The sequence below is a fragment of the Odontesthes bonariensis genome, chromosome 21, assembly GCF_027942865.1.
Source record: "Odontesthes bonariensis isolate fOdoBon6 chromosome 21, fOdoBon6.hap1, whole genome shotgun sequence".
Taxonomy (NCBI): Eukaryota; Metazoa; Chordata; class Actinopteri; order Atheriniformes; family Atherinopsidae; genus Odontesthes; species Odontesthes bonariensis.
The window spans coordinates 8,620,996-8,727,150 of NC_134526.1; the positions used below are offsets into that span (position 1 = coordinate 8,620,996).

Sequence of the window (106,155 nt, forward strand, 5' to 3'; positions counted from 1 at the left end):
TTTTTTTCAGAAACAGCCATGCATTTTCCAACAAGACAACACAGAACCACATTCTGCACACATTAAGATAAGAAGAGACTTTATTTACCCCACAATGGGGGACATATAAGTGAACCACCAGCAGAACAGAGCAGGAAAAAAGTCAGAAATGGGTAAAAAAAACAAAGAGCACTTGAAATAAATAACATGGCTGAGGAAGATGAGGGCGCAGGTACTGGACTGCAGGACTGGGCTGTCACCAGTAGAGAATAAAAACAGCCCCATTCCGTTGCACACCTTAGGATGTGTTTGCAGGAAAAATGAGACAAAGCAACAGCTGAAATGCTTCATCACTTGGTGTGAGAACGACTTTAAAGTGTTGTGAAAAGGATTGGCAACATCACAAAGTGATGAAAGTCGTAGTCTTACAACTTTTTGGAGAATATGTTGCAGTCCTGAAATTCAGAAATTGCTCGCCAACAACTGAACTGAAGCTGATGAGACAAAACATGAAATATGTTGCGTTCATACTGTCTGCAGTGAATGAAAAGCCAATGTGAGAATCACTTTAAATTTTCCATATTGTTTAAACATTTTCTGATTTGTGGCTGAATTTGGAAACTTGTACAGCCTAACATGTAACACATTTAAAAGAGCAGATCAAATACTGGTATGCAACCAATCCTGACTCTGGATATTATTAGAAGAGAGCTCATGTAAACTTCTTCCTCTCATCTATCTCTGTATTTTTATATATGAGTCAGGGAGCAAGATCCCAGCCTCGAAACAACATGGCCTTAAAAACGAAATAAAGAATGTCCCAAAATCCCTGTGTCAACATTGCCACTCCTCATCCGCATGTCAGTCATTGAGTCTGGCTGTTTTTAGTCAGCACCTCTGACGGTGAGGAATATCCTCTTACTTTGGGAGGCTGAGTGTTGAGCTTCAACACTAAAGTGAACCTCGTCCATTCACCTGAAAGATCAGATTGACACACCCTGCCCTGCTCTGTGACTGTTATCATTCATCATTGTGCTGTCTCGTTGGAAAACACGAGGGATAAGATGGTGACAACAGCTGAGAGAAAGTAGAGATGGACTGAAATGAGCCGCACAGCTAGAGTCATCTGAATGTAAAAAGATCTGCTCCTGTCGGGTGGGGGCAGAAGCTTGTGGATACATGTGATATCATCACTAACACAATTAGCTGTGATTATTCACACTGAAATATTTCCTAAAAACCAAGCTACTTGTTCAATCAAAGATCACAGCCAAAGCTAATTCAACATGTTTTCATTTAAAGGTATTATCTTTTTAATAGAGCTGAAAACTCTCCGTGGTCATTGTCATGGTGACTAAAGCAGATGGTAATTTGCATTTACATTGAAACGATAAAATAAAAAGAATAAGCTCAATGAACTCAGTCAAGGAAAAATATTTAAAAGCTTGACGTGAGCACAAGTCCGTTGCTGTGGTAACCGCTGTTAAACAGGTGTCTTACAAAGGTTTGTGTTCCAAATCTCTGCTCCTTTCACAGAAAAGGCTCTCTGAGCAGAAAATGGGACCTTACAGTTGACACATGAAGCAGCTGTAAATATACGGCTGTTCCGTAGGTCTTTAATACATTCACAGAGAGGTGGGGGAGCGTGCACATATGTGCCAGTGAACCACGGGAGGCCTGTCAGCATCGAGGGTGATCTATGTCAATCAGCCACGAAGCAGGGGAACACTGAGCTGAGCTGCTTTCCATAAGTGCATAACAGTAAGAAGAAAGTTCTATCACTTGTAGATTTGGAGTCATTCAGGCCATGGTAATCCTAAAAGCTTGAATAAGGGCAACTGGACTTCTTTTTCTTCATTCTTAAAGACATTTCACCCGTCATCCAAAAGGCTTCTTCAGTTCTCGACCAGTCGCTGGGGAGTTTAGGTTTCTAAGTAGCTCAAAAAACAGTTTCACTTGGCGGATCATTAAGATTAAGATCAGATTTATTTGTAATGCATACATGCATACACACGAAATTTGTCCTCCACTTTTAACCCATCCAGGTTGGCACCTGTTGACACACACATGCACAGGGTCACACACTCATAGAGATAGATGCCAACCTGGAGCGGTGGTCATGTTAAGGTCATGTTTGTGTCATTTACTCACCTGACCATTGTATGGGTCAAAGATGGTTATGGTTAAGAGCTTGAACTAGGGTAGCTGGACTTCAATTTCATTTTTGAAGATGTTTCACCTCTCATCCGACAGTTCTCTTTAGTTCTAAACTAGTTGGTGGTAATACCTGAGCATTTAAGCATTCAATATGATTTAACTGGAACTTCGAAATGATTTTCCAGGGCATTAGGAATACCTACAGAACTGTACTTTCTTGTCACTGATGGGCCACATACTGGTGACCCATAGAGGAGCAAGACAGTTATGATTTGAGAGGGACGGTGGCTTAAATAGGCAACATAGCAGCTTTGTTCATACCATTAGCATTATTATTATTATAACAATCAAGATAATCAAGGTAAATAATGTGACATTAGTGCTGAAAAAAAAAAAATATATATGGGTGTAGAAAGGGGACACATGCAGGCTATAGCTTGCATAGCAGTCCAAAACTCATAAATCTCTGTTGCTTTGAGACCAATGTCACCATGAGATTGTATGTCAGGCAAGAAATATCCTCTTCCTTTGACATATCAGGATTTATTGACTGTTGCAAGGTTTATGTTGTGCTGAATATGGTGTGGTGGGGTGGGGGGACGGATTGGGACACTGTAAATCTGCTCACTTTAAACCATGCACGCTTTAATAACTGCTCAGCCGTTAACCATGACTGAAATGTGCAGCTTGCACACAGAGTCAAATGATCCACTTGATAAAAGCTTCATCTTCAGACTTGCTTTTCCTTCATTAGGAGAAGAATAATCAGTGGTGGGAAGTAATTAAGTGTTTATCCTATTACTCAAGTGTTGTGCTTGAGTTCTTCCTGTGCAGAAAACCAGGACCATCACCTTTTTTCTGTGTCAACAAAGAGCTCTTTGAATAACATTTTAACTACATTTATGCAGCATTTTTGTACTTCAATTCAATTCAAGTGTGCGGTTTTAAAAAGGGAAGAAGCAAAATGTACATTTTTCCTGAGTTTATCAAGTCTCACCGGTCCACTGATGTAGATAACGACACATATTTTTATAAAATCCATCCAATAATCTTGTACAATCACTTCCAAAATGGTTGGACATTGTATAAAATGTAATTCTAAACTGATTACAATGATTTGCAAAAATGTCATAAACCATTGACATTTGTTGTATTTGGCGCTATATAAATAAAAATTAATTGAAAATTGAATTGAATATTTTATTCAAAATTGGACATAAAACATATAAAAAGTTAAAGTGAGATATTTGACTTCTTCATTAGATCATCCTGACTTTGATGGCAGCAACATGGCATCCGTTCTTGCTTTAACAACCGTCTGTAGATGTTTCCAGTTGGTGAAAGGTCTGGACAGCAGGCAGGACCAGTCCAGCACCAGAGTCCTCTACTATGAGGCCATGCTGTTCTAATAGATGTAGTGTGCAGTTTAGCATCGTCTTGCTGAAATATGCAAAACCTTTCCTGGAAAAGATGTCTTCTGGATGGGAGCGTATGTCACTCTAAAACATGTCTATACATGTCCGCAGTGATGTGCAACTTGCCAGTTTCATAGACACAGATACACCCTCATAGCATCAGAGATGCAGGCTTTTGAATTGAGCAATTATAACAACCCAGATAGACCCTCTCCTCTTTATTGCTGAGACCACAACATTAAAGTGTTCCACCTCCCCTCAGCACATTTTAATTGAGTTTTGGTCCAGTGAAGACGGCAGTGTTTCTGGATCATGTTCACATATTGCTTATTCTTTGCACGATAGAGCTTTAATCTGTACTTGTGGATGGCACAGTGAACTATGTTCGCAGACAGTGATTTAAGGAAGTGTTCCTAAGCCTGCAGTGATTTCCAGGACAGAATCACGTTGGTTTTTAATGAAATGCTGCTTGAGGGCCCAAAGATCAAGGCCATCCAGAAATGATTTTCATCTATGTGCCTTGCATACATAGATATCTCCAGATTTATGTTTAATCTTTTGATGATATTATGTACTGTAGATGATGATATATTCCAACTAGATGAAATAAGAGAATGAAATTGCATTTTTACTCCAAGGAACATTATTCTGAAATTTCTTGTAGAACCTTTTTACCCACTAGGGCCCATTTTTAATAAGTAACAACATAAGTATTACCCTGGTTGCTTTCTTGTCAGCTGTCACTTCATTATCTCTCTGATTCACATTGTGATGAAATGATTTGTTCTAACCCCTAAGCTTGGGACCAATGGACTAAACTGCACATCTAACCCTTTTAGGTGTTTGTTTTTTCAAACTAAGACTTTGTGAGAGACCTGACATTCTGCCAAAGGATGACTCACAGACTCTAAATGTATCCCTCAGTCTCTCTGTGACAAACATACTACGTAGACCTCACACTGAGAGCTACATACACGAGGCACATATAGTATCCCCTGCACCTAACCATGCTGTACATTTCACCATTGCCCCAACAAGTTTGGATGTAATGAAGTAACATGATATGGTCTTTAACAGCTGGGCAGTAATGTACACTGGCATTACATTGTGCTCGATGGGTGTATAATTTAGCACCCATAAATGCACTCAAAGGTCATGGTACAATATCATTTAAGCCTAGTCACTGATAGCACTAAGCGGCAGGTGTTGAAATGTGTTTTCATGCCTCATCCCGAGTGTATGTGGTAATACTGTGGCCGGCGCTAAACGGGTAGTTACGCTTCATTAAAATTCTTCCTCTAATAACAGTGAGACACTTTCTCATGACAGGCAGTTATTTCCCATTAAGTTGTAACAATCAAGATGAGGCAAGAAAAAGTGTGGAGTCCCTCATGATTAGGCCAGCACTGTAATTCAATTCAAAATGTTAAGTACCCAGTAATGTCCCGAGGAGTGATACAAGGGGGCTTTCTGCCTGACGAATACTTTTTCCTGAGAGAATTTGTACATTTTGTTGTTATTTCACAGATAATACACATATTCCCACAGAGTGTGAAAACAAATCTTACACTTAATACAGGGTTTACATTATGTCTTACTGCCTGAAATTCAATTTATTCTCTTCTCAGGGTTTAATCATTTTCACATCAGCCAGTGTGACATTTTTCAGTTCTCACAAGTGGGATTTGTTGGATTGATGGAAAGATTGCAGATGTAGACATGCATGCAAGAGAATATTTTAGATCAGAGGAGATATTTTTAGTGTTTTACTGAACTCTGAGTTATGGAGTCTCAGGTGGAGATGTGTTTTTTTTGTTTGTTTTGTTTTTTTTCTGGGGGGGGGTAGATCTTGTATTATATTGGGTAAATAAAAGGTGGAGGAAAAGGAGAAGAAGAAAAGCATGTGTTTATTTCACTCCCATCATAACCAAAGATCATGCTTTAATGAAGGAAGGAAACGCACATATGAATTCACTTACATACTTATACATAGCAAAGAACAGGGAAGGTTTGACAAAATTTTACATCATGTTATATAAAAAGAATTACAACCCCCTTGTGGTTTTGTCCCTCTTCCAAAAGTCAGGTTATAATAGATGATTTCAACTGTATGTTTGGCCAATAAAGCTGTTAGAACATAAAGTTGTTGCCATGAGAGAATACAGGATGTTGCTGCAAAGCTACAAATTTCAAAATGAGAATGTTTGACATAGATCTTCAACCTGACAGGACCCAAGTTTCTTACAAAAATATAACATATAATACGTCTTTCACATGATTACAAAATTAAAGGAGCAAGTCAAAACTCCATTATTTGTAGTATAAAGAGAAACCTTATTGTTAAACTAACAGCTTCAGGCCATTGGTATAACAACAACACACTGGTCTGACTGTTGGAGGTTTGACAATCCCAACCTCCCATATATTCAGTCTCGACTGTTTATGGTTGTAACCAAAATTTGTTGCAATTCTTCATCCAACCAAATATGAAATGTGATGACTTTCTGTCCTTCTGATTCTTAGTTATGGTGTTGAATAATAAACATTTAATATTATGTCATTATGTGTAAAAAATGACTTGCAAAACCAAGTTTTGTGAGTTATAAATTACCTTTCACCACATTCCAATCAGTTCATCTTTAAGTTCATCTAAACATTTAGACCACATTTAAAGTATGTGTAAACAACACAAAATTAGTTTTTAACCACCAAGATTGACTAAGGTGTGAATGATTGAAAATAATTAATATTTTTTCAAAAAGTTGGCAAGAATACAAAACTTAGTTCTAGAAATCTCTGCTTTGAAATGTAGGGAGCAGATCTGCTGAAGACACTGATTGATGGATCCCAGACCAGCTGAAATAAACAGTAATACCAGGCAAACAGTACAAAAGACTTTGTTTTCAATTAACCTAACAGATTAGATGTAAAATACAAAGGATCTTTCTCACTTTCCAGCAGTGGACTTCAGCGCTGCTGGCCATGTTCATCAGTAGCAGTGGTTTATCCGGTAAACCCTTTGGACTCCAATGAAAGTTGGTAAAAACCAGGTTTAAAAGGATTGCTGCAAAGACAGGCGTTAGTGTTTTTTCTCAGCTCTCCATCAATGTGGCTCTTCACAAAATCAATCCAGAAAGTGAAGTGTGACTCTCTGAGAAAGTGAGTAGTCTGGAAACAATCATTGTGCCGCTCATCAGATTGTCTCCTCAAAAAATGAATCCCTTTTCTTTTCATTTCCTCATTCTGAGGTCATTTTAACAAAGGATTTGAGCTGTTCTGCAAATTCTTGCATCTAGGAAAGATGTGTGTAGGCGGGTCCTAAAAGATGTTCACTTGCATACTTAGGGGAGCTCTTCAGGACTTTCACAATGTGTGACATTAGGGTAACTGGTCTGTCGTCGCTGAGGGCAGATGGATGAGATTCTTTAGGTTCCAGAACAAGGATTTCCACAGCACTGGAATCTTCTCCTGACTCAGGATAAGGTTGAGGAGGTGTTGTCGAATCCCACTTAGATGTTCCCCACAGGCCTTCAGGACCCTGGGGCTGATGCCATGTAGACCTGTAGCCTTGTTGTGGTTCAGTCCTTCCAACTGCTTCTTCACCTGACTGCAGGACACAGATAATCCGGAGGGGGAAGAAGAAGAGGTCTGAATGAGTCCCGATGTTGGGGGGTGTTGGTGAGGCAGTGTTAAGATCCATGACTCAACTGCGGCTGACACTGTCGAGGTGTGACGGGGGAGCTCTGGGTACAGAGAGGGTGTGTAGCCGGAGGCATGGGATAAGAATGCCGATCATTGCAGTGATCTTTTTGTAAGATATAGTGTTGGGACAAGGTCATCTTAAATGCATAGTGTCGTCATTCTGATCTGCCCAAAAAATGCCAAGCAGAAAAACTTTGCTTTTCAAAGACTTTTAAAGATCAAAGTCTCCCAGTGCACCTGTTTCTGGTATCTATGACAAACAAGTAGTGGCAGAGATATCATTCCCGAAAAAAATGTTTTAAAGATGATAATGACTTAACCTGCACTCGGGGTTGCATACTTATTTTACATCCAATGAAATACTTGTCTTGTATTTAAGCAGAGCTGATGCAGAATCACAAGCGGTGCCTGGTCAGGTCAGTAAAATGACGAATCAGTGCAGACTGGGCTTTTGGGGGAGGGGGGATGCCTCCCTAACTTTTGCTTTAGTAGGAATTCTGGAAACATGCCAAGGCAAACGCTTAATGGGGACTTTAAAGCAGTCCGAAACAATCGGAAATATGGACAGAAATAAGCTTCATTATGAGAACTTTAAAGCATCCATGGTTACATTAAGAAAAGAAAATCCATGCAAGATTAAACAAATTTACTTGAGACAGCAGAACAGTCACAGTGGGAACATCTGCTGACATTCTAGTGACAAGCCTTAAGCCCTGCACAAGCAGTTTAGTACACTTTGCCCTCAGTTCCTTACACCAGCAGCTGCTGATGGATGGGATCTCAGGGTGATGACAGCCCCCTGGTGAGAATCTGGCAGCCATCTTACATATTCATGGAACACACTGTTCGTACAGAAAATAACACCTATAGCTTGTTTGGAGGACAGATTAAAAATTATTGGTCATTCATTCTGAATTTATAGAACCTCAAAGGAAAAATAGCCACAAATATGTTATCCTTGTTCATCATAAAGTTATGTGTTGAATGATCTGAGGTGTGTACCCGGTGCACATGCTCAGTCCATGTTTATGCAAATATGTGTGCATATATTGGATATACCAGGAACCGTCTCCATCAATCTGATCCCTTGAGGGGATCACGCGCTTCATGTGGCACGAATGTCCATTTGTGTAGCTGTTCCATTCAATCTGACCAAAACCTATACATGTCCCCCTCTCCGCTTCCCCCCTCCCCCTCCCCCCTCCCCACTCATTTGGAAGTTAATAAAAGTGGCCTTCTGATGACTACAGAGCACTATCCCAAGAGTACCTCGTCTGATGCCAAACAGCACCGCAAACACCAAGAAAATCATGCCTTTGCCCAAGAAAGCAGGTAAGAAAGCATCACCATCTGAGGCGTTACAGGCACCTTTGAGGCAAATCATACCCTGACCTCACTGTCAGGAGAATCAAAATATTGAAATGTAACTTATTATCAAACATGCCGGTTAAATTGTGGGATTTTATCAATTTAATTGATATTCTCTACTTCAGATAATTCAATACCATGTAAACTTTTCAAAGTATTTTTTTTCTCAAATGAATACAGAATGACAATTTTCTTTCCTTCTGTCTCCCTCTACAATGTCAACTGTGCAATTGCCCCGGTTTCAGATCTTAAAATTCACATTATTATATCACCACTAATCACAGAGATGTAGTTGCTGTATTACTTCTCACTCACACAACCTGTCACTACTAAGCAGCTAAACCTTAATTGACAGCTTGTCACAGTGTTTTATTACTAGTTTATTATGTGTTTCCAATGTTGTTTATTTGATGTTATTAAGTGTTCTCATGCTGACCATCCCTGTAAGTCAGCTCTGAGCCAAACATCCTTCCTCACCTTGGCTTCTGCCAGTTTTCTCAGGCCTATAAATCATGTCAACAAAGTGCACGAATGAACATCTCGCTGACAGTCTCAGTGTCACAGTCAGTTTCAGAGCTCATATTTATCTGTCTTTGGGGTCTTTGGCTGTGCATGTGTTGCTTCATTCTTCAACTGTCTTACGGGTAGATATTCTATATCGTATATATAGTTATTTTTGCTGCTTCTTTAGGATGTTTTTTACTCTGTGTATAACAGCTTACATGCCCAGGACATCAACATCCCCAGTCGTTGCTAATCCCTTCTCTGGCTGCCACATTAATGAAGTGTGAAATGCACATTTATTTAAGTACCAAAATGTAAATGCTCATATTGGTGTTATTTATGGCTGTTTGATTGTGGCATTATGTAACAGAGCACCTCCGGTCTCTGCACAAGTCTCCTCGAGTAAATTATGACATCAAAAGTTTACTTTGTCTTAAATGAATGTATGCAAAATTTGGCAAATCTAATGAATTAAAGAGATCATCTGATGCATGATGAATAAAAATACAAAGGACACGATTGAGAAATTTAATTTGGAAACATTTTGTTGAAGCCCACAGAAGTCGAAGCCAGTCTGCTCTCTGCTTGTTAACCCTTTTAAAGACCCCTGAATTCTACCCTTTTCCAGAGTCCTTCACCCATCTTCCATGCCGTTTATACCCCTTGCATCTCTTGTATGTTCATCATTTGCTGGGCTTCCAGCCAGGAAGACTTGACACTTGACAGGAACAAGGAGGATGAACATGGATCTCCCTCCTCCCTCTCATCTTCTGATCTTGCTGTGTCAGTGGGATGTTTTGAACCTGATCTGCTCAGATAATGTCGCTCTGTCCTACTGAGAGAGGAATCAGGGAAAGGAAAGTCTGCCTTGTGACCGTCCAAAACAAACAGTTCTCGTGAAGCATTCTGAGATCCATTGCTGACCTTTCAGCTGGACTGTGCTTAGCTCTTCACTTCTTTGAAGTTGCAGTATGTAACCATAACAAAGATCTATGAGACAAGAATGATTTTGGTCACAAAAGCTATGTTACTCTTCAACCCAAATAATCTGTTCTTATACTCTAGAATTAACCACTCGTGTACATTTCACGGCAGGTTTTTCTGCACAAGCAAACAGCTATATTACAGCTACAAAATGACAAAGAGGAAGATTACCGTTCTGAAGGCCACAAAGGAAAAGAAAGTGGAGGAATTAACAGTATAGGACGCTGTATCGTGAAAAGGGAATTGAAGAATACTTGTCATAGGAGCAAAAACATGAAGAGGTGAAAGCATTTTAAGGATAGCTGAGTGGCATTTCCTCTGATTATGAAGAAAAAGCTTATGTTTTACGAATGACACAGTGTCCCGAAGGCCTGGCCATAACTAATGAAATGCCACAGTTGCCTTGTTTTTTCTCAACAGGTAATTTAGCCTGCTGATGTGGATGCAATTGGCTAGACAGCGAACGTGACCACTAGATATTAAACTTTAAACATACAGATGACTGTTTGTGTAAATCCATCCTAAAATCTTAAAGTTATTCTGAAATGTTGTTGAGTTACTTGCTGAAATACCCTCTAAGAAATGGCCTCACCCAGCCATACATCCATTATTCCCGACTTGATTCATGTGGTGTCTTTTCATGCACCTCCTGCCCGTAGATATTTTTCTGCCTCACACTTCAGTCTCGCACCCCACTGTGTCCTAGATGTCTCTATTGCTGTGATGTCAAGTCATCAGTCTTTTTGAGTTTATCCCTGCGGGCTTTTCCTGTTTATCCAGCTGAGCGTGGATGGCCATCCACAGGGGGTTGAACTGAAATATTTTCAGTCACCCAACTTACCAGCTTGATATCTCACTCCAAATGTACCTAATGTGTTCACTCCTTCCCCTACACATAGACACCAGAGATGTCTTACTGATTTGTGGTTTAACCACAGTGTTGGATTTCTCCAAATATCTTCCTCGAATCTGAATAATTCACGAACCTTGTACACTCCAGAGGGCTTTTCTTTTATCATGTCCCTCTTTCACCCGCCGTCTTCCTTGATTGAAAAGATCAGAGGTGGAGGGGAAGAAAGACTGATGAAGTGATCTGTCACCAGTGGCTCTCTGCTTGCCCATTTTCCAATGACGGCATCATAACCTTTATTCTATCCCTCTTCACCCCGCCAAAGCTTTCCTCTTCGCCACATCTGCTGCTTAGCATTATGTACATGATGTAAAAATGTTTGAGCGCTTCCTTTTGAACTCAAAAACAGTGATCAATATAGACATTAACCAAGCTTATGTCCAAACTCAGATCTGATCTGTAATCCCAATCCTAATCTTTAGTGAGGTCCTGTTATTGTCTGCAAACTCAGTCAATTATCAGATTTTCTGGTCTTAGTGACTTCAGTTGTACTTCTGTTTGTCTTACTGGTTGTCCTGCTGCTGGCATCCTCCCCAGCTAAGGGTCATTGAGGCTGGAGAGGTTACATATCCTCTGGCTCAGACATGTCGCTGACCCTCCTCAGGCACATGCAGAGCCAGTAACGCTGAGATCAAAGACAAGCTGTCATCTTTTGTAAAAAGGGAGGCTTTCATTGGAAATGCATGCATTCATATTCATGTTTTCAGAATTCAGTTACAGCCACATAAACACAAAGCTTGTGAACTTTATATTTAATCGTTTCAAAGATCTAGTTGCATAATGTCATGAAACATCCCACAAATAGCATACTTGTCCAGATATCAACAAACTAAACACTCAAATCCAAATGAGATATGAATTCAAGAAAATATGGACATGCTTGAATACAAATACATAAATATGACTAAACTCTGAAAATGCATATACCAACAGTGATTTTAATAATGAAAAGTACAGCAATAAATGTCTAAATTCAGGTTATCTTAAATCTGAGTACATTCAAATATATGTTTTAATTATCAGTTATGTTTACAGATATTGTCTAATAAATTAACATTGACAGGCAGTTAAGATTAGGTTTGCCTTAGTTGTGGCGAGTCTGTTAAAAGATCATCCAAGCCTGTTAGAGGTATAGAAAATGGATGGATGGATGGACTTTCAATCATCAAATTAAGGTCTGAACATTGTGTAAGATCATCCAATAGCATTTTTAGATTCTGTCTTGTGTTTAGTTAATACATCGAGGTCTCTTTTCGTGTTTGAAAAACTAAAGCTCTTCCCTCTAATATAGTTACTGCTAAATTCAACAGACCACTATAATACCTAACCATTTTTCTACAGCTTGAATATTTTTAAATGTTTAAACAAATGATGGAAACACACGACGCATTACAAAATTGATCCAAAATCTTGCAACGCTCAACATTTGACAAGCAAATTGCCATGCATTGTTTACATCGATAAAGCAGGTGTCGCCAAGTGAAGTTGAGCTCATTAAAGAACATGATAATGACAGCTTTAAAACCTAGAAATGCATCCTGCAGTGAATCTAAAACAGCCTGAAGTGGACAATGTTTGGATATAAGAGGGGAAATGATATATTTAACATAATGAGCTATCATAGTTAATCATAGGGCCATATATCTCGTTTTAAGAATAGGAAGCCCGTTCGTACATCCACTAATTTACGTCAGAGGCATGACCACAGTTTGAAGCCTCTTTATATAGAATAAGAAGGAAATCAAGTGACAGCAGCAATGTAACTGTCTGATGGGTGAGTAATGATTCCTTATTTGAAATCTGAACCGCTCACTCAAGCACAGGTGACCAACACAGACAGGTGACTGATGGCGACCTATATGGAATTACACCTTTCTCCAAATATCGATGAGAAGATGACATGACTCATACACTGGAGGAGGAACAAAGGAGCAGATTACACACCATCCCACAGCATAACAAACACTCCCTCTGCGGTGTTGCAACAGCATCATATAGAAAGTATATTCTTAGAATGAGACCCCTGCTGTCAGTGTGTGTTATTAAAAAATGTGGGCTCTGGCCTCCGGATTTCTTATACTGAAACCTGAAGCTTGGAGGGCTTCATGAATCAGTGCTGAGCTGACGTTGCACACATGCACACTCTGATCTACAGTATGTTGAGAGCAGCAGGTGATTTACTGCAGATGAGTGGTGGTGGCAGCAGCTTTGATGAGTGAGGAGCCTACAGAGAAAGATGAAAAGGTTTGGAGTAACCAGCAGTGCCACCCTGAGTGCTCTGCATTTCACTTCTTTGTTATCTAAACTGATCTGAGAGGATTCTCTGAGCAGAAGCTGTGATTCTATACACAGTGTCTGCGGTAGATAGCAGTGAAATGACACTTCTTTTTCTTTTCCAGGGAGGAAAGGCTGCAATGGTCAAGAAGGTAAAGACCAGCATGGAGCATTTCTATGGAGAAGTCTTTGTAAATTGCTTAACAATGAGATCATCCAGGATGTCATCTTAATTACTGATAAAGCACTCTTGTTTAATGCATTTCCTCACATCTCTCTTTAGAAAAACTGCCACCATATGAGCCAAATATCCCTGAGCCAACCACCAGGGCTGACTTCATGAAATGTAAGGCTGTTTTACCTTCTTAGATTTTTAAATACGTCATTGTTCGATTTTACTGTGCATTAATTACCCCACTGCAATAATTACAACAGCAAACATGTTTAAAACAGACAGCATACATGAAAATATGGCTTATTCTTAAAGAAAAATGCAGTTCTGGACTGAATCTGGACTGATTTACTACAGCAACCAGCCAGTGGCTGTGTTTTATTGTTTTTTGTTGTACATTTTATTTGATTGTAAAGTATTTTTTCAAATGTACTCTATAAATAAATTTGGCCTTGACCTCGAATTCTTGAAGCCGAGAGTCTCAGTTAAATGCAAACACAGTAACTTGTGTTTAAGGCCAAAAATCAAACAAGATTTCCCATTTTTGCAAGTTCCAAACTATAAAGAAAATTCTTGGATTTTTCAAGATGGGCTCTTTTTTTCTTTGTATTTAGGTGTAAAATACTGATATTCAGAATAACCCTTTTGAAAGGTTCAAACTGTCATGAAAGATAACATTTAGGAAAGAAAGTTTTGCTTCCTCCAGTCTCAGTAATGTCACTCCTGTTTTTGCACAGGGAGGTGTGTTATATGGTGTTTAGAAAAAGGAAAAATCACACTGTTGCTTATCAAACCTGACATATTTCAGTGGTACCTTATGATACAGAGGAACTGCTTGCATTTATTTATTTGCCCATGACAGAGTGGAATATGTAGCTAATTTTTGACTGTTTATTGACATTTATTTGAGCCAGACTATCCAAAGCAAAGCTCCCATAAAGTATAGACAGGATGAGGAAGAATTTAGACTCCAAATAAAACCTTTACACAGTCTTCAGCACATCTCTGCTTTTGAAACAGATTTTTGAGATTTTCCTTCCTTTAAACAGAGATCTTTTCCATAATGCCGTCAGATAATCTGACTCTGTCGGTGACATACCCAAGTACTTTGATGTGAATGTTGATCCTATCATTTTTTCTTTCATGCTGAACATGTACTTTATTGCAGTAGAAAGCAAATTCTGAACATCTGAAACTTTTAAATTCAGCTACCACTTTACATCCAGGTGAGCTCTGTTCTGAGTGTCCCCTAACTTCTATCTTGGTCACATTCAGCTTTTGAAACAGAACCTTATTCTAAATTCTCGATCTAAAGTGTCTTTTTATAATATTATAACACTATAAGACCCTCAGCCTTCTGTTCTCAGTTTGTATATCCCCAAATAATGTTCTCAGACCGGTTCCCCCTCTCTCTGGATGATAAAACTGCCCAGAAGCTGCTGTGGATTTCTGAGGGTGGCTCCAAGGTGGCCCGTACGACTGATGCAGTCTGCCCATATCCCAACAGGCCTGAGAGATATGAAGACTCCCCACAGGTAGGCCTAAGACTGAAGGAAAAGGCCCACTTACAGTGTCACAGTCTTAATTTAGTTGTGTGTGTCAGAATGAAATTAAGACCAAACCAGAGCTTTTCACACAGAAAAAGTGCTCCTGTGGCTGATTGATCACTGAGCCCAGTTTTTCAGGTACCCCAAATCCTCTTTATCTCAGCGGTTGAGAAATTCACAGGTGTAAGGTGCTAAATGGCATAAAAAAGGAGAAAAAACAAGTAAATTTGTATTTATTATGTACTATTTCATTTTTATCTCCTTTTTGAATGTTGAATCATTTTACCTTGAACTCATAGTTATGATACATTAAGTATCAATCCGAGACACGACTTTTATCAAATTCAGTCATTTCAACAATAGCCTATAAGCTTCTTAAGACATTATGGTGTATAAAATCTGGAATCAAGCTGGAATGTTTCTAGTAATAGATGCTTAATATAATTGACTACATAACTGAGTAAAAACAAATGTTAGAAAAAGCACTAAATGTTTAGGATTTGAAGCTGGAAGAGGAATTTAAGTAAAAGTAAAGGTACCATTATTTTTACTGGAGTACACATTCGTTCACCTGTGTCCACTCATATATCATTTTGTGAGATTCTTGTTTTTTTTTTAGAATGCATAACTAGGCTACTAGGTTACTGCTAGATTAGGCTGCAACTGATAGTTCTTTGCCTTATCAACTTATCAGTGCTTATTATGTTAGCGACTAATCAATTCAATCCTAAAAGAATACCTGTTTTCTTACTACAGTCTCTCAGACTTAAAACCTGATGAGTCACACCAAACCTAAAGCATTACTCATCTTTCACTGTGACATGACTCAGCTTTTAGAAGCCGGAACAAGAAAGTCATTGACGTTTTTGTTTGAGAAACTGCTTAAAAGATTCAGTGTGTGGGATGTAGTGACATCTTGTGGCATAAATTGCACATAGCAACCAAACACAAAAGAAAATGCTTAAAGCTGCAGTCTGCAACTCTTTTTCAAGCATAATGCCTGGAACTGTCCGGGGATTCTGAAAGTAGTACATTAAATACCCCAATACAAAAAAAAAAGAGTTCTCTAGGTCCCCTATATGTCCCGCTAGGTCCCTCCAAAGCCAGCAGGTTTGTTTACAAAATTGCAGACCGGACCGGTAAAAGGTAACCAATCAGGTTACGAGCTGGGCTCTGCTGCCTGTCAATCACCGATTGTGCACGCGCGATACAAGGTAGGCTCGTCCCCACGCTTATTTATCTAGACTATTGAACATCATTACGGGCTAGTCTACTTACTGTGTCTTCCATGATCGCAAATGACAGGTGAGTTGATGAATGAGGAGCCGTGTACGCGAATCTGGCGTGCACGTAGACGTGCACGAGTTCTCATGTGTTTTGATGGGGCGGGACAGGAAGTTGAAAAGCTTTTTATTTTTTGGTTAAAAAATAAGCATTTCTTGCATTTTGCGACTACGGAGGTCACCGTTTTCAACTTCAAGTGTTCTGATAGATCATGTAAACTCTTAAAATGCCAAAAATTAGAACTTTACGTATGACAACAACAAATCCTGCAGACTGCAGCTTTAAGAGCCAGTGTGTGGTTTGTCCTTTCTGGACTACTGTCCGAGTATGATCTGCAGTATCTTTTGATATAAATTACTCAGATTCCATGAAACCACACTGACAAAAACATAGTTATGAATATCAGATTTCATTTCTGCCAATAAATCCTTGAAAATGTCACATACAGGAGCTTAATTGTCAAAACAGATGCCTTCAGGACAACCTGTGGATCACTCCAATTGAACTCATTGTTAGAGCTTTAATTCTGATATTCACATTAAGTGACTTTAAACTGTTGCTCACTAACACAAATGTATTGCTGTGCCATGTCACACCTTTCAGGTGCTGTGTAAGGAAGGGTTGCTGGGTTGTCGAGGCTACTGGGAGGTGGACTATGATGGCTGGGTGGTGATCGGGGTGGTCTTGGAAAGCGCACCCCGGAAGAGCCAGGATGGAGTCTGCGGCTTAGGGGAAAATAGCAGCTCCTGGGGCGTCGGCTTGTCTGGCTCCTGCTACCAAATCTGGCACAACAGCGAGAACATGGAGTTCCAGCTGCCCTCGTCCTCCACCATCGGCGTCTACGTCGACCAGCCTGCTGGCATCATTAAGTTTCTCTTGGTGGAGGGGGAAGATGAGAAGGAGGTGCGACTGATTCACACATATAAAACCAGCTTGGAGGGAAAGGTTTTTCCCGGGTTCTGGATTGGCGCAAATTCCTTCTGTCTTATTCATAAAAATGGGCAGTGACTCAGAAGAAGGATTAGCACAAGTGGGGAAAACAGAAGGGTGAAATGTGGGGAACAAGTGTGGGAGGCGTGAAGCCGAACTGAAGCTTGTGGTGGTATCTATGTAGATTTTGTCTGCTTTCTATGAATACATGAAGAAGCTTATTGAGTTTATATCACACTCCAAATCCCTAACTGTTTTATTAAATATTGCTTATGTGGAAATGTACATGCAAGGTAGATAAACATGCTAGGTTTAGGGTCTATTTATTGCATATAAGCCTTTGAATTAGCTGGAGTGCTTGTTTGATTTTAGCCTGTATCTTTTTTATGTTCTGAATGTTGTGCAATAGAAAAACATGAAACTGAATTAATGTGTGATGCCACGTTATTCTCCACTCACGTAGGTTGCTGAGACCCTCTAGAGGTCTATAATAATATTGCATCCTGAAATGTCTGCCAACATGAGTGCACAGAAAGAAGACTCTTCTCTTGGTGTTGCTTCTTTATTTAAAACATGAAAGTACTGAACTGAACATTTATTTTTTATTTATTTTTATGTCAGAGATGGACACGTTGCCTTTCAAATCAATTCCATCTCTCTTATTGTCTCACACACACACAGTTTTTTTCTCATTCATTCAATCATTTCAATAACAGAGCAAGAGAAAAGAAAAAAAACAATACCATCCCCTAGAACTCATTATTGATATACAATCATTCTATCAGTCAGTCATTCATTGGCAAAATTAAAAATAGGCATGTAATGAGGAGGTGCTGGTGTCCTCTGCTCACATCTCAAAAGCCGTAAGCTTCATGTTAAATCAACCTTTTCTGTGGTTTCTACCCCTGCATAAAAAGGAATAGACCTGTTGGTCATCTTACCCGGTACATGATGCAAGTTAACAGTTCAAACTGACCTCATGATTGGTCTCTGAAAGGTCATTTTTGGAGTAATGGTACATGGTCTCCTGCCAATCAAATCTGGACTCTGTCTGATACTTTCAAACATTCAAAGAACATTTTGGAAATGAGTTTTCTCTGCAACAGACTGATGAAAACAAGGATACTGCCGGCTGTGACATCTTTGCTTTATGTATGGACCTGGATCCAAAGGGCTTTGGGCCAAGATGATTTCTCCACATCGGGTTCGCATTTATAGAACAGTCTTAGGTGATTGATTTAGAAAATAACAGTTATGAAACCTTCCTTTGATGTCGAAATGATCTGGTATCTAAGGAAAGTCTTGGCTTTCATGTAATTTTTCTGCTGGTTATGTGAAGGCAACACAGGTTGGGTTACATATAAGTTTAAGCCTGTGGGGAAAGTTTGTATGAGCTTTATGAACAATGTGAGAGCAGTTACAAGTGTGAGAGTTTGTATTTCTCTTTCTGGTCGTGGCAATTCTCTCTTTGAGGGGCTATCAAAGCAGGTGCAGTCAAAATAAGCTGATTTGACATTTCTCAACCTCTGGTGGTTAAGTTACAAATAAGATTCATGAGTATTGTTTTTTTATGAATTGGATGTAAGCACACCATCGGAAAACAATCTTAAGACTATTTTATAAAGGGGAAACCCCTGCTCTGAGTGTTTTACAGAGTTTCTTGCTCCAACATGATGGATTCAGATGAATGAGTCTTGACTCATTCAGCTGAATCAGGGGTGTAAGATCAGGGAGACATCTGAAACATGCAAGAGGGGCCCCAGGACCTGGACTTGGGAAAAACTCAGGGGAAAAACCACAATCCTCTCATTTCTGGCAGCAGCATCGCAGCCTTTCACAGTTTTTTAAGCCGGAAAGCTGAATAAAACTGAGAAACGCCACGTCTCCACCACCATTTCCATCATCTGCGACCTGTGCTCCAGCTTGTTTAATGCAGCCATCTCTTTATCGCATGGCGACTGCGCTTTGATGAGCATCTATTTACAATGACTGTTAAACAGAATCACTGTGGAAATTTGGATTTACAACAGAGAAAATGGAGACCAATTATTTGTAGCAAAATGATGGCAGTAAAAAGCACGAATGCCACTAATATAATACTAACAGTGGCATAAAGAGACATCTGTGGCTTGGACCAAGCTCCATTTAATTGCCAATTAATCAGATTTTAAGGATAATGATGCGTGAATGAAACCCAGTTTTCTTTGAACTTATTGATTCTAACATCCCATTTAACAAAGCTGAGGGCGGCATTAATCTTTGGATTCAACAACTGAGAAGAAAGAAAATAAAATCTTTAACAAATAACTAAGTATTTGCCACACATCTCTTAAAATGAAACAGATCCTGATGTTTTTTCCCAAAGATCTAATCACTTCACAAGTAATCTGACCAAAGGACAAACCTGTCAAAACTACTTTACACACCGTTACAGAGTCCCCGTTGTTCGGTGCTGCGGGCCACTATGCAGACATGTTGATGCCCAATCCGAATGTAGTGTTGTTGTCCGTGTAGTAGCTATCAATGCGAGATGTTTGGTGACAAAGCGTGGGGGTAGTAGTGTTGAGAATGTCATTAGTGTTGATAACATTTCTTCACGACAGTTACTCCTGAAAGCATGTGCCGATAATTTAGGTTAGTGAAAGATAAATGGAGATACGAGCTTTCACACGGTTTCACTAACTGTACGTCACGTTTGCCAGAAAATCCAGGTCTCTGCTCATCATGACAACTTCTCTCCAACCCTCTGCCTCTATCCCTTTCGGTTTCTCTCTGCTCTCTCATCATCATCTCCCTCTCAGTGCTTGAGAGAGAAGTCCCCTGTGTTGAGACGGGGTCGTGGCAGAGCCCCGAACATCTCCGTGCCGTCAGTGGCTCCGGGGGCCAGCAGGGCTTTCATACTGGCAGCGATGTGCTCCAGGTCAGCACAGCCCACCTAAGAGACCAACACACAGGACACTTCGTTTTAAACCTGGAAACAAAGATCGTCTTCAGACTGCTTTCAGCCTTTCTGACATTCTGAGACGTTACTTGCCTAGAATGACCTCAGACACTTTTACGGTCACATGAACCGAAGAAGCCGCTGTGGCTGTTAGCTGGTGGATCAGTCGTGAGAACTGAATGGCGTCTTTGTCTTTGGACAGAATGAAATATGTCAGGATCAACTGACGCCTAAAAACAGCTAAAAACAACAGTTGCCTGCCTGTAATGAATTTTTTCAATTAAGCTAACACACATTTTCCTTCTCTCAGGAGGATTTGTTTTTGTCACATGTATTCTTAAGAACTTCTGCCAATCTGACAAAGCATGTAACAAGTCTGCACATCACCCTTAAGAATAAGTATGTTACCAGACCAGCTCTGCAGCTCTTACTGATCTTACCGGCTATCGTGGATTATATTAGACTTCTAGCCTACTTGCGTAAACAGTTACCAACAGTTAACACCGTCTTTTACATATTTCCCCCTTTTAAATTGCTCCAGAAATGATTTCACAACAGGTCAAACTTATTAAATGACAGCAATCTGATAAAAGACATTAAGCTGGGCTCATGTTCTCATGCACTACAGGTTCACCAGCTGTCAGAGTCAGTGTAACTTGGTGTGGTTGTCTTTAGGTTGCCTGAAGATTATAGTCCTGATATGAAATGGGCATATGGGCATGTAATGGCAAAAGATGAAACCATGATTAAAATAATCCACACAACTTATCTGCACAGTTGAAACATAATAAGGAGCAGAGGAAACACTAGTTGCAATACTCATCTCAACAAAGGTGAGGATTATTTTTCTTTAATAGTTTAAATGTTTTTAGATAAATAGATGTTGTCAAAAAACACAGAAATTAAACATGCTCTATGCAAGAATCGTCCAGAAGAAAAAGATTGTACGTTTAGTTCCATTTGTTTGAATGGAACATATATAAACATCATCTTATTGAATCCTAAAGTCTGCTCATCATCAGAAACAGTGTGCGGAGGCTGCAGCTGTTTCCATCCAGTTGTGAAGCAAATTTCAGGCAAACTTTTTAACTTTTTGCAAAACCATCAGGCTCACGTGCATTACCTGGTTGGGTGTAAATGAAAATAGGTGGAGTAGTGATGTTGGCAGGTGGCAGCATAGGCTAGACTACACGATTGAAATGAACAGAGTAGCTGGACAAAAAACTTCAAAGCAGAAGACAAACAAAACCAAGAGGAAAGTGGACAATTGACATTTTTTCAGGGATTCTTTCACCTGTCGTAATTTCATGTGCAAGAATCGGCCATGTTTGCTGTCCAGAAGCAGAAAGAGTTGATTTCATGTGGATAATGTGTTCAGTGGAGTGAGTGGCATGCACTGTACGTCGGCATTTCCACCTCACATGATACACCACAACTCTTCATCAAAGAAAGCAGAAACCAAATCAACTGAGCCACAACCTTTTTGTTCGTTGATGTTTTTCCAAATTTAGCCGTTTCCATCAACCTTTTCTAATGTGCGACTTCTAAAATGCCCATCAAAAAACCTTGATGGAAACTATTGTTTTCAACCAATTCTATGTCTGTGACTTCTGATTTATAAAAGTGCCAATACATTTTTATTTCAAACAGTAGACCGAAGTTGGCCTGACCTAACCAGACTCAGGTTAGGGTTTGCAGCACAGTAAAAAGGTGAGCATGGCACTTTTCCATCTAAAAGACAAGGGAGTCCACGAATCTCCCTTTGCAATGCTGACAATGTGCAATCCTTCTGGAAACAACTTGTGCTCACCCGTTCGCCACTGTTACTGTCTCCCTGAGCTCTGGTGCCTTTGCAGCCCCACACAGGCACGGAAACGGGTAGAGAGCGGGCCAGAGCCATGGGGTGGGCATGGCGGGCCGAGAAGGCTGGCTGACCCATAGCCATGCCACGGGATGGCGGCGGGGCGTCCTCGCTCAATGACCCTGGTGTAGATGGAAAAGGGAAAGTGGAAGTCCTCTAAATATATATCGGTGCATCTTGTAAGTGAAAACTTTCAGCGAGTACAACAAAACTCTCACCATCGGTGCTTTCCTCTTCTCCATCAGACTCAAAGAACGGCTCACAGTCCCGAGAAAGAGAGTCCTCGTCCATCGAGAAAACGCCTGAAACAAAATCAGAATCGAGACGTAATATATTGGAAAGTTTCATTCAGGGTGGAAGCCACCTCTCCTCTGTGTGCTGCATTGAAGGAGAACAGTGCCCACCAACAACTAACAACGATTTACTATTCCATTCCTCACCAGCACTTTCATTGCCATAGGGCCGTCTCTCATCCATATCGTCCTCCTCCTCTTCTTCATCTTCACATTCTTCTTCCAAATCCACGATCCCAGACCTCTGTCTCCCGCGCTCGGCCTCCAGAGCACTCCTCTCCCGCTCCCTCTCTCCATTATCGTTCTGCCCACCACCCTGCCCACTCATAGCTTCTGAGCTGTAGATCGACGGGTAGCTTTGGGAGTACAGTCTACTATTGGGACTGACTCCACCCACGCCACCCTCACCCGTAAAGCTCTGTAACGTCAACAGAGAACCAATCACATTATGCACGCAAACCTTCTGAGCGAACATCTCAGCGTGGCGGGCATTACAAGCAGTCCACTCACCTCCCTGTGTCCGGGGTCAGAGGTCAAGTTAACCACCACCTTGGTTCCTCCCTCTTCTCCGGCTTGGCGTGTGTGCTTTTGGGCGGTCAGCATGGTGGTGGAGTGCAGCACGCCAATGTCATCCATGTACCGGCGTGCCGACTCAGCCAGAAATCCCTGACCCCACACGTTATATGAGAAATCACACTCCCTTGGAAAGGCAGCGCTGCCCTCCCGTTTCTTCCCTCCTTCTCCTTCTCCAGTCGACAAGCGGAACTTCTTACAGGCTGTGAGTATGGCCAGGTCGCAGCCGGACTTTTGGCAATACGTCTCCGCAGCAGAGAGCAGCGCCAGCCAGCTCTCTTTGTGGTTGTCTGGGATCTCAGGCTCGGACATCTGAGTTATGGAGGCCATAATGGTGCTAAGTACTGTTTACAGAATCTTTAACTGGACTGGCTTGATGAGATAACTGAGTGATGCTGATGAAGACTTTTGAGGATTTAGACCCAGATAGTGTCTGAATCGGGCACGGAACTTAATAAAGTACTGACTTTGGTAGGTGGGATGCGTCTGACTTGTTAGTTTCTTGCTGGTGTAGTTTGCAGACAGTTTTTGCACTAATGAAGATGCGGGGGAAATCAGGAACTTATCAGGTAAAGAGGCACTGGGTGACTTTAAGATATGGTACTTTGGGCGGTGTCCTTACACACTGGAGAGCCAGGGGAGAGAAGAGATGTTGCCAAGTTGCTGGTGATATCTGCAAAAATAATGCGAAATAAAACAAAAACAACGTCAACTGTGAGACTTTAAAATGTCAGGACCTTCCACGGAGTGCTTCTTCGTTGTGTAAGTTATGCTTATGGATCGATAGACCGATTGCACACGTTTACATTTGTGTAGATAAACATATAAACCCGAACAGTCTGTGTAGTGTCTGTCGCAGCCCCCACCTCCTCTGCAAAACACCAACTAATGCTAACAACTGTAGCTTGTGCAACGTTAGCGCTTTGCAGAGGCTTTATTCTCTGCTGACCCCCTTCACCGCCGTCTTTGGAATCACATCCACCTCATTTCAAACTGCATGCTTTAGATTTATCAGCCCGGCTGCTAACGCTGCTGCAGCTGTTGTTGTTTATCTTGTTGTTTGTTCAGTGTTGTGTGCAACCTCCTCATGATGGAACCACATTTCACCTCCATTTTCAGGCTTAAACAGAAACTGAGACACGGCACTATGGATCACACAACGAAGGAGGATCTTCACTCACCCTTTCAGTTTCTTTCTTTCACGTTGCCAGATGATAATCGAGCCTAATCTTCTTTTAGTCATACGTATACTGCCCTCACCCACGGTTTCTCTCCCCTAGCTAAGCTTGACACCAGTGACAGCAAGCTAGAAAGCTACAATTGCAACGTTTCCGGTTATCACTTTCAAAATAAAAGCCTGCTTTGCCGCTGCTTTTTTTTCTTTTTTTCTCTTTATAAAATAAATGTTTTGCTCCGGTTTGTAATTAAATAAGGACTTTATTGTTAATTAATCTTTGTTTAATAATCAAATTGTCGTAAATTTGGGATACTATTACTAAACGTCAAATCTACTGATTCCAGATAGTTGCAAGCATTACTGATTCATAAGCCAGAGGATCACTTGTATTTGTAAAAACGTTTCTAATGCGTGTCAAATGACAAATTAAATGAGTTACTATCATCAAAATGTTTGTTTTCTGTATAATTATTCAATATAAAGTAAATATGTGCTATATCCGGTTTTGTCTCTGGCTTGACGCCGCTCTAACGTTGCCTGTTTACTGACCCACAATCGGACGCACGTCGTACACGTGATCAGAGTCTGTTGACGGGCACGTACTTGCCATGTCTTCGTGCGCGTGTGGCTGTTCGCTCATAAACTGCCTTTCCGGCAGCACACACCATAATATTCCCTTTTATTGATCAAGTAAAGTCTTAATCTGAAAACAAAAAAGTTGCCTCAGCCCTAAGGTACACGTGGTGGAAAATCCTGTTGGATACAATTATTATGTACTTATATTTAGGACTCATAGCCTGGCTGGAATGTTATCATAATGAATAACAACATGAATAACACGGATGCTTTGATTTGTCCACCTTTGTGAACAGCTGACTCATTCGAGATAAGTTTGACCAAGTTTTTGTAAGACACGAATAGTCTTTTTTTAGTGATAGATAGATAGATAGATAGATAGATAGATAGATAGATAGATAGATAGATAGATAGATAGATAGATAGATAGATAGATAGATAGATAGTCTGAACTGTAGTTAAAAATACAAGTTAAAGATATATTTAGACTTTTTTATATATTTGAAAATCCTTCAAAAGTTGTGTTCATTTTAACATTTGACTACTTGACTAATGTGTAGCCTATTGCAGATATCATTAGGTTAGTATCCACAATGTTCATTCTATCGAGAAAGAATGCAATTTTGGTCATCTGAAAGTGAAAACCCAACACACATGAATGGGAAATGACAGGAGAAATGACGTAACTGTTCATTGTGGATAGAAAGAATGTCATTTTAGATATTTGAAATGTTCATTGTGACAAGGAATAGTATAACTACGGATACCTGCATTGACAATCCTGTCCAGTTATTATAGATCATTTCATATGGTGCATCGCTGCTCCTCGGTTCGGGCTGTGAGATACGAAGTGGGGTCAAACAAACTTCACTGATTCAACAAGCATGTTAAGCACACGCAGAGGTGGCACTGAATCACATCGGTTTGGTCAGTGTGAACGAGGCAAAAAATGTCAGCATCACTGTGTCAAACTGTTAGAAAAAAAGGAGGTACAACTAACCTCTCAGGAGGTGCATCCACTGTCAGCCCTGTTAGTGTGTTAAACTGTTGTCATTGGTGTCATATTCGGTATGTGATTGGAGGTTTGACATATTGTAAATGTTTGAAAAATGGGGCTCCTAACAATCATATTTCAAATGTTGGGTTCATTCAGGTTTTTCATTTCAGGTGAGAGCACAAATTGCTGTGTTCAGTTTACTATAGTTCCACATTATCAACAGTCACACTCTACAAAGTACGTACTGTGTACCGCATGTATGAGGTATTCAGAATAAGACACCACATGAGACTGGCTAACATGATATCATGAAGTGCAAGTCATTATGAGTGTGATTATCACATTAGTCACAACCTGTCTGCCAGAAACTCAGTCAAAGATATCAGTCAATATCTATGAATAGAGTCCAAGAGAGGATTTACACTTGATATAAACATGCATCCAAAGTGACAACTTGTGATTGATGTTACTTTCTAACCTGAACTTTATAATTACAAGAATTCAGATACTCCTGAAGTTTTTAGATCCTCTGCAGTTTTCATCATGAACCATCAAGAATGTAAAGACAAGCCTGAAAGCCTGTAAGTCCACCTGCTCACTGTAAAAAGTAACTGCACTGTAACCTACTGTAATGCATCTAAGCGCCTCCCTCTGCCATCTTAACCTTTGGATATGTGCGCTAATCTGTTCTCTTTATTGTCCCTACAGAACTGAAGACAAACAAGAAGTGATGGGTTTTCTGTGCACGATACACCCTACACCATATTTGGATCATGCGTACAGAGAGTAAGTATTTTTTTTAAAGACCAGCATAGCAGAACCTTGTCACATGTGTGAAACATTTCCCTGTGACAGACTACCTCTGAAATTCGGCCTGAACATGAGAGTTAGGTCTTGGGAAGAATGTGAGGGAAAGTTTGCTGACATCTAGTGGTCAATATGCATTACTTGAGAAATACTCAAGTTCGAAATACTGATCACGACTTTAAAAATGGCAGTTATATTAACTGTATGACATAAAGTTTTCCTGAGTAAGAATTATCATTAGAATAATGTCATCTATAAAATCAACCAAACAGAATATATCCTGCGGTGCCATTGGCTGTTTTGTGGCGTTACGTTTCTTAGTGGGCGGGACTTTGCGTTAGCCGGAAGTATGACGTAACATTTGTTATGGAAAAACGGAGCAGCCAAACAAGCGAAAGAAAAATGGAGGAAATCGTAGAGGATTACAAGGTATTCTCATTTCTGTGTTTCATTTTCTGTTTTAACTCGAACTGTTTTTGTTCATAAGTGTCGGTCACCTGATGGTGGAATACAGAGTCAAACTTCTTAAGCTCGCTGTTAGCTGATGCTAAAGCTAGTTTTCGGTTGTCAATAACGTTCAATACAGTAAATCCGGACATTGTCAGCTTTACGTTGTCATCTGGCTACAAATAAGAGGTCTGATTTTGTCGTGTATATCTATATGTGTAATTATATATACACAATAGCTTGCTGACAAAGTAGTTCGATCAACATATAAAAGTCTACATAAGTTTCCCAGTCGGATAGATAGACTGGTTTTCACCCACCGACCTGATAAACGGGTCACCCCATAATCATGTGATACGACGGTGTCATAGGCGCTTTGTCTTATGATCATACCTGTTACAGCTACACGTTAGCCGTCTGAGGGGACATTGTATGCTCAGACTTGTTATATTTTTTGTTGCCATTCATGCCGGAAAGTCGAGACATAAAAAGTTGTTTTTTTCTAGCTTCTGTCATCTGTCAGTTTGAAATCATACTTGGCACTTTCACTGTTTTGATGAAAATATCGAGAAAATAGTCGTCAACTGAAACCCTTATTGATACAGTTATCGTAGCCATTACAAATGATATGTTAATTTTGGCTTCTTCGTATGTGTGTGTGTGTGTGGCATCATTATCTCTTCAGCTCATATTTGAGAAGGAGGGGGTGTATCTCCACACAAACGCCAAGAGGAGCAACCAGGACACCTCCATCCCAGGGTTCATCCGAGTTGTGGAGCGGGTAAGCAAATTTGTGCTTGCCAGGTCTGCTCAAACACAAATAATAATTTAAAAAAAATCATAAAATCACAGGAGTAGCTATCAGATCAACTGAAGTTCACTTATAAAGGATATTTAAAACAACCAGAGTTGACCAAAGTGTAGTACACAACATTATCGCACAACAAACAGTGCAGGATAAGCAGTGACTACATCTTATATGATGATTATATCCGTTGATACGAATGATAGCAAACAGAGTAAAACCTAGTGATGAAATTAGTTCCTAAAATAAATTGAAGGCAAAAATACCTCATTCACTAAACCCGTTGAATTTAGTTAAAAGCCAAGGAGAACAAATATGTCTTCAGTTGGGAAGTATTACACAGCTTTGAAGCCACTTCTGGAAAGACATGATTTGCCACACTAACTGATCTTGATCAGGGAACAGCTAGAAACTGTTTTTGGGAGCATCTAAGAGGTTCAGGAAATGCCCTCAGGTGTCACCCTTTAAAAAACCTTTAAAAATTAAAGAATTTTAGAATTAGTTCTGTATTTAACTGCAAGCCAGTTTGGAGATGTTAGAACAGAGGTGAAACTATCCCTTTCTGGTTCAGTTGGGAGTTTGGCTGCAGATGAGACAACAGAGACTGGCTGATACCCAAGTTGCAAAAATCCAGAATTGAGGTGAAGAAGAGAACGTTGTGATAACTGCCTTCATGTCATTGGCAGAAAGGATGGATTTCAGAAAAACAGAGTTTCACTGTTCGTCAAGCTAACCATCTGTTTTTCAGGCCGGGCTGCCAGCTTTAGAGTGGAGCCCACTGGAGGATGATGGTCACAATGCTCCTGCTGTACTTTACACCAAAAAGGTTCGCAAACATTTGCTTATGACTTGCAAAAAAATATTCCGTATTTGTGTTTATCGTGAAGCGAAATGTGCTTCTCACTGATTGGTTTCTTCCCGACTAGGATGGTGAAGGAGGGGAGGAGGACACAAAATTTGACCCTGGATATGAACCGGACTGGGCGGTTATCAGCACCGTGAAGAAAGACCGTGAGCACGTCCCTGTGAAAGATTCGACTGCAGGTCAGGCTTCGAGCTGTTTTGGAAAACATTTACATGCAGAAAAGATGTGAAACCCAAATATCTTGTTTTCTCTTGCAGGTCAGTGGGCTTTCAGTCTGCCTCTGTCAGAGCTCTACTCTCTTCGGAGGGCCCGCTTCTCCTTGGGCCGAAACTTTTTGGTGCTGACCAGCAGAGGTGGGCACCCACTGCCTCCCCTGCACTTCCACAGAGGAGGAACCAGGGAGCTGCTCAGGGCACTGCAACGTTACATCATCCTGGACCAGTGAGTGTGACAGATTTTAGTAGCAGTTTCTGGCCCGTTGTCACTGTTAGCGTGTCAGAATACATCTCATGTTGGTTCATGTTACTGTAAATTTAAAGTCTGCATCTTTGTTTACGCATAACTCTCAGTCCCCTTCAACTTGTGCAGAACACTGCTGCCCGTCTTTTAACCAACACCAACAGACGTGTGCACATCACTCCTGTTCTTAACTCCCTCCATTGGCTTCCTGTCCTTTATAGAATTGATTTTAAACTTTTAATGTTTGTTTTTAAAGCTCTTAACGGCCTCGCCCCATATATTTATCTGAGCTTTTAACAGTCCGCAATCCTGGTAGAGCTCTAAGGTCAACAAATCAGTTTTTGCTGGAAGTGCCCAGGTCAGAATACAAACACTGGGGTGACCGAGCCTTTTCTGTCGCTGTCCCCAGGCTCTGGAATAAGCTCCCAGTCGAGCTGCGTCTTATTTCTGACCTGGGCCTCTTCAGATCTGGGCTAAAAACCTACTTATTTAGGATTGCTTTTAATACCCAGTAGTATGATGACACTTTTATCTTATTTTATCTTATTTGATTTTGTTGTATTTTATTGCTTTCACTGTTCTTTTATTGTTTTCATTTGTTTTTACTTATTTGTCTCTTTATTTATTACCTGTTGCAAAGCACTTTGGCACATCGTAATGATTGTCTGTAAAGGGCTGTATAAATAAAGAACATTTACATTTACATAACACGAGCGGCAAAGACCTCACAAGGTGTCTGTTGTTCTCATCAGGTCACCAGTTGATGGGCGGCTCTTCCTCGCCTACCCTCATGACTCAGGTGCTCTCTCTCAGTCCTTCGATAAGCTGCAACTCCTTGATGATGGAGGCTCGGATCTTGTTTCGGTAATTTTAGAAAATAGGGAGGTTTTTGAGTCTTGTGTTTCTCAATTATTCATTTCTAAACTTCATTAGCTGCATGAAATATAAATTTTGGAGCTATTTTGAACTTTTTAGTATAAATATGAACCTCTATCTACCCAACAAAGTAAATTAAATTTGGATCAACACTATTTATAGTTAGTGAAAAATAATATTCTTGTTTGTAATTCTGCTTTTGTCCCACTTGAATAGCGATTTATTCAGGACCCATATGCCACAACATTTGGTGGATTCTCCAAAGTCACTAATTTCTTCAAGGCAGCACTTCGACCTCCCGATTCCCCGGCCCACTTCCGGACTGCTCAGGATCCCAGTCTGCATTCACAGCCCGATGATGAGCCCGGATTTGAAGTCATCACCTGTGTAAGTGCATTAAAAGAGACTGGTTTTGGAACCCAGTGGTGTCTAATAGATGCAGCTTACAGACTGTTTTTGTTAATATTTGAGATTCTTTTCCTCTCTGGGCATGCAGCTCGGTCCCCGACCTGATGTAACCAGAGGACAGCCTCTGAACAAATGGGAAGAGTTTCTAGATTCAGAGGGCCGAGTGAAGAACCCAGAGAAGATCAACGAACTCGTGTTCAGAGGGGTAGGATAGTAAAATGAGTAACAGTACATCCTCTCTGTGAAACACCTGCACTCTCTAACATGGGCATTTTTTTCATGCTATTCTTGTACCTTGCAGGGCATCACACCACCACTAAGGAAAGAAATATGGAAGTTTCTCCTTGGTTTTTATCCATGGAACAGCACAGCAAAGGAAAGAGAAGACATTCTTCGGGTCAAAACGTAACAGCTTTTATTCCTACACACACCTACACCCTCTTTGATGATTTGGTTTACTCACTTTCTTGCTTGTTGGCTTTCTCTTCTAACTCTCAACAGGAGTGCATGTTTTTCCCAAAATGTTGGACAACTCTTTTAAGCTAGTCAGCTGCTTTATGTTCCTCTGTGTCCACAGTGATGAGTACTTCAGAATGAAAGTGCAGTGGAAGTCAGTCAGTGAAGAACAAGAGATGAGGAACTCCCTCCTCAGGGGATACAGGAGCCTGATTGGTCAGCTTTGCAATCTGTCAAAAAACACGAGATGTGTTCATCATTTCAGTCAGCTGCGTGTCAGATGTGCAGCAGATGTTGAACTTTCTTTGTTCTGTCGTGACAGAGAGGGACGTCAGCAGGACGGACAGAAACAACACCTTCTTCTCTGGAAACGACAATCCGGGATTGACTCTGCTTCATGATGTGCTGATGACCTACTGCATGTACAACTTTGATCTTGGTGCGTATGTACGTAACGCAAAGGCCACCGAGGTGCGTTAGCTGCATTTTAGAGTGATCGTGCGTTAGTATAGTTTCCCTTTCATGAAATCCTGCGTAGTTTCTGAAACAGGATGTAACAAGAAATGAGTAAGGCAATGACAGTCAGCAAATACATAAATGATTTAATCAATTGCAGTTGTGCATGAAGCTTAACATTAAGGTTTAATAGTGTAGGGTTTGTCAAAAACCGAGATCACAAAGGGCTTTACAAGGAAAACAGAACATTGGGGTTATTTGTGCATTTCACACGTACATAAAACAGCATTAATTCACACATAAATACTCACATATTGACAAATTGATCTAAAAATGATGAAGTAATGTACTTTTCAGATGACATCCTGAGAGAGGAAGAGCATTAAACCAACAACAATTTGAGATTTTATCCCTATTTTGGATTTCTGATTTAAGATACTAGTTTGTCAGATCAGTCATTGCAAATAAATGATTTTCCCTTCATCATACATGTGAGCAGGTTGTACCCTGGCCTTGTCAGTGTGTATGCAGATGTATGAGGTCACAGCAGAGACACACACAAGAGCAGGATGCAGCAGCAAAGACCTGCAGTATAAACCTGTATCGTAACATTTGGTGACTTTTTCTTTCCAAGTTCTAAAGGTTTCAAGCTGTTTGGTTCCATCACAGCAACTGAAGTTAATCTTTTTTTCTTTTATCTTAATTTCTCTTTTTTTTTTCTATGCGCTCTGAGTGGGTAAAGATTTTCTCTGACACTTCATGTCCTTTTCCTTTGGTCCAGGTTATGTTCAGGGGATGAGTGACCTACTTTCTCCAATCCTGTTTGTTACCCAGAATGAAGTGGAGTCCTTCTGGTGTCTGACAGGCTTCATGGAGCTGGTGGTTAGTGAAAATTTCTCTGTTCACCATAAATCTACGCTCTCTGAGTTTCAGCACAAAGCAGGTTAGATTTTGAATGTTTCTCGCTATATACATACAGTATGTATATATATATATATATATATATATTAGGGTTGTCAAAGTTAAAAAGTTAACATAAATTCCTCTCAATGCCACAGATTTTGTTGATGCAGATTAACGTAGGCATGTTCTGTGAATGTGACCCTTGGTCCTCAGAATATAGAAACAAATTATAGATAGATAGATAGATAGATAGATAGATAGATAGATAGATAGATAGATAGACAGATGGATAGATTACTAATTTCTTACATTGAATTTAGTTTAGTGAAGTTTACATTTTTTATAAAGTAAGGGATCTGGGGGCAGCAGTAAAATAAAACCTATGATAAACAAGTCTTTTTTTCTCTCTGCAGCATCAGAACTTTGAAGAGTCTCAGGAGGCCATGAAGCAGCAGCTCCTTCAACTCAGCGCCTTGCTGAAGGCTCTGGACCCAGAGCTATGTGACTTCCTGGGTTAGTCAGCTTATATTCAGCCAGTCAGACTGAATGAGAGTAAAATAAACCCTGATGAGCCCTGAGGCAAAGCTGGGCGTCCGCAGGCTTCTGTATATTCTGTTTATCATAAAAATATAAAACACTTCCTTTTTGTTTGGTGCAGACTCGCAGGACAGCGGTTCACTCTGCTTCTGTTTCCGCTGGCTGCTCATCTGGTTCAAGAGAGAGTTTTCCTTTGAGGACATCCTCATCTTGTGGGAGGTTAGTGCTTTTTTTCACTGCATTTTTATACAACACGACCGCCGAAAGCAAATATGTAATGCAACTGCTTGGATGCTGTATTCCAAAAGTTGACATTCAGTGTTGTTTTTGGCTTCATGATGAACGGATGTTTTCTAACATCCTGTTTCCTGCCTCAGGTCCTCTGGACTCGTCTTCCTTGTGACAACTTCCATCTGCTGATCGCCTGTTCAATCCTCCAATCCCAGAGAGGGGAGTTGATTGGCTCGGACCACGACTTCAACACTATTCTGAAGGTATGTGTACGTGTGACGGGACCTCAGATTACAGTTACTTTATAGCTAAACATACCCATTTTATTTTTCTTCACCCTGACTGATCTGCAGCACATCAATGAGCTGACAATGAGACTGGACCTGCAGAGTATTCTGTGTGGGGCGGAGGCCATCTACCTGCAGCTGGTTCAATGCAAGGTAAGTCCTGCTTCACACCTCACCATTCAGCGTTCCATCTGTGGAATATTTCAGCCTAGGCTCTAAAAAGTTGTGCATCCTTCCTGCCAAGCCTGCACGTCAAAATAATAATCCCCGAACCCTTATCGGCACCAATTTCCCAAACAATAAATAACACTGACTTTCTTAAAGAAGTAACAGGCCCTGCATCTGTTTTTAGGACTCATTGTAGACTGAATGCATCATCAAGAAATTACGTTTTAATCAAAAACTAACAGTCAGACATTTGTATGTATGTGACAGATATGCATCATTCTTTAAACCATTCAATCATTTTATACATCCAGTGTCTGTGGAGGGAAGGCCTCACGCTCTAATGTAATGTAATGTAATGTATACTTGATCAACTGCACATATTTCTTACTCACATTTCATTTGTAAAGACCAGCGTGGGAAATCTGATACCAGATTTCGCAGCTTGTCATTTTAGGATATTTTAGATGATAGTTTGCAGCTGAGACGTTGCTGGATTTTTACTTTGGCAACACAGCCAGTTAAAGAGTGTTTGAAGCGTGTTTTAGGGGTGGCTCTGCTTTAAAAAGTGCAGCATAAATGAGAATAGTTTCTTTGTTCACGAAGCCCCTCAGTGTCAGTGTGGCTTATGTGGGAAATGAAGACTATTCATTTTCCTGCCAGCTGGTGATCATGGAAAACTTTGTTTTTTTTCGATGATGCAAGTGATGACATCATATATCTGAGGAGTGAAAATGAGAAAAATGAAAGAATTGCATTTCTTATGCAGTGTTTTATCAGATATTTGTACTCGGAAGGCGAGATCAACATGTAAAGTTTCTTCAGACCACTTTTTGTCGCTCTTTATTCTTTGTCTGAGTTCAGATAATTTTTCTCCAGATGTTTCTGGTGGATTCACCTGAAATGTGGTTTTAAGCCTATCAAAATGATCTGTCTTTGACACAAGTCTGACGAACTGATACAGGATTGTGTTGCAGAGCTTCTTGTTTTCCTCTTCCGCTTACACATGAATAACTGAAAATAGAGGAACATATCACTTCCTGTGTTCTTGTTGTGTTATATTACAGAGTTCTTTGTGGTAATTATTTATGACCCTTTCATTCTGTCAGTGCATAGTCCCTCCCTCTTTGTTCTTTTAATTTTTCATAAAATAACATTTAGATCTGTACTTTACGTCAAACTCAAAACAATTGCCGAAACGGGGTGGAAACCTTGATTAAGCAGCAGGCCTTGTGTAAATGTAGCCATGTAACTTCATACTTTACTCTCTCTGTCCTCCGCTGTCTGCCTCAGGAGCTTCCTCTCCAAGTGCAGCGGGTTCTGGGCCTCTACGTCCCGTCCAGCTCCGAGGAGGACAGCCCAGACTCACAGGCCAGTGAGATGCAACGCCTCCTCAGCCAGCCACAGGCAGGAGCTGCCTCTTCAGATCTAACACATGTTCCCAGCTATCCTTAGATCTGTAGGTCAGCTGGTTGAATGACATTTATCATGAAATGTATTGAAGATATTTATAAATGAAGTATATCCAAGAAGGAATGGAATTTGGTGAAGACTGTTGTTATGACTTGTCAGAGGCAGGGGGCACCGTTGAGGTTATTTTTCTTTTAATGTGAGTCCATGAATGTTAAAATCCAGGATGTCTGAACAGTGTAGCCGTACTTGCAGTGGTGCTTTTCTGTGTGTATCCTCCTTTTTCTTCACAGCTTGGCTTTTGTTGACACGACCCGTGTCTCTGCCGTTCTTTTTCTTCTGTATCCTCCCTTTGCTGCTGCTGTTAGAATAACCCTAAATCTGTAATCCTCCGTTTGTCCCTGGCATACTATCAGTGGGTTTTTCTGTCTGTCTGTTTGTCTCGTGGTCATACCCCTCCACTGTATCTGAAAGGGAAGGAGATGAAAGGTAAACTCACTGGCAGCGCCATGTTAGTACTTTATGATGCCATTCCAGCCCTATGCAAAGTTTTTGCATGCCTTATGGTTTTTACATGCTGCGCAGTAACGTTTTATGCCTTGTATTTATCTGTATTATGTAAAACCATTTTCATCTGCAAATTATTACCAAATAAATGTATAAATCTTACCAAATCATGTATTCAAATGTGTACATCTCTTACTCATCTTTTGTTTTAGGAACGATACATCTTGTCTTTTTCAGTAACGGCTGTTTGTTTATTAGAAAGTAGCATATATTATGCATGCTGCATTCTCCCTCTAGCCTCTTTTTAGCTTGTGTTATTTTATTTATTGTGTTTTTAATGTGTTGTAAAGTGTCCTTGAGTGTTGAGAAAGGCGCTTTTTAAAAAAAAAAAATGAAATATATATTATATTATTATTATTATATTTCACAACAAAACCAAAGATTGGAGTAGCATCAGAACCTGAGTACAGAACTGTGCAGCAACAGTTTCTTATTGTTTCATCACAGGTTTTGTCAATTTTCCTACAACCCCCAGATTGTTTGTGTCCCGACTAATAGTAATGTAAATAAGTTCCTTTTACATCAGTAAAAGCTGCTCACACATCGATGCTTCAGTATTAACAGTCTAATACTATCACTCACGTCGGCCTATTTAATTTTTATTTTGTTTTCGTGCTTTAAGCACAGTTTCTTGACAATACATGAGTACTTAGGGTCAACTATTGAATGCAGAAGTATTTTCAAATTACTGGGTTAGAATCTTTGGTGAGGATTTGAGCATTTCTTCTGTGTCAAATCTTACAAAGTAACTGGAAAAGTGTCGAATGACTAATTGGAATCCAGGTGCAATACAAGCAATACCGCAGAATGTTAAACGTCTGAAATGGATGTTACTCTCCGGTAGGGACAAGGACTTTGTAGATAAAATGAAACATTTTGTTGAATGAGTTAACATGAGATAAGATATGTCAAAATCAATTAAAGTTGTCAAGAGATATACAAGGAGGACTTTTTCAGCCTAAAATCCTTGATGGCTCTTCTTGGACACCATTGTTTAGTTCTTGTTGTATTTGGCGCAATATAAATAAAACTGAATTGAATTTAATTGAATTAAAATACAGCAGACTGTCAGGACTCAGAGGGTGGATTGCTCCAAGTTCTGGCAGGACAGGAAGGTCCATGGAAAATGAGCCTACATCTGTATTAAGGAGATCGCTTGTATGTACTTTAATATGGATCCATATCTGTAAACTATCTGTTTTTGAGATTTTCCAATGAGCATTTTCCTGTGAATTAAAAAAAAATAGTTTCTGAAACTATTTTCTTCACTGGTTTGGATGCTGTGCTCCTGGAAAGATTTCTGCAAGTAAGTCTGGCCGCATCTGTTATGATGCATAACCATGGCAACGGGAAAGATTTGTGCATGTAAGTGCTGCGGATTGAGCTTTCCAAAACCAGTTTTATTAGTCATGTGATGTGCGTGAGTCTTTCCTTTTAGAATAGAAATAGAATAGAAATAGAAAAATACTTTATTCAAATTAGTATGTGTTATATTTTACTGCTCAGGGAATGCTGCAACATCCTTCGTTATTATAGTCACTTTATTATTAACTAGGGTGACTTTGCAAGACTCCAAAATTAGACATGATTAAAAGAAAGCTTAAGAAGGAAAACTGTCATCTGAAATCACACCCAGAGAAAGTCATTCTTACAGTAACACTGACTTGTTGATATAGTGTCTTAACTTGTGAACTGGTTAAACTTTGGCCTCTCACCCCTCCTCCCCCACCAGCCAGCAGGTGTCTATGTAAGGGGAATGGTTGAGGGGAAAATAGGACCTCTGTTCCCCACCATCCAGGGAAATGAGCTGGAAAATGAGGGGCGGGCAGCCACACCTCCTTCTCAGGACCCGCTGCACTCCTCTTTTGGCTCGTCAGTGTCTCCTTCCCTCTCGGTGCATGTTGTTTGAATACAGCTGCGGTGTATGAATTTAACAGGCTGCTTAAACAGGCTGACGATCTGTCAGTCTGTTTCTGCTTCACCCTCCGCCCTCCCTCCCTGGCCACCCCAACCTGACCTCACTTGACTGGTAGAGCCAAACTCACTCACTCCCTCATTCAAACTCAATCTGCTTTCAGCTCCTTTCAAAGCCTGTTTGATGGCCAAAGGCCTTGTCGACAGCTTTAAACCCAATATTCTCTCGCTAATGCTCCAATCGACTAGGATTATGGTCTCGTCATATTGTCATCATGCAGAAAGAGCTCTCTTTGCTGTGAGACCTTGAGATTTGAATCTATGATACTTCATAAAAGATAATGATTTTACATGTTTTATTTTCATTCACTCCACTTTTAAGACACTTGTCACCCATATATCTCACTCTATTACGTTTTGCTCAAGTTTTAATCAAATAGTCAGAAAAAAAAATCATTGTTTCCATTTATTTCAATCACAAACGAAAGCTCACCAACCTTTATTGGCAAAACTGTGTGTATTTTAAACAAAGAACATTTAAAAAAAAAAAAAAAAGCTAGTAAAATCATCTGTGAGCAACAGTCCTAAGAAAATAATTTACAAATAAACTCAAAGCAACCGCAAAGAGACTCAAAATAATCACATGTAAAGGGAGAAAAAAAGCCCACAAAAACACTCAAAATGGTCATGTATGAAGACATAATCCACCCTCTGAGTGATTTAAAACCACAGCTTTTCATTAGTTAGAAACTGATAAATGCCTTTTAATTATACTGACCATAAGTCAAACAGCAATATTTGGCCTTGGTTACTCAATGAGTGTCTGTGTAATCAAATGAGATTAGCATGATAATTCCATAAATATAGGGATTGAGCTAAATTAAGGGGAGCGTTTTATTCCTAGCTTTCTCTGAGAAGATGCCTGACATTCCTGACTTTGATGGATGGATAGATAGATGGATTCAGAAGATCCAGAGAAATCTCTGTACATATAAGAGACTCACAAATAAATGGAGCTCTATGAAATGGAAAATGTGAATAAGGAAGCCCCAAACTCTTCTACAGCAGAAGTTCCGTATCAAACAAGAATAGGAAAGCTTTTCAAACCGAGTTTTATTTTATTTTATTAATTTTCACAAAAACAAACATTTCAAAATAACTTTTTAAGTTGCTTTTTTTAGTCAAGCTGGTAAAACTGGGTGTCACTTTTATGACGAAAAGTATGAATAATTGATGCTCAGCTGAAAACAAGTCCCCGGTATCACAGCATGTTGTCGACGCAGCCGTCCATTTAACTCCCATTAGAAACCCAACCTGCTATTGTAGTCCTAAATGTGTGAAAAGCCACCTGTAATGACTGTCAAATACAATCTGTATCTCCACTGGTGAGTGCGACCCTATTGTGACCGTCACAGGGTTCCCTGGGGAGTGTGTGAAAAGTGTGTCTGCCCCATGAATGCGTGAAGTGTGCGTTTGTGTGAGGAGCCAGCGAGCAGGCAGAAGGCCAGGGCCTGCTGTCTGACACTGATTTGTAAAGGGAGACAATACGGCTCATTGACCTGCCCGGCTCCACTGTCTGTTGCACATACCTCGCCCAGCCCTCCCTGGTGGCTCCGTTGCTCTTTAAACACGGGCAGCAGATTGCCACAGGCACAGGGAGGGGAGGCTGACGGGACACAGGTTGCTTTGACAATGAGAAAAGACAGAGAGAGCCAAAACTTTGATGAACACATTCACAGAGTAAAATGTTTGCATTTTGGCAGCTTTAGAGTCGGGTCATTCATGTTTCCATCTAATTTGATCATAAAGGGTGAAAAGCTTACGTTTCTAGACTGTGTTAGTAAACAACGTCTGTAAGTGTCCTTTAATCATCAGTTACCAATTAACCTGTAAACTGCTATTTCATTCATAAATTGACCAATTTATTGTTCAGTTTTTTAATCCTGCACCAACTAAGGTTTTATGTAATCCTTTTGAAGATTGTACTGTACTGTTTGTCTTATGAAATGACAGAAATGGTAATGTATGCATATCTCAAAGCCAAGTAATGTCTGAAAAACTGTTAATTTTTGCCTGCAATCACAATATTTTGCCAGCTGAATGATCTGATTATTCCATTTAATTTTTTTACACCCCCTTCCCCAAAAGAAACAGATCATTTTAAAACCTGCAAACTACTGGCTTATTCTATTACAAGGAGAAAAAATCCTATGATGAAGGTATTCATACAGTGAGTTTAAGGCAAATAGTAAGGTTTAAAGTTATTTATTAGGAAAATAACACAAAAAATTGGATGCTGAAGATATTTCTCTAACACGAGGAAGGATGAATACAAGTATTTGACGTATTTCCTTCCATGCTCACGTTGTAAACAAACACTCTCATCCCTTTGTCATCCATGCCCATTGTCAGAGTCTGGAGATGACCTTTTCTCTCTTGTCCCTTCGTTGTCTTTTCTTTTCCTCCCTTCTCTTTTTCACTGCCGAAGACAAGCTGTTGCTCCGTCCCTGAGGGCCACTCCTTCTCTTGTCCGCTCCTCCCTACCTCCTTCTCTCCCCTCTCCATCTTTCTCCCTCTCCCCACCTGTTGAAGCAATTGTTGCGCAGACCTTATTGTTTGTCTTCGTATTATTTTATGTCACTCATGAGGGTCACCGCCCCCTCTCTGTGGCTTTTTCCCTTCCCTCTTGGTCACTCCCTCTTTCGCTCCCTGCTAAGTATAAAACTCTGAGAGAATAATGAGGAGTGATATTCAGCTGAGCAACTCATGAAGAAAAGCAAGGATCTGCAGGGATTATCCATCTTGCACTTACCTGGAAAACATACAGCATCCCTGAGTGACAGAGGGACAAAATCTCTTCCTTTTCTTTCCCACTTGGACTATATACCCCAGTAGGCTGTGCAGATGGACAGAAGAATGTCTGTATCTCTTTGGTGTGAGGAGGTGGAGGACGACCAGAGCCAGGACCAGGAACAGAATGCACAAGTACAAGCACAAGGCCATATCAGGGGCTCTCCTCAGCTGAGAGCTGCCTGGGACCCCAGCGTATCGGGGCATCGAGTGATCCAGAGGCTGCTTCACATGGAGGAGAGGTACATGCCCTCCCTGCTCTACGTCACTCTCATCCAGCGGGATCCAGAGCGCAGGGAGGAGCTCGCCAAATGGGCCCTGGAGGTACCAAACTCCCTCTTGTTTCAGCATCTTGGTTTTCCTCGCAGTTCTGGGAGAATTATGTCATCACGGCAGCTGCATTGCTGATGTCTTCCTTCTTTTTTTTTATCTCTTCAGGTGTGCTGTGACTGTGGTTGTGATGAGACAGTCTTCCCCCTGTCTGTCTCTCTGATGGACAGGTTTCTGTCTGCATCTCTGTCTACACCCGTCTCACTGTACTGCCTGGCTGCCAGCTGCATTCTGATCGCCTCAAAACTCACAGAATGTGACTCTGTCACTGCTGACACTCTCTGTGCAGCAGCTGAGTACAGCTTCCAGTCTTCCAACCTGCGGGTGAGTTAGTTTCACAGCATCCTCTGACAGGGGTAGTTAACAGAAAGCTTAGTTTTCAAATCAAAGCTGTATTCCCAAGGGTCTTTTCCAACTCTGCGCCTCAGTTTTAGCACTAACTTTAACTTTAAGGGTAATCTAGATGAGCATCCTTGTGTTTCTGTTTCTTTTTCCATGCCATTCCTTAACAAGATTTTGTCTTAAGTGCATTATTGTGTTTCCTGTTCCCTCCACCAGGAAATGGAGCGTGTTATACTGGCCACCCTCCGGTGGGACACAGCAGCAGTCACTTCGCAGGACTTCCTCCCACATTTTCTTGCTACTTTGGAGGAGACGTGGGACTCGGAGCGGGAGCTCTTCTCCACCCTACGGCGACACAGTGACACACTGGCGGCCTTATGCGTGTGTGACTCCCGTTTTCTCGGAGCTCCACCTTCACTTGTTGCTGCAGCGTCACTTAACTGTGCTCTGCGGGGTCTTGGCAACAAGGGGTCCACTCAGCTGGCTTTCATGGGTGAAGCACTGGCAGAGTTATGCCAGACAGACGTGGTGAGTCTAAGTTGACTTTAAATGGTTTAAATCCAGTTTATTGTTTAAAGTTTATGAGTTTTAGGATGATTGCAAATACAAGGATATTGTCATATGTATATATTACAAAACCCATTTATTGTGTCTGTCTTGCTTCCCAGGCAGTGCTGCAGTGCTACAGTGAGATGATCGAATATGCCCTCAAACAGCGGCTGAGGAGTGGGCTGCAACAAGGCCCAACAGAGAAGGAGGAAGAGGTGGAGCATGAAAGGCCTGGAACACCAACAGACATGAGAGAGATTGATTTCTAAACACTGAATCAACTACATTGAAAGTATAAATCAATCAATACCCCTTAAGTTCATCAGTCAAACTGATATAAATTGATTATGACCTCAACATGCAATGACATGTACTTATATAACTTTAATTACTTTATTGAGTGACTGTTAATTTATTTCTGTTTTATTTATTTGTGAAAATTGTGTGCTCCATGTGCCATACTTGATTATCTATTTGAGTTATCTTTATTATAGGCCTAGATGTTTTTTGATGCATTATATTTATATCTTTATTTATGACCACGTGCAATTGTTCTCTCTTTTGATGTTAATTTATTACAGAAAGCCATGATTTTTTTTTGTGAGCTAAATTAAAGATACAACAAATCTATTTTTCAAAGCAATTAAAAACAAGAAATCCCACTTGTACAGATCTGTGTTCATGTGTTATTTGGACAGATGATACCTTCAGGTGCTCATCGTATACACGTACTTCCCATACCAACATAATGGGCTACATATTTAACACAAGTTTCCTGATAAATAATACAAGAAAAAAGGACAAATTTGAACACATTAATAAACTTGCACGTTTATCATGAGTTTACATAACCTCAGCAGCGATAATAATACATAAAGTTTGACATGCTTAGGGACAGCTAACGGGATTAGCTACACCGCACACTTATTTCCGAGTGTACATGAAAGCAGCACACGCCAAAAAAAAGCACTGCATTCTGGTGACGTCATTTTTATCCGACGCATAAACAGATTCGTGCTCGGCACATAGGAGCAGATTTAAAAAAACGGTAAGAAACGATGTATTTTTAAAGTGTTTCCAGTGTTTTGACGCATTTTGTGAGTGAGTTTAACATCGGCCAATATTTTACGTGGTATTTATTAAAAAAATGGGGGTTAAAGGGAGGCAACGTAGACAGAATCGTGCTAGACTTTTCTAGATGTTTTCTTAGATGTTACATCACCTGTTAAAGGACGTTTGTAAGATAAATGTGTTATTTAAGGTTAAAACTGTTTTCCATGCTTTACTGTTACAGACAGTATACTATGCAAACATCCATGTGTGCTGAATCCTCCCACGCCTTTTTCCACATCCGTGTCCTTGCTGAGCTTCTTAAATCATAAGGCATACAAGGAAAATACGAATAACGCCAAAATCATATTTAGATATTTTATTATATTCGTATCAACGAATAAGAAAGTAAGAAAATACGCTTTATAGAAGAAATGTCGAATATGATCAGGGTTGCTATCGCAGATGTGCTTTAAACTGGAGTTGTACCCCATTTAAAGACATTTTGGGAAGCATATGATTATTACAATTATTTATATTTTTCAGCAGCATGCAGTAACTTTCAGGGAGCGTCTCCAGAAGGTTTCAAATCCTGTGACCCTTAAGGAACGTTTGTGGAAAGTTCACTTAAAGTTAACCTCCAGGGAACCCCCGGGATTGTTCCATGGATAATGTTGAGAACAATAAATTGACCTCCGCCATCACTATTGGGGCTCCACCCCTGTGCTCATTGTACACAAATGACTGGATTTCACATTCCCAGAGTGTTAGGATGTTCAAATTTGCCAGATCTCTGGGAATGATGAAACTGCTAACAGCAGGGGGATTTTATTCCTGGTGGATCAGTGCCACTTAAACAACCTGGAGCTGAAACGTTGATTAAAAGGTGATCATTCTGGATGTAAAGAGTTGGGAGGCCCATCTTCCCTTTATTGTCAACAAGAGAGTCATAGAAAAGGTGACCGGCTTAAAATTTTTGGGGATGACAGTCCTGTTTTGACACTGTTTCATCGTTAACTTGTGGAGAGCATCCTCACTTCTACAATAACAGTCTGGTTTGGACATTTGTTTGTACTGAATGAGAACTAGTTGAACAAGGTGGCGCGCACTGCATCAAATATCACTGGGTTTGGCCTTCCACCTGTAGCAGAACTTTATTAAGCTAGACTTCAACAAAAAGACTTGAAGGTTTTAACAGACTCTTCTTACCCAGCTACAGGAACGGCCTTTTTTTTTTCCTCCCATCTCGCATAACATTTCAATTTAATTAAGATAAACACAACCGGACTTCAACAAAGCACATATGCCAATGCTTTTTGCTTCCTTAATTATCTCCATTTTGCAGTTGAAGCTATTTATTATTGTTTTGATGCTATCTTAGGTTGCTATATAAGTCTTTCAGTCTTCATATCTGAAGCACCTTATCCAGATGATATTGGTACGGCTGCTAAACCCCTCTTTGGGTATTAGAGTATTTGGGTTTTTTGTTGGTTTGATTTTTAAACTTGAATATTTTTGTTTTTATGTATCTGGTCTTACCATCTGTTGCGTTCTTTTATGCATTTTATTTATTTTATGAGTGAGTGGTGAGCTCACCACAACAGATTCCATTAAACTGTGTTGACATGGCAATAAAATATAGAATCAGATGAGATGGTATTGATATTGAGTGCACTTAGGGGCCCGTATGCATGTGAAATATTCCAAGGTGCATTTGCTTTGAAGTGAAAAGTCAGATTGGCGTTTTGTTGTGGGCCCTTTTAATGGAATAAAGTGCAACCTGGTGCTCTAATTGGTTCACATGGATTTCTTAAAGGTCCTGATTGACATACTCGTACAAAACTTGCATACTCTGGATTTATCACTGAGCCACAGAGTTGGAGAAGTGATTTGGAATAACTTTTTTTCACTAATGTTCATATTGCAGGAGGATGAACTCAAATCCTGGAGTTCTGCTGCTCCTGCTCATCTCTGCTGGGGTGAGGTCAGTGCCCATTGATCGCAATGTAGGTAACCAGGAGCCTAAACAGGAGGTGCAGGAGGAGAACATGGTAAGCATGTCAAATGCTCTCTTGATATTAGATTTAGCTGAGAGTCAGTTTGTTATAACCCGTACTTTCCATCGCACGTTTTCAGGACACCGGCCTGTACTACGACAGGTATCTCAGAGAGGTGATTGAGGTTTTGGAGACTGATCCTCACTTCAGAGAGAAACTCCAGACAGCAAACACAGAGGATATCAAGGTTAGCTTCTACTTGTGCAGCAGCATGGTTTGTTACCTCTTTTTTTTTATTTGTGACTGTCACACTGTGATCTCTCATTGAACTCACCTGGTCATCTTGTGTTTGTCACCAGAACGGGCGTCTCAGTAAAGAGCTGGATCTGGTCGGTCATCATGTCAGGACCCGGCTGGATGAGCTGAAGCGCCAGGAGGTTTCTCGCCTCAGGATGCTGCTGAAGGCCAAACTGGACAGCACCAACACACAGAGTGAGTGGGCATGCTTTCCTACAGGCCACTGAAGAATGTTTGTCTTATTAGACACAACTTTTGACATTGTAGACTCCACGAGATGCTAAAAAGAGCACAATTCAGATCACCATTCACTATCCAAAGCCATAACTCAGTAACAAAGGGGAAACTGTGACTATATTTACATCTGGAACTTGAATCATGAATGGTAACTATAGCTTGACATGCTGGTAGAAGCCCACCACCAGGAAGCTGTTAATCTAGCTGGCTTTTGAAAAATGTGATGATACTTATTAATACTTAATATTATTCAGTATAAATTTATGTCAATTATTAGTGAATACAGAGTTGTGCCTGTGTGTTGGGTAAGATATACAGAACATAATATAAGTGCAGCATCTGGTTTATGATGAATGCATCTCCTCTGCAGGTCTTCAGATGGACCACGCCTCGCTGCTGAAGCAGTTTGAACATCTGGATCCACACAATCAAAACACCTTTGAGGCCAAAGACCTCAAGCTGCTGATTTCTACGGTAAGATGTATGAAGATTTGCCCCAACTGACCTCGACTTTCACTTAAAGTCTTGAAAGTATTTTGAGAAAATGGCGTTTGTCTCATCGACTCTTCATCTAGGCCACTAAGGACCTGGAGAATTATGACGCTGAGAGACACGAGGAGTTCAAGCGTTACGAGATGCTGAAGGAACATGAGAGGCGGGAGTACCTGAAGGGTCTAGACCAGGAGAAAAGGGAGAAGGAGGAGAAAAGGATGCAGGAGCTGAAGGAGAAACACCGCCAGCACCCTAAGATTAACGCTCCTGTAGGCAGCAGATGCTTCCATGTTGAATGTATAGTAAAAAAACTAAATGAGAGCAAAACACGTTTTAATTCTTTATTTTACATTTTCCAAATCTCAGGGCAGTGTTGCTCAGCTGCGGGAAGTCTGGGAAGAGAGAGATGGACTGGATCCTCAGGAGTTTAACCCTAAAACCTTCTTCAAATTGCATGGTGGGTAAAAACTCTGTTGTTTGTCACTTCATTGAGATGTGTTTTATATGACAAAAGTTTATTATTTCTTCTCCACTTTATGTAGATACGAATGAAGATGGTGTTTTAGATGAGCAGGAATTAGAGGCACTCTTCACAAAGGAGGTATTCAAAACTGAGGGTTTAACAAACCCTTATGAGAACATTTAACATCCTGGATTGATGGTCTGTTTAGAAATATAGTTGTTTTGTCTGCGGAAATCAGTTTCTGTAGAAACAAGGAAAATGTTGACCTGATGGCACTGGAATAGCTTCTAACATCTGCTGTTGTCCGTGCTCCAGCTGGAGAAGGTCTATGACCCAAAGAATGAGGAGGATGATATGATGGAGATGGAGGAAGAAAGGCTGAGGATGAGGGAGCATGTCATGAACAACGTAGGTCTTACATATTTCACTTTGCTCTTGCACAATTTCCCATGATTTGCTTTGTCTGATACAGATCCGCACTCTGTTTAAAGGTGGATACAAACAAAGACCGGCTCGTCAGCCTGGAGGAGTTCCTCAAATCCACAGAGAAGAAGGAGTTCAATAGTCCCAAAGAGTGGGAGGTAAATGGCTCAGGAGTGGCCTGATGTGTGTGGGTAACTGGAGAGTCTATGGTTCAAGTCCCAGGATAACCACAGTGAAGTCAGATTAATGCTATCAGCTCTGGATTGAACTGGTTTAAATTTGCTTGGTTCAATGAGGGTCTGTGAGAATCAGGATTTATTAGAGAGTGATGGGAATGTTTTTAGGGTGACGCTGAAATGTACCCACACACATCCTTTACATATATCCCCTCTCACTAGGATGGCTGGAGTGGTAGCGTTCCAACAAAGGGAGATTATCCATTCTTGTCCTTGAATGTGTAGCCCACTTGTCAAAGTATGTCCTGGTTCCCCAACATCTGACACGGACCTTGTTAATCCGGGTGATGTCCGAGCTGGCATGGCTTCATTTCTGTGTCTCTTGCTCATATTTGATTCCATGGAGGTATGCCCTGACCGGGAATCGGGAGGTCCCAAAGTCAAAATGGAAGATGCCTCCAAAGGTGATGGGGAACAAGAGAGCTAAATCCTGTTGGACTTCCTGATAGCAATTCCAAGTGACAGCAACATGAAGAAAAAGAAACACAATGCTCAAGAGGGAACAAAGACTGAAAGAGATTAAAAAGATGTGCGAAGGGAAGGGAACATTAGTGCCAGTGGTAATCTGAGCACTCAGGATCGTGATGTCCAAACTGGGAAAGTGGCTCTAATAGATCCCAGGACCACCATCAGAGATCTCTGCCCAGAAAACACACAGTTCTAGGAACAGATGAGATTCCGCGTGGAACTCTGAAGCTCCCAGGCCTCTGTTAGAAGACCCAAGCTTGAAAGGGCGTCCTCCCATAAGAGGGGCGAGTAGTTTTTATATCTGCTATCCAGATACGTTTTGCCTGTGGTAATGCTCATCGATACAGTGCATATACGATCCATGGGTGACATTAATAGAAAAGTGAAGACTTGAAAGTTTACTAGTTGTTAAGTCAAAAGACTATTTAAAGGAGTAAGAAGCACTGAAAACTGCCAATATAATTCTGTCAATATTAAATATTCTGCTACAGTAGCCCTACTCCTATGAGCACAAATTCCCCTTGAATACCATCAAATGCCAAAATTAAAAGAAAATCCTCATAACAAATAATGATTTAAAATAAATAAATAAATAAATAAAAAATGTTTTAATGCATCTGATATATTGCCTGCATACTGATGCTACAGTTTAAGGTGTATTGTTGCTTATGAAGCCAAGATATCTCTATATATGTGTGTGTATATATATATATATATATATATATATATTTTTTTATTATTTTGGCTGTTTTTTTTTTCTTACTGCTTTCATGATGCTTGCCTTTCATGTGAGAAATGGGCATCTTGCCAAAAAGTATTTTCAGACTGTCAATAGAGGTGGTAATCTGTGTATTACATACTCGCCCCTCTCTCCCAGACTCTGGATGCCAACCCAGTGTACACAGAGGAAGAGCTCCAGCGATTTGAAGCCGAGCTCAAGGACAAAGAGGAGGAGCTGAAGAGGAAGGCAGAGACTCTTCGTCAGGAGCAGGAGCTGCTGAGGGAGAGAGGAAAAGCCCTGGAGGCCCAGAGGAGAGAGTACCAGCAGGTAACTGTTCCACATTACTGACAAAAGAAATTGGATTCTTTCAGTTTCATCAAGTTTTAAATTGAGTCATGGTGTATGGATAGAGCCTAAGTGATTTTTTTTTTTTTTTTTTTTTTTTATGTAATTCCAGGCTGTGCTAGAAATGTCTCAGAGGCCGAAAGACCAGCAGGCAGCCGATGGACAGCCTCCTGCGGGTCCTAATGGAGATCTTCAGTTTCAACCACAGGCTGAAGTTAAAGGTGAACCATCTTAGCTGGAACCATCAAACACTGTTGTTCTGTTTGTTTCCATTAAGTGAATCTTCCTATCTCTCTCTCTTTCTTTCTCTCAGTGGCTAAAGCCCCAGTTGAAGCCCAGAACAATCTGCCTGCTGAACCTCCACAGAATCTGCCCATACACACTTAAGGCAGCACCCTCTGACAGCCTTAACACACACAGGCTCGCACATTTTACCTTGCACTGAGACAGATGGGTTCTGCTAACTGAACGAGGTGAACTGTGTGAATAAACTCAGACAGGGCGGCTTGTTTATCGTTACATATTTTGCTGTGTGTTCATCTCTGTGGTCTATATTAGATTAAAGATTTCCAAACACCAGCTGTTAGTACATGTTTGTTCAGGTGTCTTCAGTTTCATTGAAGCTTTCATTCATGCAGTGTCTTCAGTATTAAATCACAAATAAAGTCCTAATTTAAAACCTGTGAACCAGACTTCTTGAGCTCAGATTATTTGTGGGAACTCATCAGGAAAACGTTTTTCCTTTCCTCCTCCTGCTTGTCATTCTACACATTTATTTTTATTCCTTTTCATAAAATATTAGGGTTTAGCTTTAAGTTGCATGCACAATTAGAAAGATTTTAGAAGAAGACAATTATTTTACACCATGACTACGACTGGCAGATGTACCCGAAATCTGAAAATAATCTAATATTAAGATTTACTGTTGAGATGAGACATTTCCACACGTTGGACTGTGGAAAGGACATTAGTTTACTGTTTTATTTACTTTTCATCAAACTGCACTAAAAAGAAAATGTATTGATGTTACCGTAAAAAAGGTCATTATATTTCAGTCTTTCTTAGTGTCACTGTTTTTTTTTGTTGTTGTTGTTGTTGATTGGCCAAACTTAGTACACTTTTAGGTATTCAAGTTTTTGGTTTGTGAGATACTTGATCATTGTTTCAAGTTATAACTGAACCCTGCTCGAATGTGAGGTGAAACATGTTCAAGAATCAACAAAAAGAAGAATAGTTGCCTCAAGGTCTTAGAATGACGATAATACAGATTCCTTTTTTCTACTCTTTGAATATTGATATGTACAGTGCATCACTGTATAATTAGCATTTTTTTGGGCTTCTCCTGGCCCAACTGAGCCATAAGAGCCAAACGTAGCTTGGAATAGGGCTGAATGTGTCTGTTGTGTCTGTTGTTGGGCTTCTAGCCTTGTGGTGCTTCACTATTTTAAGTAGACCTTATAATATTAAGATCCATCAGTATGAAATATCAATAAAAAAAATCATAGAAAAATAGTTGTTTACAGAATATGGCAACTTGGCAAAAGACAATTTTGGTTTAGAATGAGTCTACATAAACTGAGATGGTCAAAAGAAAAAGCTCAATTTAACCAAGTTTCAAATAGACATTTTTGTCAAGCTTAAAACTAAAAAAGCGGCTAGATTAAAAACTTTAATTGACAATCGTAAAACTGTAAACCGACTGTTTTGATAGATTTATTATGTAAAATATTTTGTAAGTAGTCTATAGCCCCTTTCACACTGCCGAATAACCCGCGTTTAATTCGCTAATTTAGCGTGTCCGCTGTTGCGTTCACACTGCCGACCCGGGCTGCCGCGTCAACTCGACTCGCCTTTCGACCCGCGTCGGACCCTAGTCTTTTTGCCGAGCCGAGTTTGGTGTGAACGCAATCGACGCGGGTCAGACGTGGGCGTGGCGTGACGTGAGGAGTTTAAAAGACAGAATGGACAGCTGATTCAGAACAACAGCGACAGGTGAGGACAAGTTTTACTCTGTTTTAGCCTACATCAAGTTCGAGACATTTTTTATTATGGCCAACTGGGAAGACAAGGAGGTCCGCGAGCTCCTCAGCCCCCGAGCAGAGGACGTTATTTACCGCCACATGTCGGGGACGGTGAAGGATGGACCTCTGCTGGAAGGGCTGGCGAGAAAGACGGGAGAGCGCGGTTTCCCACGCAGCAAGACGCACTGTAAAGTAACATCTCCATGAACTGCATATACAATTGCAAAAACGAGTTCTCAAGGTGTCCCGCCATCGTTTGTTTGAAAAATTTGATGCAGACAGGTGTATTTCACCCTACCTCCGACGCATGGCTTGTGCCTACGTCATTGTACACGCCCAGCATTTTATGTGTTTCGTGTGACGCTCTGCCACTAGGCAACTCCCCCTGAACTCGGCTTCTGGCGACACCGGTCATCAACACGCCAAGCGTTCACATTGCTCAACGCGGGTCGAAGGTGCAATTTGGACCCGCTAAGGTAGCGGGTCGCAGTGTGAAAGGGGCGTATGTCCTCTGGGCTCATGTTTGTATTTTGTAAAGCAACTGCATTCAGTAAAGTTTATGTAGAAAAAAAAGTCTCACTTCCGGTGAAGACCGGAAGTGAAAATAACGGATTCGGAGTGTTTCCTTGTTGCTAAAAGAAAAATAACAATAATAAATGTTTGGAGATATTAAAGGGTAGCGTCATAATGCCTCGCAGAAATGAGATCCCAGAAGGTATCCGATCGGCAGTTGTGGAATTGCACGTGGCCGGAAAGGGCTATAAAGTGATTTCAAAGAGTTTAGATGTACATCATTCTACAGTAAGACAAATTATCTACAAATGGAAGCGGTTTAATACTGTGGCTACGCTGCCTCGATGTGGGCGTCCCTCTAAATCTCCAAAAAGAGAACCATGGATGCCCGGCGAGGTAAGAAACAGCAGAAAGCTTCGTGGGTGGCACAGCTTCAGAACATCTCTGTCAGACTGTCAAACTAAACAAAGCTCTGCACACTAAACGCTGCTCAGACGCATGTCAAGGATGCTCACATATTTTGGCACTGGATCATAATCTGTCTTCTGCTGCACAGATTTGTTTTTCAGATATGTTCACTTTCTCCTATTTGTGTCCATTTTCCATAAATAAAGCTTTCTTAAATAAATAAATAAGTCACTTCTGGGTTATTCCCGTGGAATCGATAAAAATGTCAATTTCTCGTCCTGTGTTGCCTTAAATGTGTTTGTTATTTGCCCTTTTTCATGACCCTATTATTCACAAAGTAATATCTCAGAATGTCTCTTCTTTGATATTAGTTTCATGTGTTATTTAAGATGGGTTCTTTCTGTCTTAATAAATCCAAACCTTTTATTGGAGCACATGGCTCAAAGCCGGTAACAAAACTCAGTAAAAATCTGAAGTACAAGTAGATGAACGACCAGCTATTTTGAAAGGGTATCGATAGGTGGATTTTGGTACTATAGTTCCATCTGGTCTTATGTCCTGTCATTTGAACAGGCACCCAGTCCAGAGGATTTTTTAAATGTGCTTGTCCGCTCTGGTGTTGCAAAGAAAGACCTGCGGCTCATCTCATGTTTCCTCTGTCCTCCATCCTCCTGTCTGTGACCTGAAAATCAATCCAAGCTTAGAATTTTGATGGTTCTGTTGATGTGTCTCTATGTATGACCAGGATAACAGCAAATATGGGCAGCAATATATTGAAACAAATGAAAACATAAATGGAAATTCTATTCTATGAGATGAAAGTCAATGTTTGGTCTGATCTACTTTGTTCTTCAACACAACCTGAACCCTCAGACAAGCTTCCTTGTCATTTCTTTAAGTAGTCTTTGGGAATAGTTCTCCAGGCTTCTTGAAGGACAGTCCAAAGCTCTTTTTTTTTGCTCTGTTCTCTGTCACAATGACCCCACACTGCTTTATTAATGTTGAGGTCCGGGTTCGGATTCATAGGTCCGTGTTAAGTAGCTTTACAAACAAAAAACAAACATTCCTCTGAAAATAGTCAGGTACAGAGACTGAAGTGAGAAAACAATCATTTTTATGATGCATCGGTGCCACACATCACATTTAGCCAACATCGGTTTAGCATCACAGCTCAGAAGCAAAGATGTCTCGTTTTATTTATTGCTTTTGTTAAAGATCTGCCTGTGGTGAAGTTATCACAAGTCATGTCTGAATAATTCTTTTTCATAATTTTCCGTCTCTTAGCCTGATGATGCCTCAGCGGGACCAGCAGATGACAGAGGAAGATATTTGGACCATGAAATGGTAAAATGTCTTCACGCAAGGATTTCTTAATTGAAGAAAGTTCACTGATTGTTTTCCTTTTGAAACACAGAAATACCGCAATGTCATACCTGAAGCTACCAGGAATGTAGGTTGTTCCACATCTGCTCCTGAAGCCTCAGATGAAGATCCGACGGTGTGTGAGCTAATCAAACATATAAAACAAGTAGTTACAGATACTATACTGACCACAGGGAGATCCTAGAAACTGATCATTTGCTGCCTCTTAGGCTGTTCGCGTGTCTGCTGGGCCAGCTCGTGTCAAACAGGAAGACCCGGACCACGACACGGTAAAATATGTTCACGCAGAGATGGTTTGACTTCAGTCGGAGAAAATGTCCTCACTCTGTTTTCATGTTGAAATCCAGAGAGACTACAAGATTGTCTACGACGTCGGTGAGGACGCAGAGTCCCTCTCATCTGACATTGATGAAGAAGATCCCATGGTGCGTGAGCTTCTTCTACATGAAACAGATTTTCTACAGATACTTAAATGTTTATGTCAAGATTCTTATCAGATTTCTTTTTGTGCGTCTCATAGGCCAGTTATCTGTCTGGAAGGCCAGCAGACGACACAGGAGGAGATCCAGACCCTGACCTGGTAAAATACAGTCATGTGCATAGTATTTTCCACTAAATAGTAAAAGATTATACATAAAGTTGTGTAGTTCTTTGCCATTTAGCCATGAGGTGTCATCATGCCAGGACCAGAGGAGCCTTTAATGCCGTCTTTATTAAAGGCAGATTAGAAAGCAAGCGCTTTGTGAAAGAATTGATACTTTCTTATCCAGTGGGGGGAGTGGAAGAAGGCTTGGATAAAGCAGCGGCTGCTTTGAGTTTTTTGAGTCGGTCTCTCCTGAATCACGGTGATCGCTTAGTCTTCAGTCTCTTCGCTTCATCATGTTGTTGGGAGACGTGTTGCTTGTTTTTGGAGAGATGAAGACAGCAGATGAGAACAGATCGTGTGGGACAGCTTGAGTTCATACAGATGTTGGAAATCCTTCAGACAGGATAGAGACATATTTGCCTTTAATGGAGACGACTCGGCAAACTTCACCGGCTCTCTGAGTCTGTGGATGTGGCTGTATTATTATGGATTTGTTGACATTTTATCCAAAAAGACTCAAAGAGCTGATGGACTGCCTTCGTCAAAGACCAATGCTCTCGTAGATGTTGGAAAATTAGTCCAAATATAATTCATTTGATGAATGACTGTTTGATATTTAACAGATTATTCAGGAAGCAAATTATCCTCAAAGATAACTGAGAAAATGTGTAAACTTGTTGGTGATTGCTTTTCCTTTCTCACCCTTCCATAGATTCTATCACAAAGCATCATTTTGGTTCTTTATAGGACAATGAAATCTGATTTCTTAAGGCGAGGAATGGAAATCATCCCCGTCTTTATATTTGTACTGTTCGAGTGCATGTTATTTATCACCATGGTAAAGTGCTGCAAAGGCTTCTAAATGTATGTAGATGTTTTCAGATGCTCTCGACATTCCTGGCTTGGTGTGGAAAGGCCTTTGGCCATCAGACTGTGCTCACCTGTCTGTCTCTCTGTTTCTTCTGTTCCAGCGCAGAGGAGAGAGCGGCTCGGCCTCATCTGATGACGACACCACAGAAGATCCAACGGTTTGTTTTTCATTTGGGATATTCTTTCATTTGTTTATTCGGAGTAAGTTCATTTGGGTGTATCGTCATGGTTACTTTGTAAAACATCTTTCTGCTCTGTAACATGTCCCCTGGAGCAGCTTTTTGACCCGAGCTTTGACGGGGAGAAGAAGATCTATGCTGGTTCTGCCATCACCGTGGGTGCTCTCCTCCTCTTCCTCCTGACCTTCCTCCTGAAGCATGGCCTCTCACAAGCAGCAACCAAAGACCTCCTGGACCTCCTAAATTTTGCGGTGCCTGGATGTGTTCCCAGGTCCCTGCGGTGTTTGAAGAAACACTTGACTGATTATAACGATAAGACAGAGATTCACTTGTATTGTCCCAAGTGTGCCAACTACCTTGGTGTTGAGCCTGGTACTGAGTGCAGAGTGTGTCAGCAGCGCTTGAGCAAAAAAGTTCTACTTGAGAAGGCTTGTTACTTCCTTGTAATGCCGCTCGAAATTCAGCTAAGAAACATCCTTGCACATGTCCACTCAAAGCTAGGGAAGCATTTCACAAAGAGCTCTTCCATTTCTGATGTTAACACTGGAAGCGCGTACAAGCTTGCTCAACAGGACGGCAGTATCACTCTCACCTTCAGATGTGACGGCTCCCCGCTGCTCAGCACACCAAAGTTTTCTGTGTGGCCCATCCTGTGCACAATCAACGAGCTGCCGTACGTGGAGCGCTGTAAAAATGTTCTGTTGAACACGTTGTGGTTCGGCAGAGGAAAGCCACAGGTTCAGAGCTTTTTCACCCCGTTCATCAATGAACTTCATAAACTCGCTGACGAGGGGTTCATTTGGAAAGATGAGAGCGGCTCAGAACATCGCACCCGCGTAAAGGCTAAAATATGCGTGTGCAATTCAGTAGCACGGCCGCTGGTGCAGAACTTTCAGCCATTTAATCGAGAATTTGGTTGTGGGTTTTGCTACCACAGAGGTGAGATGGTTCAAAAGGGCCGGGGTTACACCAGAGTTTATCCGATACAGATGGACGGGTGTGACCTGCGACATATGGCTGAAATAGAGCATCTGGCTGAGCTGGTTATAGAAAATGGTTATGAACAAGGCCAGATGGGTGTGAAAGGTCCGAGTCCACTGCTCCTGTTGCCATCATTTGACATTATCAAAGGCTTTATACCAGATTATATGCATTGTTTTTGTCTCGGTGTTGTCCCTGAGTTTGTCAATCTTTGGTTTAACCCTCTTTATACCAGCAAGCGCTTCCATCTGACACCTCAGCATTTGAAAGACCTGGACAAAGCTCTCTGTGCCATTCAACCACCAAACGAAATCCAACAGAGCCCGAGGCGGCTCAGTGAGAGGATGTGTTGGGAAGCGTCTGAGTGGAGAGCTTTTGCTCTCCTCTATTCTCCAGTAATACTGAAGAAGGCTTTACCAAAGCTGTACTACCAACACTGGATGCTTCTGATTTGTGCATTTCACTTCCTCCTTTCCCGGTCCGCCACTCAGGATGAACTCGGTTATGCAGAGTTATGTCTGGTTCAGTTTGTAGCACAAGTGCCTTCTCTGTATGGGCTTGAGCACTGTTCATTTAACTGCCACTTGCTGACGCATCTTACTGAGAGCGCCCGTAACTGGGGTCTGTTATGGGCCAGCTCGGCCTTTGTTTTTGAGGGCACCAACAGCAGACTCTTGCAGATGTACTCCGGCACGCAGTCTCTCTCCTCGCAGGTTTTCACGCAGCTCTTTTCTTTTGAGGAGGTTATCAGAAAAGGAAGTGCTGCACTTCAGAATTCAAACACAGAAATGAAAGACTTCTTTTGTTCTATGGTGAGTTTTGATACCGTTTCTAAGTCATCAAATTACTCAGGAGAAAACGTGGTGGCTTTAGGATGTGGATCCCAAAGATCTTTAACCACAAGAGAAATAACTGCATTGCAGGGCAATGACACAAAGTACCAGCAAGATCAGGGTGACGTGACTGAATACAAGTGTGTTGTTTATGATGACATGTTAGTCACCGCTGTGGATTACAGTGTCGCGTGCAAAAGGAACAACTCTGCCATAGAAACAAGCAGTGGCTTTGCTATGGTGGAGTCTGTGGTGGTTCTACCAAAAACCTGCAGCTGTGAGGAAGCCTCCAACTGCTCCTGCAGACAAGTTGTTGCTTTCTGCCAAAAACTGCTGCCAACAAGCAGCCAGCCAACTATCCACGACCCACAGATCAACACCAACATAGCAAATTTCCTCGTAAGAGTAAGGAGCTCAGATGAGCTGTGTGCGGTGGCGTGTGGAGACATCGTCGCTAAATGTTGTGTGATTGAGCAAGACGGACGGTTATATGTGATGAGGATGCCTGTGTTTTAGACACCAAGTGTCTGTCTCTCTCACTGCGGCGGGCTTCTGTCCACATTCACACAGCAGGATTGTGTGACACACTGTGTATTCTGTAGGATGATAAACACTTTTGTAAATTTCACCGTCCGGTTCATGTACTTTTTTTACTTAAAATCATCACTCATGTCTTCGTTATCACACTCTAACTTACTATTGTATGATTGAACTTTTCAAGCGTACGTTTCTGTTTTGTATTGGTTGTAAAGTGGACTGATGAAACTCCCTTTTTTTGCATTTTTATTTTATTACAAAAAAATTCAGCACAAATGTTGAGCGGTGAGTTGTGGAAATTGAGATTGAGAATCTTTGGATTTAGCTGCTCTCCTCTTTGGGCAGTGACGGCAGCGCTGTCTGGAAGTGCCCCATAAATGTGCTGTTAACTTTGAGGCATGTTTGTTCTTAATATCTTGCATGGTGCAATATGGAGCCTCCTATTCAGTCTTGTTTAGAGAGATTTGTGTCCTTTTTAATTTTGTTTTGTTCTCATGAGAAATGTGCCTTTTCTTTTTTTTATTCTGGTTCCTTCACATTTCATGTCATGATAAATAAAAAAAAAGCCTCTTATTCTCACGGTGCCATCCAAACGTTGATAAATATTCCCCGGCACTGCCTGTTCTACGGTTATATCTTGTACATACTGTGAATAATCCACATAACTGCTCAGAAACAGTTGTAGGTATTGCTGTACCATGTAATACCATACGTATATCTCTGTATATGATAAGATATTTCATGTTAATAATAATAAAATTTTACAAACGAGAAGTATGTTACAGGCAGCCTCATGATTTGGAGGGAAGTTGGGTTGTCTCAGGAAAAACACATCAGTAGGGGAGTTTTATTTAAACTAAAGAACCGATTTATTTTCAGTGAAGGACAAGAACTTCCTGTTGACATTTGTTCATTTGTTCTTTTGGTTTAATGTGCATTAAATCTTATATAGTCCAGTTTATGACTATGTGATGTAGTATAGTATGCTTGTATGCATAACACACTGTGTTCTGATCCTGTTCACGTGTTTTTGTAAACGCAGCCTCCCCCTCCTCTCCTCCTTCAGCTCCACCAGAGTCTCTGCAGACATTGGGTCTGTTGTCCACTGCCGCAGCTCCCAGAGGACCTCCTCATCCTCGCTGTTGTCCACTGCCACAGCTCCCAGAGGACCTCCTCATCCTCGCTGTTGTCCACTGCCACAGCTCCCAGAGGACCTCCTCATCCTCGTTGTTGTCCACTGCCACAGCTCCCAGAGGACCTCCTCATCCTCGCTGTTGCACCACTGGCTGCAGCTCCGGGCATTCCTATCAGCATTCCTCTCACCCAATGACCTGTCATGACCCTGCAGGGCCCCTCCCCTCCTGGTGTCCGTGCAGCTGCCACTAATCACTCACTAGTGTCACTTCAGGCAAATATAGACGTCTCAAAAAAGTTCTCTGGAGTTTTCATGTTTAGTGTGTGTAAATGCTTTTGTTCCTCCATTACAGAGGATCAGCATGAACACTGGGGATGAACAAAGATGCTTTTAGGAAATATTTACATGCAGAATGTTTTCATTTTTTAGCCAATTGTTCTGCACATATTCCCCAGTTAGTCAGATATATTTTACATGCTTTATTAAACCTTTTTCTAATTATTTTTTAAGGTAGACTAATTCAAAATAACTTGACATGTCAAGTTGTTGAAAGTGTTGAAAACAAGACGTGCAGTAAGAAATCATCACCATCATAAAAACTAAAGTGGATGTAAATGTATTAAAGTATATTTAGACCAAAAAAAAGAGGATAGGTTTGCGTGAATGTTTTTAATGAACTTTTGTGTTGTCTTTGTTTGTCTGTGGGGGACATCTCACTCCCCAGCAGATCTGAGGTTTCTGCCAAAGCTTTCTGAGCAGAGGCAGCACTGAAGCTGTCGACACAGTCAGCAAGTCCGTTTAGTTAAGACGTCACGGTCGGACGGCGTGATACTCCGTCATCTGGTGTTTTACTTCAATCAGATACAATGAAATACCGTTACTCCACATCGCTGTGACGCCTCACAATATATTTTACAACACTTCAACACAGTCACTAATTGTTTCTTTGCTCAGAAATTTAAATGACCCTTTCATATAAATTCTGATTAAATGTATAATAACAGCTCTTTAACATTCAATACTTAAACTAGATTCTTTTGATAATGTTGTGTTTTACAGGGTTGTAAATGCTTGATATTCATACGTAATTTAAAAGCTATAAGGATTGGATTTATAGTAATGTGTTCTGTGTATTTGATGGAATCAGATGGAATACTCTGATGTGAGCTGAATCATTGTCACGCAGAGAGAAATAGTGCCAACTTGCAGGAGCTTCAGACTGCTCATCTCCGGTCTCTCCTATGAAACGTCTGGTGAACAAACTGAATGTACATTATGCATATGTGTGTGTTTTTATGTGCAGGGAATAATTAAAAAAGATAAAGTATCTGAGCAGGAAAAGTGCAAGTGTTAGATAGTTTTAATAAGCACAGTTACGCCTACACTTTTCCTGCCACAGTGAGCCAAAATATCAGCCCATATCAATCAATTAATCAATCAAACTTTGTTTATAACACACTTTTCATACATTAAAAACGTAGCACAAAGTGCTCTACATGTTTAAAAGCATCGGTGTGACGGTACAACTGATCCAGATAGGTATATTCAAATTTTGAAAGACGTTTGCCACCTTCAAGGCGGTGTCTTTCCCAGGAGCTCGGTGGTTATTTCAGCAGGACAATGCCGGACCTCATTCTGCTGGACTTCCAGCAGCATGGCTTCATACGCACAGAGTGTGTGTGTCTGACTGGCCTGCCTGCAGTCCACATCTGCCCGCGGTCCACATCTGTCTCCTGTTTAAAATGTATGGAGCGTCATGAAGAGGAGAATCAGACAACAACCACAGACTGTTGGGCTACTCTTGGATCCAGCGTGAATGGACACAGATTCCTCTGAAAAACTGCAACTCGGTTCCCAAATGATCTAAAGTGAAGGATTACAAGCATGACTCTATAAAACCTTTTTGTTTTTTTGTTTTATGAGTGTATTGTTGGCATCGAACATTAAATTTGTTTAGATTTTCTAAATGCAATGAAATTGGTCATTGCAGATGCTGAAAATAATTTATTTGCTCTTAACTTGGACTCGGAATGAACAAATTACAGATTTTATTGCATTTTAGAAAACATTTAACTTGTGAAAGAATATCTAAATCATGTGTGAACAAATTTACATACGGTACTTGAGATGCAGGGCTTTGACTTGTGACAAAGTAATTGTATAATGCAATACCAGTACTTCTACTTAAGTAAATTACCTGAAAACGTCCCCCAATGTTGCCTTTAAATATTTTTTTAGGATCCGCATTGATGTTCGTAGCTACATATAGGTCCTGAGTATTTCTGCCCTAACTCATCATCATGGTGCAATCCCCTGAAGAGGAACCAACACTGTAATTCTGTAAATGGAGACTCCTCCTGCTGCTGTTGTGCTGAGCTTTTAGTAACAGATCTCCCTGAGGCGGCGTTGCCAAATCACAGTCTGCCTCTTTATCCATTTCTCTAGTGCCTTGCTTCTTCTTGTGCTTTTACATCCTCAGACAAAATCACAAAAAGTTATAATTCAAGGCTGATTTCCCCCACGTGCTTGCAGATCATGTTGAATTTTTTACAAAATAATTAAATTCTTAAAACTAAATCCTCTCTCGGGTTCCTCTCATCAGTCTGATCAGTGATCTACATTAAGACAGACCTGAGGCTTTTACAAACAAAAGTGCACATGTGCTTTTAACCAGTATCTAGACAGGGAGTTATATATCTTGAAATCTTATAATCTGTATGTCTGATTTTGTTCTTTTCTTCCAGATTTGAAAAAGTTGACAAATTGCATGCGCAAAACTAGAAAAATGACCAAAAACTACCATTGCATTATCATTTTTTCAAATTTTCCCAATGTTATACTGTGATATATGATCGCTGGTACGGAGCTCTATTAATACTATTAGAATAGAATAGAATAGAATAGAATAGAATAGAATAGGATAGAATAGAAAAATACTTTATTTACCCCCCAATGGGGGAAATTCAAATTCGTCAAGTAGCTCAACATTTTTTTTAAATATTTACAATGATTGAATTAACAACAATAAAACAACAATAATAATACTACTACTAACTTAATAATAATAAATGACTAAATGGCAAAATAAACAAATAAATAAAAATCAATCAATCAATTGTAAACAATATCGGGGGAAAAAATGACCTCTTTGTACTTTTGGTCTTTTCTCATATCTCATCAGATTTAATCTGGCTTCACTTAGAGCTTTCTGCAGAGGCCATTACATCGTCTCCTCCACCACCTCCTTCCACAGTATTACCTGGATGTGAAAAAGGTAAGAAATTGTACTTTAAATTAAACATTTGATTATCTAGAAAGATCCCTTGTACCCACCGAAAAATGACTCACTTTAAAATAAACTCTCCAAACGTTTAGGGTTTTGATTTCTTTTTTTAAAGATGTTTAATATTGATACCCACATTTTAAGAGCTGCTTGTGTGACAAAAGTGATATTGGTTACCTTAAAACCTTGTAGGGAGCAGAGTGCTGCAGGTACCTAATTTAAACGCTAGAGGGTGCAATTGATCAATGATGTTGGTCAGTTTGTAATATCACAGAAACAGAATACACTGCGAATAAAATCTTATACGCGACAGTTGTGATGAAGGGCTTTAGATTGGCAACTTAATACAGTAAAAAGCTGCAGAAATCAGCTGGAGGTGTGTATGAGGATGGGAGGTGAAAGACGGTTGTAGAGTTTTGTTTCTTTAAGACGCAGCATCTTCAAGAGGAAGAGAAAAAAACCGATTGGAAGTCGTAAAGTTACACAGAAACCTGATAAACGCAGGCGGAAACAGCAGCGTTAACCTACAAAAGAAAATGTCTCCTCATCTGTTTTCCATGAGAAATTACATTTATTATGTGCATATATAAACAAAGGCTTTATCTAGAAACAGTTTAAAAACAGTGAGGCACTTTCGACTCGCATGTTTTTCTTTTAGTTGTTCTTTTTATAGACCTCGTTCATCCACATTAGGGACATTTGGATCCTCATCAACAGTCACAAATGAACAGTATAGAATATCAATAATAAAATCAAATATACAACTATAATACGCCATCGAAAATACAGAAATAAACATTGAATAAGAGACTTAAAATACTCTCAAGATAAGTAACAAAAAGACAATAACTTTAGACATAGATTTGAAAGGTTTGAAAGACTTGTCATGGGATTTTTGCAGCTACATTTATTCTTAATTCTTGTTTTCTTTGTTTTCTTGTTTCTTTTGGTTTTGTTGACTTTTACAGATAGATGCTATAAAATAATGGAGCCAGGAGTACCAAGGTTGAAAGAAACACAAAACAACCACAAGCCGTGCTGAGATGATTCATCTTTTATTTCTCCAACTGTACCTTGCAGATGTTTTGGATCATTTCACATCTCTTTGTGGTCCTATTCTTTTTCCATTGTGTACATTTGAGCTCACTTTTCATCTTGTATTTCCATTGTTTGTCAAATATAGGCCATTTTGTGTTTTTTTGGTCATTCTTCAGTCCTTGGTGGCCTTTTTTTTCTGTCTCACTGTGGTTGTTTACATCTGAGGCCCTTTGGGGTAATATTTCATCATGTCTGAGTCACTTTGGCTACAAGGAGAGGCAACATGAACAAAAAAAAAGCACATTCTTTGCGTTATTATGGTGATTTGACATTTGCTCTTTTTACTCTTCCTTTTGTTTCTTTTGTGTCTCATTCTTCTTGCACTCTCATTCTAGAATATATATTACCTGTATTTGTTTAAAAACAAGGGGTTGCTTGACTCCTTGAGCCCTGGGCCTATCAATCCGTCCAAACCGGGAGGATAATCTCAGGGGGGGGTTTGAGGTGAAACACAGTCACAGATTAAATGTGGTCCGCTGAGAAAGGTACGGACAACAGCTGGTTCCTGTAGCTGTTTATTCTGAAGTCATGGCCGGATGTGGTCCGCGCTCCTTACGCACACCTTGACGCAGCAGCTGATCCGTGCCGTCGCTCCCACAGCAGAGGGAGGGAGGGGACGGGGAAGGCTGGTAACCGGGCTGTAACGGGGATAACCTGCAGCCTCCGTCTCTCAGACGCCCTGATGGAGTGAACCGGGTAACGATGCGCGTTTATTTCCTCCCTCTGTCGATCATGGAAAGGGTAAGACACACAAGTGGTTTGGTGGCGATTGTAATCCGCAGCTAGTGCGGCACGCGCGGATGTAGCCGTGCGTTAGATCGTCCAGCTGTTTTTATGGGTGGGGGCAGTGGGGGGCAGCGGGGTGTTGATAGGAAATAGACGCCTTACTGTCGGAATAAAGCCAGAGCGGCGCACCGTTTGGCCCCATATAGGTTCAAAATACCACATGAAATAATCCAATTGTGTAACATTTTATGGTGTAATCTTGTTAATTAGGCTTGCATCATTTACAGGATGATTGGCACCTCCCACCATGATGTGATAGCGGTGTGAGGCTATCCTGTACAGCCGTCAATGTACTGAAACAGGCTGTTTTTCCCCGTTTAGGCCCTTTATTTTTCCAAGACAGCATTTAATTATCTGCCCCAACACCCCGAAGACAATAAACATTTTGAAATGTTTTACAGATAGGCTCCGGAGACGTTAAAAAAGAAGCACATCTTCTCTTGGTACTGCCAGTAATTACAATTCATGATGACACCCTTTTTCCCCTCTCCACATAAATGTAAGAAACGGCGCGGCATCCTTCTCCAACCTCCAGGCCTTGACAATTCTTCTGTGTTTGCGTGACGGCGTTTTGTTGGCAGAAGCTGCTCTCATTTCCGTACATCATACGCATTTATCGTTACCATTAAGAGTGTGAACGCTCGGATACATAAAGCCGTGACATGCACAGATTGATGAATTACTCCAGAGTATCGCGATGCAAGTCGGTGTGGTTATTTTTTTTCCTGTGAGGATTGGAAAAACGCCCGAGAAAAGTGTATATTCCGTCGGTGCATGTACCCGGGGGATCCACACGAGTGAGGACAGAAGAGATCACAACCTGGAGGGCAGTGCAGACTTCTGGCGTCCATCCTCTCACATCTGATCTTCTTATCATGTCTGGTTTGCTTGAAAACAAGACTTCTCATCTTCTTCTCCTCCCTCCAGGTTCATCTGGCTGCTCTGTGAAGCTTGGACCGAGGGGTCAGAGGTCACCCACCGAACCTGCACTTCTCCCTCTTGTCCCTGCACCCCACTTCACCCCCTTCCCCAATCCCTGATCCATACACTGCTTCCCCGAAAACCTCCTAGAACCGTCATTTTATTCCCAGTTTTCCCTCACAAACACCTGCCCTTTGCCTGTGAATCCCACCAAGTCATCTTGAGAGGAAACACCCCCGACAAACAAAATACTGGTTGTACTTTTCATGACGCGTGATCAGCTGCTCACCAGAGCCTCCTAGTCATCTCCTCAGATAACGCCTCTCACAGCCAGGCGTCAAGATGATGTGCGAGGTGATGCCCACCATCTCAGAGGATGGGCGCGGCGGAGGAGGAGGCGGCTCGTCTTCCCCGGCGAGTGGTGGAGGAGGCATGGGTGGCGGGATAGGAGGCATAGGGGGCTATGGCAGCCGGGATTCCCGCGGTAGCGGCGGTGGTGGAGGAGGGAGCGACGAAGGGGGAAGCACGGGCAACCTGGAGTCGCTGATGGTGAACATGCTGACGGAGAGGGAGAGGCTGCTGGAGAGCCTGAGGGAGACACAGGATAGTCTGGGGACGGCACACCTTCGCCTGCGAGAGCTGGGCCACGAGAAAGAGTCCCTGCAGAGGCAGCTGTCCATCGCCCTGCCACAGGTATGAAGACTGAGGCTCATTATGAAAGCAACAGCATGCATGCATTCTTCCGAAAGTATCCTTCTTATCCTGCATTGCACGTTAGACTAAAGGAAGACTCCGGCTGGTGCTTGTTGCAACCAGAAGTGCAACATTTTGTTCAGTCATGACATTGTTGACACTGGTTCTCACGCCGCAGTAAAGTACAAGCACACAGTGTACTGCACACATGGAACATGTGGGACACAATTGGGTGAATGTTTGACATTTGGACTTGTCTATTTACAGTTGTTCTATATTTTCATTAGAGCAATAAAAATCAAACATTAGCTTTAATAGTCAGAGACTCTTGAGAGGCACGTGTTGTGCCTCTTCACTGAGTCACTACGTTTACATTCGCAGTTAAGTCGTGGCATCAACTCGGCCATTTAATTGGACCACTGTCCTTCTGTCTCAGAAAACTGAGTGAAATCAGCTCATTGACTGAAGTATGATAGTTGGTGATATGGACCTGTTCTGTATGTTAGTATTGGGCTTTTTCTGGTTAGCCTACTATGTCACAGACCAAATCGATTGAGCTGGGTTATGTGTTGAACTGGGATTTGTGTGATTTATTTAAAAAAAAAAGAAGATCCCTGGGTATATCTTTAACTATAACTGTGCAACTGGGGCGAAAAATATCTATGAAACCTAGATACTGGTTACATATTTGTATCTTTTGTGAAAGTATATATTTGCTGTAGCTACTTTTAATTCAATTTCTGATTGAGGATCAGTGTGCTATACCCTCCTTCAGAAGTCATGCCTGCCAAAAAAAAAAAATCTTTCACAAAGGATACACTGGTGTGTCCTTACGTATAGCAAGCCTCCTCTCTCCTCCTTCCTCTCTCCTTTGGGAATTGAGATATCCTTGGAAGTATTTGGCTGTGAAGGATTTCTGGATCACAGGCAGGAGGAGACAAGGAGGCTGATTTAGACCAATGAGATGAACCTCACTCAGCCGCAACACTTCCTGACTTCTTCGGCTTCTTCTTCTTCTACATTCTTTCTGGCTCACACCTCAACAGGGGAGCCTGTGCATTGCCTCCGTCACTTTGAGTCCAATTGAAATCCGCATTATCTGGCTAAAATCTGTTATTAGATTTTAGTTGTATTATTGTGTTAACATGTATTTTAAAAGTGACTAACACAATGAGTGTGTCTCTGAAGGTTTACAGCTTAGACACAAGTTTGATGAATTGCTATAGTTCGTGTGTCAGCCAGGCCCAGTGATTCGGAATCAGAGAAAAAAAATCACACAGGTTCTAAATATTAGAATATGGTGATGGTAATATGTGTACATAAAGACGACCATTTTCTATCTCATGCATTCTAGCTAATGATTTGTTGTACATACTTAACACTGATTAAACACATGAACACTGAGAATAGCAGGCATAGCTACATTAGAAAGGGTTCTTAAATACTTACAATCACCAATAAAATCTTAAAATAATAAATAAAGAATACATCTTGTGTAAGTGATCGGTTATAGTGAGAAGGACCTTGTAACATAAGTAATGTTGCAGTTAATCCAGATATTGCTTTATTTTACTGTTGTGCCATTTAAATTAAAAGCCTCATCTGAAACAGTCTGATTAAATGTTATCCTACTTGAATGTAACAGATGAGTTGATCACTTATGAGTCAGATGACAGGATTGATCAGCATGGATAATCTTTGTCTGTTCTTTCTCCCCTATGACATAAGACTGCATAACGTTGGGTTTTTGGATGAATCAAGGTATCTATAGACATTGTGATAGACATTTAACATTATTTCATTACATACAGACCAAAATATGAATTAATTCAAAAAGTACATTGCTGATTTTAGGTTGGGATTTATGATTTTGCCTTTTAATGGTGATATTTCACAACCTTATCCCATTTCACATGTAATGTTTTAGCTGAAAAATAGCTTCATTTTAAGCTTAATTATCTCAGGAAAAAAAAAGAGCTGTCAGTTAGAATTAAAACTTTACTCTAATATAGTTTCTGTTTTAGCGATCTGAACCAAGCTGTTTTAATTGTTGTACGAGCCCCAAGGATTTTCAATTTGAGAAATTATTAAGAATATTTTTAAAGTGACAAACAGATGGAATATTTTGTCATCCAGATGGATAAAAAAAAAAGTCTTTCAGGATTCTGAAAATAGCTTTGAAGCGGCACAAAGTGTTAGCAGACCTTTTTCAAACGAAACATTAAGGCCCAAACTGGAGCTATCTAAAACCTGGAGATGATGGCGAAATGCTGCATTTGCCCCTGTGGTGCTAAAGCCAATATGATCCCACATCCCAGCGCCAGAGAGCTAATCATGTTGTAATTCCACTCAACATAGAAGGACTTCATTTCTATTTTCAGGCAGGAGTCATTGTCGGTCGCCTCAGGCCACGATGATGCCTCTCTCATTATTTGTACCTATTTTTTGCCTGAAATATCAAAATGAAACAACCGGTGTAGCGGCAGTGCACGTCCTAACAGAGAGTGACCGGACATTAAAGGGCTGTATTGCCTCTATGAGAGGAGATCAATACGGCACGCACATCTGCTGAAACACACACGCATACACAGCAATGAGGGAACACATGGATTGCTGTAATACATAGATGAGTTCACTGAGTTTTCTGTGTGTCGATGCTGCCAAGAGAGGAAAACAGGAGAGAAGGATGGAGAGAGCGACAGCATGGCACAGAAAGAAAAAAACCTGGTGATATGAAACACACACAGACTAACAAATCAAGACCATTTGCATATTGCTGCATATTAATAAAGTGGCTTCCAGAGTCTGTTTTAGATGTTTATCATGACGGGGGAAGATTGAAATGGAAGGATTTCTATGTAGAAGAAGAAAAGTGTATTGGACCGAAATGATGGCGACGGGAAGAGAGAGGAAAGTGTGTGTTTCCTGTGCTCTATCTCACATCTTTTACTAGAATTAATCCCAGTATTATGATATCCTTGGGGCCCAGAACATGCCATCTGTACACAGCAACTTCCCTTTTCAAACAAGCGCCTTCATTTCTCTTCTCTTCACATCAGCTTAGACTGTACATGCTGTGCTTTTTCATGCATTTTGGCTGAAAGAGGGTGTGAGCTCAGACGCCTGTTTGCTGCCGTGTGGGGTAAACTGATCACTGTTAGCACAGAGCAAAGATAGCGGCAGCAGCGCCCCGCATGCATCAGTGCCCTTTAATGGCTCGTTTGCATAACTGCTTTTGAAAACACGCATGATGAGACACACGCGTGTTGGAGCATGTGCGCCCGTGTCATATATGCATCACGCCATGGTCACACGCGAGTTGAAACAGGAGGACAGTCGCTGCACTTTGTGTCCATCGTTTGGTTGCAGAATCTCAGCAAAGCAGACAGCTGAAAGTTCAATTCAGTTCAAGATAGTTGATCATGTCTTTGTTGATGTGTTGCTATAGCTACCATTTAGTTAAAGGAAATAGATTTTGATTGTAACAATCATGTTGCTAAGCTCCCAATTAGACATAATTTGAGTGAATGACACAAAATCAGTTCAGCTGGATAACTTTCAGTTGGAAATAGAAGACATTGCGATGCTCTGGTCTGACTTCCATTATTCTCATGCTTGTTTAACCTCCAGGTTTTAATGATGGGCAACAGACTGCTCTGCTTATTGTGCAATTAAAGCAATTTCAGGTGCAACACATGCACCAAACACAGTTGTATAATTCTATATAAAGGCCTGGTTTAAGACTTCTGAACTCTGTCACATGGCACTGATTGTCCTGTAAGTGCTGGCAGGCAGCTTTACTGTGACTGGATCCAAGTGTGTTTAATGTAGGGAAAGTCTGTGAGACTCATTTTTCTAATGAAATCAAGATTCGTCAAGTTGTTTGCTGTACTTAAATGTGCTGTGGGTTCAGGGTAAATATTGGCAGTAAAACTTGCAGTTGGTTAAAAGTTAGAAAGGCTTTAACATTGGAACTACCTCACTAATATTGTGCAGCACCCCCTTCTGCTGCCAGAGAAGCTTTGACATGTTGTCGCGTTGTCACAGGACCTCCCGGGGGTTTCTGTGGTGTCTGGCAGCGGGATGTTGGTAGCAGATTCTTTGTGCCCTGCAGGGTGAGGTCTCTGAGAGTCAGGATTATTCTGGTGCCCCCCTCGGATACTCTGGGATCTGGGGAGTCTGGATTATTTCCCTCCAGTTGTTGCTGAGCAGTTTTTGTGGAGTGGCAGGGTGCATTATCCAGCTGGGGCAGGCTGCCATCATCATGGAGCGCTGTTGCCTTCTCAAAAGTGTCCCACCAAAACATTGCACAATAACTAAATGATCAGTGTTTTCCACTTCACCTCTCATTGCATCTGTTTCACCTCTGTTGGAGTTTGTAAACAACATTTTCATAGATCATGAAGTCATTTGTTTGTTCAGGTTGCTTTTCGGGGAGAAATCTGTTGAAGTAGAAATTTAAATATCAGTGCAATAAAGTTTTGCCTGAAACTTCCACTCACCATGTTGATGTTGAATAGTTGAACTAATCAGATTCACCAAATTAATGCAGTAGTGTGATGGTTTGTACTTGGTGGTTTGTGCTTAAATTCAATCAAATCAATGAAAGCTGAAGCAGACATGACAGGTTTAAGGAAACAGACAAAGAGCTAAACTAATGCTGAATGCTTAATCATTCTTGTTGAATCAAGATTTGTCTAGTTTTCCACAGATGTTAGTAGCATCTGAACGAAAACAGCAGGAGCACCGTGGAATATTTTTTTAGTTTCATAATTAGTGGTGTTTTTATTGTTATTAGAAATAACTGGCTAAAAGTTTAAGAGCTACAGTAACATCATGCTCACATATTCGCAAACAGATTACAACTGAGTTTGTTCAAATCTTCTGTAAACATGATTACCTCTAAGATGAAAGGATACAGAAAAATTCCACTCGGAATCACATGATTTAAGATTTTAGATTCATTTCTTTATCATGATAGAAAGCAGGATTCTTTAATGAAATTCTATATGTTACTCCACACAGCAAATAAGGATGTTTTAGTGTTTTGCTGCCAGGAACATTCAGGCTATATCTTCCTCTGTTGAAGATGCTACCATGCTGTTGGGAATTATTTGAAACACCTCTTAAGGTTTCTTAAAAATCTTTTTAAAATTCATACAACTATTCCTTTAATAATAATGTGATGGCAGATGATTCTATGCCATTTCTGTAGAGCTTTCATAGAGTTTCCATTTTAAAAACGTAAACAGCAACAAAAAAAACATCTAAACACCAAAAAAAAGTAGGTATCCAGTAAAAAAAAAAAAACATAACTAAAAAATCATTGATAGCAGCCAAAATTGCTTGTAAAGCTTAACAAGCTGCTTCAGCTTACCAGACAAATTGATAAGATGCAGTAAGAATTCACTCTCAATGATGTTCATTCAGCTGTTTTATCTAGTTGGGAAAAAAAATCAAACTCAGATATAACCCAAAACTATTTATTTAACTTCTAAACATCCTGGATTTATTAAACATACCTCAAATAAATATAAAAATAAAATTGTTTTAATCAATGGCAGTTTCTTTCTTTTTTTTTTTTCTTAGATCAAGTAGAGGGAAAAAATTGGGAATTACTTAGGTGAGAAAGAAATTGCAATCACCTTCTAATTTGCATTTCTAAAACAAATACCTGCACAAGTCTAAATATTCAAATGAGTCTGCAGCTAAAAGCGAGTGCTTGTAAAGCTTAACAAGCTGCTGCACCTGGCTGACTGACAGGAAACATGTCCCCAACTACAGAGCTGTCGGTGGAAACAGTGGAAAGGATGATAAAACTCCTTCAAGAAGGTAATTCAACTCTGAGTGTGGCAAAAAATGTAGGCTGCTCCCAGTCATCAACGTACATGTCGACGAAGGAAGACGTCAAAGATTCAGGACGGAAAACCCAAGGCAGTGCCTGAAAATAGAAAATGTACAACAAAAGAAATGGAAAACTTATGGGGAAAAAAGTTTGTCACCAAACTATAAGAAACAGACTGAAGGAAATAGGATTTCCATAAAGAAAAGCCCACTGTAAACCATCATTAACACCAAAACATAAGAAAAGGTTGCAGTGGGCTGAAGAGAAGCAGTCATGGACTGTGGATGATTAGATGAAAGTGATATTTAGTGATTAATCACCGGTCTGCATTGGACAAGGAGATGATGTACAGTGAAGATGAATTATATTTCCATAATCACTGATGATATGAGGTTGATGTCAGGTAAAGAACCAGGGAAGATGGCAGTCATGTACAGTAAATGAACAGGTGGACGTTCAAATTGTGGACATTGTGGAAATGATAATGCATCTTGCTACAGAGCAAAAAGTGTTCAGCTTTTTCCTCAAGAAAGATCCGTAACAAAGTTCTACTTTTTGGTTCATAATTTAGTTTTTTGCCACCCTTTTCATGATCTGAAAAATAAAATGGACCTTTTAAACATTTTTTTCAGGTTTGTTTTACAAAGCCAGAATTTTCGTCTTTTAGATAAATATAAATGATTTGTGCATAGACAGTGCTATAGTCTGAAGTATGCTGGGCAGAGAAATAGCCTAAAGTCCTGAATCAATGTAATCTTATCTAGACTCAGTTGCTCCACTGGTGTTTGGTCCAGCTATACTTGGAGCTGGAAAGGTCTGAGGGTCTGCTATAGGTAATCAAAATCTCTGCTTTAGCTTTTCTGACATTGATGAATGTACTTCTGTCTGAAGTAATTACAAGTACTGTTAAAGTAAAGCTTGCCTCCCACAATAGACCCCAACTGGAGAAAATGTAAAAGAAAAAAGGGAAAATTGAGGCAACTACCCTACCCCTGCATCTACATGTCATACAGGAACAATGTAATGAAGCCTTAAGATGAAAGATAGAGAAACCTACCCTCTACTGTTAGCTCCTTACCAATCCCTCCTTATATAAAACCTGCCAGTTAAATCAAAGTATAATCACTCTGGTAAACAAAGTAGTTAAGTAATAGGGGATAAAGCAGTTAAACCCTGTTTAGGGATCATACGGCACCTCAATTCAGCAGCAGTGGATGCAGTGACCATTACAGTTTGATGAATGTGTGTGATCAGTGTGGATAAATGGTGCTTATGACCTCATGTACCAGCAGCACTCTGGCAATAACAGCACCCTCTTGTGACCCTGCAGGAGTTTGCAGTGCTGACCAAAGATTTGAACCTCTGCCGGGAACAGCTGCTGGAGAGGGAGGAGGAAATATCAGAGCTGAAGGCTGAGAGGAACAACACACGAGTCAGTACCCCTTTATCTCTGTTCATGATAAATGTTCTACCCTCATTTTGGCATGCATGTTCTGAAAGACCCCACACATGAAAGTGTAATCATCTGAGATGGTTCACAGGCACATCTTGGAGGCCTTTTACAGCATGTGAACCATATATGTTGACAGCTGCTGCTTGAACATCTGGAGTGCCTGGTGTCCCGCCACGAGCGCAGCCTGAGGATGACCGTGATGAAGAGGCAGCCCGGGGTCTCCAGTGAGGTGGAGGTCCTGAAAGCCCTTAAGTCCTTATTTGAGCATCACAAAGCTCTGGATGAGAAGGTGCGGGAAAGGCTACGGGTGGCCTTAGAGCGCGTGTCCACCCTGGAAGAGGAGCTGCAGTCGTCTACCCAAGAGGTGAGTTCCCACTGCTGCTTATTTTTCTGCAGGAAAAAGTAGATGAAAGTTCCAGCTGATTGATTCTTTTCTGCATTGCTACAGGTTGTGTCTTTAAGGGAACAAATCAAACGACGGCAACAAGGACTGGACAACGGCAAAGAGGTAATGGCTTTTACAGCTGACATTTATCTGATCAGCGCCGACACATTTTCTGAATTTAGCCAAACTAGAAGTCTGAAAATACAAAACCGAATGAATTTGAATGAGTGAATTTCTGAAGCATCATCCATAGGTAACAAGTCAAAGAGTTCAAATATTTCCTTATGTTCATTAACACAAAGTCTGACTATCACCAAATTCCATGGTAATCCACTGAGGTCATTGCCTTCTTTTGGCAGCATAAATGTAAAAAAGTTGTGCCTATCATTCCAAAATGTGTTTGCATATCAGGTATTGTTGGGACCAAATTGTGGGACCCGCCAACTAAAAGCACAACTTGCTTCCATAGGTGAGGGATGATTTCCATTTGTCAGTACAACACATATGAACTCCAAAATGCTGCAGAGTTCTGTCTTCACTCTGCAGCTGGAACGCTGATCAGAGGCCACCGATTGCCAGAAGCTATTGCAGCTTTTGCTACAGTCTGCTGTATATTCCTGGATCAGTTGTGTTGCCATATGGCTTTCAGCCATCAGTCATTCAGCGAGGAGGAAGTTATGCACCGTCTTCTATTTTTATGGGCTCTGTCGACTTGGATGAAAACTTCCAACTTCAATCAGATAGAGTGCATTGTGTCTTTCATCCACCTGACTTGTGTTTATTTTTTTATGATAGCTTAGTTTTACAGTTTTAGCTTTTTTATTTTCATTTGGAATTCTGTCATGAAGAGACGAGTGAGCACTGAAATGTGTCGTTCAGTCAGGTAACTCAGAGCTTAAATATACTACATTTTGAACCTCAAAACAGGATAAAAAAAACCTGATTCTTAGCCGAGAGTGCATCCCTCTATGTGTGTGTGTGTGTGTGTGTGTGTGTGTGTTGTTATCCGAGCAGCTGGGTTCTGTGTTTTGGCTGCCGATCTGGTCACATGTGTATGTTATTTTATGCGAGTCCCTGTAGCGTTCAGTGGACCAACTTTCAGGTTTTTCACCGCTGAGTGAACCACATGCTCTGGCTAAGAAGGGATAATAAGATGAGATGGACAGATGAAGGCTCCAAACAAGGCTCCCTTTCTGATTTTTCTCTGTTTGTGTTGGATTCTACTGCTCATACTAGTACAGTAGTTCTCAGTGATTTTACATTAGAGCCACGCTGCTGAGAGAAAAAAAATCAGGAGAGCTCCCTTTACCACAAAACACAAACTACTCAGCATTCCTAACATATGTAATGCATCCACTCTAATCTCGCCTTTGCTGCCATTACGTTAACGTGACGTTAACCAGCCGCTGTCTTTGAATAGAAATAGATACATTTCCGTTGTTTGTGTCTTTCATGCTAGATAGCCTAACATGTGAGGCTGCAATAGCTGAACAACGTATGCACAAGTGTGCTGTGTTGCCAGGTTGCTGGCAGTTTTTACCCTTTTCAACATTTGCCATACAAAACCTTTGCAATTGTTAAGAAATAGTTGCATCCTTCAGCTGTAGAGCTTTGTACTATATGCAGTACTTTACAAAAGTTTTGTAGATGCTAAGTACTATTTTTATGTCTGTTAAACTGTGTTTGGCATTTCTTTAGATACAACTAAAGAAAAGGAAACAGTGTCAGAAGATATCATTACAAATTGTATCTTTGCTAAGTTGTCTGTTATGTGTAGACACAACACTGGTTCATCCCTTGAGTTAGGTGCCTTTCTATACTGGAATCATACATAAGTCAATGTTAAGAGGCGTCAGTAAAGTGCACTTTCCTTTGAAAATGGCTAGGTACAAGGACTGTACTGAAAATGAGTGAAAAAGCATCAAATGTCCAAAGAAAAACTTTGAAAAACTTTTAGAAAGTCTGCAGACACAAAGGTATTGATCAAGACCACTTTAAAGGATTATAAGAAAGTCTGGCCTCATAAAGAAATGAGGGGTGGATCTAGACTTTTGCACACTACTTATATGTTACATATACATTTTTCTGAAACAGCTGAAACAGTTCCAGGTTTGTAATCTATACTGCCACCTTGTGTATGAACAGCATAGCTGCTTTGAATATTTGTATTACTTATATTATCAACAGAATTTTCGTATAATGATTTGCTTGAAAGTGAAGCGTAAATTAAGACTTGGCAGGCAGCATGACGTTAGCCAGCTATGCAACGAGTGCTTTTCTAAAGGTGTATATTGAATGTTTTACTGCGATTATTTTCTGTGCAACAGCAACCTTGGTGTGAAATAAAAATCAAATCTAAAAGTAGCAATTGTAAACCATGCTAATTTAACAGTGAATGACTGAATTTTTACAACATAAAATCCTGTATTTAAAGGTTGTAACTAAATTAACATACCATAAAGCCCACTCTTAATCATGAAAAAAATGCATGTTGCACAGTAAAATATACGGTACTTACATTTTAGTTGTTTGAAGATGAAGAAGAGAGAAATATTACAGGCCAGTCAAATAATTTGGATCCTTTATTGAACTGAAAACACAGTCTGTCATCAGAGACGCTCAAAGTTTATGTTTTGCTCTATTAAATGATGTAAATATTGTCACTCAGCGGCTTCCTAACGGACCGTCCTCCATCTTGGACGACGGCGAAATCGACCGACAGAGAGAGGGCGAGATCGAGCGACAGAGGTCAGAGCTGGGGCAGCTGAAGGAGAGACTGGCCCTCATGTGCCGACAGGTACATCATTCAGTGACTCTCATAGTCTAATGCTATCAGCGAAACAAATACTCCAGGCAGAAAATGATCTGTCCATGGTTCTCTGAGCCTTGTTTGCCACACTCTCATTTACTGTCAGGTTGGGGAGATTGAGGAGCAGCTGACATCCGCCAGGAGGGAGCTGGCCCGATCTGAAGAGGCCAACCAGAAACTCCAGAGGGATTTAAAAGAGGTGAGACTCTCTGAGTTGTTGAGAGACAATTAACCAACACTACACGTGTCTAACACAGTGGCACAATAAGTCCGTTTTGTTCATGAGCAGAAATATTTAATCGTCTGCCATGGTAACTAAGCATTTGCCCACTTGGCAGCGGCGGCTGCTACTGTAAACTAAAGAGCCTCTACACTGTAGCCATGGTGACACTCAACAGTGGAGCTGCGGGTGTATCTCCCATGATTCGGGCCCTTTTTGTGCGAGCAGCTGGTTGAAAGGTTGTGTGGGGCATGTGTGAGTCAAGCCAGTTTCCCTCTGCATCTTTGCCATTCCTGACAGTTTCACCTCACTTCCTGCCCTTTTATCTTCTTCCAACCTCCATAGCTGCGTAAGAGGGTGCTTCTGAAATCTGTCAACAGTAGCTATTAACTAGTAATTATCATTCTTCAGCTAATAGAAGCCCAGTGAACACCCATTGAATACCAGCCTTCTGTAATCTTAACATTTGCCCTTTCCCTGCTCTTGTGTCCTGTCTTTCCGATTTCTGCCTTGAAGTCTTCACATACAGCTTCTTTGCCTCTTAATTCTCTCAGGCACTCTGTCAAAGGGAAGACATGGAGGAGAGAATCACCACATTAGAGCGCAGGTTTGAATTATTTCTCTGTGAGATTGTGTTATTTCAAAATGCTCTACTCTTTGTGCTTCATCTTCCTTTCTTTTTAATTCTGGTTTGCAGGTACCTGAGTGCCCAGAGGGAGGCGACGTCTCTCCATGATATAAAAGATAAACTAGAAAACGAGCTGGCCAGCAAGGAGTCTTTACACAGACAGGTGGGAAAAGTCTCTTCGTCCCGAAGTTTCTACTGCTGATTGGCAGCTTGGCTTTTCCCTTGGTGGCTTTAATCATGTCAGGTGCTCTGGGCAGTCTTTGCTTTGAGTTTCAACTGCACCTCCTGTCACCCCGTCTTCTTGCAGAGCGAAGAAAAGAACCGGCAGCTTCAGGAACGTCTGGATGATGCCAAACAGAAGCTGCAGCAAACCTTGCAGAGGGCCGAAACGCTGCCTGAGATCGAAGCCCAGCTGGCACAGAGAGTGGCTGCACTCAACAAGGTGTGTGTGTGTGTGTGCGTGGGGCATCATCTGCAATCGTACAACCACTGTTGGTGCATTGAGGAGAAGCAAAAGTGTCACACACCTCTTTGTCCTCATTTGAAATGGAAATACTTTCACAGTACAGCAGAATTATGAGCATGCAGCTGCTCTCAGGCTGAATTCCTGTGCAGAGACATAATTGCATTTGTGTGCGAGTGTGTGAGGTTAGGCATGTAGGCAGGTGCAAGCATCAACATATGCGATTGCGTGTGTAAATTTGCGTGATTACATGCATGAGCGACACAAAACACAAGATGTCAAATGACAGATGAATACCAAGTGTTTATATCAAGCTGAAGTCAGTAAATCATACGCATGCAATCTGAGATGAAAGCGAGCTGTGAGCAAACAGTCCCAGCTATTATATCCTCGGGCTCAAAACATGTCAAGAACTGCTCTCCTCGTAAATTTCACGTTCAGTTGTCAACAATTCCTGTAAAGAGCTAGTTTTTCCTCAAGCCAGACTTTACATAATATTCACTCCCCTCCCATTTGTCAGACTTCTCACATGGCCATAGTTTCTCCTTTCATGTTCAAACTGGATGGGATCTGTGGCAGGATTGTATTAGTGCTCCATAATAAACTGTCCTGTTACACAGTGATCTGTACAGGCATGTAGCTAATTAGTCAACTCGGTCAACAAGCTTTTTCCTTTGTGATAATTTGAAGTAGTGTTGCAACATGGGTAACCCTGCTTCCGCTCCCATCATTCAGGCAGAGGAGCGTCATGGCAACTTTGAGGAGCGGCTGCGACAGATGGAGGCGCAACTGGAGGAGAAGAACCAGGAGCTACAGAGAGTGAGTCACGCTTTCTTTTTCTTTCTCTTATTCCATCCTCCCCCTCTTTTGTGCCATTCCTTTTGTCAAGATTTACTCAGCACAAAGCACACTAATTTTCTAAACCCTCTTTTTGACCGTTTGCATTCAGATAGAAATCTTTGTCTTGCACTTGCAGTCAAGCAGAGTGCTTGTTATTCACTCTCCTCCCACCCTCCTTTCTCCCCCCTCCCTGTGTTGTTTTAATATCTCTCCCTGACTCGTCTCGCTGTCTCCCCTTCAGGCGAGGCAGAGGGAGCGGATGAATGATGAACACAACAAGCGACTCTCAGACACTGTGGACAAACTGCTGTCCGAGTCCAATGAGAGGCTGCAGCTCCACCTGAAGGAGCGGATGGCCGCCCTGGAGGAAAAGGTGACCTGCTCAGACCAAAGCAAGAATATCTAACCACCCCTTTTCCTAACCTGAACTTGGGAAACTTTAATGAATGACAAAAATGACACTTTGTCCAAATAAACCCCTTGTGTGTTTATTCGCCTCTTCTGTGTGTGAGGTGGCCACTCGATTAAATTGTCAAGCCCTTGGTTTTCATCTCGTCTGTACCCTCTTAAGGTTTTCATTTGTTTTTCATTCTTCTATAAAAATGGAGTTTTATCATTTTTGAACATGGGTGAAGCATTTACTTTCCACACACAAAACAAGTGTTAAAATTATTTAAAAGTTAGACCCTTAACTGATTTGTCACCAGAAGCATTTCCTTAACATGGGGAAAGGAGGCTTAAACCAGTGTTTCAATAAGTCGGAGTAAAAATAGAAATAATGAACTTTAGTAACGCTTGCATTTACAATGCAGCACAGTGTTGTTGTAGCACAGTGTTGTTTGAACTCAGTAGTTCAAAGTTAAATACTCTTTTTATTGTCTTTTTGCAGAATTTAGCAGGTAACTTGATAGTTATGGATAGTGGGATTTGATTTGAGTAACTTGCTCTGTTTTGACAAAGTTTTCTTTTTCATTTCACTGCATCATTTAAACCATCATTGCGTGTATAGTTTGCCAGTTCCCCTAAATGTATTCTTTCTGTTTAGAATGCCCTGTCTGAGGAACTGTCGAACATGAAGAAGCTCCAGGACGATCTGTTGGCAAACAAGGTGATCACAACTCCAAGCCTCTTTCTTAGCTGAGGCCAGCAGGCCTATCTTCTTTTTTTTTTACCGACTCTGTATCTTTTACACTTCCAGGACCAGCTGATAGCGGAGCTGGAGCGTATTCAGCTGGAGTTGGATCAGCTGAGAGCGAGGCCCGGGGGGTCTTATTCCAGGTTGGTACCATTCAGACAACAGTGCCACAGGAATCCATTGTCTTTAAGACTCCTGCACGACCTTAATAAACTGTAAATCAAATCACTTTACATAGCATTAGCTTAACAATATCAGTCGGGGTAAATATTTTGATATGCATTCATGCTCGCACCATAAACACACAAGTGAACCATTAACTGTCACTTTCACATCTGGATGTCACAACACTGTCTCCTATGCATCCGTTCATGGGAATATGTTTTAATGTTAACCAGCTGTTCTTAATCTATTTGTAGTTTTTTGATAAATAGCCACTGTCCAATTGTAGTCTTCTTAAGTTTATTGTTGTTATTTCAGTATTCCTCACCTTATTTCCAATATATTTGTTTTTATCGTTGCCAGTAGCTGCCATAACCTCATTCACCAGAGTTACTATTTCATTTAAGGTGGAGGTATCTTTACTTTTGTCTCTGCAGCCGCTCTCTGCCTGGCAGCGCCCTTGAGTTGAGGTATTCCCATGGAAGTGGGTCCCTCCCAGCAGGCTCCACCACTCACCTGGATCCCTTTGGTAACCCTTCTGCCGGGTGCATGGTCAGACGAGGCCACCCGGCTCGCTGGAGCTCCGCCCGGGAAAACTCCAGCAAGGTAGACCCCCATAAAACACACATAGACTGCTTCAGACATTAGTTTACAGACATTTGAAACTAATAGTTGTTTTTTGTTAAGTGGTTTTGAATAAATTACACACGTGTACATGTTTTCTTTTTTGTTGTGATGAAATCTTGTCTTCAGTAGAAGGTTACAGAAAAGAGAAACACTTTTTCATAAGATCTATTTAGTGCTGGTTTGGGCCAATTTGTTGACTATGAGAAAAATAAACAAATGACCAAAGTTATACCCCATAAACGATTTTATTGCACTTGAATTAAGTTGCTCATTAACCAGATCTAAGATCTGTACCATACAAATGCAGCCCCAAAAGTGATTAACATCGAGCAAGCTGCAACAAAGTGAAGATTCACTCTTTGTATAAGGCACTTAAAGGTTTGTGTATATATATGTACACATATGTATACATTTACATACATATATGCATTTTATTTAGTTTAAAAAGGTGTCTTAAATTCAAGCTTTCCATGTTTTCCATATCCAAAATGTGTGTTGCACAGCCATTGTTACTACAGTAGCCATAAAAGAAAAGAAAACAAAGACTGCCCACTTTAGCAGGCATTTTGCATGATTTTTTTCCCTGCAGTTTACAATTTCTATCTATTTGTCTGTCTGTCTCATCCTCTGATAAAGCTACAATAAATATGCATACACAATTGTTTTTTTGAAATTATGCTACCAAACATGCATATTTTGAGTCTGAATAGGCAAAAACAGACAAATATGGCTGTCATTCTATTATATGTTTTACTATGCATTAATGTCAAAGCAGGATTCTAGGGATTCTAATAAATGGAGCTTATTTAAAATTATTTTGTCTCCAAATGCAACTAATGATGATTTAATTTCTTATTTCTACATAAATTGACGTTGTTTGGTTTGTAAATGGGCTGAAAAGAGTGAGAAATGATGATACCCGCATTGTCCATGCTTTTGGTGTTATGTCAGTTTAAAAAAACAGCAAAATCTTTATTTGTGAAATAACTGGTATCTAAAGCGCTCAGATAGATTAAAAGAAAATACGTAGTAGTGAAGAAGAAAAAGAAGACAAGAAAAGACTAAAAGAAAATACAAGCATCCCAAATTTATTTTTTAGGTCTGTGCTAGCATAAATGTGCTTTGCTGCCAACCCCCACTGCTTAACACTAACCCCAATTACACTGGAATTTCATAGGTTTTCTAGATATTTGGTCACACACCAAAAATTAAGAAATCAAAATTCTGTTTTAGTGTTTATGATAGCTCTTGGAATTCACCATGAGGAGAACTTGAACTATAATGCCATTTGAGTAGTAAAAGTGAGATGTGAGATGTTTCACTTTGGACAAAAGTGGCAGACAGTGCAGAAATTCCTCTGCTTTGTTGTCTGTGTGCAGTACCCAGACTGGGAGAGTGGGGCTCTGCTTGGGACCGGGTACGAGCCAGGCATGGACGTGGGCTGTTCCGATGACGAAGACGACGGAGAGCCTCGTTTTAGCTCAGAGCTTCTTTCCCCCAGTGGGCAGACAGACGTGCAGACCCTAGCCATCATGCTGCAGGAACAGCTGGAGGCCATCAACAAGGAGATCAAGTAAGGAAGAGGCAGAGGGAAGTTTTAGGGAGGTGACAGTATGAGAAACACCGAAGCCTATAACACACCATCACCGACTAGAGTTTCATAAAATAAAGACATCGGCACCTTTCTGATAGAGGAAACGCTCTGGAATTCGTTTCTATATTACATTTTTAAGCAGTTCAAACAATATAAACAAGTTAATAGTTTTACTGATGCAGCTGCTTGAAGTGCCATTTTAACTACTTTATAACCACTCTTCCCATAGGTTTACAAGATAAACCTGAGAGGTCATGGGATGATTGAAGGCAGGAGAGGAACCTAATCTTTTTTTATTTAGTTTTTTTAACCTTTAATCTGGATTTTATCTCTATGGACTTAACCCGGTTATTATTAATAACTTTCAGATGGGAAATCTGTCGGGCTCAACAGCTCACAATCTAAAACGCAACAAAGGGACCAAATAGATACTCATTTTTGTGAAGGATAACAAGTCAAAAACTTTTAAAACTCCCAGTTTGACTTGTGAACAAGCTCCTATAATACTACTGTATTCTCTGGGCTCAAGCTCTTATACGATGGACTGAGGTGAAGTGGAAAACTCTCCTGTACTCTGACCAGTCAATAGTCAAAAAATATTTTAGATGAACTGCATCCTCTGACCTTCATCCAGATTGTTGTCAGCACACTTTTACGGACCAGCATTCATGATGATGTTGAGGTACATGAGTGCAAATCACATGTGCATCTTTAACATCTGTGAAGGCATAATTTATGTCAAGTAATTTATTGGTTTAGCATTGAGATTTTGGAACAACAAATGCAGCAATCCAGTTTTCTTTTGCAGGGCAGACCTTGCTCATTTCAGCAAGATAAGCCGCATTCTAGACAAACCCCATAATTAAAGAGTCCAAACTGATGTTAAACTGACCTGCCTGCGGTCCAGACATCCAGACATGTCACCTACTGAAAACATTTGCAGCATTATACAACAAAAAGTTCAACAAAAACAGGCGCAGAAATCTAATATCAAGAAAAAATGGGAAACATCTCACTTTTACTTTTTACTTTGGAAGTTGGTTTGATCAATTAAAAATCTGACATTTGTACTTAATTTGAAAACTGGAACTAATTTTGCATGAGATAAAGAACATAGATCCATAAAATGGTCTGGATAACTGGCACTACTTCCACTCATTGCAAACTACTGTACGTTTTTGGACTGAGTGAATGTACTTGGTGTGAGCTTAAAAGTTGCAAATATGGGGACAGGCACTGCAAATTAACTTTGGCTATAAATACAGTGGTGTGCGGTATTTGCTAATGCTAAGACGTGTCCCTGTACAAATAAAGAACAAGCAACCAACAAACAAATCCAAGGAGATTCACAAGCAGTTTTGCAGTGTCTGTTTTGCAGAAATTAGATTCCCTGCTAAATCTGAACTGCCTTTTTGACCTATTAAATAAGGTAAATCAATTACGTTTTATACTAATTATTCAAAATTCAACAAACTGCCATTCTCTGACTCAACATATAATCAGTAAGTTCATGAGCTTCAGACATGCTAAAAGGTGAATTTTATTACTTCTCAGTAAATCAAGAGGAGTTGGTTCACTTAATAATTGTGCTTTATGCTAAGCTAACTTGATGCTATCTGTAAATATATATTGTGCTGGTGTGAGAGTAATACATTTTTCATCCGGAAGAACACTTTTCACGAAACTGTCAAGCTTGAAATACTCAAGTGGAATCTTTCTTCTTTCTTATATAAGGAAAATGTTTCTTCTTTTTTTTTTTTTAAATCCAGGTTGATTCAAGAGGAGAAAGAGAACACCGAGTTGCGGGCAGAGGAAATTGAGAGCCGGGTCAGCGTGGCTTTGGACAGTCCGCCCATTCCTCCCTCCTCCCTGGGGAGAGACAGCACAGGACGGGGCTTCATCCCCTCATCCATCACCTCCTCTACCCTGGCCTCTCCCTCTCCCCCCAGCTCTGGAACCTCCACCCCACGTCTGCCTCACTCCCCGGCCCGTGAGACTGACAGACAGGTAACGCTGGCTTGTAGAGACGAGCTCCTGTTTAACTTTACCTCAGCTTGGTATCAGCATCCCTGTTTATGCAAACAGCTCCTCCAAACAGACACAGTCGCATAAAAGAAGCAAAAGTAAATCACATCAACGGAGGCCAAAAAGTTTAGTTGATCTCAAACAGCATGTTGGGCAAGATCAACTCAAATGAATGTTTACGTGTTGAAGAAATGGGTTAAATAATGATGCAACAAACAAAACCCCAATCTGTCAGTCATTATCTTATGTGATGATGTTGACATGGGAGTTTTGAATTAGGGTGACCAGGCGCCAGGTCTTTTGCCTGGACGTGTCCTCTTTTTGAGCTAAAATTGCGTCCAGCTTCAAATGTGTTTACATTGGATTTGCGTTGGCTTCACTCCCCATACTTGCATATTATTATACAGTCGCTCTCCTCGTAGCCGTACAGCCTAGATCGAGTGGAAGTGATTAGCGGAGGGGCGAAGACAAAGTACATGTTTTGGACAGGGTCTCTGTCCTTATGTCCCACCTTCTTGATTTCATGTTTTTGAAATCAAGAAATCAAACTCTACTTGAAGTGATAGTTGAGAATGCCTCCAGTGAGAAAACAGACTTTAAGCCAAAGAAAGCTAATTAACAGCATCATTAACAGCAGGGTAATGGAGCTCAAGACAAAGTTACTGGAAACTTCTGAAACAAAAAGGTGAGGTGAACATTGGCATGTAGCCACTGTTACAATTAGAGGGCGCAGTGGCATAAAACACAGAATCCTGGTTTGTTTACTTCTAGTTTTACATGTGCTATGATAGGAATTTTTATATTTGACAGGGCGTGACAGTTAGTGGTTTCCCTCTGTGTCTGATTGAGTTATGATAAGCTAAACTACTGTTTGTTGTAACTGTTGACAGATACACGAGAGGCATCAACCTGAGTCTTCTTTTTCCTATTACTTATTCTACATTTAATATTTGGTTAAAAGTACAATATAACCTTAATCAAAAAAAAAATTTGGGCCAGATCTAAACCATCCATGACTATTTTCTTTTTTAAATAATTTTGTCATTTTAAGAGATTGAAAAAAATGATAGCTAAAATAATGCCATTTCTACCAGGATAATGTTTCAAAAGGAAGAGTAACTCAAGTGAATCTCTAAGATTCGAAAACCAAGAAAGAGGTTTCATAAATGTCATGGGGTTCAAAACATAACAATGAAACAGTAAAATAGCTAACAGCTAACATAACATTTTGGAAAAAAAGACCAAAAACACTATCGAATTTCTGGAAGTAATATTGTGAAATAAGAAAACAAATCTTCAAAAGGAGAAATTTTGTTCCTTTTGCAGTTAATTGTTAAGTTTTGCACCTTTTGGCCACTTTATGTCAATAATTGCTTGTATTTTTTTCTGCTTCCTCACATCACGATTATTATCTGCTGAAAAATACAAGAAGTTGTGATAAATTGATGCTTAATTGATAATAATAATAATCAAATAATATGTTTACATTTCACATTTCAGAACAGCAAAGAGGATGATCGATCCCTTGCTCTTCTTGACTCTACGCCTCCTCCCACTCCTCGTGCGCTACGGTTGGACAGAATGACCCTCACCCATCCCGGGGCGATGCTCGATGATCCCCGGGAGTTTCGCAGGTAAAGCAGCCGCCCAACAGATTCTCCACATGTAATGCTTCTGTGTGTATTTTTCTTCATATGCTCTCTGATTTCTTTTGTCTTCTCCAGTCTTTCTGCAGATGGCAGTAGCTCCAACAGCAGCCAAGATTCCCTCCACAAGTCCAGTAAGAAGAAAAGCATCAAGTCTTCCATCGGTCGGCTTTTTGGAAAGAAGGAGAAAGGAAGAATGGGCCAACCTGGGCGCGATGGATCTTCTTCTCTTGGTAAACAGATGGAGGATCTGTCAGTAGTGCGTTTGAACATGTTGCTCTGGTTCTGATTAGCTTTAGTTCTAGTAACATATGACCGTTCTGTGTCCGTCTTAGCATCTACACCGTCTGAGGACCTGTCCTCTGGAGATGCAATGGGAATGAACAAGACAGGAACTCTTGGTCCAGCAGATAAAGACCGTCGCAGCAAGAAGAAGTTAGTGGATTAAATACTTTTTTTTTTCTTTTTTAGCTCTCTTTAGTTCTACTAAATAATTAATGGTTACTTGTCTTGTCAGGCATGAGCTATTGGAAGAAGCTTGTCGCCAAGGACTTTCTTTTGCGTCCTGGGATGGACCTACTGTTGTGTCTTGGTTGGAGGTAGGCAACACTGATTAAGAAACAAAACTTGGATCAAAATAAAAAATTTTAATCTCTAACTATTCTTTATTTATTCTTGGTTCCTTTTAGCTGTGGGTGGGAATGCCCGCTTGGTATGTTGCAGCATGTCGTGCTAACGTGAAAAGCGGCGCCATCATGGCCAACCTGTCTGACACTGAGATCCAGAGGGAGATCGGCATCAGTAACCCGCTGCACCGCCTCAAACTGCGGCTAGCCATCCAAGAGATGGTGTCCTTAACCAGCCCGTCTGCTCCGGCCAGCACTCGATCTGTGAGGCTCTTTGACTGCAACATGCATTTAACATACTCATTCACCATGAAGAATGAATATGCACTCATGCTATTTCAAAGAATATCATTTTAGAAACCTAAAACATCTTCATATGTAGCACTTTCATTGGGTGTGGGACCAAAGTATTCTTCATGTTGTGCTGGAACTGCACAAATGTTTTATCCATGTTTTAAATTTTTTGAATTAGCCGCAAAAACTAGTCACGATGCATGAAAAAAAGAATAGAAATATAATTGTGTATCGATGATATAAAATAGGGATAATGTAGAATAAATTGCAGGATGTGTTTTTTTTTATGCAGAGTTTGGCACAAAAGCCACACTGTGGTTTGCCTTGACATCCCTCTACATCAGGGATGTCCACATCCGGTCCTGGGGGGGCGCTGTCCTGCAGGTTTTTAGATGTTTCCCTGCTTCAACACACCTGATTCAGTTCAATACATCATTAGCAGGCCTGCGCAGAACTTAACAATCTTTTGAAGAGATCCATTTCATCTCAACCAGGCGTGTTGAAGCAGGAAACATCTAAAACCTGCAGGACAGCTTCAGCAGATGTGTTAGTTATCAGCGCACAGAAACCGGTTGAATCTCTTGTTCCTGGAAATCAGCATGGCAGTTAGAAAGCACGTTGCTGGCTGACAGCTCTTTATGTTGCTTTTATTGGTAAAGGAAAGATACACAAACGTGTTTGTGCTTGGGACATGCAAGGAAGGATGTGGTGTTTGTTAAATCTATTTTTCCCATATCTCACAGCCTTGTTTCTTGTGTCTCATTTCAGTCTACCAGTAATGTGTGGATGACCCACGCAGAAATGGAGTCTCTGAATGCTGCCACCAAACCTCCGGTTAGTGCCCCTGTTGTCTTGTCCTCTGTCTCACGAATCCCTTTTTTACGATTATTTCAGTCGGTTTTAAAGAATGTTGAGCGTCTTGTCTGGTCTGAATCATGTTGACGAGTCTCTCCCCTTCCTCCCCTTCTCTTTCTGTATTTTCTTTTTATATGTCTGTCTGTCTGTGGGCCCAGGCCATAGTGTTGAGCATCTTCTCTCCCTGTGGTTGCTGTTTCAGAGTGAACTGCTTCCAACTAATTACCCGTTCACTAACACACTGTTCCTCACTTTTGTCCTCTTTTCCTGCTGCTGCTGTTGTTTCTCCCCCCCTTTGCTTCTCCACGATCATCTTTCCATCCATCCACCCTGCCTTTGACCCCTGCTTCCCTTTCCCCCACCACCTCCACTTCACTCTCTCCGGCTCCGTCTTTCTCTTTCTACCTCTTCTTTTCTCTCTGCATTCCAGGAGTTAAAAGAATTCAGCTGGGATCAGGTAAGGATCACCTACACCTTTGAACAGTCCGAATTAACACAACATGCTGCATATATTTATCTGTAATTTAATCTACAGTGAGACTACTTGCGCTGAGTCATGAGTAGTCAGACATCAGATATCAAGCCAAGCGTGAATCAGTGTTGTTCATCTGTGCTTTTCCCCTCCAGATACTTGCTTATGGTGATATGAATCATGAGTGGGTGGGCAATGACTGGCTGCCCAGTCTGGGTCTGCCACAGTATCGCAGTTATTTCATGGAGTCCCTGGTGGATGCCCGCATGCTGGACCACCTGACCAAGAAGGAGCTAAGAGGACAGCTAAAAATGGTGGATAGCTTCCACAGGTAGAACTCTGCCTGCTCACAAAACCCAATGCTGTTTGTCAACTCGTGTGTATTGCCTCTCATTCTTTACTGCTGTGTGTGGGATGTATGGAGACGTTACAAGACATTGTTGACACAGAGTGATGAGCTGTGTTTATCCAGGCGCTCTCTCGGCTTTCTTGAAGACTCAAGTGGTTCAGATATGTTTGATTGTTCTGAGTACATGAAAAATGAAAACACCTGATTGAACTTTTTGACCCTCTGGCTCTTTTTACCTCTCCCAGGGTCAGTTTGCATTACGGCATCATGTGCCTAAAGCGGCTGAATTACGATCGCAAGGAGCTGGAGAGGAGGAGAGAGGAGAGCGTCCACCAGAACAAAGGTGACCCCTTCTTTTTCTGCCATTTTCTCATCATTCCTGTTCTATATGTCACACAATATGGTGCAGTTCATGTAGGGCCATTGTCTTACTCAGGGCATACTTTGGCGATTACTATTCATCTTTCAATATATATCCAGGACATTTATTTATACAGTTTTTGTAGGTAAAAAGAAAATGGAGGAGGGGGTAATATTCCTGGAAAAATAACAGAATATCCAAGATAAAAATAATAAATGAATAAGAATCATGAAGTTAGAAATTTGCTCCAACAGCAAATATGGTTTGCACCATCGCGATGATACAGAAATATTCTTGCATATCACCATTGTGTTGTTGCTCCTCTTGCACCAAAGCTCAGTATATTGTTTTCCACTCCGCAAGCCTGACTCCAATTAATGTTTCTCAGGGGTGTTGATGATTATGATGATATTGTTGTTATGGGCTAAAAATAAGTGTACTTCTATGAATAAATCCAGGTACAGGATTTCATTGTGGTACCATCAATGATTCAAAGAGGGTAAAATTGTTCTTACACAAACTTCAGAATTTTTAAAAAATATATATATATATATATACATGCACTAACCGGCCACTTTATTAGGTACACCTGTTCAATTGCTTGTTAACACAAACAGCTAATCAGCCAATCGCATGGCTGCAACTCAATGCATTTAGGCATGAAGAGGTGGTCGAGACAACTTGCCGAAGTTCAAACCGAGCATCAGAATGGGGAAGAAAGGGGATTTAAGTGGCTGTTGGTGCCAGACGGTAACTCAAATAAGCTCTCGTTACAACCAAGGAATGCGGAATACCATCTCTGAACGCACAACACGTGGAACCTTGAAGAAGACGCTAACAACAGGAAACTGAGACTACAATTCTCACAGGCTCACCAAAAGTGGACAATAGAAGATTGTCAGTCAAATTGATGGCATAAATTAAATTTCCTCTAGTTCCGCTACCGCGTTAATTTATTTAATAATAACTGAAATTTAACCTTTTAACCCAAAATTGCGCACATTCTATAAATATGTCAAATTGAACACTTTAACGATATATATCTATAGATATATATGTGTGTGTGTATATATATTTACAATTTATTAATTAATTTTGCTTTTATTTCTATATACATTTTTATATATATATATAAATGGATGGATTTAAATCCATCCCTTTATGAGCACATTGTACCCATCTTCTGATGGCTATTTCCAGCAGGATAATGCACCATGTCACAAAGCTCATATCATCTCAAACTGGTTTCTTGAACATGACAAGTTCCCTGTACTCCAATGGCCTTCAACGGAGTAATCTAATTAATTACTTTCCCCATCGTTACAACGCCGTTATCGTTACTGAGAATATAAAGTGGCGCGTTACTACAATTTGGTTGTAGGCTTTCGGCTACACATCAGCCTTCCTGCTGCCTGGAGAGACCAGGAGTTGGGGATGATCAAATCAAATCAAATTTATTTGTATAGCACATTTCATGTACAAACAGTTCAAAGTGCTTTACATAAACTAAAAGCATTGCAGCAGGGAGTGCAAAAAGCATTAAAAATACATAAAAGAATATACAAAGAAACAAATAAAATCATTTAAATGAATTTAAAAACAGGCAACATTCTAGATAAGTTAAAAGATATTTCATGCATAGACACATGAGAACAGAAATGTCTTTAACCTGGATTTAAAAATGTCTACGTTTGAAAGTTTAATCTCCACTGGCAGTTTGTTCTGATGACACCGTTGCAAATGCGATGATGATTGGCTGGGTGGGCGGATGACCTACTTGCTCTGTCTCACTGCACGCGCTAAACACACACAAGACAGCGGCGACAAGCCAGGGAAGTTCACAGGTATCGTTCTCTAACTGGAATTACCAGAGCTGTATGGCTCCGGTAATTACTGCCACTACTTCTCACCCGTGGAGATAAAAGGCAAGAATGTGTATGTAACATGCACGCTATGCCCAGGAAAAAAAACTTTATCCACGTCTGCCTCAAGTAACTCTCATCTAATGAAGCACCTTACATCAACCCATACGAATATGAAGCACTTGTTGCTTCTGCAGCTGCTAACCCAACCCCAACCCCAAATGCAGCTAGCGTGAGCCCCAGGGAAGGAGACGGAGCCACTCGAAAACAAACAACACTCGATTTTTCTGGTCAGAATTTATTTATTGATTTATTTCTATGCATCATATGGCAGGCTGCAATCTATTGAGTTCAAATAAATACCGAATGTTCTAAATTACTGTGTTTTTAGATCTTCTATATAGGGAGTATAGGGAAATATTCACTGAGTCTGGTCCATTTTTTTTTTCCTTTAGCACAAGTTTCTTGTGTTTTCCTTGAATGAATTCAATCAGTTAATATAAACATATTTGATGTTAAAGATGTTACAGAACATAACAGCGTTATAGAACACAAAAAATAACGCCACAGTTACTTTGCTGAGTAACTAATTACTTTTACAATGTGGTAACTGAGTTACTAACTCAATTACTTTTTAGGAGCAGTAACTATAACTAATTACTTTTTAAAAGTAACTTGACCAACACTGGTAGTTACACGTCGAGCATATCAGCGCTGGGCTCAGTGGAACAGAGCTCCCGCAGGAAATCCGTCAGACCGAGCCTCGATTTCTGGGTATATCTTGTATTTATAGCCTCATTATTTCACATAGGTTGGACTCACACTCGACCGAGTATGACAGGACATGAGTAGGTTCAACATGCTTCGTCATATTCTCTGGATCAGCCAAACAATGTGTGTGTGTGAATCTTGCACCTGCTTTCCCAGGCTAATTGTTTTGTCTCACTATGCCTGGATCATTTAAGGTCATCATTTATAATGTCTAAGAACTAAGCCAATTTTAACAGCATGCTGTACATTAACAGTCACTTCATCTTGGTTTTCTCCACAGAATAATTATACAGATTAAAGCACTTTGGATAATCTTAGGGCATCAAAGAGCAAAATCAGCAACATTGCACTCATTTTTCTTGATCACTCATCACTACTGAAGAGCGTGTGTAACCTCTTGTGATGAAAATTAATAGCACTAAAAAGACCCTCGTGTTTATTTAGCTTGAAATTGACCACAACATTGAGAAAGCTTTATAATAACTGTTAACTGACGAATGCTTTTCCTGTCCCCTCCTCTTTTCCTCCAAGATGTAATGGTGTGGTCCAATGAGCGTGTGATGTGCTGGGTGCAGACCATCGGTCTGAAGGAGTACGCCGACAACCTCCGTGAAAGTGGCGTCCATGGGGCTCTGCTGGCCTTAGATGACACATTTGACTACACTGACCTGGCCCTGCTGCTGCAGATCCCCAATCAGCACACACAGGTAATGGACTGACTGTCAGTGACTTCTGATGAAAAGCCTTTTCTGTTTCTGCTTACTGTAAAAAGAACCATCAGTGACACCATAGGCTTTGTAAATTAGTATTAAAGAGCAAATGTTTTGGACTTATACTGTAGATGGAACAAACTTGTTTTACTTTATATGTCACCTTGTTTTGTTTGACAAGGGCCACTTACAATTTAAGCACTGATTTGTGCCATGTTTAGTATGTAGGATGCAATAATATTGATTTTAATGTCATGATCAATTGGACAGGTCTGATGCAAAGTGCTGCAACATTTATAACAGATGATGTCACAGTGATCAACAATTTTATTTTGAAATAAATAAAAGGTGTCGCAGAGGCAGAATATCCAGGCAACCTGATAATCATAACACGAGATTGGCAGACCCTGGGCAGCCAGGATGGCAAACTCAATACAGGGCTGATGAGGCTCTGGCCCTGAAAAAAGGAAAGTGAGTGGTATTTATACTGCTGGAGCTAGTGTATAACAAAAGGCAGGCGGTGGTAATTTGATAAATGGATCCAGGTCTAAACCAGAACAGGACGTAAGCTCAACAGGAAACACGAGAGGACAAGCTCGACAAGATAAAGCAGGATGCAAAAAAAACTTGATCACTAATCTTAACAAGTAAGCTCAACAACCCACGAAACAAAATACAAACTAACACAACAAAACCCACAGAAGTTGACAGCCTGACTCTTGTATTATTTCATATCGTCCCCTGTCAGTCTGTGTTTTTTAGCTGTCAGTGAGACTGACTGGCTGTTCAATGTGTTTTTCTATATTTGAAGCTTAAATGCTTAATACTGCTTGATAACTCTTAATAGGCAAAAGCATTAATGTATTTCTGGTTCTTGATGTCAGTTTGGAGGTGTATAGGAGCATTTATAAAAACACAACCCAAGCTTGTTTTTAAGGTTTTCACTCATTGCTTTTTACTCATATGGCTGTGCAGTATTTCTCTGAATAAACTCTATTCATTCTCTATTCATTCTCTCTCAAACTCTTCATTTCTGTTTCAACAAATTTAGTGAAAGAGTTGCCTGAACAGGTCCCAAAATTGAATTTTTGCTGAATTCTTTCAAACCTCACGGTGATAAGGCAATAAGAAGGAGACTTACTGTGTATCGGAATTCTTCTATGTGATTCTTATCTGTCGAGCCCAAGGCTGTAGATGCTGGTCTTACAGTCCCGGAGACTTAAAGAGATAAATCAATACATCAGTCTTATGATACACTGGAGCTCAAGTCGGGCCAAATTTGATACGCATCCAAAAGTGACATGTTCGGGTTTAAGGTGGTTTAAGGTGATTTGCATCACATGTGGTTTGAGTCCAGATTGTGAGCTCTGTTGTATCTCTCTGCTTCACTTCTTGTCACCTATTTGCTGTCTGTAATAAATGTTTAACAAGTCCTTGATTAAAACAAATCTACTGTGGCATCCAAACCCAAACTAATGAGTCCAAGCAAAGCAGACTGAACATGTATCACCTGAGTTCAAACTAACCTCTCCGCTCTACATCACCCTTCTCCTGCAGGCCAGACAGCTCCTGGAGCAAGAGTACAACTCCCTCATCTCCATGGGAACAGAGAGACGACCCGATGAGGTCGGCATGCTAATCTTTTTGGAAAAATAAAAAGCCCAGTTTTGACACAGGAAGCCTTATTTTGGTTCACACATGCACTGTCGTGTCTGTCAGGACGGAAGTAAGACGTTCACCCGCTCGCCCTCCTGGAGGAAGATGTTTAGGGAGAAAGACCTTCGGGGCGTGACCTCTGACTCCGCCGAGACCCTGCCCGCTAACTTCCGTGCCTCAGCCATCTCCACACCCTCCGTCACCTTGACAAAGATTCAGAGTGATGGTGAGCCCGACCCGTCACCTGTCTCACTTTGGCTCTCCTCTTCACATATTCAGCTCCTTTGAGGCTGATGTGTGAAAAGTTGCTCTCATATGCACCATTGCTCACACGAAAAAAGCATGACAGGAACAAGGGCAAAAGTTTACCAGCATATGTTGTTTGTTAAATAAGATGTAACAAGTGCAAAACAGGGATCATAACCACAGGGTAGATGGTAGCTTGTTTGCATGCCACTGTAAGATTAGTTTGTCTGTGGAATTTTTAGTTTATTTTAACAGAGGAAACGCCAATAACAAGATTCAGGCTGTTTAAAGTACAGACGAACACTATTAACCCTCATTACAATTCTTATTACCTCTAGAAAGGTCAGCACCGTTGCGATAATAACCTGTCTGCGTCTGTTTCTCTGTCTCCAACGCAGCCAGCTCTGGTGCCCGGGGTGAATCTGCCTCAGTGAGGACGTACTCCTGTTGAGGGACTGAGGTGAGAATCCATCAATTATACTGTCTCGTTGTGTTCCACCCATGTGTGGGGTTTAACCTCTGTGCTGATGGCTTCCACATGTGCACAGTTTTTTTCAACCTTGTTTTATTTATTTATTTGTTGTAGTGCATTGGTTTGATCTAGGATTTTAGTAGGTCCCCTGAGGTCTTAACAAAGGTTGGGAGGGGATTTGTCTGCGTTGAAATAAGGCCAACTGGCTCAGTGACGTGGCAGTAATACTGTTTCTCTTCTCAGGGCACGAACCGGATTGGGACTACAGGATCCTGTCACTCATCCACGGAGAAAGAGGCAATGAATATAACATTTTAACGTAAAAATAAATCTATCTGTCTGACCATTCTGCAATAACAGAAGCAAAGGAATAAAGGGGAAAATGACTTGAAGAATGTATGAATGTATTCTCAGACTTGGAGGGTTGAATGGGATCAGCTGTTTTCTTTCTCTGTCTCCCTCTTCTTGTCCTTCTGTCTTTTCTCTCTAAGTGTAACTGTGCTGTGGGGTGAATAAAGGACGCTGCCGGTATTGGTTAGGTCTGTGCCGGTTGTGCGGGATTCCTGTCTGTGTCTGCACACAGTCAGCAGAGTTTGCAATATCAGGGCTCATTTTCCTACCTTCAGAGGAAACCTCTTGCTGCCATTTATCGTCTTACAGTTTGAAAACAACTAAATGCGTCGCCTTACAACTTCTGCTCAACAATTTGTGCATTTCACGAGGGCCGCGGCAGAAGTTAACCTCATTAAGGTTGGATTTAAAAACAAGAGGGCTGAGAGGGCGTCAACATTGTAAAGTGATTTGGAGTGATCGATAGACATGTCAGAAACAACACCAGTCTTCTTCTTTCTGATAAAGAGTTGACTGGGGTCCGGTGTCAGCCATTGTGGCCCTATTGTGGACTTCTATAGTCCTGTCAGGGGTGTCCAGTGTCCCCAATAGGCTGGGGTGGTGTAGTAAAACATGTCCGAATTCGTCCACTATTTAGCCCGACCACATCAGAGGGACCCTCCTCATGCTACATCTATTGGCACCTTGAAAGCTGATAGGCTGAGTAATCTCTTTTGAAAGGAGCCCGTTAAAGAGATCAAAGGCAAAGAGCTGGATGGGACGGGGTGGAGCAAGGCCACAGAGGTATTGGGTTCAGTGGCTTCATGATGTCAGCAGGAGGATATCATTTAAGATACTTTGTAATAAGGTGTCCCTTACAAGATTCTTTGTAAGTTTTGGTTTTAGAAATGTTAAAAGGGTGCTTTGGGGATATCATCCCAGTCAAATAACTCGTCGTGATGAGCACGACTCGGCCTGTCAAAACAGTTTCACAAGAGGTCTGTGGTTTTGATGGGAGTGTTTGAAAATAGAGCCGTTATTATAATGCTGTACTGAGGTGGTCTGGCTTGACAAGTCTGAATGGGAATTCAGCATTTTGGATGCAACACTCACACTGCAGACTAAAAGTCAGCATATTTTTATGTGCAAATTCACCCCCTCAATAATAATAAATAGTTGGAGCGATAGTTTAAGTATATTTTATTTATGTTTTGTTGATCAGTAAAGAGACATTTTGGGCTGCATTGTTGTAAAAAAAAATTATTTTCTTTTTTTTGGTGTCTTAGTAGAAGATAAAATCTAATGATTTACAACTTCAATAAGTTATCGAGTAAGTGGTTCAAAGTAAAGTTTTTTTTTTCTCTAAAGGAAAATGACATACCATGTGCAATTTAACATTTCTATATTATTATAAATATTTCCAGTGAGTTAAAGCACTAAAATAAAACAAAAGCTATACATTTATTTTTATAACCTTGCAACCCAAAAGTTCATGTGAACAGATAAGATTATCACTGGCTTATAAATTGTTAGTAAACAGTGTTTAATAATAAAATGATTTCCAAATGATATTCCAGGTATGAAGTATGTCTAACTAGCACGTTTTAAGCCTGTTAAGTAGGACACATTACTAAAGCCAGACTCGAACTCCTCATGAGACCTCCACAAAGTCATCATTTCTGGCTCGTAATCATCAGCTCAGGGTCTTTGTTAATCCTGACAGGGCAGAGCAGACAGAGAGACCAAACAACAGCTCCCAGGGAGGAAAGAAAAAACTGAAAGGGATGGACAGAAGCCGGTCATTTTACTGCACACACAAGCCATAACAGAAACTAAGAGCTCTCTGAAGGGGAAGATTACTGCAAGGCAGCAAAAGAGGGCAGCCAGAGGAAGCCCAGGAAACAAAACCTTTAGCCTCTGTGTTTACGATGCATGTCACATAAACGACAATGACCTAAAAACATTTTTTTGGTAGTGACAATGATATGAGGTGTCGTTAAAAAAATATATATATATATATATCTGTATGATAAACCTACATGGGGGAGCCTGGGGATCAATTTGTAAAATGTGTTTTTTTTCAGTTGTATTTTTTATTTTTTACGATAACTATTTATTTTCTTCAGGTATGTATTGGATAAATGTATGTACATGTTCCGTTCCTTCTTTACTTCATTTGAACTAATTTTAAAAGTAAATATGAAACATAAAAAAAAAGAAGAAAAAAAAAAAAGGTCATTCAAATACGCTACTGTATGTGTACATTTTGAGAACAAATTGTGCAATGATTTAACAGATTTCCATGACTCAAGTGATAGTAATATAAACTGAAAATATCATCTGGAAAATAAATAATGATGATGATGACAATGGTGATGTAAAAGGGAAAAAAATAAAGCAATCCAGGCAGATCTGCTAATCATCATAAACTTTCTGTTTTCTTCTTTTTCCGCATTGATCTGTTTCTTTGAAAATAATTTCAAGGTGCTGTTACAGTGTTGAGCTGAAATATAACTTTAACGTCGATGCAGGTTCAAATATTGTTTTTTGATGCTCAACTGCATTGATTTCAAAGCTCTATTACCTAAAAGAACTGAATGCTTCTTCCATTGCTGACATTTGTGTTTCTTCTTACTTCTTTTCACCAGCAGACTACAGCAGCGCCACATGGAAAATTCTCTGTTGTGCTTTGAGAATGCAATTCTGCATGTGCATGCATGAGAAAAAAAAATGAATACAAAGATCCTTTATTACCATTCTTGGCAGGCCAGCCGAACAAACCAGAAGATGATAGCCTCTTTGGGTGTCTTAAAATTTACACAGCACATGGTTTTACATTCATGACCCACATTTAGCAAAGTATCCTGCAAACAAATCTTCAGCCTGACTGACGTTGTGCTAAAATGTGCCCATGCTGTAATTTGTGTATAGGATACTGTTGCAACATTCATCCATACATTAAGAGTTGGGAGCAGTAAAAATAAAGCTCAGTAGGTGGCGCTCTTTGCTTTTACAACTCGAGCAGACCAAAGGCTGGAATTATCATCAGACACTGGAGAGACCTACTACTGCATGAAGACGTCTTCTATAAATACACACTGATATACATAGCTTCATACATAAAGGTATACTGGTGTCATATTGAACACACATATAAAGGAATATATTAATATCAAAGACATACACATGCTTACATACTAATCAAAAATAACTTAGATTATGAAAGATAAATCATACAAAAACAGTACTTCTTAATGTAAAATCTCTATATGACAATTTTCCCTAAGATCTAGTATTGAGGTCTTCTTGTTTTTTTGCAAAAGTCATCTGAAGCTGTGTTGGGGGGAGGGATAGAAAAACGAGAGGCATGTGAAGAAGACTGGTCAAAGGCAGAGATAACTTCCACCGTGTTTCAGGAGACGCAGCAAGCACGTAAAAAGTGTACACAGAAGGATGTCACAGCTGCTCTGCTCTGTGTCACTTTCTACTTCTTGCAATCATTCACAACCTTCCCTGCCTCCCGTCTTAGCCTCTCCCCCTTCTCGTCAAGACCTCCCTCCCCTGATTTGTTCTGGACAGCAGCACGCAGACGCAAGACGAGTCTATTCGAATCCACCTCCATCCAGTTTTGTTGCTTGCATCTTTGGTGAGTGCTCGAACAAACGACTGCTTGACCTTGCACTCGCTCTGCCACTGTTTTTTATCCACACCCAGGCATCCAGCCCCAGCTACACCTGTCCCCATGGATCTCACCGCTGAGCCCTTCGTTCTGCCGGTGTTGAAGTGCAGCTCGGCCTCGCGGCAGCGGGTCTCGTAAAAGTACTGTTTAATAGGCCCTTTCTGCGTCTGGATTTCCTGTAAGACGGTGACATTATGTCCGTACGAGTCGATGGCAGTCTTTTTGTCAGAAACCCAAACATTTACTGCCTCGCACACCGACTTCTCCCCTCTCCTTCTGTCAACCAAGTGTGAGCGTTTATCTCTTTTAACAGGACGGACAGCCTTCTTACCAGTTACTTTGGAGTAGTCTGCCCAACTCAGTGTGGCGCTCCTGTCGATGGCCCGGTCGCCATGACCTTCTATGTGTCCGTCTGCATCCTCCTGATCCTCTACATCCCCATTTACCTCCAGCAGGCCGCTCTCCAGCATGAGCGGGAGGGGTGGGTGTTCTGGAGCCGATGGGGAGGGTGAGAACAGAACTCGGGGATGTGCATCCAAAAACATCTCATCTCCCTCCAGAAAGCTGTCCAGCCCTGCCCCCAGCCCCAAACCTTCCTCCATGGTCAGACTCCCCTCAGTTGGACCTGCTGTCATCCCCAGTGTCTGCTGGCTCCCGGTCCTTATGGTCGGTGCATCTCTCAGCTGCTCTGAAGAAGCAGTTGGTTCTGGTCCTCTTTGACCCTTCAGAGTAGTAGCAGGACTGACAAAATAATGGTTTCCCACTGTGGAAACCTGTGATGGTGCATCTGTAGATTTCTGGGGTGTGTCCTTAGAAAACTCCTCAAAACTGGAGTGATCTTGCCTGCTGCTGCTGTCCACTTTGTAGTCCTTTGGTAAAGAATTATCCTCGGAAATGTCCTCAGTCCTGAGAGTTCCTCTTTCAGAAGGAACACCCAAACTGTCACTGGTTTTGTCATCGCTGCCTGAGTTGCTATGTGATTGGTATGTTGCTTGATTATCCAGTTTGAATGTGGAAGTCTTTACATAATCCTTATGGTTCTGTCTGTTGTCGTGCCGGCTAAGAGCCGCAGCTGTGCTGTAGTCCGTTTGGGAGGCATTCCCTCTGTAGTCCACAGGATGAGCTGCGGGTCGAGAGGCTGGGTCACGATGGTGCTCTCTATGGTGGTCGGAGCCAGGCTGTGCGGTCGTAGTGGTAATCCTGGACACGGGGTTGTGAGGGAAGGGCAGGGCCGAGGCAATCACCATGGCAACCAGGGGAAGCCAGTGCATCACTCCCAAGACTTATCAGCTGGTGTTTCAAAGGGAGCAGAAACACAGGAGAAACAATGTTATTTTAAACAATGCAAATTGTGGATTTTATAGTCAAACAAAGTGCCTCAATTAGAACGTAAAATGAGCAGTTTTACTGGTGGCCTGCAGCTTTATGACGGTGGAGCTTTAACTGCTGAGGTATAGCTTTAAAATCTTGGCAGAGCTCGTGGAAACCAATTACAGCAAGATTTGCCCTGCTTTTTCACGTGGAGTTGGGCCGTGAATGCTGCAGAGTCTGCTGTCTGAGGAGCTGACCTTCAAATGGAGACACTGACAACCTGGTATGTATGCAAGTCCGAAATTATAACAATTAAAGAAAGTGGATTACACAGATTTTAAGGACTTGTTTTGGTCTTAATCTGAGAATCTCTTTAAATCAAATGCAATTTGCATTATTTGTATCAGTGAAAAAGGCACTCATACACACTTATTACAGGAAGCTTCGATAACCACAGGTAGTCTCTGGTGAATTTGCTTTTCCTTTGAAAGGTAAGAATAACTGGTTGAGTCTCACAGAGTTACAGTTATAGAGTGATGACAACTGTAAGCACTTTGCCTGCCAAAACAAGCAGGCACCGAGCTTCCTTTGGCTATAACAGAATCAGAAGTTGTTTTTGTGCTGTGAAAAATAATGAAGCATACACTGAGCATAAGGGCTCAAAATTAAACAGTAGGTTTGCAAAAGCAGATGACATTTAGATCTCAGAGGAAGGACACTTTGTTACTAAAAATGTTAAAATGTCAGTAAAAGGTCATTAAAAGTGTATCTAATTTATTATCTGACCTACACGTTTGACAAATTCCACACGTTTTTAAGCAAAGATACCAAACATTTGCTATTTTCAGCCTACCTGATGGTTGATTTACTGAGCAGGGGAAAAAATAAACATTACCAGCTATTTAAAGTCCTTATATTTTAATCTAAATAAATAAATTAAATTGATTAAATCTATAAGTAAAACATTATTCAGACACTTTTCTGGTTTTCAGTGTGATAACACTTACACAACTTTACAAAAATGTAAACATTTCCAGAAGTCTTTTCAGCTGAATCATTTTTATCATCTCTGACATTGCGTGAAAGCAACTACAAAGTAATGACGTGAGCATCGATGATTCATCTGCGTTTCACCGTGAGATTCCCCTCTGACTAACAGGACAGATATTCCAGTCACCTGTCCTCGTGGTGGGCACAGCAGACCCGCTCACAGAAGCCTCAACAGCACATGTAAGTGTATTTGTTTGTTTGAAAGCCAGGAGGGCGCTACTTGGAAAGAGTTAAAATAGGAGGAATGATCAGAATGTGAGTGATGCAGCATTACTGCGAAGCTCCTTCAGGCTTTCTTCAGACAGTGAAAATAAAATCTGATCACAAAAGAGTGGCTGAGCATGCTTTTTTTACTCATGTCAGTTTGTGTTTGTCTCCACGGGTGTGTTAGGGGTGACTGAGCGGATGTATCATCAGTGGCTATCATCAAGTGTGTTTGAACAAAAAAAAAAATCCCTTCTGTGACAGGAGCTGTACTCAGCAAAGCCACACCCTGGACACAATGCAGCCGACAAGGAGCGAGAAGGTTTCGTCGACACATCATACATGCAGTCACCTCGGCAGCTTCAAGTGCCTTTTAATGCAGACGATAAACCACATCAAAGTGTGCAGCATCCTGTTCGTTCAGGCTACCGATTCCTACACAGAGACTGTTTTCAGTGAAAAAGGCTCAATTGCATGGTAAATCCGACTGTTTCCACAACACTATATTAAGACAATCTCACAAATTAAAGCTGAAACAAGGTCAGCAGCTAACTAGAGAAGAGCATTTCAAATTGTGGAGAGGAGGTGGAAAATTCTGACATGTGAATGCTTTCTGGAGCATTCAGACACCTGATGGGAGATAGGCAGGCAGACGCTCCACAGTAAGTGGTGTTTTTGTACAACAGCAGCGGGAGCAGCACTTTGTCGCCATGCTCCATTTGCTACAATGACATGCATCATTTGCCGGCAAGGCTAGAGGAGGAGCGCGACGTCCTTCCGCCCTCTGGACCAGACCTAAGCAGCCTCCATAAACTCACAGACATAACCCAGGCTCCATGAAAAGTAAAACTCCACTCAAGTCTACACACTTGTAATCCTAATCTCCGTATCCTGAAATACCCTGAAACCACAGAATAGGACCTAAACAAACAGATGGAAACCAAACACCTCATCAAGCAAAACTCCATGAATAAACAGATTAAACAGACTAAACTATGACACCAACCACAAGGCCTCCCTGAACTACAGCACTGAGGATGACTGCGTGTTAATGAGGTAGCTCAGATGCTTTGTGTTCTTTTTAGATGCTCAGAAACAGGAAATCTGGAATCACAACTAATGGAGAAACTATTATTTTCTACAAACTGCTTGAAGCGGCTCTACATGACTTTGCTTTTAACTAGTCATTAAACCGTCTGTCTTACTAATCAACATTAAAGACCTTTTCTGTCTTTTCAACATTTCCTTATTACACCTAGAAAAAATAAATCAATTCTAAACAGCAAGCCTAAAGCTAGATTTTGGATGAATTGTTCATATACAATTTGGTAAAGGCTGCAATTAATTTCCATTTTTAAGCTATGGATTCATCTACTGATTCTTTTTGGAGTTATTCAAATAAACTTTGGTGACTAAACCAACAGAAAATAGAGGAATACAAAAAGCGATTTCCTAATTCCTGAGGTGCAAGGAAATTGAATTAAATATTTAGTTTTGTTAGACCAACTCTCTCAAACCGAGATAATCTACAACTATTGTAATGTGAGACTTTCAAATAACTTTTTTAGCTTTAGAACTTACAATAAAGTAGCCTCTCTAAAGCCGTTCTTCTTTTCTTGGTAAAAACAAATAACTGTTAGTTTTTCACTTTAAATTGACATGAAAACGAATCCATCCGTTCTGTGTAGCTACGGCAGTGGCCTTACTAAAAGCAACAGAAGAACTTGAACGTACAGTGCACCATAAACAATGAAGGTAAGCATTTCTGTAGTAAATTCAGCACCTGGCGAAGGTGCGACTCCTGTTCTGAGAGCTGTCCGTGTGAACAACAGGGATTCAATCCAGATGAGAAGAAAGAACTGAGGGGGGGATTATCGTGCGTCTTACTTCAAGTTCCCCCTTACAGGAAACAGATGCCATAAAGCAGCTCCACACCTGGCAGTGGCTACTGTGCTATTAGCCTGTTTACAAAGTAATCCCCTCCTCATGCGTGGCTAATGTCAGGCATGTCAACCTGACGGAGAGATAATGGATTCCAATACTGTTAGAGCTGTGCCCCATCCCGTCTTAATCCGGCCTCTTTGAAGTTGTGCAACCCACAGAGCGACAGGAGTGGAAGATCTCTGGAGGCAGGTTGACAGGAGGAAGTTTCCCAAAAAAACTCTTTGCACCTCCATTTGTGTCTTTGGATGGCAAGTTTGGTCTAGTCAAGAGGTTGCTGACATCATGTTGCATGGAAAAAGCATGCAGGTGAATATTTGTCCTCCTCTGTGGACGTAATGGGAAAACCTAGGCCTCACATGTGCTCATTTACAACACCCTTGCTTTCCCACTGTGCAAACAGCCCATTAATTCCAGCCCTGTGATTGTTTCTTACCATGCTAGGCCTGCAAGATTGAGCCCCCTCTCCTGTGTGAAGGGCTCTATCTGTAACACTGCTTATATAAATTGTAGATTTCCCTTGCAGTGAAGAAGAAACTTCTAATGAAGTAGTCCATGACAGCAGAGATGAATATATTTGCAATATTTGGGAGGTCTTCATTTGCATTTTTTGCTAAAATACCTCCCACAACGCCCATCCGGTCCCTTAATCTGCTAACAATATCGAAGTAAGAGATCAGTAGCAGATCTGTTTAAAGTGCTGTGATCTACCTGCGGGTTTATTTTGCTGTTCTCACCACACCTGAGAGGCTGCCAAGGAAAACAAAGCGTGAATGAAACAGCCTACGAGTGCCAGACAATCCTGGCAAATGCAGAATCAAAGAGGAATAAGTGTGTGTGTTAAGTGTCTTCAGCCAGGATATATTTTGAACATTTGCATGAAATATGATCAAATTTATAAGGAAAAATTATCCATATTATAACTTTACAAGAGCAGGCTATTCTACATGTCTACATGTCTGAATGTAAGTTAATAAGTGAACAGAGAAATCCTTGAAATTCATAAAAAATAAGCAAAGTTTCCGTCGCCAAACTGGTTCATAAACTGACCTAATTGTTATTCTCGTTATCTAAAAGGCTGCATGTCTTCCCGTTTAAATGCATCAGTAAATCCGTGCGTATATCATATCATATGTATAAAAAACCAAAACAGCATGTATTGTGCACAGTTTAAGGCCTACAAGTGTGATTTACCGTTTAGGTGAGATCCGGACCCCGCGTCCTTCCAGCTGACACCACATTGATTATAGAGTCCTGTCGCCAGTTGCTCAACTGGTTTAAAGATATAAACGCAAAACAAATAAAAAAAAAATAAAAAATACACCCGATCACTCATCAAACACAAAACTAATCAAAAACATTTCTTTTTCTTTTTAACAGTCCGTGACATCGCATGTGCCGCGAAGAAACCGACGAGGAGTGAAGGGGGGAGAAGAGAAGCTAAAGTGGTTACAAACCAGAAAACTATCTCCTGTCCGGGGAGCGCTTCCACTGGGAGACAAATGCTGCGTAAAATAAGCCAAGAAAACCTTCACAGACTAACAGTGCCTGAAAATGCAGATATTCCATGAGTTGGTGGACCAGGGAAAGTGTAACTCCGTCCAAATATGTGAACGAGTGGAAGGCTGAAGAAGTTTGCCAAATGTTTTATGTTCTGAACTCCGCCTGAAACGCGTAAAGTCGCGCTGTGTCAAGCCGACGTGAATCGGAAACATAACTTCCGGTTACAACTTTCAAGACAAAGCTCACTTGCAAAATCTACCCCGCAATGAAACGTTGAAGGAGTGACAATGCTTTTATTTTGAAGACAAAAGGGATTCCTATAGTGCACTCTCTTGTTGGCGTATGTAAATTTGACTCGTCCAACAACTCCTGTTTCTCATGGGAAGCGCAGAAACAAGGCGAGGTTAGTAAATTAAGGAGATATATATAACATTAAACAATATAGTAATATTATAAGAGTCGATATACAAAAGACTCACCTTTTAAACAGAAACGTATTATATGAAACAGCAGGTAGACTCCTTTTAGTGAAATCTTCCAAAAAGTCATGTTTTTTTCTAGAAATAATTGAAATATTCAATTTAATGTGCGAGACGGAGATATTATTAAAAGCAATCGGCCCCCCTTTTTTGAATCTCTGTCGCACACACACACACAATAACGTCAAAAATGGCTGCTGGCAAAGCGGCGCTGGCACGGATCCATGTTTTCATCTGTTTATTATGGGCTTGTAACTGTGCAAAAATATTACAGGAAAAGCTGTGGCGAACCTGGATGGCGTAAGTCTTCAAGGTCCTCATCTGCAAGTGCAAAGAGGTGCAACATGACCCGGTTTGGCACAATCAAACCGGAGGATGTAACCTTCAGTTTTAGTGCCAAATGTGAGACTGATTGCAGATTGCTTCCTGTTTGCTCGGGCCAGATTTTCTTTTGGTATGTAGATTTTTGTACGTGTCAAACGTGACGTCTTTCATTTTCACCATGACACATAGGTGGGACACGAGACACAGATTTAGGACCAATGGAAGGACATTAAGTACTCTGACAAAGTTGTAGAAAAACTTTGAATACACAGTAAATCCTGATTTGATGCTTTGATTTTAACAGGGATGGACTGCAATCTTTTGGGGCCCTTGGTGGTGGTTGACCCCTGACTCTCAGCCCTGACCTATGTAAGTATACCGTTGTGTAATAACCACATAGACAACACACTTCCCAGTTGCAGCTTTGGATAAAACATGTTCATGTACATTCAAATTTGTTTTTAAGAAATAAACAAGCACAGAGCCAAACATGCATTAACCAAAGAATTACTATATGTAAAATTAGATTTAAAAATCATTAAAGAACTGGCAGTGTTTTCCGCTTTGAGACGCTTGGGGGGGGTGTCCTCTTAAAACACTGATTTGCAGAGCTCAAATCAACCGCACTGATGGGTCAAACAGAGCAGAGCTTGTTTGATATGACATCAGAGATGCACACAGCAGGTATTAGATATTTCTGTCACCCTCCAGCTGTGGACTAACTTATCAGCGTTGAATTGTTGAACTTGCGTTCACATGGTGTGCGTGTACTGCTGACGATGCAGCCGAGATGGCGTCCAGTGTAGCACACGCAGCAGTTCCTGCCAGCAACTCTGGCATTGACCTCAGCAGTACTTAGTGAAAGCTGTGAAACTTTCCATTTCCCTGAATCCACCGAGTAACCATCTGATTCCCTGTGCTGGCGTGTGGCCCCTCCAACACGTGCATATCCAACATCTTTTTCATTATAAGGAAGTTTTGCCACTTCTAGTATCCAGACATGATGCATTTCTGTGAAGGCAAAGCACATAGCTGGCTAGTTTTCAGGTAAATAGCTTAATGACATTGCTGGCTGGTGCGAGACTGAAGGCATTGTTGTAGGTCTCTTTATATCATTACAGTGTTAGGGGCAGGGTTAGCCTTTGCTCGCCTTGAATTCTCTGGAACCTAAATTTCAGACCTACCCTTCAAAAAAAGAAAAAATTAATAAGAAAAAGTTCAGAACTGGAAAAACTGTTTCAACCCCAAATTCTTTACAACATCGTTCGCAGTTTTTTTTAACATGTTTTAAGCAGCCACATGTGGCATCTGTCTCTTCTATCCTCTGAGGCTGGTGGTAAATCCAAGATCAGCACAGTACAGTTGACCACAGAACATTTCCACTCGTAGCTGGCTTCATCGGTCTTGCAAGGTGGATGAAAGTGGACAGGGCTCGGAGGCCGCGGCTTAGCAGAGGAGTGGAGTGAACTTGATGAGCGACATCATTTTGAAATGAAAATCAGAGCATCTCTTTAAATGAGGAACTTTCAAATGAGGGGTCACTTAAAAGAATACCAGGGTTGTTTTACACTTTCTGGTGACTTCAAACACCAAATATACGTTCAAAAGAACAGAAAAATTTGATTTTTCCATGATATGTCACATTTAAAGGAAAGTAGCTTGTCTGGCATATCCATACAAAGTCTCAAATGTGAATTAGCAGGAAGTCTATTTGATCATTTTTTTCATTTAAAGGGGCTTAGTCACTGGGCGCCGTCAGAAATGCCTATTGATGAAGCTGGAGTCAGACCAATGAAATATTTGATGTAGCCAAAACATGATGCCTCAGGGGCGCTATTGTCATCTTATCTAACCCACATAATTTTTATATAAATGGTTGCCCAGCGAGGTTGTTTTTAAAATTTTGGAAGGAGAGTAGCGCTGCATTCTGTCAGATATAATTAAACACGAGCTTCCAGAATCATCTGGTTACCAGGCTATGAAATGTTACTCTGCCAGAAAAGCTTTATGGGGATATTTTAAGAATTTCATGCAAATGTAAGTGTGCTAAGGTCTCATCCCAAAGACCAACAGCTATTATTTATTATCTGCCATTTAATCAATTATGGGGTACTTTAGACTACGGGCAATATTTATGTAGATTGCAGCACATTCTCATCACACTGTGCATCTGCATGCTTTGTTCCCATGAGTATGGGTTATTTATGTGTGTGTGTGTGTGTGTGTGTATTTTTCTACGCGTGTTTCCAGTATAACAACTAACATGGTCTAAACTTTCTTTTATGTGTGCAGGCATCTCCACCGTTAGTGTCTGAGGTGAATTACTGCAGTGTTATTTGGTTTGATCAAAAGTCTTTGCATAGATAAACAAGTTGGACGGGTAAGTGCAGACAGGTCGGTACTACTTTAAAGTTAAAAGGTTGGACCTGGTGACTGGCTGCTCTGTGCACCCGCAGGTCTTTGGGGGAAAGTCAGTGAAGGAGACAGAGGAGAGGTCTGTGGAGGACACACAGGCCGGCAGACAGTTCAACGGTACTCGGTGCAGCAAACACCAGACGAGGGTT

General features: G+C 40.8%; 8 protein-coding genes across 8 annotated transcripts; 6 read left to right on the forward strand and 2 right to left on the reverse strand.

Annotated features, from left to right (window-relative positions):
- Positions 1 to 8,493: 8,493 nt before the first annotated feature.
- On the forward strand, positions 8,494 to 17,652 carry LOC142372029 (tripartite motif-containing protein 16). Its single transcript, XM_075454785.1, has 5 exons — positions 8,494 to 8,585; positions 13,419 to 13,445; positions 13,577 to 13,639; positions 14,861 to 15,000; positions 16,900 to 17,652. The coding sequence occupies exons 1-5, from the start codon at positions 8,531 to 8,533 to the stop codon at positions 17,302 to 17,304; spliced, it is 690 nt and encodes a 229-aa protein (XP_075310900.1). The 5' UTR covers positions 8,494 to 8,530; the 3' UTR covers positions 17,305 to 17,652.
- A 162-nt stretch (positions 17,653 to 17,814) lies between these two features.
- On the reverse strand, positions 17,815 to 24,209 carry akt1s1 (AKT1 substrate 1 (proline-rich)). Its single transcript, XM_075454784.1, has 6 exons — positions 24,076 to 24,209; positions 22,832 to 23,567; positions 22,469 to 22,739; positions 22,247 to 22,330; positions 21,978 to 22,150; positions 17,815 to 20,161 (listed from the first exon to the last, which is right to left on the reverse strand). The coding sequence occupies exons 2-6, from the start codon at positions 23,222 to 23,224 to the stop codon at positions 20,024 to 20,026; spliced, it is 1,059 nt and encodes a 352-aa protein (XP_075310899.1). The 5' UTR covers positions 23,225 to 23,567; positions 24,076 to 24,209; the 3' UTR covers positions 17,815 to 20,023.
- A 2,570-nt stretch (positions 24,210 to 26,779) lies between these two features.
- Positions 26,780 to 35,430, forward strand: tbc1d17 (TBC1 domain family, member 17). Its single transcript, XM_075454000.1, has 17 exons — positions 26,780 to 26,880; positions 27,584 to 27,679; positions 28,452 to 28,529; positions 28,630 to 28,747; positions 28,826 to 29,009; positions 29,780 to 29,891; positions 30,120 to 30,290; positions 30,400 to 30,516; positions 30,613 to 30,716; positions 30,889 to 30,983; positions 31,090 to 31,206; positions 32,005 to 32,105; positions 32,540 to 32,639; positions 32,785 to 32,882; positions 33,041 to 33,157; positions 33,248 to 33,334; positions 34,640 to 35,430. The coding sequence occupies exons 1-17, from the start codon at positions 26,818 to 26,820 to the stop codon at positions 34,799 to 34,801; spliced, it is 1,920 nt and encodes a 639-aa protein (XP_075310115.1). The 5' UTR covers positions 26,780 to 26,817; the 3' UTR covers positions 34,802 to 35,430.
- A 4,723-nt stretch (positions 35,431 to 40,153) lies between these two features.
- On the forward strand, positions 40,154 to 41,615 carry ccndx (cyclin Dx). The gene is made up of 5 exons (XM_075454821.1): positions 40,154 to 40,222; positions 40,259 to 40,411; positions 40,526 to 40,741; positions 40,976 to 41,287; positions 41,428 to 41,615. Exons 1-5 carry the CDS (start codon positions 40,154 to 40,156, stop codon positions 41,575 to 41,577), a joined length of 900 nt encoding a protein of 299 aa, XP_075310936.1. The 3' UTR covers positions 41,578 to 41,615.
- A 658-nt stretch (positions 41,616 to 42,273) lies between these two features.
- nucb1 (nucleobindin 1) lies at positions 42,274 to 48,724 on the forward strand. Its single transcript, XM_075454259.1, has 13 exons — positions 42,274 to 42,356; positions 44,286 to 44,409; positions 44,495 to 44,602; positions 44,715 to 44,847; positions 45,260 to 45,363; positions 45,465 to 45,650; positions 45,748 to 45,838; positions 45,924 to 45,982; positions 46,160 to 46,252; positions 46,336 to 46,425; positions 47,849 to 48,019; positions 48,150 to 48,258; positions 48,351 to 48,724. Exons 2-13 carry the CDS (start codon positions 44,290 to 44,292, stop codon positions 48,422 to 48,424), a joined length of 1,338 nt encoding a protein of 445 aa, XP_075310374.1. The 5' UTR covers positions 42,274 to 42,356; positions 44,286 to 44,289; the 3' UTR covers positions 48,425 to 48,724.
- A 1,893-nt stretch (positions 48,725 to 50,617) lies between these two features.
- LOC142371070 (uncharacterized) lies at positions 50,618 to 57,122 on the forward strand. Its single transcript, XM_075453659.1, has 8 exons — positions 50,618 to 50,967; positions 52,264 to 52,323; positions 52,394 to 52,477; positions 52,572 to 52,631; positions 52,710 to 52,787; positions 52,883 to 52,942; positions 53,920 to 53,976; positions 54,096 to 57,122. The coding sequence occupies exons 1-8, from the start codon at positions 50,746 to 50,748 to the stop codon at positions 56,325 to 56,327; spliced, it is 2,853 nt and encodes a 950-aa protein (XP_075309774.1). The 5' UTR covers positions 50,618 to 50,745; the 3' UTR covers positions 56,328 to 57,122.
- Positions 57,123 to 62,477: 5,355 nt separating this feature from the next.
- Positions 62,478 to 95,529, forward strand: ppfia3 (PTPRF interacting protein alpha 3). The gene is made up of 31 exons (XM_075453782.1): positions 62,478 to 62,605; positions 63,578 to 64,264; positions 71,440 to 71,541; positions 71,699 to 71,926; positions 72,011 to 72,070; positions 74,616 to 74,744; positions 74,863 to 74,955; positions 75,531 to 75,583; positions 75,674 to 75,767; positions 75,912 to 76,046; positions 76,803 to 76,886; positions 77,149 to 77,280; positions 77,953 to 78,015; positions 78,106 to 78,185; positions 78,642 to 78,810; positions 80,211 to 80,404; positions 82,195 to 82,432; positions 83,951 to 84,084; positions 84,175 to 84,329; positions 84,432 to 84,531; positions 84,614 to 84,695; positions 84,786 to 84,986; positions 85,785 to 85,850; positions 86,302 to 86,328; positions 86,499 to 86,674; positions 86,938 to 87,035; positions 90,218 to 90,393; positions 91,954 to 92,022; positions 92,116 to 92,278; positions 92,697 to 92,758; positions 93,014 to 95,529. The coding sequence occupies exons 2-30, from the start codon at positions 63,914 to 63,916 to the stop codon at positions 92,747 to 92,749; spliced, it is 3,705 nt and encodes a 1,234-aa protein (XP_075309897.1). The 5' UTR covers positions 62,478 to 62,605; positions 63,578 to 63,913; the 3' UTR covers positions 92,750 to 92,758; positions 93,014 to 95,529.
- A 322-nt stretch (positions 95,530 to 95,851) lies between these two features.
- ntf4 (neurotrophin 4) lies at positions 95,852 to 102,957 on the reverse strand. The gene is made up of 2 exons (XM_075453809.1): positions 102,480 to 102,957; positions 95,852 to 98,069 (listed from the first exon to the last, which is right to left on the reverse strand). Exon 2 carries the CDS (start codon positions 98,048 to 98,050, stop codon positions 96,626 to 96,628), a length of 1,425 nt encoding a protein of 474 aa, XP_075309924.1. The 5' UTR covers positions 98,051 to 98,069; positions 102,480 to 102,957; the 3' UTR covers positions 95,852 to 96,625.
- Positions 102,958 to 106,155: the final 3,198 nt, after the last annotated feature.

Excerpts from the sequence above, each read along its gene's own strand:
- nucb1 (XM_075454259.1), top strand. The coding sequence starts at position 44,290 with ATGAACTCAAATCCTGGAGTTCTGCTGCTCCTGCTCATCTCTGCTGGG. Across the intron at positions 46,426-47,848 it reads ATAGTCCCAAAGAGTGGGAG|ACTCTGGATGCCAACCCAGT; the intron begins GTAAATGGCTCA and ends CCTCTCTCCCAG. Across the intron at positions 48,259-48,350 it reads ACCACAGGCTGAAGTTAAAG|TGGCTAAAGCCCCAGTTGAA; the intron begins GTGAACCATCTT and ends TCTTTCTCTCAG.
- tbc1d17 (XM_075454000.1), top strand. The coding sequence starts at position 26,818 with ATGGAAAAACGGAGCAGCCAAACAAGCGAAAGAAAAATGGAGGAAATC. Across the intron at positions 26,881-27,583 it reads AAATCGTAGAGGATTACAAG|CTCATATTTGAGAAGGAGGG; the intron begins GTATTCTCATTT and ends TTATCTCTTCAG. Across the intron at positions 30,717-30,888 it reads GACATTCTTCGGGTCAAAAC|TGATGAGTACTTCAGAATGA; the intron begins GTAACAGCTTTT and ends CTGTGTCCACAG.
- LOC142372029 (XM_075454785.1), top strand. The coding sequence starts at position 8,531 with ATGCCAAACAGCACCGCAAACACCAAGAAAATCATGCCTTTGCCCAAG. Across the intron at positions 13,640-14,860 it reads CAGGGCTGACTTCATGAAAT|ACCGGTTCCCCCTCTCTCTG; the intron begins GTAAGGCTGTTT and ends TAATGTTCTCAG. Across the intron at positions 15,001-16,899 it reads GATATGAAGACTCCCCACAG|GTGCTGTGTAAGGAAGGGTT; the intron begins GTAGGCCTAAGA and ends CACACCTTTCAG.
- ccndx (XM_075454821.1), top strand. The coding sequence starts at position 40,154 with ATGTCTGTATCTCTTTGGTGTGAGGAGGTGGAGGACGACCAGAGCCAG. Across the intron at positions 40,223-40,258 it reads ACCAGGAACAGAATGCACAA|CTGAGAGCTGCCTGGGACCC; the intron begins GTACAAGCACAA and ends GGCTCTCCTCAG. Across the intron at positions 40,412-40,525 it reads TCGCCAAATGGGCCCTGGAG|GTGTGCTGTGACTGTGGTTG; the intron begins GTACCAAACTCC and ends TTATCTCTTCAG.
- ppfia3 (XM_075453782.1), top strand. The coding sequence starts at position 63,914 with ATGATGTGCGAGGTGATGCCCACCATCTCAGAGGATGGGCGCGGCGGA. Across the intron at positions 84,330-84,431 it reads CGATGGATCTTCTTCTCTTG|CATCTACACCGTCTGAGGAC; the intron begins GTAAACAGATGG and ends TGTCCGTCTTAG. Across the intron at positions 92,023-92,115 it reads CAGAGAGACGACCCGATGAG|GACGGAAGTAAGACGTTCAC; the intron begins GTCGGCATGCTA and ends CGTGTCTGTCAG.
- akt1s1 (XM_075454784.1), bottom strand. The coding sequence starts at position 23,224 with ATGGCCTCCATAACTCAGATGTCCGAGCCTGAGATCCCAGACAACCAC. Across the intron at positions 22,331-22,468 it reads CTATGGCAATGAAAGTGCTG|GCGTTTTCTCGATGGACGAG; the intron begins GTGAGGAATGGA and ends ATTTTGTTTCAG. Across the intron at positions 20,162-21,977 it reads ACAGTAACAGTGGCGAACGG|GTGGGCTGTGCTGACCTGGA; the intron begins GTGAGCACAAGT and ends TTGGTCTCTTAG.
- LOC142371070 (XM_075453659.1), top strand. The coding sequence starts at position 50,746 with ATGCCTCGCAGAAATGAGATCCCAGAAGGTATCCGATCGGCAGTTGTG. Across the intron at positions 50,968-52,263 it reads AACCATGGATGCCCGGCGAG|CCTGATGATGCCTCAGCGGG; the intron begins GTAAGAAACAGC and ends TCCGTCTCTTAG. Across the intron at positions 52,943-53,919 it reads GAGATCCAGACCCTGACCTG|CGCAGAGGAGAGAGCGGCTC; the intron begins GTAAAATACAGT and ends CTTCTGTTCCAG.
- ntf4 (XM_075453809.1), bottom strand. The coding sequence starts at position 98,050 with ATGCACTGGCTTCCCCTGGTTGCCATGGTGATTGCCTCGGCCCTGCCC.